We start from the raw sequence: 118,886 nt of genomic DNA on the forward strand, positions 1-118,886 counted from the left end.
GGAATTACTTAATTTGAATGCTTGAAATGGTTGGTATTAGGATGTATGATTCAAGTGCAAGTCATGAGTGTGATTTTGGGTAGAAAATGAAGCTAGGATGGCTTTATTTTGTCCACACGGGCAAACACAAGGGCGTGTGTCTAGACCGTGTGTGACACACGGCCAGATACATGGGCGTGGAGTTAGGCCGTGTGTCCCATGCACCTTAAATTAGAGAAACAGAATGCTTAGAATTGAGCACACGGGCAGGGACACGGGTGTGTGTCTTGGCCGTGTGAAACCTGCACCTAATTTTGAATTGAATTAATTAACCACACCGCCTAGCACACAGACGTGTGGCATGGCCGTGTGTACAAGTCAGAGAGTTACACGAGATCGAATACAGCCTGTAGCACGGGCGTGTCCTCGGACCACACGGGTGTGTAAACCCTGCACCTTGGATGTAATGCCCCTAACCCAAATCCGTCACCGGAATAGAGTTACGGAGCATTACCGGAGTTACCGATTCATTTATCAAATATTTTATTAATTCGATATCTTTTCTTTTCCACGTTCAAGTCTCGTATTCAAGTCATCCGGATCTTTATAAAGAAATTTGATCGTCGTTTTCATTTATTTCATGTTATAATACATTCAACTAATGCTCTAAACAAAATTATCATTTTACCCCTAAACTTTTAATTAATGACGATTTCATCCTTAGGTTAAAATAAAATAAAATTATTGCAATTTAATCCTTATTTCCAGCCGTTATTCTCACAAAATTTGATAGCAACCTATGAATTCTATAAAATGTCAGAATTTTCCATAATTTCAACACTTTTCAATTTAATCCTTAAAACATGTTTTTCCCTGAGCTTGAGCTAAATTAATAATTTCATTCAATTTTGTAATTTAAATAATAAAATAATCCATTTCATGCAAATTGGTCATTTCTAACTTTTTTTTACAAAATTGCCCATAAAATTTTACTTTTATTCAATTTAGTCCATGAGTCTAAAATATACAAATTAGCCATGCTAGCTGAATATTCATCCATATTTTCCTCCTCCTCCTCTCCATTCCACATCCTTAATTTATATAACATGCAACAAGTAACATTATCAATAATTTCACTATTTACTTATGTATATTCAAAACTATCCATTTGCGTCATAGTCACTAAATTATTTATATCTTAAGCTACAGAACTCAAAATTAAGATCCAAAAATTTTCCCTAAAACTAGACTTACTTATCTTGTTACCATAAAATTTTCAGAATTTTTGGTTTAGCCAATAAGTACAGTTTATTCTTTAAAGTTTCCCTGTTCTGCTATCTAACAGATCCGACCCTTCTTCACTAAGAATTAATTATCTCATCGTACGAGATTCGGATGATGTTCCCGCTTATTTCTATTGAAAATATACTCTTTAAGGATTTTAAACATATAAATTTAATCCCTTAATTATTTTTCTCCAATTTTTGATGATTTTCCAAAGTCAGAACAGGAGAACCTGAAATCATTCTGACATTGTCTCACAAAACTTATATTATCTCATGATTTACAATTCCATTGATTACACCGTTTCTTCTATAAGAAACTAGACTCAATAAGCTTTAATTTCATATTTTATTCATCCTCTAATTATATTTCTAAAATTTTTTGAGATTTTTCAAAGTTAGACTATTGCTGCTGTCCAAAACTGTTTTAGTGCAAAATGTTGATTTTTATTTTGCCCCAAATTTCACAGTTCATACAATTCAGTCCTTACTTAATTAACCCCTCAATTAAAATAATTTTCTCAATTAATACTTTTCCTAGACATTATAAGTTATTTCATAACTATTGAAATTTTAGAATTTCCACATAAAACTCTAACCTCAAACTCTTTTACAATTTAGGTCTCAAACATTCACTTTCTATTCAATTCTAATAAAATCAGCATATAAACAATTTAAAGCTCTAATTATATGTCAAATCATCATATACTTCCAGCACATATTCATATAAACTTTCAATTTCTTTCATAGAATCAAGAACTAATGAATTCAACAAATGGACCTAGTTGTAAAAGTCACAAAAACACAAAAATTTCAAGAAATAATCAAGAATTAAACTTACTTGCAGTAAAAATATGAAAAAACAGCTTAAGGGAACTCTTCCATGGTGTTTTTTCTAATGAGAATGCAGAAAAATAAAGAGAAATCTAGATAATTCCACTTTAGTCCTAGCTTTATTAAGTAAATTTTGCAATTTTGCAATTTTGCCCTTAATTCCCCTTATTTTCTTGGTGATTTCATGCTCTTGCCGTCCAGCCCAAATAGCCCTTGGGTCTATTTGCCTTTTAAACCCTCTTTCTTTTATCATTTAAGCTATTTAATCATTTCCCACAATTTTACATTTGATACAATTTAGTCCTTTTTGTTCAATTAGCTATCAGTACTTTAAAATTTCTTGACGAAACTTTAATACTAACTTATTAACACTCCATAAATATTTATAAAAATATTTATGGCTCGATTTAAAATTCCCAAGGTCTCGATACCTCGTTTTCAATTTTAATTATTTTAATATATATTTTTTAGTATATTTCACTATTTCAAAATTTTTCCTAACTTCACATTTAACTTATACTCACTAAATTAATAATATTTCCTACTCATTTGTCAAATTTAGTGATCTCGAATCACTGTTCCGACACCACTGAAAATTAGGCTTTTACATTGGAAAAATTTTGAAATTTCGCGAAAAAGATTATTAGAGTTCCCGATTAAGTCTCGACTCGATTCTAATGTTCATATTGGGCCTCAAGGGTCCAATTTAGGGACTTTTTGAAGGATCTCGATAAATAAATAGTTAATAACATGAAATGTCTGTAAATGTTCTGAAAATCTCTGATAACGCTCTGTAACCCTGTTTTGGATGCGGATACTAGTTAAGGGTGTTACAACATATCATTTCATACAACTTTTTTTTGCTTATAATTCAAATCGAGTGTAGAATGATTGTAATTGCTCCGACTACGAATGTGATACCTTATAACTTAAACCCGACAATCGAGTCTAGTATAAAGTGCTATATGATTGGTTGAACCAATCGTCTCTTTAGACACTCGGATTCTCAGTAGAGTCAGGAGACACAACTTTCACCTAGAGCAATATGGAAGGATTTGCCAGATCACAAATTTCTTTTGACGAAATTCGCTTCCCCTCAAGGTCCTACAAAAGAATCAAACGATGCAGCTCCTAGAGGAGAAACGGATATTCCTACTAGTGTGTCTGTGAGAGCTTTCGGCAAATCCATGACACTTTCTATTGACCCTACAAATAAAGATAACAAACGACATTTTATCTACCTCTGATATTTAAAATATTATTTTTCAGTTAGTAAAAACCCACCAACTACCACAAAAAAAAGATGCTGCTTCAGACTGGACGTATGAACAACTGCAATCCACATAATTCCAGCTTTGTAACCTTAACAATATCTATCGAGTGCCTATGACCATATAATTCCAAGACCTTAGATAGTGCAGATCTTTCAATCAACAATGGGCTTTTTACCCCCTTCAGATAAGTAAATAGAAATGGTAATTGAACATTCATGAAGTAGTGGGTAAGAGCAAAAGACACACTCCATTACTATTTCATATGCATTTGATGCCATTTCCGTGGGCTGTGGCTACCATGGTGGGTCCAGGTACCAATAATGGGAACAAGAAAGCTGGAGAACTGTAGCCAATACGCACATAAACAAGGAATCATGAAAGGACATTGGAATGAGAGTTGGGTTCAAACCAAAACAATTTTGGGTGTTGGGTATTCGTACTTGAGAACATGTGTTATATAATAAGGCTCCTCACATATGTTAGGGCTCTTGAAGATATTTTCTCTTGATATGATTCATTAGGTACTTGACACAGCTGAGAACATTTACTTTATGTGGCCTTGATCAAGAAAGTTTGGTAATTATACAAGCAGGTGTTAAGATTTCTTGTTTGCCAGCAAATATAGTCCCGAATTTTTTGGAAAACTACGAGAAAATAAAAAACAATTTTTTTTTTTGTTGAGCAAATGACGATTTTTAGCGTACCTTGAAGGGACTAGTTTTGTCTTCCATTTTGTCAAAGGTGGAGCCAACGAACAAGTAGAGAAAAACAGAGCGACGACTCATCTAACTAGGTAAAGAGACGAGGGCGCGTGAGTTTAGCAAGACGACCAAAATAAAATCTGGTCCCAAGCCCTAATTGCGTTTCTAGAGTTCAACTTAAGGGCCATTAGGCCCACCAATGCAGCTACTATATTAAATAAACTTTGTTCTCACATTGAAGCCCAACCCCGTAACAAATAGGACTTTTTTTAAAATACAAATTCAATCACATAATTATAACTAAAATAAAATCAGTACTAAGTATGGCGGAGCAAGTAAATTTGAAATCAACCCACAAATGGTAGACTTAAAACTAAGATAAATTTAAGAGAAAATTCATACAAAATATTCACGCCTCGTGAAACTCGAACTTAAGATATCAATATTGTCAATACTTTATGATTATTGAGTATTACTTTAATCATATATATTTGTACAATTTAAAATAAATTTTTTATGATGATTGGGTATTAATTCAAGTGTAACAACTTAAAAATTATACTTAATCATATAATATTTTTTAAAATTAATTTAATTAGTTGAGTTTTAAGACATTTATAATATATAAAAAATTAATTTCTTGCTGAAATACGAATAATTATCATTTAAAAGGTTTTATATCAAAATACACATTTGTATCTAGATTTATCGGCTGATAAAAATAATACATAAAAGTTGCAACATCTATTTCTAATATAAACGAAGACAAAGACATTCATTAATGATTAATGGACGATATATATATTCATTAAAAACAGGAACAACATAAGAGGAACTTTTTTATGTACCAGTGCTATGAGATAATTAATTGGTACATATAAGGAAGCACAACTAGTGTAAACGAAGTATATAGAATGAAGATACAACTTTCAATTTAAGATACACTTTGAGACGAAATAATAGGCGACATATTTGCTGCTTGTTGCACCAGACAACTGGCTGCATTTGCTTTATTAAAGGCTAAGGCCTTTGTTTCTACCGGTTCCGGCTCATATTTCACTGAAGCCTCAGATTCCTCATCCTGCAGAACAACAGATCCAAGAAACATCAGTCTTCGCTGTGCATGGGTAACTTAAATGCCACAATTAATATTGCAATTTGCAAGTAGTGTATAACAGTGTTTAGTAAGCTGTTAGCCATGCAGTACTCTATCAAGTACATGGATAAATGGTTCTTAATAAGTTTATGAAACTCTCCCATCTTAATAAACACTGGGAAGTGAAAAACATTGAAAATTAAAAAGGGGGGGGTGGGCTGAAAGGCATGGGTATACCTTTGTTCTCCATCCATGAAATTGTATCCTTTGTTCCCTCCAGCTTTCTTGTAAGGAGGTAAGGGCACTTGGCCGGACTCAATCTGTTGGATGTCTTCGACAAGGTTCTGGTAATGTAGCTTCACTTCCTCCACGGTTTTCCCTCCAACTGCCCTGGCTAGATTGTGCCAGCGGTCTGGGGTATCTTTGTCGTAGATAACTAAAGCATTCTCGAACAACTTGTTTTGCTATGGTGTCCAGCTCGAAGCTGAGGCCATTGCAGTTGCAGAAACTATGCAACGATAACCACAAGGGTCAACGAACGCACTAGAAAGTGGAGAAAGAACTGTAGGAAGGTTGTGTATGAGGAAACTGTCAATGGTGCTCTTTATATAGAAGAGGGAGCTCAAGTAATCGAAAGTGGGGGTTGTAAATGGTGGGCCGGTGGGCTTTCGTCTGATACTTTGCCGTTGCTTTCCTTGCAAAACAGCGGGACCTTGTAAGAAAAATAGGTGGCTTTTTTAGGATCAAATAGGATTTGGTTTATTACAGTGGATGGAAAATTTTACTCGTGATGATTGCGGTGATGCACTGGATTCGAAAGTGTACTGTCCACCTTCATGATAAATGTGCTGGAACTGATTATTTTTTGTGGACAACATTTCATAGAAAGAATCAAAATTTCAAAATAAACGTATTTAAGGTGACATATATAAATTTGATATCAAGGTGTTATATTTTTAAACTTGCTATATTAAAACCCCTTTCCCAGATTGGTACTAATTAATTCCTCATTTATTATACTTCACACTAGAATTCAAAGCAGTGCTATTAGTTCGTTTGTTATCCTCCTGTATCTGAGATTCCCGACTGTCCAATATCAGGTTTAAATGATACTTGCTTAAATATTCTAGTAATGGATACAGATAATAAATAAATATATACAAATCTCCCAAGTGAAGTTAACATAGCAACAGTTCAGTACTCTAATGGCAGTGTGTAAGATACAGCCTTGAGCAGGGTGGGCCAACCAGTGTATGCAGAAGTAAGATACAGGCTTCATCTTCAGGGGTGGGCCAACCAGTGGGTGTGCTGATAACCTTTTAACAATATTCACGGGTTCACCATAGCTACCCGGTAAAATATTCACGTCGAGATTGCTGTACCTCTTTTATTTTGTTTTCTTTCGAGGCGTTTTCTGTGTGGTGAATTGATCTTAAAACTGGCAGAAGCTGCCCTTATTATTTGTTGTTAATGTCTTCTCAGGAGCATCCAAAGACTGTTCTGTTTTAGATGGCTGCCTAGATCTTTCCGTACTATTTTTTTGTACTTGTTCATGTCCCCCCTCCCCCTACTGAGAATGATTCATCAGGTCTTAGATGCTAGTAATGGTAAACGCACTGAAAATGTTGGTTATTAATTTAAAGTAGTCCACATTATTGCACTGGAAATTTGGTCGTAGTTAATGAATATTACTATCAGTTACCTGACAGGTTGTCAAACACAGTATTGCAAAAATTCTTGAAAAACCGATCAATCATAAATGAAATGATCTCACTTTATAGATGTAAAAGTTAGATTACGTCTCTAATAGGTCATGGGAAATTGGTTGCGGTTGCTCTTTTATTATATGAAATGTAGTCTATTTTCATAAGTAAAAATTAAATCTTGATTACATTATTAAAAGATTACATCACTTTACAATTATTCAAAACAATTTGGATAGAAAAGAAGGTTGTTGAGGTAAACTAGTAAGTACATAATATATTAGAAAGCGTTAAGTTAAACTTTAGTTTGGACAAGGACGGGAGAAACGGCAAAGCCAATTATATGTAGTTGGCTATATGGCGTTTCCAACTTTTGGGGGGGAATATCTACAAAGAAAGAAGATTATCTTGGTGATGATTAGAATCCTTATCATCCATGTCCACTGCAAGGAGAACTTCATTTTCCTATTGGATACATGTCTTTTCTGTATATTTCAAGATCTTTTCTGTATATTTCTTTTCCCTAACTTTTCTGCAAGTTGAGGATAGGGCTACGGAATCCAGGACTTTATTTCAGAAAGCTCATAAGTTTGAAGACCACCCCAACTTGTAAAAGCGGTCCTGTTTAACTCAGGTCGGAATTTTGCATTGAGGTGCTTGCTCAAACCTGGTAACTTTTTTTGTTTCTCAAAAAAGTATCACAGTTTGCTCACAAAAATAAGTATTAAATTGTGGTTGCCATCGCGGATATCATGGACGTTACATATCACATAATGATTATTGTGGATGTCAATTTTTTTCAAAAAAATCATAATATTTTAAAACATTATACTTATACTATTCTAATCTTAATAATTCTTTTTATGAGTTTTATTTAATTAGTAAAAATAAAAATTCTAATTTATTTATATATTTTTTCTTTTGAAAAAAGAAACCTTTTACTCTTGATTTTATGTTGGTTTTTACTATGTTACCTGGTTATTAAAATTAACTATTGAATAATTCTAACTTATTATTTTAACTCGAAAATCTGCAAATCATCCATGGCTATATTTTTATTCATTGCATAATTCAATTATGTTATCCAACTCTTTCAAAGAAGGTTCAAAGTTAATTTTAACTAATTCTTTATCTATTTTCTTCAATTCCCTATAATAATTTTAACATAAAAAACAAGATTCTTTATGCAGTGAATTGTTGCGACGTTATGTTTGAATATTATCGCATTGTAGTATTACGTAACGAATTTTGTTCGCAACGGTTCGTGATACAATACCTCTATTGCGTTCTGTTGATATTGTAGCACGGTAACTTGCAAAACCTTTGCAACGTGACTATTAGGTTACATTGCAACCGCAGTTTATTACAAGGAATTTAAACCTAATTAACCAATACCTATATCAATTTCTAAACAACTATTAATAATTTGCAATGTTAGTAATTCCACTTTACTAACAAATATATAAATCTTTTATAACTTGAATAATTGAGTTGGTGCCGAACCCATACCTATTGGGCTTTATATATATATCATCAAAAGATAGAGGTTTGGGCTTAAATTTGGTGGAACATAAGTATTATTTTTGTAATGACTCAAAATTCACGGGCATCAGAAAAGTACATTAGCAGGCCTCCGTCTTAATAAAATGGGTTCGTAAACAATTATTAGAAATATTTGTGAGTCTAGTATTGTGTTCAATTAGGCTTTAATTAAGTGAAATTAGCTCAATTTAGAGAAAATAGTAAAAAAGACTAGATTGAATAAGGGATAAAAGTTGATTTATAGATTAATAGAAAATAAAAAGGATTAAAATGGCAATTAAGCCATTAACAAGAAATGAGGCGGCATATATGCAATAAAAATCTAAGATTTTTATGTTATATTTTAATTATATAATTAATTATTTAGATATAAATTATGTTAAATTAATTTAAAATAATTATATTATAAGATTTTTATATGATAAATAAATTGAAATTATGACAAGTGGGTGGTGATGATAATGTACAAATGTAAAATACATATGTTTACTGTAACACCCCTAACCCGAATTCGTCACCGAACTAGGGTTAAAAGCGTTACCAGACGAATCGAAACATTTTACGAACAATTCATATACATTATCCATAATCATAGTCAATCATAATCATAATGTCCCTTATATAGGACATCGAGACCTTAAACATACATTATAAAGGGGACGAGACTAAACCGAGCTCATATAAAATTTTTTGAATTAAACATTTTTCAAAGTTGAACAGATCACACGCCCGTGTGAACAGGCCAAGTGCCTCACACGGTACTAGACACGCCCGTGTGTCTAGACCGTGTCAAAACATGGCATACATTGTAACAGCCTAATTTTCAGTGGTGTCGGAACAGTGATTCGAGATAACTAAATCCGACAAATGAGTAGGAAATATTATTAATTTAGTGAGTATAAGTTAAATGTGAAGTTAGGAAAAATTTTGAAATAGTGAAATGTACAAAAAATATATATATTAAAATAATTAGAATTGAAAACGAGGTATCGAGACCTTGGGAATTTTAAATCGAGCCATAAATATTTTTATAAATATTTATGGAGTGTTAATAAGTTAGTATTAAAGTTTCGTCAAGAAATTTTAAAGTACTGATAGCTAATTGAACAAAAAGGACTAAATTATATCAAATGCAAAATTGTGAGAAATGATTAAATAGCTTAAATGATAAAAGAAAGAGGGTTTAAAAGGTAAATAGACCCAAGGTCTATTTGGGCTGGACGGCAAGAGCATGAAATCACCAAGAAAATAAGGGCAAAATTGGAAAATTGCAAAATTTACTTAATAAAGCTAGGACTAAAGTGGAATTATCTAGATTTCTCTTTATTTTTCTGCATTCTCATCAGAAAAAACACCATGGAAGAGTTCCCTTAAGCTGGTTTTTTATATTTTTACTGCAAGTAAGTTCAATTCTTGATTATTTCTTGAAATTTTTGTGTTTTTGTGACTTTTACAACTACGTCCATTTGTTGAATTCATTAGTTCTTGATTCTATGAAAGAAATTGAAAGTTTCTATGAATATGTGCTGGAAGTATATGATTATTTGATATAGAATTAGAGCTTTAAATTATTTATATGCTGATTTTATTGAAAGAATTGAATAGAAAGTGAATGTTTGGGACCTAAATTGTAAAAGAGTTTGAAGTTAGAGTTTTATGTGGAAATTCTGAATTTCAATAGTTATGAAATAACTTATAATGTCTAGGAAAAGTATTAATTGAGAAAATTAGTTTAATTGAGGGGTTAATTAAGTAAGGACTGAATTGTATGAACTGTGAAATTTGGGGCAAAATGAAAATCAACATTTTGCACTAAAACAGTTTTGGACAGCAGCAATAGTTTAACTTTGAAAAATCTCCAAAAATTGTAGAAATTTAATTAGAGGATGAATAAAATATTAAATTAAAGCTTATTGAGTCTAGTTTCTTATAAAAGAAACGCTGTAAGCAATGGAATTGTAAATCATAAGATATAATAAGTTTTGTGAGACAATGTCAGAATGATTTCGGGTTCCCCTGTTCTGACTTTGGAAAATCATCAAAAATTGGAGAAAAATAATTAAGGGATTAAATTTATATTTTTAAAATCCTTAAAGAGTCTATTTTCAATATAAATAAGCGGGAACATCATCCGAATCTCATACGATGAGAGAATTAATTCTTAGTGAAGAAGGGTCGGAACTGTCAAACATCAGAACAGGGGAAACTTTAAAGAATAAACTGTACTTATTGGCTAAACCAAAAATTCTGAAAATTTTATGGTCATAAGATAAGTAAGTCTAGTTTCAGGGAAAATTAGCGGATCTTAATTTCGAGTTCTGTAGCTTAAGATATAAATAATTTAGTGACTATGACGCAAATGGACAGTTTTGAATATACATAAGTAAATAGTGAAATTATTGATAATGTTACTTGTTGCATGTTATATAAATTAAGGATGTGGAATGGAGAGGAGGAGGAGGAAAATATGTATGAATATTCAGCTAGCATGGCTAATTTGTATGTTTTAGGCTCATGGACTAAATTGAATAAAAGTAAAATTTTATGGGCAATTTTGTAAAAAAATGTTAGAAATGACCAATTTGCATGAAATGGATTATTTTATTATTTAAATTACAAAATTGAATGAAATTATTAATTTAGCTCAAGCTCAGGGAAAAACATGTTTTAAGGATTAAATTGAAAAGTGTTGAAATTATGGAAAATTCTGACATTTTATTGAATTCATAGGTTGTTATCAATTTGTGTGAGAATAACGGCTGGAAATAAGGATTAAATTGCAATAATTTTATTTTATTTTAACCTAAGGATGAAATCATCATTAATTAAAAGTTTAGGGGTAAAATGATAATTTTGTTTAGAGCATTAGTTGAATGTATTAGAACATGAAATAAATGAAAACGACGATCAAACTTCTTTATAAAGATCCGGATGACTTGAATACGAGACTTGAACGTGGAAAAGAAAATATATCGGATTAATGAAATATCTGATAAATGAATCGGTAACTCCGGTAATGCTCCGTAACTCTATTCCGGTGACGGATTCGGGTTAAGGGCGTTACATACATACTGACTTAATTACATGGTCACAAGACATGCCCCTTTGCCTTGGCCGTGGTCAAAACTGACTTGGGTCACAAAGCTAGCCACACGCTCGTGTGCCTTGGCCGTGCTCAAGACTAACTTAAAATCGTAGGGTACCTTAGGGACACACGGCCGTGCAACATGACCGTGTGTTGCACACGGCTGAGGCACACGCCCGTGTCTCTGCCCGTGTGGACAAAAATAGGCCATTTGAAAAGCCAATTTGCCACCCAATTTGGGTCAAACCTACAAGAATCAAACCAAACACATCTGCACTATAATTTCAGCCAATTTCAATACCAAAACTTACATCATTCATACCATAACATTATCAACCAATTTCATGCTTAATAGTCATACCAAATCACACCAAAACATAAGACGAAATCATATCTAAACTTTTGTTTCATAACCTCATTTTACATCATTCAAACACATGTTATACACTTACCAATATCTCAAATTTGCACATACTAAAACTTACCAATATTGACCATTTCATTTGGTCATTTATAAACACATCACATAAGCATAATTTGCATCACATATCATATACTAAAATCAAACCATAAGTTCAACCACAAACTAGCCATATCACATGGCATGATATATATACATTACAAGACATATCCAAATACTCCTAGCCTATACATGCCATATTCTAATATTCACAATGTCAAAAGGTACCAAAATAAGGTTCGATAGTGTAGTGATGATCCTCAACGATCCTCGAGCTCCCGATAGCTACAATATCTATAAAACAATGCAAACACACACAAAGTAAGCTTTCAAAAGCTTAGTAAGCCATACAAATAAACTTAACAAATAACATCAATTCATTCAAGTAAATTAAGGCAAAATACATTCATTTAGCCATATATCTCTTATATTTCATTTTAACATGATTCACATATACATATCATATCTCATTCTCATAGCAACTCATACTTATATCATATATTCACCAAGGTACATATACTTACCTTTCATTTTCAAACATGGTATACAATTTAAACGTACTTGAGTCGGATACAAATTCACATAATCATCTATTTTTTCGGAATGCCCGTTGAACTATTTGGAATCATAAGGATACGCGGAAAACTCGGAAAGCTCGTACAATGCCAACGTCCGAGACGTGGTCTTACATGTAATCAAATATAGATGTCACTATCCCAGACAGGGTCTTACACGAAATCAAGTGCGATGCCAACGTCCCAGACATGCTCTTACACATAAATCATAAGTCGATGCCAACGTCCCAGACGTGATCTTACACGATAACACATATCAGATCCTATGTCATGACATATGTATCCTAACTATTCCTAAGGTTCGTACAGGGCTTTTCGAACGTCGAAACTTTGTCGATACTTTCTTGGATATCTCATTCTCAACACATATAATCATTCAACATTGTTCAAAAGCATATAATCAATAAAAATTCAACTCAAAATACATTTACCTCATACGGATTCTAATAAACAGAATCAGCTACTCGACGACTTTCGACTTTTCCCGATCTAATTCCGTTTTCTTTAGTTCTTGATCTATATCAAATCAAATTTAACTTATTCACTTTCACATTCATTCAAATAAATCCAAAAACACATATTTAGGGTACTTTACAAACTAGCCCTCACATTTTCACATTTTGACACTTTAGTCCCTATTTCACAAAATCACAAAATACACATAATTTCCTTTTACACATGCTTAGCCCATTTTACTCAAATTCATAAAAAATTCAAAGACAAAATATACTAACCCAATACATATCTTTCATTTACTAACATCAAACTTCATAAAGCTCATAATTTCATCAATAGTTCAACTCAAAATCATCCACAAAAACAGAAATTGAGACATGGGCTTAGTAAAACACAAAACAACGATCACAAAAACATAGAAATTATCAAAAACGGATCAAAACACATACCTTAATCACCAAAATCAATAGTCGAACCCTAAACTCTTGTTCTTTCTTTTTCTTTTTGATTTTCGGCAAAGCAATGTGAAAATGAATGAATTTTTGCTTTTGTTTTGATTTAATTAATCTTTATTACACAAATTACCTATTTAGCCTTGCTAAATTCATTTAAAATCCACTATCACATATCCAAATATGTCCGTTCATTTAAACCATGGTATAATTGCATCATAAGGACTCCACATATATAAAGACATGACAATTTGATACTTTAACAATTGGAACACATCTTTTACATTTTGCGCAATTAAGTCTTTTTTGCCAATCAGGCACACAAACAATAAAATTTTCATACGAAACTTTCACACATGCTTAGTCGCATACTGTAAACACAGAAAATAATATTTAAATATTTTTCTAACTCGGATTTGTGGTCCCGAAACTACTATTCCGACTAGGGTCTAAACCGGACTGTTACATTTACATTTGTGATACATATATTTGTTATTAAATAGATATTTATTATTTATCATTATTATTCTATCAAATTATAATTTATATTATTAAATTATTATTATTATTATTAAAAATAAATTAAAATAAAGACAAATGTATGGTGATTAAAGTATAGAAGTGTAATGCATATATTTATACATTTGTAATATATTTATTTAATTACTTTTTATTTAAGTAAAAAGATTTTTATTATATTAAAATATTATATTATATAAAATAAATAAAATAAGGACAATTGGATGGTAATGATAGTAGGCAAGTGTAAAATATATGTGTGTCCAATTGTAATATATATATTTGTTAATAAATAAGATATTTATAATAATAATAATAATAATTATTATTATTATTATTAATTTAATAAAGTAAAAGAATAAAATAAATAAAATAAATAAATAAAACAAAAGAAAGAAAGAACAACAGAAGCATTTCGAAACAGGGGAAAGAAAAGAAAGAAAGAAAATAAAAGGAGAAAGTAGGGTTTGGGAGCTTTAAGCTTTAATTGGTAAGTCAATTAAATCCTTTTTACTTAAATTTGATATTTTAGAAGCTTTAGAGCAAAGTTTTGTTGAAATTAAGTTGAGGTTTTGGAAGTTTTTAGGTTTTTGAACATAGTTCATGTTGAACAAAATAATTAATTAGGAGTTTAATTGAATGAATTTTAAGTTAGAATTGATTAAAAGATTAAATTGTAAACTAGGCTATAAGTTTTGTGTTGTAGGGATTAAATTGAAAGAAGTTTTAAATTAGAGTTTTATCATGAGCATTAGATAGTTAAGTAGAATATGGAAGGAATTTGAATAAGAATGAAGTATAAATTAAAGTGAATGAGTTAGTAAGGACCTAATTGAAAGTAAGGTAGAAATTGAATAAAAAATGCAATTATTCAATATAAATTAGTGTTGTATTAATAGTATAAATTGTTTTTATTTTTATTTTTATACTAGCAAAGAACCCGAGACATCGACAAAGAAAGGAAAAGAGAAGGTTGACGAAGAGTAATCCAAGAATTACGGTTTGTATTTCTATAAATCGAACTTAACATTTAAATTGTTGTTTTTATTATTATATGTGTATGGAAAGACATTAAGGTAAGTATTAGTGTTTTGATATTGAATTGAATGTATGTGAATATGTAATTATTGTGAAATAGATATTGAAATGATTAATTACTGTGAATTGAGAAATGAATTGAATACCCTATTAACTGTATCGGGCTGAGTCGGATATAGTTGGCATGCCATAGGATTGGAAGTGTTCAGGGATACTTCGACCTTGAGTCGATGAGGCACTATAAGTGTTGTACTATTACTTCGACTTCGAGTTGATAAAGCACCATGTGTGTCGTACTGTTATTGTTACTTCAGTTTAATCCGATGAGGTACTAAGTACCGTACTACTATTGTTTAACTTGGCAAAGCCGATGAGGCACTGAGTGCCGTACTGGTGTGTTGGTTCCGTGTATCCGTCTAAGTTCGAGTTATGTTAATAGGGGTAAACTATTGCATTGAATAAATGTATTACTAGACTGAATAACTGATTGTCATTGATTGTTTGATACTGAATAACTAATTGTTATTGAATAAAAGTAAACAAATAATTTTTATTGAAAAATAATGATTGATACTGAGTTTGAAATAAAATAGAGCACTGGATTGAAAGGTGAATATTTGAATTTGCAGGGAAGGTTAGATATCTATAAAGGGGTTATATTAAGTTCGCATGGAAAAAAAATCGAAGAACCCGAACAAGTCTCGATTCGATTCTAACGTGTGATTTGGACCTCAAGGGTCCATTATAGGGAATTTATAATTAAATCAAGATATGTATGCCATTTATTTGAATTAATTGTAAATTGTCTAATAGGTTCGATAATGTTCCGTAACACTGTTCCAGCGACGGTTTGAGATTAGGGGGTGTTACAATTTTTTATTTTTAAAAATAATTATTCTTATTTGCATCTTACCTAAATTATTTGAAAATAATAATTTTTTGAGAAAATTTTGTAGAGAAAAAAAATAAGTTTTTTGGAAAGTTGTTATATTATAGAAAAATGTAAGCACCACATTCTTTGATGAAAAAATTATAGTGTGCGTATATAATACTCAAAAATGCTATTTTTGTTACTATATTTTCATGTTGTTTTATAACTAGTTGTATTTTAAAAACAAACTTAGCTTCTTTTTTTATTAATTTTAACACAAGTTTTTTATCAACAACTTCCTAATAAATTTAAAAGCTGAGTAACAACATGCAATGCCATATAAGCTGTATATGATAGGGCTGCTTGTTCATAAACACATGCTTATTTTATCTTGGAATATCAGGCTACCTTATTAACCATGTCATTTCCAAAAGTAAAAGTGTACCATTTTCCTGCTATCAACAGCCTTTTAAGGACTTGAATAATTTAGATTCTGTTTTCTAGTTGGAGAGATTAGGATTAGCCATCTAGGGCTATCAAATTATGGTCTGAAGTTGCAAGATGTGTCCGTCGGATTCACCAGACGAGGGGGCTGAATATTATTCCTGCTTAGGGTGAGTGATGAGGATCCATGAATCTGCTGTCTGCACTACTGCATAGCCTCTTTACATTGTGGGGGACCTAACCTAACTGCAACATCCAACAAGCAAAGAAGTCGTCGGGGAATAATCTATACGAGGACAAGCCAGCAACCTGTTTCAAATAAAAGTCAAAAGTTGTGGATCCCTAAGAACAAATGATGAAATATTTTTCTGGACCAAAACCTAATCAGGAAAAAATATATATCAATCACATTTATAAGAGATAGTGTTTAACTTTAATGTGATTGAGGCGATCTCTACAGAATAATTTGTAGTTTTTACACAGATAAAAGTTATGCATAAATTAGTTTGATTTTATGAATTTCACTCCTAAACACTATAGTAATAATACAAATATATGATTCAAAATAACAACTAATAAATTGAATTAATCATTAGAATTAAATAATTTGTCAAAAACAACTAATATCTCATTGGGTCGACCAATGTCTTAAAATAGAGGGGAAAAAAAATACATGAAAGCAAAGGAATCAGTAAAAAGCTGATATGAATATAAGTACAAAGTTGATAGGTATATTCAACTTTGAGAATTCCTTCCCCACTTTGGGGCTAACAAAGCAAATGAAAGTTGGATCGTCTGGTTCAGCATCATGAGAAAGATATGCATGCATGGGTTGAGCTGAGAGATAAGAATGTCAAACTTTGCCAGGCTGTATAAGATGAGAGTCGAATCTTGAGATTCATAGAGTTGAATAAGCAGTGACAATGGCGTGAGATGAAGATTCTCCTCCCTTTTTCTGTTTTGTTGTTTCTTATGACAACTTTTTCACTGCTCAAATCAAACATTCATTAGCCAATTGACCCAATGCTGTAAAATTACAACTCCCTTTGTTTCCCATGCAAAGAGCACCATAGAAATGGAGTACAAAAAACATATTCCCCTTTTCTTTGTATTCTGCCAGGAGAGAAATTCAACTTTGGACCCTTTAAAGATTAAATTTTGATTTATAATTATTATAAAATTATACAGTTTAATTCCAATCCAAATTATTTCCTTACCTCTTCCATGAAATTAGCACATTGGAGATCACATTTTATGCCCAATCCAAATGCAAGTAAAATCTGTGGACCATTATTCTGAGCAACTCTAGTGCAATTACATTTTCGAAAATTGACCCATATCTAGAAATTTATGCCTTGGGCTGGAATGCTTTCGAAAGACAAATGCCCTTGGCTAGAAGTAACAGAAACACCAAACCACTTTAGTTTTAAATAAATTGTTATTCACTCCGTTGACTAATTATCGAATTTTTTTTTATAAAATAATAAATATTATTGAGGATATTTTTATCATTTTGAATCACTTGAAATCTTAAAATTCATGTTTGATAAATTTTAAATTAAAATATTATAAATTTAATTGTCTTTACCATTTCAACTAAGACTTCGTATTATCCTTCAATCAAGTTTTTTATAAATATATTTTCTACATATTCTTTTTTACACACGTAGTGTACCATAATCAAGTTATTATTAAGAATTTGATTGAGTTAGTATTACTCGTCAATCCGATCCCACCTTAATTATGAAATATGATTAAAGTATTTATGTATTTTATATTTTGATAAACCTAAAAAAATACATAGGATTATAAAATTTTACCCTAAAACATCATATTCTTCATCATTTTAACTCTACTCTTTTAACTAAATTTGTTTAATTTTATCACATCTTGTGCCTTAATTTAGTTATTTATTAAGAACTTTTTTAAAGAAAGTTATTTATTAAGAAGTTGAATGCAACAGGAAATATATTTAGAAAACAAAAATTAGAGTAACTCAGCGTTATTTACGTAACACAAAATAATTAGAGAAAAGTATAATTATTAGAACAGTAATTATATTTTTTATATAATTATAAAGAATTATAGTTCTCTTGATATATCTAATTGACTATGTGTAATTAAATCATAATTTATTGTGTCATATTTGGCAGTACAAATTATAATTATAAATGGTAATAACACAATTACATAATTTATATATATATTTAAAAATATCAATTACTATAAAAATATCAGTACAATAAAAATTTTCTAAATGAATAACAAAAATTGAAATAAAATAAAATGTAATATGTTAGTTCAAGAAAGTAGTTGCTAATATAGTTATTAATAAAAATAAACATTATGTGCATTCTTTTTTAATTGCTCTAACATTCTATATTTGTTTGGTTATTTCCCTCTTTAACATTTAACATATATATTTTTATCATCATCTGAATATAAATTTGTATCAATATATCTTTTTTCCGTGTACTTTTCAAAGTATGGATCATCTTAATTCTACTTACGAATGAAGTTGTTAAGTATACAACATATTAGTACGATCCAATTTTTTTATGTTTATTGAGGTGATGTTGTTAATACGAGAAATTTTTTATTTTTTAGAATAACAAATGTCCTCAACAACATTTTGAAGCTTTGAATGTATTAAATTAAAGATTTCATGAGTTGTCTGTGGCATTTGTGTTTGACACTATTCTCTCAAATGCTATTGTGCCTCATGATATGGTGCAAGAAAATATTTTGTATTTACATAAATAACATCTACTACATTATATTTAGGTTCATAGTGCAAACAATTTGTAACTTTGATTATAAAAATTTAAATATTATGTTAGATTATAACCTTTTTTATAATAAATAAATTAAGTTAAAAATAATATAAAATTTATTAAATATAACCTTTATAGAAAATGTTTTATAAATCATATATAAATAATATAATTTTTCTTTCAAAATTATATAAAGGTATTTTTTTATAAATAAATTATGGCTCAAAATTATAACACTTTTTTTTATATAAATAAGTATATTGCTTTTTATAAAATATAGCATGGACACAGAAAAAAATTATGACAATATTTTTCAGTCATAACTTTTTATAATTAAGTACGTTATAACACCTTTATAACTCATAAATTAATTTTATAATATACTTGTTTAGCATAATTTCAGTTTTTTTACGATTTAAATAATATAAATTTTATTATAAATTTACAATACAAATAAATTATTTATATAATAGAATTTTAGAATTTTTTTTGTCATAACCATCCGAAACACTCATACTTATTTGTGTTATGTTTATAATATATATATGTATATTTTATAACTTAAACTTGTATAAAAAGTATTTTTTAAAGTTAAATCCTATAAAAGTGTTTTGAAAGCCACAAATTAATTGGATTTGGATGTAATTACCAATATAATTACTTCAATTCTCACCCTCCCCATTAAGAACAGGAAAGAATAATTGTGGTGCTCCAATTACATCTAATTTAATAGAATCTACAAACTACAATGATTATTAAAATATATTATTAAGTGGCTTTTCAAACACTACCTAAAATATATTATTGCAATTTTTTATAGTAAGCATATTAATTCTAAAGTGTGGAAAATTAGTTTTTTTTTTCATCTACTGAAATGTTAGAGAGATGAGTGAATGCAATTAGTAGATATTTGTATTATACATATTAGGTAAAATTAGTCCTTATATTATTAAATAAATCAATTTAGTTTTTGTAATATTAAAAAAATCAAATAAATTTAACTTTTATTAGAGTTAACATTTACCGTTTAAAAGTGTCATTTATTGTATAACATAGTTATATTTTGTAGGCTTTTTATGGTTTTGTAAATAAAATATTTTATTTAAAATTGCATAATAAATAATAAAAAAATTTATATTATTTTTTAAACAGTAATTATTAAATTTATTTGATTTTTTTAACAGGACAAAAATTAAATTAACCTATCTAATAAAAGGGACTAAATTAATTCAATACCTATAATAGAGAGTCTTAACAAGTACTTTTGTCACGGACTTAGAGTTTTCCCACGCGATCCGTGCGGCCTTAGGCAGTTTCTCTGCTCAAAACGCCTAAGTCAGCCTAACTTGTAACAAAAAAAAGATTCAGCAGCAAAAACGCCCAAATCAACTTCACTTGCAACAATAAAGGATTCAATAGAATTCCCTTAAGATTTTCACGAAGAACAGCGGAAGAACGAAGTAAGAACGAGCCTTGAAAGATGAACAAAAGCAAGAACACTTGAGAGAAAAGTTTGAGTGAATACTCTCAAAATTCTTATTAATAACTCCATGAATCTACAATGAGCAAAGAGGTCTCTATTTATAGTTGAGCCTCACAGTATATCAATAGCTATAATTAAAAGCTGAATACAATTAGAACTCTAAGCTTACATAACCAACTATGTACAAATAGAACTCTAAGATTCCATAATTATATCTTCTAGAACACTTCCCATTTCTATCAGGCTCTTGAGATGGGCTTTTAATCTTTCAAATCACCGGGCCAGTTTGGTTGGGCCAGTTTGGTTGGCCTAAATGACCTCCCTCGAACACGATGGATCGCACCAGTTTGTCATGGTTGCGAGCACCGACGCGCAACCCATGACATTCTCCCCCACTTGTTCTAGCGACGCCCTCGTCGCATCCTCCTTATGGAACTGGTCAATCTTCCCTTGGAACTGCCACAATGCCTCAGCAGGTTCCCAACTTGCTTCGCTATCAGGTAATCCCTTCCATCGAACTAAGTACTCGTGCTGTGGTCGATGGTACTTTCGTCTAATTACCCGATCTGCCTCAATGTTTTCTACTTCACGATCATACGAGACTTTTACCCCCATCGGTGCTCGTTCGGACTTGCCTCGATTCGGATCTTCTTGATCCTCATGAAACGGCTTAAGCATGCTTACATGGAAGACTGGGTGTACCTTAAGTTTTGGTGGCAACTCCAGCTTGTAGGCCACCTTGCCCACTCTCTTCACAACTTTAAATGGCCCTTCATACCTTCGCACAAGACCCTTGTGCAAACCAGTATATCGTAAAATCAAGTGTAGTTTAGCAAGGACTGAGTCACCCACTTGAAATTGTACATCCCTTCGGTTCTGATCGGCCCACTTCTTGCTACGCTTACTTGCCTTGTGTAAACAAGCTCTAGCCAAGTCATTCTTCTCTTGCCAATCTTTTGCGAATCTATAGGCTGCCGGATTTGGTCCTGTGTAATGTGTCAGAACAGCGTTGGGTGTGAGTGGCTGTTGACCCGTCACTATTTCAAATGGACTTTGATTCGTGGTCCCACTTTGCTGCAAGTTATATGAAAATTGGGCCACATCCAGTAACTTTGGCCAATTCCTTTGTGTGGCACTCACATAGTGTCGAAGATACGTCTCCAACAGTGCATTTACTCGTTCAGTTTGCCCATCGGTTTGTGGATGCATGCTTGTGGAGAAGTTCAATTCTGAGCCCATTGACTTGAACAACTCCGTCCAGAACCGACCAGTAAATCGACCATCTCGATCGCTGATAATAGATAGTGGCACTCCCCAATATTTCACCACGTGTCTAAGGAATAACCGAGCTGCTTCCTCAGCAGGGCACTCTTTGGTCGCCGGAATAAAAGTCGCATACTTTGAAAACCTGTCCACCACCACAAGAATACTAGCAAACCCGTCAGACTTAGGCAAACCAATAATAAAATCCATGGATAAACTCTCCCATGGCCTTTCTGGGACTGGCAGGGGTTGAAGCAAGCCGGCTGGAGTCTTTAACTCAACCTTGTCTTGTTGGCACACTAGACAAGTTTTCACATAGGTTTCCACATCAGCACCCATGTGAGGCCAATAATAGCGATCCTCCAAAAGGGCCAAAGTGCGATGCATCCCTGGATGGCCTGCCCATTTCGAGTCATGACATTCCTTCATTACTTCCTTACGGAGTTTCCCATAATGGGGCACATAGAGGCGGTGTCCATGAGTGTATAGTAGCTCCCCATCAAGCCAAAACCTTCTTGTTTTTCCCTCCTTGGCAAGCTCAAACAAATTTTTGGCCGTAGGATCATGGGACAATCCCTCTCGAATGCGTTCCAACAAAGAGCCATCAGGTTGACTGATTGTTGCGAACTCCATCTTTCGACTAAGTGCATCAGCAACATTGTTGGCACTTCCTGGTTTATATTCCATTGTGAAATCAAACTCTGCTAGTAAAACCTGCCAACGAGCCTGCTTGGGAGACAACTTTTTCTGGGTTAGAAAGTAACTATTGGCAACATTGTCGGTAAGGACCACGAACCTGGAACCCAATAAATAATGTCTCCATGTGCGCAAGCAGTGTACTACCGCAGTCATCTCTTTCTCTTGGACCGTATATCTACGTTCCGTCTCGTTAAGCTTTCGACTCTCGAAAGCAATTGGGTGTCCATCTTGCATCAGTACTCCCCCAATAGCATAATCTGATGCATCTGTACGTACCTCATAAGGCTTCGTAAAATCTGGCAAGACAAGTACGGGCTCCCTCGTCATTTCTTGCTTCAATTGGTTGAAGGCCTTCTCACATTCTGGACTCCAATCCCATACCTTCCCCTTCTTCAACATGTCCGTCAAGGGAGTGGTAATTTTGGAGTAGCCTTTGACAAAGCGGCGATAGTAATTTGCCAATCCAAGGAAAGATCTCAACTCTGTTACCTTGGTTGGAGGCTCCCACTCTGAAATGGCTCGAATCTTATTTTTATCCATTCGGATCTTACCGCCTCCCACAATGTGGCCTAAGAATGACACCTCTTGTTGGGCAAATGAGCATTTCTCCTCCTTGACGAACAGCTCATTTTCCCTCAAAGTCTGGAACACCTCCCTCAAGTGTCTTATGTGCTCTTCAAGCGACTTGCTATAGACCACAATATCGTCAAGGTAAACAACCACAAAACGATCAAGAAAGGGTTGAAGTACCTTATTCATTAGGGTGCAGAATGTAGCTGGAGCATTCGTGAGTCCGAAAGGCATCACAAGGAACTCATACGAACCGTACCGTGTCACACAAGCTGTCTTTGGTTCGTCCCCCTCGACTATCCGAACTTGATGATACCCCGATCTCAAATCTAACTTGGTAAACCATCTTGCACTACCAAGCTGGTCGAACAAATCTGCGATAAGAGGAATAGGATACCTATTCTTTACGGTGATCTTGTTTAGAGCTCGATAATCGATGCACATTCTTAAGGACCCATCGTGTTTCTTTTGGAACAACACTGGCGCACCATATGGGGATTTAGATGGTCTAATGAATCCCGCATCCAAAAGTTCCTTCAATTGTTTCCGCAACTCTTCTAATTCTGGCGGAGACATACGATAGGGGGCCCTTGCTGGCGGCACCACATTGGATACTAACTCGATTTTGTGGTCCACCTCCCTCTTGGGTGGCAAACTTTTTGGCAATTGAGCAGGCATTACATCTCGAAATGATTGTAGCAATTGTCCCACTTCTTTCGGGGTCTCACTAACAAACTCAGCGGTCTCTTCGATCTTCAAGGTGGCTAAATATGAGACTTCATTTCTCCGTACACCTTTAGCAAATTGAATTGCTGATAGTGTTTTTCCCTCAAAGCTTCTCTTCCTTGTCACTTTCACCATGCATTGATGTTTCGCATCTGAAATCACCATGTAATTGCTCGAAGGGGCAATAAGAGCTTTAACTTGATCAAGGAAGCTTAGTCCCACCACAAAATCATAGTCATCAAGTGGTATTACCTTAATGGATACCTTCCCTGACCAATCGCCGAGCTGAAGATCCACTCCCTTTGCAACCCCCTTGATTGGAATACTTTCCGAGTTCACTGTTTTGATCCGACCCCCTTCATTATCTATCTTGAGGCCCAGTTTACAAGCAGCCTCCTCAGACATGAATAAATCAGAAGCGCCTGTGTCAACGAGTGCATTCAATTTTCTGCCGGCCACAATGATGTCTACAAACATCAAACCATGGCTCATTCTATCTTCGACACCCCCTAGTATCGATCCAAGGTTGTTATCCTCCACATCGGACTCCCCCTTTGCTTCCATAGCCTTGAGAGCGGCCTTCTTTGGACAGTCCTTGATCATATGTGGACCCTCACAGTGGAAGCACTTTATAGGCCCACTCTTTCTCTTGTCCCAAGGTTTCTTACCATCGCCGTTCCTAGTGGGCCTTTCTTTATCTCCCCCACTATTACCCTTTAATCTGGGTTTAGAGGAATTGGAATTGTCTTTCCTCCCACCAAATTCAGCAAGTGATTCTGCTACTGACATAGCCTTGGTGAGCTCTTGAACTCCTCGGCGCTGCAACTCTTGCTTCGCCCACGGTTTTAATCCATCCATAAAGGAAAAGAATGCCTCTTTCTCCCCCATATCTGAGATTTGGAGCATAAGCTCGCTAAACTCCTGTACATACTCCCTCACAGTGCCTTGTTGCGCAAGCCGACGCAACCTTGCCCGAGCCTCATCCTCGGCATACTCTGGGTAAAACTGTGCTTTGAACTCACATCGAAACTCCTCCCATGTTTCGATTTCAGACCCACCACGTCTCACATCAGTGGACCTACGACGCCACCACAACAAAGCAACGTCAGATAAATACATCGCAGCAGTAGTTACCTTAGTGACATCCTCCGTGATGCCTTTGGCACAGAAGTATTGTTCGATTCCCCACAAAAAGTTGTCCACATCTCTTGCGGACCTTGTTCCCTTAAACTCTTTTGGCTTGGGAACATCAATATTGGGCTTGGGTGCGGCAGCCGCTAACCCACCATTGCCCAAGGCAACCTTGTAGATTGTGAGTTCACCCTTGAGCTCCGCAATCTCTCCCTTCAAGGCCACCACCATAGCCTCAATGGCATCATCTCTACCAGTCAACTGTTTCATATTATCCGTCACATACTCTTTAAGCTGCTCTTGCATGGACTGCAGCCCATCATGGAGCCTATCATCAACGTCTTCCACCCTCTCCTTGATATCCCCCATTGAACTCTCGAGAGTGACGACGCGATCCTCTAAAGCAGACAATATGTCCCTTGAGCGACTGGCTTTCCTAGCCCTCCCACGGGTCTCCACTCCCTCAACTTCTTTTGACATCTTTCAACGGTGGCTTCGAACCTTAGCTCTGATACCAACTGTCACGGACTTAGAGTTTTCCCACGCGATCCGTGCGGCCTTAGGCAGTTTCTCTGCTCAAAACGCCTAAGTCAGCCTAACTTGTAACAAAAAAAAGATTCAGCAGCAAAAACGCCCAAATCAACTTCACTTGCAACAATAAAGGATTCAATAGAATTCCCTTAAGATTTTCACGAAGAACAGCGGAAGAACGAAGTAAGAACGAGCCTTGAAAGATGAACAAAAGCAAGAACACTTGAGAGAAAAGTTTGAGTGAATACTCTCAAAATTCTTATTAATAACTCCATGAATCTACAATGAGCAAAGAGGTCTCTATTTATAGTTGAGCCTCACAGTATATCAATAGCTATAATTAAAAGCTGAATACAATTAGAACTCTAAGCTTACATAACCAACTATGTACAAATAGAACTCTAAGATTCCATAATTATATCTTCTAGAACACTTCCCATTTCTATCAGGCTCTTGAGATGGGCTTTTAATCTTTCAAATCACCGGGCCAGTTTGGTTGGGCCAGTTTGGTTGGCCTAAATGACCTCCCTCGAACACGATGGATCGCACCAGTTTGTCATGGTTGCGAGCACCGACGCGCAACCCATGACACTTTCACCTAGATTGGAACTAGACGATTTCTTGATCTTTTTCTGGGGGTTTTACACTTATATTTCCCAATCTAGGGTGATAGGCTGATATAGCTATCGAGGGATTTTTTCGTTCAATCATGACCATCAAATTTGACTGAACAAATTAGGACCACTGTATAAAAGCCAATGTTGAGCCGCGGATAAAGGATCATATGAATATGGTCCTAATCTAAAGGGTTTTTTTAGAGAAAGAATAAAACAAAAAAGTAATATGGGTGGACCATAATCACAGTTATGTTAAACCATCCAGTCCAGTATGTAGACTTGGGCGAGTCGACATCTTAGTCCTGAGACTCCAATGTCATCTATACGTATAATTTGTCTATGGGCTAAGTTGGTACAAGTACATCAATTTGAGTCCATTTACAAATATGGCCACTACTAATACCATAAAATGCCATTGAAAAAAAATGTACTCTCCATCAACGATCAAAATACAACAATTTAAACTAACAAGGTTATATTGATAAGATACATTAAAGTTTTAAAAATGATCTCGTTAAAAATAATCACAAATCTTAAATATAAATATAAAGAGTAAAACAAACATGAAAAATATAAAAATAAAATAAAATTTTATAATCAATCCGAGGTCTTGTGTAGTTTGTCATTTTAATTCATCAATGATGAGTATCATATATATATATATCTGTGTCCCGAAACACCATTTTTTAATTACTTTTTCAGATATTTAGAGAATAAGTTTAATACTTATGTCAAACTTTATTTTTAAGAAGAAAAAAAAAGAACACATGTACTAAACGAGTATCGATGACTAGAAGCATTTTTTTGAGTAAGAATGTAAATGGGGAAATTTAAGTACAATGAATCTCGTTGATTAAGGGGTTAAGATGAATACGAGGATCCGGCTTTACTACTTCTGCGGCACCAGAACAGAACAAAAATTATTTGCTTCTACGTTCAGCTGTCGGTCAGGGAACAGTTTTCACTTTTCAAGAGGGAAGAATATGAAATTCGTGAGGCATGAAATCTTCACTTGGCCTATAGCATTTGTCTGGGGAATACAAGCTTAAGTTAGAGACCTGGCTAGTGTAAAGACATGCAAATCTCTCAACCTGCGTCGTGCCAAGCGTAAAGCAAATTATCAGTGATAATAACAAGTACTAACGATACAGTAATCTAGGCAGTTTTCTCAGATCCTTCAGAAACTGCATCCAAAGCTAATAGTATTGGTACCTGATGAGCAAAGCGAGAGTTCTGATAGCCAGTCTTCATGAGTTGCCCCCAGGTCTTATGGAACTGTTTCGTAATAAAATAGTCATTGAAAGTATCTTTATTCAAAGGTTGCATAAGCCTGATAGCCCCCTTAACGTCTCGAAATAATCTAAGGATATAGAAAAGTTTCTTCTACCTTTTGGTGATAATCTCCTTGAGCCTGTTGATGAGCGAGACGCACTTGATCTCTTTGCGACTGTTAAAAGAGAGAATTGAAAATAAAATCATTAGAAAGCTTCAAGTCATCCATCTGGCACTACATAAAACAGATCAAGGTCAAATGGTCTAACCTCCAATTCACCCAGACTTGAAATCATATTCTGCTTTTCATCATCACCAAGACTTTCAAATCTAAATAACAAGAATGCAACTCTCTTTACTCAAAAGAGAACCAATGGAACCAAACCAAAAAATAATAACCAAAAATTACAAAAGCAAAGATGAAAATTCTCCCTTGTACTAAAGATTTGATGCAATCAAGTAGAAATTAATAAGAAATCAAATCCAGGGTTTCGATATTAATTTGTCATGTCCATTATGTGTGACACACGGAGAAGGGTAGTGAATCTTATGCATCATTCAAGGGTAGTGATACTGATGACATCAGTTTTAATGATAAAATAAGTACGTACTTGAGAGACCACTTCAAATGATGAACTCGGTCTTCAACAAGATCACGCTCATTCCTCAACAACCTTAGTTGCTGCATGGAAGTACATGTATTAGTTGCAAGGAATTAAAATACTATGATAAACAGGACCGTTAGTAAGAACTCTCATGCTTTAAAACTTCTACATTTTTTGTGCAGATTTCCCCTCAAAACTTATTAAACAGTTAGAAGGACCATGAGAAAATATAGATATAGATTAACAAATTACCAATCAAGAAAAAAGCAACATGCAAACTGTTCTTCACTAATGTGTTATTACAACAAACTCTTCCTAATAAATTAGAATTTTACAATAAATTATCCAAACAGTATGATATGAAATTGAAATATCATGATCAATATCTCAGTTTAACATCATATTCAACATGTAAACCCACCTTTCGCGTATCTCTTAATTCCCAAAGCAATTCAACCTCCCTCTCAAGCTCTGGAACAACAAGCATCGTTCTCCATCCTAATCATTGACAAATTACAGAATTAAAAGCGCCCCATGCACCAAAAGAAACAAGGTTGTTAACATCTTGCGCAAAAATACATTATTAGCTCATTTTAAAGGCAATGATCATCGTGAAACTACTGATGAGAATTAATGAAGAAATATAGGAAACTCGATGACACAAGGAATATTAAGTTCCCAAAAGCACAATGAAATCATGAGAAAATATTGCATACTTATACAGCAAAAATAAGAACTAATATTGTCTAATTTTTTTCTGGCATAAACATTGCCTTCGATTCGGGATTTTATTGTTCCTATATTCTATTGCTTTTCAAGCGTTGAATATAGTTCACTGAATACTTGCAGTCTAGGCAAAAGAAAAAGAAGAAGAAAAATTAGAGTCATAATTCCATCTAACCGTGCTGCATTAATACTACAAACCACTTCATAATCCATAGACCAATATATATTAGAATTGTCTCGTTCAGATAGGTTCAAAGGTCCAATCTAACAAGATTAAATTAAACAAAAACAAGAAATTTAACTTCTACATCAAAAAGGGGAAAGGAGAACAAGGATATAAATTCATACCGAGAACCTTCTTGCTGCGCAAAATATCTCCATAGATATGATCCCCAACATAGAGAACCTAATAGAAGCATAAAACTAATTAGATTATAAAAGACAACAGAGTAATTATTATGGAATTCAACAAGCCAAAGATACAATGATCAAAATGGAACAACTTAAGAAGTTAACAAGAATCACCTGTGTACTTGACTCGATAGAAAGCAACTTATGTAGATGACCAACACTGCCTCCCTGACAAGTTTGCAGAAACTTTAATTGAAATAAAACTCCACTATTTTAAATTTTAATAATAGATAATATTCAAAATACCTGGAAAACTCGGTATCTTTTGTTTAATCCCTTCGGCAGCATTTTTGGTGAAGTACTTCCCACCTAATATCAAAGTTATGTTTAAATCATCAACTGACAATTAGACAGAATGAGGAAAGTATATTTTACCCAACCTGAGGCATAGGAGTGCCATTGTCAGTATTGAGGAGCATTCCAGACTCGGGTTCAACCTCAAAAATATTGGCACGATTGTCTTCAAGGAAGAAGCCAGGTTTTGCGCTGCATGAATACTTCCATTTTCAGCACGAGAAATCAAAGGATAGAACAGATAACATGTACCATAGATATTAAATAAAATCAAAGAGTAACTCTAGGATCATGTTAAACTAGGTTGAAATGAATTCACAACTCCAAATGATGAAAGGTCAAAAAGCATCAACATTTAGAATCAATAATACGAAATAAAAGAGCATGCCTGCCAGTGATGACAACATCAAAATATTGGAGCCAATCAAACTTGCATGTAATACCACCATCCAACGTATGCCATGCACAGAGAAAATTCATTACAATATTTGTGTAGTCCCATAAACTGCAAGAGATTCAATCAAGTATCAAATGATTGTTCTGCACAACCTTTTAGAAATGGAAGTCAGAAAGGCAAAAAAGAAAGCCTTGAGAATCATTAAGTATGAAAGCAAAACCATTAGTAGGATAGGTATAAAATGTTACTTTTCCAACTTAGGGATATTTTATTAGAAAAAAAAAAGAGGACAAGAAAAATTGCATTGAATCCCATATTACCTTTGCCTAAACAATTAGATTCTAAAATCACCAAGGAAATATACCTATTTGTCACCAAGAAAGTTAAACGGCCAGAATTCCTCAGCATTTTGAGCATAGGTACTATAGAAGTGTCCTCATTGATATATCTTGAAAAAAAAGGGAAAATAAATACATGAAAACCACTTCAAGATGCACTATAACAATATCTTCAAACAAAGATAAATTTTCCCATGTGAATTTAAATGGAATTCAGAACCGTTCTTAAACTTAGTGGTAATCTAAATAATAAAATAATGCCTCTTTTCAACTTACCTTTTAGGATCCTTTGCAACCACTTGCTTTAAGGTTCCATCCCGGTGGCACAAATCAACTGCAGCCCGTACATCTTTGTACATGCGACGGTAACTGAAAGAATCGTTTATAGCTGGCACTGGTTAATATACAGAACCTGATAAAAGGAATTAAGATCTACATACTTAGTAATTCCAAGTATATGTTAATAGTTCAGCATCAAAACAATAGAGTTTGTTCATTAAATTCAAGTTCAGAAACTACATAGGTAAACTTGGATCACATCTAAATTCCAACCACGATGTACTGTTTTCAAACTTGATATGATCTTAAATGCCTCTACCAGCATGGACTACCAATTGCACTGATGGGACTAAATGGCCTATTGATCATAACCAAAAAAAAAAAGAAAAAAAAGAAAAGAGGAAATTAATTTCTTACTCAGCACCCTCTGGAACTTTTCCAGGATTATTGTCCCTCAAATCAACAAGTTGAGCAAACAAGTACGCTTCAGCTAGTGAAAATAGTGTATCAATAAGAGCATAATCTGGCTCATCAAAGGAATCCCGTATGAATGTATTTCCGTAGGTGCCAACTTTATCTTCCTTGGACAACTCTCTGAATCCATGGTATGCTACTTTCACATATTTATGTCGATCCATCTATAAAAGGCACAACCATGAATACAAATCATATTCAAGAAAAGTAGATGAGAGAGAGAGATAAATATTCCATTAACTTGGCTATGGAGAAACTACAGCAGAAATAAATGGATCGACCTTTAAAATGTTGCCTCTCTTTTTGTCAAGAACCAAACCTCTAACCATGTATTTCCAATCAAACGTCCACTCTAGTAACTGCATTAAAATTTGTCCTTATCAGCATGCTTGCACATACCACTCAAACTTAGGAAAATTTTTCTTGGCTGATGTAAAATATGTCGAAAGTTGACAAACCTCTTGAGGATAGCCCAAATCATACACCAATTTTCTTACTGTGCCTTCATACGCAAGGGACTCAAACGTCTCAGGCTTGTATTGTGCTAGGGTATAATCCATATCAAATCCAATAGCAACAATATTCCTCATATTCAATGATCTGTTGCAGAAAATTTGTTTTCCTATATCAATTCGAGATCCACCTTCAAGAGATGACCATATATGTGGTTTCTCACCACCATGAGATTGTAATACTTTGTCACTTAACATAGTCCTGTCACTATGGTCCATTGAGTAGAAACAGTGTGGCTGTTTTGCCCCTGGATAGATTAGCTGGGAGAAAACCGGATTAGCATTAATGTTAATTATAGAGTCCAACCGGTAACATGAAGCAGTCCTCATGTCCCAGAGGAATAAATTTACTCCAAGTGCTGTGAGTAGAATGAGCATTGGTCTGCTTTATGTTGAAAATCATTTTAGATGACATCATACGGGATTGGTCAGGTTCATGTGAGACTGCAAGTTTTAGAACATAGAAACCAAATGGATGACATATATTAACTTGTTCCACACGACATCATGCATTGTTCCTAATAAATTAGTATAAATTCCAAGTATCCGGTACTTAATTTTTTTTTTCTTTCTGAAAACTCAATTTCATTAAGTAGCTATAACAAATTTCAGAACATCTGCTATTTCCATCATATTAAAGAAGTTACTAATCAATAAAAATAAACAGTGAGGTTTCCTATAGACGACTAGACAGAAACTTGACAGCTTACTTCAGGAGCCAAATAAAAATTATCACGTAGTGAACCATGTTAATTTCTGAAACAAAGAATCTTTGAACATATGCTCCAAGTAACACCTAAATCTCCAATTTATCAATCAAAACTAACAAAAGTCACGTAACAAACAATTTCCCCAAACTCAACCACAACCAAAAAAGGAAAATTAGCTCAAATGCAACATGCAAATAGCAGGTGAGAGAAAACAAACAAATAAATAAAGATTAAAACAGTAACTGGTAACCTGCAGCGCTGATAGCTTTTAACTTTGGCGGGAAACCCAGAGAAGAAGCGAAGAAACCGGGAAGAAGAAAGGAGGAGGAAAGTCACGGGAGCGGGAAAAGGCAATTGGTATTTTGGGAATTCGCAAGGTGGATTTAAACAGACATCTCAAGAACGAGTGGAAGTGATAAAAACAGTGAAATTAATTTCGATGCTTTAAAAAGAAAAGGGGAATGTACAGTTACAAGTTGACAAAGGAAGTTGCAACTGAAACAAAACAACGAGCCAAACAATTGAATTGAGCTAATTCCTTTGTTTGCTTCAAGAAAAAGGAAAACAAAAGAAGGATTATTTATTCTAGTATGGAATTTGCCATCAGAACTGGATTCATTTTTATTCATCCATGATGGATGGTGAATGGAATATGGTAAAAAATAGCGAGGGAAGATGCGGGAGGGGAAATTAATATGCCTGATTTCAGTTCTTAGCCTTCACTCCACCCCGGAGAAATCGAAACACTGTAGGAAAACATTCAGGCAAACAAATTAGTTAGTGAAGATGGAGTGACACGTGGCATCACTATAAAACAAAACTTGGATAATGTCTTTATGGTGGATTATAGATTTAGTACTGGCCCCGGTAGCCTTAATTCTATACTTAATTAAAGTAATAAATTATTGGTAACTAACACACTAAATTAATAGTAAATTTAGGTTTTGATGATTCATTTTAAAAAATTATAAAATGATTATTGCATTTTTTAGAAGTTTTTATTTAGGGTGTAAATTATTTGAATTTTTTTTTGTTACTGGGTCGTTAAGTTTTTATTAAAAAAAATTTGGCTAGCGAGCTTTAAACTACAATTAGGCAATTGATATATTAGATTAGTACCAATCAAAGAACATACCATAGGTTCAAATCAATCTAATGGTTAGTGTTGAAGATATTAAAAAAAATTTGTTTCGATTTTAGTTTGCAGATTTGTGCCATTCGAACTATTTCATAAAAAACTTAGGGTAAACTATACAAATGGTCACTCAACTATACTTGTGTTCCTGTTTTGTCACTTGACATTAAAAATTTTCAATTTAGACACTAAAGTTGAATTCATTCTAGTTTTGATCACTCGCAGTTAAATCGATAACGAAAAGCCTTTTTTTAATTGATATAATAACACATTTAGTCCTCAACAATTACATATTCTATTAATTTTATCCTAATTCTAAATAATTTAATAAATTTAACCTTCATATTTATAAATTTTATCAATTTGATCCTTAAACTTCCTAACCAAGACTTTCAGCTTTTAAAACAGAAGTATTCCACATCTATTACTTGTTTTATTTATGGTTGAAATTATTCAATTCAATACATAATCATTTTTGTTTATATTTTTAAAAAGTTATTGTTAGAAATTAACTAAATATCATTGAAAAAAATAAAAAATACAAATTTAAAAATACAATATATAATAAAATTGTATAAATAATTTAATATCTATAAAAAATAAATTTTCACTCTAACTTGCATAATTTTAGTTTTAATTAATTTGATAAATGATTTGACACTGAATCAAATTATTAGTAATATGTATTGTTTATTGTGGATTTAAAATTTAAAAATAAATAAAACACGTAATAATCTCTTAATCAGTTTATAAAATTAAAAAAAACTCATTATCAATATAACAAAAGGAAATTCAATTAATTCTTTTACATTTTTTTCTTATGAAATTTAAATGTTCATACTTTTTTCTTTTATAATCATTTATTGAATATTTGGATTTTTTAAAGCCATATTTTTTAACTCTGAATTTAATTTTCAATATCAATAGTCAACTTTGAAGACTATTTTTATGTACCTTAAAAAGGAATATCATACAATTAACCAAAAAAGTAAGTTTAAAGTATTTTTTTAAAGGTTTTTCTATTTTCTTTAGCTAAAATTTTATCAATAAAATGTTATAAAAAATTATATTTAGAAGAAAACTAATGAAAAAAAATAAAATAAAATGAAATAAAATTTCAAGATAAACTCAGTGGTATTAAGAATTGGATTGAAAAATAACTCATCAGTTGAGAGAATTTTTTTAAGATATAGTTTCAAGATGTGAAATGCCTATTATTTAAAAGTTGAAAGCTTTTGTTAGAACATTTAAGGATCAATTTGATAGAATCTATAAATGTGAAAGGTTAAATTTATTGAATTATTTAGAATTAGGATCAAATTGATAGAACATGCAAGTATTGAGGACTAAATGTATTATAATACCAGTTAGAAAAATGCTTTCCGTTATTAATTTAACGAGGAGTGACCAAAACAGGAATGAAATCAAATGTTAGTGCCTAAATTAAAAAAAAAATTAAAGGTGGGTGACCAAAATAGAAACATAAGCATTCTAATGAACCGAAAGTTACGGTATCGGAAATTGAGTCTTGAGTACTGTTTCCGTGAAATTTATTCATGAATATTTATTAGAAATATTTATGAATTATAGTTGAATGGTTATTTAATGTTTGATTAAGTTAAGTAGCTTGAATTTAGAATAATGACTAAATTGCATACGGTATAAAAGTTTAATTATAGATTAAAGATTAGTAAAAGGGACTAATCTAGCAATTAGACCCTAAGTGCCATGTGTGTGAATGTATGATATAACATGTGTAATAGTTGGTATATATGTGTAATAGCTATAAGATATTTTATGTTATAGCTATTACACATGTTAATTTTATATTTATTATAGGTTAATAATAATATAATATAGTATAATGAATAAAGAATAATGAGTAAAGAAACATAGAAAGAGTTACAGAGAGCAAACGTGAGAAAGAAAGAAAGAAAGAAAGAAAGAAATAGAAAAGGGAAATTTGAGGATTAAGGCCCTAAAGCTTGATTGGTAAGTTATTTTAGCTCATTTTTTATGATTTTTATGTTTATGGATTCCTAATTCAAAGTTCTACATGTATGAGGTTAAAATGAAGAAAAATAGAAAATTTTTAGATATTGATTTAGTTGAATAAATTGAGGTTTTATGAGTTAAATTGATAGGAATTGAAGTTAGAAGTGAAAATTGAGTGATTTATTAAAAGAATTCTAAGTTAGGTTTAAATAGGGATTAAGTTGAATATAGCTCAAAATTTATGTTTTATAATGAATTTTATGAGTTAGAAATTGTTAATGAGTTGATTAAAAGAGAATATGAAGCTTAAGTTAAAGAAAAAAAGATTAGTAATGGAAAAAGGACGAAATTGGAATTCTTGTAAAAGTTTGATAGAAAGTGAAAATGTGTTTTATGAATTAGTATATTGATGATTTTTAATTGTATGATTGTTAGTAGCAAACGTAGCACCGGATACGTCATCAAAGAAGGGAAAAGAGAAAGTGAACGAAGATATCGATTAAATTCGATAAATAGTGGTTTGTATTTCTATAAACCGAGCTTAATCGTTATTGCTATATTTGATATTTGTATTGTATGAAAATGTGAATGAGGTAAGTATTTTTACCATATTGAAATGAATGTGATTTTGAATACCCTATTAACAGTGTCGGGCTAGTTGGATATAGTTGACATGTCATAGGAATTGGAAGTATTGGGATATTCCGACATTGAGTCGATGAGACACTATGTGTCGACTACTGTTAAAGTTCCGGATTTGTTCCGATGAAGTACTTTGTGTACTATAATGTTAAAGTTCCGGATTTATTCCGATGAAGCACTATGTGCTTATCCCGGAGTGTGGGTTGGATCCGTGTATCCGTCAGTGTCCGAGTTATGTTAATAAGGGTAAATAAAGCAAAGATTATTAAAGTACTGATTGATATTGAATAATAGCAATAATGTGTTTGAATTACCATGTTTTAAAGTTGATTAAGCTATTGTTTATAGAAATACCACTGAGAGTATTCTCAGCGTACGGTTTGTTTCCGTGCGCAGGCTAGGTATGAAAGTATAAGGACTCAGCATACAAGCCGATCCCCGAACTCAAATTGGTGAAGTTTCTATCTTTTTGGAAAATGGCATTGTACCTAGGATGTCTTTTGGTCATTTTGAAAGTATCTAAGTTGTTAAGTGATATTTTGGTATGTTTTGTAAATGTTACCAAAACCTTAAGTATGGTATGTTTTGATATGTTAGTGAAGAGTAATAAGAGGAATTGTTGGTAAATGTTGTAGAGAGAAGAAATGAAGATGTTATAAACTTAGTTATCAACATTTTATACTAAAACAGATTTGGACAGTAACAATAGTCCAACTTTGAAAATATACCAAAAATAGTATAAAGTGAATTAGATGATGAATAAAATATGTAATTGAAGCTTAATGAATCTATTTTTATATGGAAGAAACAAAATAGGTAAAAGAGTTGTATTTTATGAGATATTTACGTTTTGGTGAAATAGGGTTAGAACAATTTCTGGATTCCCTGTTCTGACTTTATAAATTCACGATAAATTGTGTATTAAGAATTAGGACTCAAACTTTATTTGTATGGATTCCTTATTGAGTCTATTTTTAATTGAAACAAATGGCATAGTCATTGGATTTCTGTACAGGAAGAAATTTGATTCGTAGTGCACAAGGGTCAGAGTAGCCGAACCCTGAAATAGGGGAGACTTCTTCTAATAAACTGTACTAATTTACCTGACCAAAAATTCTAGAAAAAAATTAGTAAGTATATATATGAGTCTAGTTTCAGGAAAAATTTACGGAATTGGATTTTGAGTTTCGTAACTCGAGATATGATGTTTTTAGCGACCATGACGCAGATGGATAGTTTACTACGAAAACTGTTTAAGTGCTAAGATAAGTTTTGTAATGTCTCCTGCTTGACTCCGGCAACGGTCTCGGGTAGAGAGATGTTACAATATTAATTGGTATCAGAGCTAATTAGGTTTAGTCGGTTCTAGGACTAAATCGAATAAGTTTTGTTATTCAATGTTCCATCTGAAACAAAAGTTAAAACTAAGACACAAACAAATCATCCATCATTGTCTTCATACCCCTTTTTTCCCAACAATCAAAAAGAATTTTTTAAAAAAAAGGAAGAAGAAAAAATAAAATTTTGAAACCATAACAGCAACAGCACTAGCCCAGAGATGTTTAGTGGTATTCAAAACACTTGATCCTTTCTTCCCTTTCTCCTCTTCCACCATTTCCACCGCTTCTAAATTGTTATCCCCGTTTTGCCCTCAATCTTCTCCTGATTCCCCAACATACCCTTCCTCCCTCGACAAACTCGCCTATAAAACCCAGCCCTCTTTGCCATCACCTCTCCTCGACTTCACAGGACGCAGTGTCCGACCACTAGAAAAACAAGAAACCGAACACACATTTTCAGTTTTATCAACAAAACATTTCTGGGTCTTTAATGAAATGAGGAAGGAACTATTTTGTTGCTAAGAAACAAGCCACCATGTCGTGAGGTCCTGATCAACCATTTGTAAGCTTTGAAATGAAGAAATGGAACTTGAGCTTAAATTCGAGCTTCCCAACTATGAAGGGTTCTGGATGGGTGTTTATTTTTAACTGCGGTACTTTTAGTTTTACTCTATTTTATTGGGTTTGTTACGATAAATAAGTTGAGAAATTAAAAAAACAATTAAAAATTTTAGATATAAATGACTCTATTTTAATTTAACTAATGAGATAGTTTACCTTTAAAAAAAAAAAAGTGAGCCCAGAGGAACTGCTGGTTAAAACGTAAGCAAATCGAAGCTGCAGAGATCCGTAATAAAGTGGACAAAAGCCTAAGAATTCCAACAACACAAAGCAGTAGTAAACTAATCCTTACAGTACACGTGAGCACATTATTTATTTGGGCCGCTCAAATTTTCACATTTTTTTTTGTCTCTCCAATCATTTGGAAGGACAAAGCAACAGACAAACTTCCCGGCTGTTCTACAGAATCCTGATTGCTATTTCAAGAGAGCTAATAAAACAACACTAAACAGAGAGAAAAGGGAGAACAGAAAGGATGGCTTCAGACGTTCCTTGTTGCGGGGTTGAATTCTCGTTGTACCTGCTCATAATTGCGGGGTTGGTGTGTTTTGCTGGGTTGATGGCTGGGCTAACACTTGGACTTATGTCTCTGGGTCTCGTGGACCTTGAAGTCCTCATCAAGTCTGGCCGTCCTCAAGATCGTACCCATGCTGGTAACCTTCGCTCCTTACTTTCTCATTTTTAATGAGTTATTGACTGGAATATTCTTGTACTTCGTTCGCTTGATTTTGTCAATTCAGTTAATTCGGGTATAGCTGGTGATTGCGGGGTTTTAATACTGTTGTATCGAATAGCTTGTCGGTGCTTTGAATAGGGATGCTTTTGTTGGTCTACTAAGCTATCAATGTAAGGGCTTGATCATATATAGTTTATGTTTAGAATCTTTAGATAGTTAAAAGCCAAAAAAAAGGTTTAATTAGCTTTTGGAATTGAGTCCACTCACCGAGTCCTGTTACTCGGTTCCTACTTCGTACTACGATAGGTTTATTACATGACGTTGATGCCGAAGTGAGGCGGCCGGTTACTGACTTCAAGGTTTCTTAAAGGCTTTGTCTTGGTTGTTATTTTGTTGTTTGCTTTTGACTGTATTCTAGATTCTGGAAGAAGAAGAAAAGAATAGTAAAAGTAAATTAGTCAATAAACAAAGCAACAATCAGTTCCATGTAGAATTGGGTTTTATTTAGCATGTTAGCTGATCTATTACAAGAAGGTGAGAACTTTATGGCGTTTTTTACAATAATAACTTTCGTTTTGTTTTGTTTTTTCTTTGGCAGCAAAGATATTTCCTGTGGTGAAAAATCAGCATCTTCTGCTATGTACTCTATTGATTGGAAACTCCTTGGCAATGGAGGTTAATGCTCTAAACTATCATTATCGGTTTCTCTCTTCAATGTTGTTGCTTGTTTCCTAACTTATTTTCCTTCTATGCAGGCTCTTCCCATTTTTTTGGACAAGCTTGTGCCTCCGTGGGCTGCAATTCTGATATCAGTGACTCTGATCCTCATGTTTGGAGAGGTTGGTTGTTAATGGATTGAGCTTGCTATCTTTAGGAGGAAGTTGCAGTAGTGTTGCTAAAATATGTTTTTATGTCTGACTGCAGATATTGCCCCAAGCCATTTGCACTCGTTATGGCTTGAAAGTCGGAGCGATAATGGCACCTCTTGTCCGTGTTCTTCTTTTTCTTTTCTTTCCAATGTCTTATCCAATTAGCAAGGTATAGTCATCTACAAATTTTTCTATTATGCTGTTAGGAATATCGGTATTTTCTGTATATTGTGCTCTTAATAAGTTGTTACTAGATATAGTTGAATTTGGCAACTAAATTGCTAGGATTATACTAGAAACCGGGTTTATATTTTATATTCTCTCAATCAATATCATGTACTTTCCAGATTTTGGACTGGATGTTGGGTAAGGGTCACGCTGCCCTCCTTCGGAGAGCAGAGCTAAAGACTTTTGTGGATTTTCATGGCAATGAGGTACTATATAATGTTTAAAACCGCTGGTTTATGTTTGAATGCTTTATGCAGTCCTTGGCTTTTCTTTATATGTCATTATATATATGCTCTTTTTTTAGGCTGGGAAAGGTGGTGATCTGACTCATGATGAGACGACTATCATTGCCGGAGCACTTGAAATGACCGAAAAGACTGCTAAAGTTGCCATGACGCCAATATCAAACGCATTTTCCCTTGATCTGGATACCATTCTTGATTCGTGGGTTCGTGGATCCCAGTGAATTGCTAACAGGATTTACCACTCTACCTATGCTCTAAGCTTTTCTCTCTCTCTCTCTCTTTGCAAATCAGGGAAACGCTGAATAAAGTAATGGCAGTCGGTCATAGCAGAGTTCCAGTGTATTATCGAAACCCAACAAATATAATTGGACTTGTTCTGGTAATTTCCTTTCTCTGCACAAGCTATCATTTTATGATCGTTTCTTGCTAGGATACTTTACACTTATTTGCCAGCTATTCACTTCTGTTCCATGGTCATATGAGACCTTGCCTCCCATTCCTGTCTTTGTTTCTGAAAAACTTTTGACGGAAATCTCTCCTTTATTTTTTTTTTGCAATTCTTTTGTTAACAATGGCAGTTCGCATATCTTTTTGAGAGACAAAATGATGAATAAGGTAAGAATAATGGCAGGGAGTTGCAGTGACATGACTAATAGCCATTGGTAATCAAATGTGATTTTCTTGACCTAAAAGCTTATGACATAATGACGAAGCCCAATAAATGTATGCATTCGAAATTTAGAACTGAGCTACTATTTCTTGTTTATTTTGCTGGTAAAACCTTGGATTCTTTTTGGCCATGTATAACCTTGGAGTTAGAGAATGCTAAGATGCACCTTTGGGGCGTTGATGAATGCTATGAGTATCATGTTAGCTGTGCTGTTATCTGTCCTAAAAATACCTTGTTCTTTGCTTGCCTTCTCTTATTCCTTTAAGACACTCTAGTAGGTACAACTTGAAACCTTTGTTTAAACAGTTATCAGCTCACCCATTGTGTATTTATCTTATTCCTATCTTGGGTATTATTTTGGAAATAGTTTGTGTTTGTACCATTCATAATACATGTTATTGATTTCTGTCACTTGAAAACTTTGTATCAAATTCCTACTAGCTCCTGCAAGGATGCACTTCACTTCCATTGCTGCCTTTTTGTTTAGTAGTTCCCAAAAAAGCAATTCCTTTCATTTTAAGATCATTTCTATAATATTATTTATATTGGTTATCTCCGGCATGGCTTTATTCGAATTTATTTTATGTTTTCCTCTCTTTAATTACTACATTCTTCTTCTGGGTTTGGCTTGAAATGTGCAGGTTAAAAATCTGTTAACAATTGATTCAGAAGGTCCAGTTCCTTTGAGAAAAATGATAATAAGAAAAATCCCACGGTACAGTATCTCGTCTTTCTGTTATAGCATAACTTTTTAGTATCTAAATAGGTGGAAAAGAGATGAGGACACGAAATTTAACAATGGATATGTATGTCCCTTTGGAATGTTCATAATCAGCTTCAGTCGGTTTAGTTGTTGTTTTTGTTTCCTTACAACAAGAAAGAAGTAAAATCTATTCTTCTATTATTCTTGTTCACTGTACAGGGTGCCAGAGGACATGCCACTATACGATATTCTTAATGAATTCCAAAAAGGTCACAGCCACATTGCTGTGGTATATAAGGATCTAAATGAGAGCGAAGAATCTGTGAAGAAAGGTAAAGATGGTGAACGACTTGAGTTTAAGGACAACTGTAAGAAGCGAAGAGGTGAACCCGAGACATCAAGAAAAGGTGATTATATACGTACTAGGAAAGCAATTGCTCTAAACAATTTTTTTTAGCATATTGTTACATACCACAAGTACCTTTCTTTCTTGGTTAAGTATACCTTCATTAGGTTGACTGATCTTGTTCTTTTGAAGTAAAATATCACCGACCTTCATGCATTTCCAGATGATCGTGAGGTTGGCTTAAGTGCCCTAAAATTAGGGCTTAAGTCGGACTCGCAAGATGTTCAGACACTTGTGACTAACAGTGATGGAGGTCAGCAGACAAAGAAGAGCCCACCAACTACTCCTGCATTTAAGAAACGACACAGAGGTTGCTCATACTGCATATTGGACATTGAAAACGCTCCTATTTCTGAGTTTCGATCAAATGAAGAGGTTGTTGGTGTTATCACCATGGAGGATGTTATTGAAGAACTGCTTCAGGTAAATCTCTTGCAATCAGGGGGTAATGAAGAGACCAACCATCTTTGGGACCTTCATATTACTTCTCCCTTCCCCATGGTGTAATGATATTAATCTTTTTACCTCTGGTGGTGGCTTGATAGCTTGGAACAACTATTTCCAGTATGCTAAAAAGGTTTATGGGAATTACGTGTTAATCTCTTTTGTCAATGCTTGCTTCTGACAGGAGGAGATATTAGATGAGACCGATGAGTACGTCAATATCCACAACAGGTAGATTTTCACCATTTCTCTATGTTCATCTGGTATGTATCTTGTTAAAGTCGATGTCATAGCATGTGGATCATGCTAACCAGTTAACTTCAGTCACCTTCGTGTAGCAGAGTATGGTTCTGATTCAGCTCTAGCGCCATGAAAGATATTTTTGTTTTTTGAAAATGGAAAGATTAAATAGATTTAGTTCCCAAGAGTTCTGACCATGTGTCCCATGCAGGATAAAGATCAATATGCACACATCTAAGGAAAATGCTCATCATTTGAATTCAACACAACCTCCTGCGACTGGCAGCGACATCACTTTCTCCGGTATCACCAGTTCATGAGAGAAATCTTTCTCAACTTTCCCTCACGCCAACCGTTTCACATTGAGCTCCAGGAGAAAGACTCGTTAAAGGATAGGTGAAACCTCAGCATTTTTTCATCTTCTTTTTCTGTAGGACATGATAATTAACTATAGACTTAAGAAAAAATATATATGAGCTAAGGTTTAGCTACTTGATAAGAACCAATGACGAACCCTACTTTAGTTTTAGACGGAGTGCCTGGAGGATACGTGAAATCGCATACAGAACAGATGCTTATTTTAGTTTAATGGATGAAAACACCATTTGAGATCATCCAATATATATAGATGGTGATTGTTTTATGTAAAATCTGCTTGGAATTATATGCTACATTCATATCAAAGCAATTTACGCACGAAATCGATACTCTTTTCTTGAAGAGAATTGCATGAAGATTGCAATTTACGGAAGACAACGTGGAACTGATTTCAAGAAGATAATCAAGTCATATCCCTTATCTTAATCCTAAAGTCTCGGTCAAATACCAATGCTATTTGAGATTTTTCTTTTGGTTTTGGATATTATACTTTAGAGTTTGAACTTTGACCTAATAATCCAACATGGTTTAGAGTACCAATACTACCATTAATATACTCTCTACGGGGTCTCCATTTTCCCATTTATATTTCCTGAAAACAGATTGGGATTTTGACAAGATTGGCATGATTAATAATGGTCAGTTTTATTAAAATATGTTGTATTTTTGAAGAGTTCAAATTTTAATAATAATATTGAGGGAACAACTATAAATTTAGAAAATATTAATTTTACATATACTCTTATAATTTTTGGAGACAGTGTAAGATTGAGGGCCAACTGTCAGTAGTCTCTTGCAAGTGGACCCACAATCCAATTTGCGGGCCTTGCCTTGCTTGATGGCTCTTGAGCTTTTTATCATTTCCAAGTCCAAAACAATTGGACTGTCAAAGACGAGAAATCACATCTATGAAGGGTCATTCTGTTGAAAGCGCAGTGACAATTCATTACTTTACACCGAAGCGACGAAGTTGGATGCCCTGCTCATCTTAACTGAACAACGTAATCTTAACAGTTTCCAAACACCTTTTTTTTTTAATATATTATTTAATATTTAAATTTATTTTTTAATCTTTAATTTGATATCTAAATTTTTTCAAAATTAATATTTGAGGTTGATTTCAATATTTAAATTGAAATATGAATTTTTTAATTTTGTACTTTACTTTTTTTATTTCAATTAAGTATTTAAATACTTTTACTTAAAAACATGTATTAAATAAATATTAATCTACTTAAATACATATATTAAATAAATATTAATCAACGTATACAAGTATTAAATTAAATTTTGAAACCAAATTCGAGTGTTAAATAATATATTAACCTTTTTTGTCCTTTCATTTTCTTGTTACTATCCTTAGCTTCAAACATTTTCCCTCTTTTTTGTTTAGAAATTTAGAACTTTAATAATAGTTGTAGTAAAAAAGAAAACAGGAAAAAAAGCCATTACCCTCTTTTCTGGATAACTTTGTGTTCTTAAAGTAAGATAAATTTAAGGTAAATTACACCATTAGTTACCCAATTTTGGGGTAGCTGACAAAACAGTCACCTAGGTTTCATTTCAGTCACTCAACTTTCGAAAAGTTACAAAACAGTTTTTTTTACCGTTTTCCGTCACAAACGTCACAACAAAATGACACGGCAATTGACGGCGTCGTTGGTGTCAAAAAATTGTCCAGTTGCTGGTTACTCTCACTTAACAGCCCTACCAGTACCATTTTAGGGTTAGAGAAAAAGAAAAGGAAGATGAAGAAAAAGAAGAAGGACAAGAGGAAAAATAGAGATGCCTGAAGTGATTCCGGTGTGCTATTGTGGAAACCCAGCCAAGTTAAACATGTCTTGGTCCAATGACAATCCAGGTAGGAGGTTTTTTGGGTGTAACAAATTTGGCTCTAGATTTCGAAAACCATGTCGATTTTTCAGCTGGTTTGATCTGCCATTGACGCCCCGATCATGAATTGTGTTGTTGGGTCTTCTGAAAAAAGTGAGGACATTGGAAGATGCGAGGAGGGAGAGAACCTGGTTTTTGGTGCTTGTATTTTTAACTTTGTTGTTGTTTTTTAAACCTTAAAAATCAGCTTAAGTTGTTGTTGTTAGCATTGAAAACCAGCTTATGTTTTGTAATATTATTGTTGGTATATTGTTGGTTATATTGGTATACATGGCTGCTGGTATATTGTTGCTTAACATATGTTATACATGGCTGCTGGTATACATGGCTAACCAGCTCATGTTGTTGTTTACAAACACTTGAAAGACTTGAAATGAGATATTTTTGTTGATTACAAATTGTTTTGTAATATTTTTGTTGCTTACAACAGTTAGAAGAGAAGATAATAGATGGAAAAACACATGTATTTTTCAATACTCAAAATGCAGAAAAAGATAACAGATGAAAAAACACATATGTATTTCTCAATTCTCACACATTTGTTTTTTCAATACTAATATATTAGAAGATAAGAGATAACAAAAATAGCATAGATTAATACTCATATATTAAGGCCAAAACACCAAACTGTTTACAAAAGGAATGAGGGGCAAAATATTGCCAAATTTTCCTACAATTCAACACAAGTGAACAGATGTAAATTGTAGAAAAATTTACAAAAAAATTCAGTGATTATATGCCTAAGTTTATCAACAGTAGAAATCATAGGCAAATTTACAAAAAAATTATCTGCCTAAGTTAATAGATCAATAGCGAGCAAATTTACACATTTTCAAAATTTAACAAAATAAGTTTTGTTCACATCATTATCAATGGTCTGTCATGGATGCCTCCTATGGATGACCTTTGAGTAGGAGGCATCCATCTAACAATGGTTGGTCTTCTTTTGAATGAGAGTTTTTCTCTTAGGGCGGCTTGTTGATAAGTTGGGGTACTAGGTAACTGAGTTGGGGCAGCTTGTTGAGTTGGGGTACTCTTTTGCTGATTTGGTACACATTTTCAAAATTTACACATTTTCAAAATTTAACAAAATAAGTTTTGTTCACATCATTATCAATGGTCTGTCATGGATGCCTCCTATGGATGACCTTTGAGTAGGAGGCATCCATCTAACAATGGTTGGTCTTCTCTTGAATGAGCGTTTTTCTCTTAGGGCGGCTTGTTGATAAGTTGATAGATCAATAGCGAGCAAATTTACACATTTTCAAAATTTAACAAAATAAGTTTTGTTCACATCATTATCAATGGTCTGTCATGGATGCCTCCTATAGATGACCTTTGAGTAGGAGGCATCCATCTAACAATGGTTGGTCTTCTCTTGAATGAGAGTTTTTCTCTTAGGGCGGCTTGTTGATAAGTCACACACACACACACACACACACACACCCTAAAAAACAGTCACTATATGCATATTATAAAAAAATACTCACTACATGCATATTAAAAAATAGTCAACACACCAACAATGTAACACCCCCTAACCCTATACCGTCGCCGGAATAGGGTTACGGAGCATTACCGAACCTATCAAACAATTTACAATTAATTCAAACTAAATGACATACATAACTTGATTTAATTATAAAGTCCCTATAATGGACCCTCGAGGTCCAAATCACACGTTAAAATCGAATCGGGACTTGTTCGGGTACTCCAAATATTTTTTTTTTTTTGTGCGAACTCAATATAACCCATTTATAAATATCTGACCTTTCCTGAAAATTCAAATCAAGACCAATACAAATAAATCAATTCATGAATTTATACATCCCTAATTATAACAAACTAATAATATAAAGTTCTAACATTTTTATGTTTATAACAGTCTACCATAAGATGTCTAATTGATTCATTTAAATTATCATTAAACAAAATTGCCTAAAGCTATGATATAGACTATGTTTAGGACATATGTAATTGTATGGAACAACCATTACCATCATTTATCATTAATATTTATGTATCAAATTAACAACAAATTACAACCTAGGTACATGCCATTTTCAAAAGAGAAAAGTACATCACCATGTATTTGAGTTCGGGATTGACTTAGATGCTGAGTCGTTAGTCACTTTTGTACCTAACCTACGTACGGAAACAAACTGTATGTTGAGTATGCACTCAGTGGTATTTCTATAAACCAACACTTAAATAATTATAAAATACATATATAACACTACTCAAATTCAATAACTATTCAAATATTCACCTTTTAATCCAGTACTCTATTTTATTTCAAACTCAGTATCAATCATTATTTTTCAATAACAATTATTTGTTTATTGTTATTCAATAATAATCAGTTATTCAATATCAAACAATCAATAACAAACAGTAATTCAGTACAGTAAGTCATTTAGTAACTATCAAATATTCAGTGCAGTAGTTTAGTTATTCAATAACTATTAATTATTCTATACAGTAATTTAGTTATTCAGTATCTATCAATTATTCAGTACAGTAGTCATCGACTCGAATTCGAAGTAACAGTACGACACTTATAGTGCTTCATCGACTCAAGTTCGAAGTATCCTTGAACACTTCCAATCCTATGGCATGCCAATTATATCCGACTCAGACCGATACAGTTAATAGGGTATTCAATTCATTTCTCAATTCACAGTAATTAATCATTTTAATATCCATTTCACAATAATCACAAATTCACATACATTCAATTCAATATCAAAACACTAATACTTACCTTAATATCTTTCCATACACATATAATAATAAAAACAAAAATTTAAATGTTAAGTTCGATTTATAGAAATATAAACTGTAATTCTCAAATTACTCTTCGTCAACTTTCTCCTTTCCTTTTTTTGTCGAGGTCTCCTGTATTACGTTAACAATTAAACTCCAAGCTTCAAATTCTCTATTTCCCCTTTTTTTTCTTTTTTTTCTTCTTTCTTTCTTTTTTCCTGCTCTATTTCGAAAGCTTTTTTGTTCTTTTACCCTTTTGTTTCTTTTGTCTTTCTTTTTATTCTTTTATTATTTCATTTGTTTTATTTATTTTATTAACTTAATATATTATAATTTAATTATTATAAATATCTATCATATAATTAATAATATAATACAAAAGTATACATTTACTTTTCTACATTTGTACATGATCAATACCATACATTTGTCATGATTTTATCTAATTATTTCATAAAAATCTTATGAATAATTATTTAATTAATAACTATCTTTTTAATTTAATAAAAATAATAAATATATATTTACTTTGATATTAATTAAGTACATATATAAATTACAAATGTATATATTTTATTTAGTACACTTGGATTCATCATCAGCTTACATTTGTCACCATTTAATTTATTTGTCATATAATTTTTTTATAATATTATATAATTAAAATAATATCTATTTAAACAATTATAAATAATAATAAATATCTATTTATTTTAATAAAAAGTAATTAAATAAATATGTTACAATTGTATATATATATTATTACATTTGTATATTTTTATAACCATCCATTTGTCAAAATCATATTCTATTTCATAATAATAATAATAATAATATAATTCAATTTAATAACAATAATATAATAAGATATGCTAATACATAAGATCTTGGATTTTTATTACTTATATGCCGCCTCATTCCTCTTTAATGGCTTAATTTCCATTTTGGTCCTCATTATTTTCTTTTAATGTATTATTAAACTTTTACCCTTTATTCAATTTAGTCTTTTTTCCTAGTTACTCTAAATTAAACTAATTCACTTAATTAAAACCTAATTAAACACACCACTAGACTCATAAATATTTCTAATAATTATTTACGAACTCATTTTGTTAAGACGGAGGCCTGATAATGTACTTTTTCGATACTCGTAAATTTTGAGTCATTACAAACAATCACTGCATGCATATTAAAAAACATTCACTAAAACAACATGTAACCAGTAACATGATGTAATGACCTAAATTTAAAGTTATCAGAACAGTGATTTCGTAACCACAAATCCGATTTAAAGATAAATTTATTTCAATATTTTTGCATGAAAATTGATATGATAGGAAAATTGTATGAAAATATTGATAGAAAAATTTTACCGATTTAGTGGTTAGTTAGAAAAAAAATTATTGAAGAAATTGGGTAAAAATAAGGTATCGGGACCTCTATCTCGTAAAACTGAGTCGAAAATAATTTTATAAATATTTATGAAATGTTAGTAATGTGGTATTAAAATTTCGTTAGGAAATTTTAATGTTTGGGTAGTCAATTAAATGAAAAGGACTAAATTGTAATAGGTGTAAAAGTTGCTAGAATGATTAAATAGCTTAAGAGTCTAATGAGAAATGATTTAAAAGGCAATTAGACCCAAAATTTATTTGGGCTGGACGACAAGGGCATGAAATCAGCAGGAAAATTGATAAATTAAGGGCAAAATTGGAATATTGCAAAATTAACAAAATAAGACTAGGACTAAATAGGAAATATCTAGATTTCTCTTCATTTCTCTTCAATTCTAGCAGCTAAAAATGCCATAGGAGGGTTCTCTAAGCTGGTATTCCATAATTTTTGCACCAAATCCAGAAGATTCAAATACGAAGCTAGATCGAGGAAAGAAAAAAGTTCGAGATTAGTAGATTTTTGTTTACAAACAAGTATCAAGGTAAGTTCGTGGAACTTGAATTATATTCTTAAATACTTGAAATGTATGTTATTGATGTGAATATGATTTGAATATTTATTGTATAAAAATTGATAAATCATTGATATATTTGATAAAAAGGGGAAGAAATCCCGGTTGAATGAAAGGAAAATTCGATGGATCTCTAAAAAGGAATTGACGGTAAAAAGGATCAAGCCCGGACGGGTGATCCTAACCTGATATAGCCCTCCCGAAGAATATGTGGAAAATGGATTTAACCCAGATGGGTAATCCGAATTAGGGTCTGAATTTAGCCTGGACTGAATTTAGTTTGGACTGGTAATTCAGATCCAAGCTCATTAGAGTAATTGTCGTTGCAGGGGATTTAGCCTGGACTGGTAATCCCGACAATACTCTATGAGTTTATATTACAGGGGATTTAGCCTGGACTGGTAATCCCACTGCAAGGTTGAGGTTCGCGGGAGTGTGCTCTCTGAAATGGAAATGTGTGCACATGAATATGAATTGACGGACTCGGAATTGTACACTAAAAGTGTACCTCTGAAAATCCATCGAAATTCTGAGAAATTTAACGGGATAAATATGGAAAAATAACAAGGAAATGGAAATCATGGTATTGATGAACTCATCAATCATGGTATATATTATTGGTACATGGAAATTATTGTACTAACTTGAATGTTGAGTTTGTGCATATTAGGGTAATAATGCATTGAATGGATATATGAATGTTTATTGTATTGTATTGAAAATATTAGGTAAGTATAATTCTTGTTACATGAGTATAATTCTTGTTACATGAGTATAATTCTTGTTACATGAGCTTACTAAGCACAAAGTGCTTACCCTGTTTCCTTTTCCGCTATTTTGTAGTGTTAAGAGCTCGGAGGTCGGATTTGGTTGGAGACACATCACACTATCAACCTCAGGATTTCGGTTTATAAAGAAACTTTATTTTGGAAATTAATGGCATGTATAAGCTAATAAAGTAAATGATTCTGTGAAATGAATGTAGAGTTAGCCATTGGTATGGTTAACAAACCTGGTTTTGGGTATGTGATGACGTTATTTTATAAATATGCATGAATTTATCTTGAAAATATGTTGAATTGGTTTGGTTGATGTGGATTGTTCTCGATTTAATACTGCAGGGAAGGTTAGATATTTATAAAGGGGCTATATTGAATATAAAAAAAATTGTAAACTCCGGTAATGCCTCGTACCCTATTCTGACAATGAGTACGGGTAGGGGATGTTACACATGAAGTCAGAATAAAGGCAACATGAAGTCAGAATAACGACATCAGAAAGATTAAAAATGGTAACTTTACCTCAAGGAATCTTTTATATTTACATCCAGCTTTTTCTTGATCTTTGGACACAACATTCCTTTCTATATGTCAGCTTTTTCTTTCTTCTTGATAATAAATAACATAATCTTGATCCTTATTGTTTCCATCATGGTCAGAATAGGTTTCCCTCTTGCTTCTAGTATCATCTATCAGTAAACAATATAAATAATTAGTGAATTGCTAATGATTAGTAAGAAACATAAAATATAGGGGTTTACCTTATTAAATGATTCAGAAAGATTATTCACCAACATGTCAGAATGGCTCCTAATTGAGAAGTGGGACCTTGACCAGTGAGTAGGGTTCTTTTCCTTCAACCAATCATAAGCATGCTGATTGGTTTTTCTCAGTTCATCCATGGCATCCTCAAAATCCCTTATTGTGCTTGCTCTGGCAGCTTTCCAAAGCAAATCTTTCAATTCTTTTGTTCGAAAACCAGCCTTGCTGAAATTAGCACGTAGGTGTCTAACACAGTGTCTTGTTTCTGCATTAGGAAGCAACATACATATTGCTTCTAAAAGTCCCTGCAATTAGAAAAAAAATAGTTTAATTCATTGTCAATCCCTGAATAGAAACAACATAAAAAAAATAAAGAAATAGAGTTTTACCTTTTGTTTGTCAGACATGAAAGATATTTAGTATGAGCTCACAATTTTCAAGTCTATTGCAAGTAACTCCAAGAATCAAAGCCATGATGCAAGCATCCCAACAGCTGCAAGCAAGTAGCCACCATAGTAGCCCTTCAAGAAACATCCATCTAAACCTACTATCCTCCTACAACCAGCCCTATAACCATCTTTGCATGCCTGTAGACAGACATACATCCTTTGAAACAACCAGTTATCCAGATAACAGATTGTTGTTGTTCCCTCATTTTGTGTCTTAACCTCCAATAAATACTCATAAATCTTCTTATATTGAGCTTTACGAGCTCCTTCAATTAATTCCAATGCCCTAAGTTTAGCCTTCCTACATTTTGTTAGTGAGATTACGCAACACTAATTTAAGAGAATAATCAGGATCAACAATGAATTTTTCTTTATAATGTTCACCTATCCAAGCTAAGGTTACATTCTTAGTTTTATATAATTTAGAACAAGTATGGTTAGGGTTTGAACTCCTAATTTGCCAAGTCTGGTTAGTAGGGTCATTAGGGTTTAGTTTAGAAGCCCATATGAACCAAGGACATTTTTCACTGCAGACTGCCTTTAACCTTTTTAAATCATTTTTGGGAAACTTAATAAAATAATTGTTCAACCTACCATACTGCTTGGCAGCTTCTTTTAGACTGTCCTTAGACTTAAATAACATTCCAACCTTAAGTATAGGATTACTCATGTCATTCTCTAAGTTGAACTGAGGCCAATTTTGGCCATCTGAGTCAGATTCATGTGCACTATCTAACCTTCCAGAATAATCACTATCACACAGTTCATCTACTCCTATACCATCCATGTTTAAACCATCTAAATTAACACCTATCCTATTAGACACATCACTTTCAGATGCATCACTACCAGACACATCACTACCAGACATGTCTTCTTTATTCTCATTAAAATTGTCATCAATTAAACCTGCCAAACAAAGTACTCATCAATAAAGGCAGACAACAAAGGCAAACACTTTAACCATTTCTGTCAGAATAACTAATACAAAATACCTAATGATTTAATACAAACACAACCATTACTGTTATGCAAATGGCAGACAACAACCAATACAAAAATAATTTAATACAAACACAACCATTTTTGTCATATACAATATAGCAGCTTGGATACAAACAATGGCAGATATACACAATAAACATTAGTTTGATAATGGCATTCAAATTTTGATTTTGCCACATACAATATAGTAGCTTGGATACAAACAATGGCAGATATACACAATAAACATTAGTTTGATAATGGCATCCATACAATGGCAGATACAAACAATAAACATCAGTTTGATAATGGCATCCATACGATGGCAGATACAAACAGTAAACATCATGCACATGGCATACAATACACATTATGTGTCATACAAATCGAAATAACCCTAAATTGAAATCCAAATTGAAATCAAAATCAAAATCTAAAGCTAAATCGAGATCGAAATTAAAATCAAAATCAAAATCAGTTTAGTGTTTCAAAATTGAAATCAAAATCAAAATAGAAATCAAAATCAAAATCAGAATCGAAATCAAAATCAAAATTGAAATCGAAATAACCCTAAATAACCCTAAATCAAAATAACAATCAAAATCAAAATCAAAATTGAAATCGAAATAACCCTAAATCAAAATAACAACATTGAAATCCAAAAAATTTAAAACTAAATGCAACAACTTACCTGTTAAAGTGAATGTAACAACACTGGTAGCTTCTCTTCTATTGCCCATTGTTGCTGAGAATAAAAAACACTGAATGATTTCTGGTTTCGTCTTCTTTTTTCCCTAAACAAAATAAACCAATCATACCCTAAACCCTTATACCCTATTAATCGATTATTGAATCTATTTCTAACCCTAAAGCTTTCTTAATCAATTCCCAAATTAGTTTCAACCATAAAAAAACCCGAAATCACAATCAAAATTTCCAGAAATCGTTTTTCTCCCCCCCTAAATCCCCTTAATCCTAATCTATTTCTAACCCTAAAATATTTAGTCCAAAACTCTTCAAATTTTTCCCTAAACCCGCCCCAAACCAAACCCATCAGTTGCTTCACCAACGTGGCAAGTTAACTTGCCACATCAGCTGGTTAACTTGCCACGTCAACGGTCCCGTTAACCCCCTAACGGAAACTATTAATGAGTGACTATTTTGTCACTTTTTCATAACATTAGTGACTGTTTTGTAACTTTTCGAAAGTTGAGTAACTGAAATGAAACTTAGGTGACTGTTTTGTCCGGCTACCCAAAGTTAGGTGACTGATGGTGAAATTTATCCATAAATTTATTTATAAATTTGGTGGGTGGAATTTCAGTCTTCAACTTTAATTATTTTTCAATAGAACAAAAGCTAAAAATATAAACGTCAGCTTTGCTTCTACCCGTTTTCTAAATCTGGGTACTCCAAAATTTCAGTTCTTTGAAAGCTAATGCCTAATCTTTAAAAAAATAAAAAAAACTTTATTAAAACCTTTTTTTTTTCTTTCTTTCTCTTTCGTTATAATGCTTGCTTGAGTGTCCGAGGCTTTTAGTTTTTAAAAGCTCCACTTCAGATCTCGACAGATCTTATTTACTTCTTTCTTGAAGTTCTTTTTTTGTTTGTTACAAATATGTACTTTTTGGTGGGCTTATTCTTTGTTTTTCTCCCATCTGAGTACTAGATTTCATTGTTTGGTGTGCTGTTTTGTTTCAAATTTGCTTACTTCAAGGAGCATTTATTGAGAGCTTTGAAAAACAGAAGGACATGGCTTTGGCTCGGTTTGGTCGACAAGTTAAGCGCCAGCATGGGGTTTGTGTGAAGATGACGGCAGTGGCAATCTTGGGTCTTTGTTTTATTTTTGTTTGGTCTATGTTTTCTTCTCCTTCTAATTCTGTCACTGTTCAAAGGGAGAGCTTTGATGACATCGCTGAACCTGTAGCTTCAAGCACAATAGTTAGCAAATCTAAAGGAAAAGATATAGAAAAACATGATGCAAATGATAACAAAAAGAAGGTTGAATCTAGTTTAAAGAAAAAAGATGAGAAAAAGGTTAATGGATCTTTGCCTTTACCTGCTCATGAACATAAATCTGGGAAAAATAATGAGAAACATGTTTCAAAGAGGAAAAAAGACAAGGATAAGTCAAAGTTATCCAACGAAGTATCAAAAGAAAATCAAGAGAATCAGGAGCAAGAAGAATCTCAGGGTGAAGAAGCCGAGAAGGAGAATGAAGATGAGGAAGAAGTGGTAGTGGATGACAAGGAAGAAGGATTAGATGGTGAAAGTGAAGAAAAGGGTGAGATGGAAGGTGATGCTGACGTGGATGAATCAGTAGACCAAGAGACACAGGAGATGGTGGAAAATGAGAATGAAGGGAAGAAGAGACAGATCAAAGGTCCGGTTTTCGATCCGAAAGCACATTATAGTTGGAAACAATGTAGCACAAGGAGCAAGCATAATTATATCCCATGTATTGATGTTGAAAGTGGCTTCACAAGGCTGCACGGCTATAGGCATAGAGAGAGGACTTGCCCGAAAGCTCCTCCAATGTGTCTTGTTCCCCTTCCCCATGATGGTTATGATTCTCCCGTGCACTGGCCTGAGAGCAAATTGAAGGTAAATATATAGAGTGTGGTTAATTTGACTTTATGCTGATGCATTTTCAGTTCTGATTTTGTAATAATCTAATTGTTTTGCAGGTATTGTACAAGAATGTGGCTCATCCAAAGCTAGCAGCGTACATGAAGAACCATAATTGGTTGATTAAATCTGGGGAATATTTAATGTTCCCTCAGAACCAATCTGAATTCAAGGGTGGAGTTGTTCACTACCTTGAATCCATTGAAGAGGTGAGCCTTTATTGTAGCATGTTTTAATGAAATTTTATGGATTATCTGCACTTCCTTAAGTTCCACCCTTCGATAGATATTAAGAACCATTCATTAGTAGAGCATAAATTTACTGGATAAGAGATCATTCTGTCGTTGTCACTATATAATAACTTTGTTATCATATTCAAAGTGGACTTACTCTACCTCTTGTTTGTGTTTAACATCTAATGTCACGGCCAATATAGGAAACGGCAAAGCTACGTGAAAATTATCTCAGGGAGAACTTTTCTTGGATTGCATCTCCTACCTATGATTGCTCTGAAGGATAAGAAATCTGTGTAGAAAATATTTTTGGGCTTCTTTTAAAACAAATATTGTAATAGAGCAAAGTATGGTATATACAATGCTTTTGCATTGCTCATTTATTTACTGCACTTGCATAATGGAAATTGAACTAGTACTCTTGTGTTCAATGAATATCGTGAACACCTTTTTCTTCCTGATTTTGTTTGGCCCTCTGAAAAACATGCTGTTAACTTTGCACTTACCTAACCAAAAATGATATTTCTCAAGTTTCTTCTGCCTAAATTGTTCTCATTGATTTCTTGGTATAGAAAGTGAGCTTCACTGTTTAGCCAGAGAACCCTTATGTTGCAATTGTCTCCTCATTTAGCATTTTTAAAGTTTTGGGTGGATTTTCTTAGATGGTACCAGATATTGAATGGGGAAAGAATATACGTGTAGTGCTGGACGTTGGATGCTCAGATTCAAGCTTTGTGGCCTCTCTTCTTGATAAGGATGTATTAACATTGTCACTGGGCTTGAAGGATGATCTTGTCGACCTAGCACAGGTTTCCCTTGAACGTGGTTTTGCTACGTTTGTTAGCCCCTTTGCAAGAAGAAGTCTTCCTTTTCCCAGTGGAGTTTTTGATGCTATTCATTGTGGTCGATGTACAATTCCCTGGCATGCCCATGGTACTTGTTCCCTTCTTTTTTTGTCCTGTAAATTTTATTTCATATTTTAAGTCTCATCGTTATTTGATAATATGAAACCTGCTTTTTATTTATTTATTTCAGAGGGTAAGCTTCTTCTAGAGATAAATAGGATTTTGAGGCCTGGTGGATACTTTATTTTGTCAACTAAACATGACAGCATCGAGGAGGAAAATGGTTAGGCCTTGTCTTTTCTTTTTTACTGTTTATTATGTTTTGAATACAGGAATAATGTTGCCATATGCCTTCCCTTGAAAATTATTGTCTGACAATGCATACCAAATATGAACATAGGATTTGTACCACCTTGACTTCTTTGTAATATTCATGGAATTTATTGAGTGTCTTCTGTTGGATTTCACTTTCTGTGTGATAGAAAGATTTTGTTAACTACATAGAACATCGGTGAATCCTGCTGCTATATTATGGTCGGTCTATCTGCCACTCTCAAAGATTTTGCCCCTGGCCATGTGTTTTATGTGCTTTCGGTTTTCATATTTAGTGCTTGATTTTTAATCTACAAAAAGGAATTTCTCTTTTGCTTTATACTATGATATTCTGATTTTAATGATATTTTTTTTCCAGCAATGAACACATTGACTTCTTCAATCTGTTGGAATATTCTGGCGCATAAAACCGATGATGTCAGTGAAGTGGGTGTTAAAATATATCAGAAGCCTGAATCCAATGATATATATGTGTTAAGGAGGAGGATAAATCCGCCTTTATGCAAGGAGAATGAAAATCCTGATGCTTCCTGGTAAGCTCAGATGTGATTGCTACACAAAGTGTATCTTTCAGTTTTAATGCTATGCAAGTTCCTGCACTTGATTATATACTCATTTAACTGACCAATCCAAAATTGAGTTTCGGTGAAACATAACCATGTTTAACCTTCACATATTTGATAATTTAAACCTAATTTACTTGGTGGCTGTAAATGTTTTCCTGATAGGTATATTCCAATGAAAACTTGCTTGCATACTGTTCCATCTGCAATTGAACAACATGGGACAGAGTGGCCCGAGGAATGGCCTAAGAGGCTTGAAACATATCCGGATTGGTTGAACAACAAAGAAAAAGCGATTGATGATACCAAGCACTGGAAAGATATTGTTGACAAGTCCTATCTTACTGGCCTGGGCATTGTCTGGTCAACTATCAGGAATGTGATGGACATGAAAGCCACCTATGGAGGGTATAATTATGGCACAACAAAATTCTTGGAATATTAAGGGCCCTCTCAGTTTTGCAAATATATTATGTATCATGGAATGATGTTCAAATGTTTATGTTCTGAAACAGATTTGCTGCTGCACTTTTACAACAGAAAATTTGGGTGATGAACGTGGTCCCTGTCCATGCACCGGATACACTTCCCTTCATTTTTGAACGCGGACTCGTTGGCATCTACCACGATTGGTGTGAGCCTTTCGGGACTTACCCCAGATCGTATGATCTGTTGCACGCTGATCATTTTTTCTCCAGGCTAAAAAACAGGTTAGTTACCATTGAACTTTACTGTCATCTGTATAAAGATGTTTTGTCTGCACTCTTATCACTCTCATTGGTGGATTCATCGAGTCATTGTGCCACACCAAAAATATCATATTTTGCAGGTGTAAGCACCCTGTTTCGATTGTTGTTGAGATGGATCGTATTCTACGTCCTGGTGGTTGGGTGGTTGTGCGTGATAAGGTCGAGATACTTGATCCTCTAGAGGCAATTTTGAGAAGTTTACGTTGGGAGATCAGAATGACTTATTCTCAGAACAAGGAGGGTATCATATGTGCACAAAAGACCATATGGCGACCTTGACAATGACATTTCTCCATATTTGTACATTCACGAATGTCACAAAACACAATACATTTTCTCTTCTTTTGCAGAATCATGATTTAGAAGCCTCCTTTGTGTTGTTCTTTACGTCCAGGCTCAATTTACGAACCATGAAGGGTCGCTGAGTATTCAAATTTTGCGAGATATTTGTAAATTAATCATCACATTTAACACGGCTGATTCAATTTAATCTTCCCAAAGTTCATTTGTAAGAATACCTTATGGGGTTATTTGAACACACTCATTGATTACCTTTCTATGTGAAAATACATAATGATTTTTGCTGGTAAAACTGAGCTGCACAGGATTACTAGCAGTTTGATCAAATAGAATGCTAAAAATGTTGCAACCAGTATGATCAAACAGGGAATGCTGGTTAGCAAGGCTAGGCCTAGATATTGTAATTCTAACAAGCCCTATCGGAGGGGGAAAAATCATGATCTCTAAGTCCAATATGGCCCAAAGATGCTTGTTCTTTAAGCCCAGAATCTTAACCGCAAATTGTGGTCTATTGAACCTAAACGTATATTCTGGTTTCAGCCCACGATCTCTTCGCTCGCCGCCGTCTTCCGCCAATTCACCACCGAGTTCATTCACAAACGCGACGAGTGCCGCGGCGTCTACGTGCTCATTTCCCCTAAAACCCTCCAAAAACCCGAACCAAAAAAGGAAAACAGTAAATCCCGAGTCCCAACACGTCCCCATCCTCGCTCTCTACCCCTCCCCCCCTTGGCTGTTCTCTCTGCCGCCACTTTTTACTTCCTATGCAAATACAGCCGCCGTCTAAAACCCCTTAAGCAACCACCTCTAAACCATAACCATAGAAAAGGCGAACTCTTCCTCATCAGCCAAACAGGAACATCCAAAGCCTTAGCCAAACGCTTCGTCAACCTCCTCTCTTCCAACATCTCCTTCGACCTCGTCCATCCCGAAAACTACTAGCCCGAGGGCCTCCCTATGGAATCCCTAATCGTTATCGTTGCTTCCACGTGGGAAGATGGAAACCCTCCTCAAAGTTCAAAATTCTTCTTCAATTGGCTTTACCGAAACCAGCACAGACTTCGCGCCAGGAATCTGTTACTCCCGTATTGTAAATTTGCCATCCTTTGATGCTCATTATTGCTATTTTCCTTTCGCACCTCAATTGGGAAGTAGTATTGACGAGGGCACAAGGCACACTCTAGGCACTAAAACTCTTGTAATACGTTAGGCAGTGCAAAAAAAGGAGCATTGATCTGCGAAGGAAGGCGCCATACTATATGTGTGTCTTAGTGTTGTTAAGAGCCAGACAGCAAAAGTGTCTCTGGACCCTTTCGGGTGAGTCACATTTAAGTAGGTGCACACTGTACTTCGTGTTTGCAGGGCAGCTGTAGACTGCAATTCATTTTTGTTAAACTTTTGAATTGAACAGATGCATGGAGGCTACCCCTGGAGTGGCATCTGCTGATAATATGTTTTCTGCTGGAGGCACCATTCGAATCCTGTAGGAAAAAAGTTGGCAACGGAAGATGGATGATCCCTTAGAGATTTTCAATACTGCCGCTGACCTTCATACCGAGATGATTAACCAAATGAAAGGAGTTCCTGGTAAATGTCATATATTTCTCCTGATTATACCATCCCGTTCGGAATATGGGATTTATTGCAATTAACATTTTCTTTTACCAAGTTTCTGACACTGACAGTTTAGTCAATGCCCTTCTTACGTATCTCATAATCATTTAGTAATAATTGATAGGATTAGAATGTCTTCAAAATTATTTTTTACAACTTAGATTCATGGACAGAGATTGCAGCATAGATCTTAATATTTCATGCAGAGAATTTTACTGGTGTTACACAAGAGCGACTGGTGGAAGGTCTATCCGCTATGTACTGTGCCTTATCACTTGTTGGTGAACCAATTATGTATCTAGAGATTAGTATATTTTTGGATGAGCTGCAGAAAAGGCGAATCTCTACACTTCTAGTCACTAATGTACAGTTCCCTGAAAGAAATTAAAATGGTGAAGCCTTTAACCAGGTTTATTGCTTGTGAATTTATGTTAAGAAATTTATTTGATTAAATTGCTCTAGCCTAAAATTTAAAAGGCTAACTGCTCAAATTAGAGCTCAACGTTTTAGAGTTGCTCACATAAGCGCCAAACTTTTGAAAATGCTCATATAAGGACCTAACCTGCATAAAAATGTTCAAATAAGGACTTTTCATGCACTTCAGCTCAATTTGAATAAAAATTAGGTGAATTCAAACGTATTTAGAATAAAATATATGACGGTTTAATCAGATGTTGCTTGAAAATAAAAGAAAACAATAAAAACATAATTTGGGACCTGATATAAGGCATTTAGGAAGTCCTTATTTGAGTTCAAAAAGGTCTGGCTCTTATTTGAGCACTTCCCAAATGTTTTGGCCATTACTTGAGCACTTCGAAAGGTTTGGCTTTCATTTGAGCACTTTTGCAAAGGTTGAGCCCTTATATAAGTATTTTGAAAGGTTTGGCCCTTATATGAACAACCCCTAAAAGGTCGGGCTCCAATTTAAGCATTTAGCCAATTTAAAATGCTGTGCTCTTGATTAACCTAGTCAACTTATTTGCCTTGTGCAGTTATATGTGAGTGTAGATGCTGCAACAAAAGATAGCTCGAAGGCAATTGATAGGCCATTCTTTGGGGACTTCTAGGAAAGATTCATTGTTAGTATTTCATTCTTGAAAGCTTAGAAACTTGAGCTCAAACATTTACATGGGGACTGTGGAACGAACTTCCTCTTCAAACTTGAATTCATATTGATTTGATCTGGAACTTACCATGCTATGGAGGAAATATTGGCAGTTGCCTTAAATCTCAATTTGAAACACCTTTCTAACAGCCATTTTTGATGATTTTTCTTTGGCTGGCATGGCGTTACTGTTTTCTTATTGCTAACATCTGTTTTTTTAGGATTCCTTGACAGCTCTCAAAGAAAAGAAACAACAAACTGTATATTGCTTGACTGTCGTGAAAGGGTGGAATAGAGAAGATGTAGATGTAAAAAGCATTGGGAAGCCTAGTTTTGTTGAAATCAAGACAAACTGTGGATCGGAAGTCTTTTGCTCACTCATGATGATCTTTTTTACAGTTCTGCCACATCAAAGTTAACCGTATAGAATGTGTCATGGCATTCTAATGTGAAGGTTTTCTCAGAGGCATTGACTCTTAAAAGTGAAGGGGAGTATGAGGGTTTATGTGAACATGCACACTCATGCAGTGTCCTGTCAAAAACCAGAAAGTTCAAGGTCAATGTCCTATTGTATACATGGTTAGTAACGGCATCATTATTGTCTTTTGGAGTGTATCTGGAGTCATCCTTTTTTCTTGGTTTTAAACATCGTTTCTCACTGATGGTTCAGGTGGCTTCAGGAAGACCTTTCAACAGCGAGGATTATATGGCTCTCACTCCATCCTGGGCCATCTATGGAGCCGAGGAAAGTAGATATTATCCCAATCAATCCTGGTACAGGAAAAAGTGACATCAAAAGTGAAAAAGTTATAGTCATTCAGAATCAAAAGTGAAAAAGTTAAGTAATTCAGAATTATATCAGTATCGGGCAGCATAATCCATTTCGGGTTATCATTTTCTTTGCATTTTTACAGTTTTGCTTTATGTGGCTATGCTTACGGATAAAAAGTCTGATTCAAATGACAGTTTTCTGCCTGTAGTTTTATTGTAGTCATATTCTCTGAAAACAATTTTAACTTCAGTCATTTAGTTGTAGAGCTCATGATGTAAGTGGCTCAATTATATGTTTTTAGTACAAATGAGGTTAGAGTTTCAAATCTGAAGTAGTTAGATTTTACATTTATAGTTATATGAATTAAATTTAACTTTGGAGCGCAAAATCCATTTCTTAAATTTGATTCCAAGAATAGGGAATGCATTAATTAAATAATCATCTGGTTTCTGCGGATGTTTTGGGCTCAAACAATTTTAGAACCGACCTTTGAAAATGGCAACATGATAACCAGTTGCCAACGGAAAAAAAACATCATTTTCAGAAGAAATTGAGGCCTTGTATGATAGACAATTTGATTGGACAGTACTAAGCAGCAGACCAATTAACCTACAAATTTATCTTACATTTGAGAGGTGGGGACATTTTCCTACTCAGAAATGTCCCCATCAGCTCTTATTTAAACCTAATGTTTTGTACCTTTTGTCGGACTTCGTCTTATGTTTTTTAAATTTAACTTCCCTAAGCATAAAAATGGCTAAATGGTCATTTTCCAGTCACAGTATTTGGTAAAAGACGAATACAGATTACAGTGTATTAAAAGCCACTTCTTTGTTTATCAAGGTTGAATCAGGGAATGTTTTAGGGAATGTTTTCTTTCTAAAAGCACTCCTTGCGCTCAAAGAGTCGGACTTTCACAATGCATGTGTATAAATCTTTGATTGAGATGTATATACAAGAAACCAGATTGGCAAATGTGGCCCTGAAAATGTTAAATCAAATCATTGAAACGTGTAATTGGATGACAGCAAGATTGGTGTTGGATGACAAGCTCAGTCCCCTGCGCTGTGCAACATCTACCGCACTATAATATACTACTTGCCAGTTAACTTCTAGTATATATCTTTCTGTTGTAAAAACAGTGACATCTCAGTTTCTCAACTCAGGCTTTGGGTTTTTGCATTTACAGACAATAATAAAGATAAAGATAAAAGAAAATTGCTGATAAAAAATTGGGCAACTTCAATCAAACAGTAGTGTTGCTTGAGATTTTCGGGTGGGGATTTTTTATTTACTCAAACGACTTGTCAAAAGCTATGCAGAGGGTACAGATAAGGAGGGTCCTACTGGCAAGAGCGCGTCTGGGTGTGGCAAATGGCAAAACCTCTTCACTTCTTGCTGCAGCTACTTAGAAAAACTGTTTCTTGCAATAACTAGCCAACTGTTTTGACTTTTGTCAATCACTAGTGTCTCTAATTAAAATAAAACTCTCACGCGCCTTTATATCATTCGGGAATCACTTGCCGCTCAAGTTTTCGTGGTAAAGAAAGAGCACAGCAATAAAAGAGATTTGCCTCCATTGCTGCGCATTGAGTTACTGTGGCTGTGTTGTTGATATCAGGTGCTAATGTGTTGGCAGCAGTCTCTAGTTACTTTCTTGTTCACTGCAATTATGATTTATAAGGCAGAGCTGGCACTGACACCAGCAAAGTGCCTCATATCTTCCCCACCTTCAGAATTTAATTCTGCTTTCAGCTTTCAACTTTACCCCCTCATTCAATGTCACCAAACATTAAAATTCCTACATTATGGAGTTAACTAAGCAAATCCCTTTCTTTTCTTGGCTCCAAGTTTCTTCAACTTCCAATATGATTAATACAGTAGCTACTAGCTAGGCTTTCTTTTACTTTGTTTAAGTAATTAAGTCCAACAGCAAAGGAAAAGAATACAGTCAATTAAAATAATAATAATCAGAATGAAAAGAAACAGTTTAACAAGAAAAATACGTAATAGTAATAGTTGTAACAACCCTAATCTGCTATAAAGTTCATGCAATGGTATAAGAATAAAAACCATCTCTGGTTTAAGCTATGTTTTGTTTATACAGAAAATTCATGGGAAAAAGATGGTTAAGAGAGCCCAAATACTGCAATTAAGAAAGGAAAAGAAAAAGCAAGGCCCTTTGTATTATGCTTTTCTGTGTTTACATTTGAAACGGATAAACTGATAAAGCAACAAATTTGATGAAAGCAAGAAGTTTTCATCATAAAAGCTGGAAGCTTTATCTTTATCCTACTCAAGCATGACAAGCTAAATTCATTTTAAAATCTTCCTTTCTTGGAGCTACCATATATGTAGTAAAGAAGAAGAAGAAGAAGAAGAAGAAGAAGCAGAAAAAAATGGATTTTACCAGACTTTATAAAGGCAAATTGAAGCAATTTTAGCTGCTCTTTCTTGGTTTACTTTTTCTTCTCGTTCTCCTTGTTGGAGGCTGCTTAGGTGCCACTGATTGCTCCTCTCCTCTCTTCATGCCTCCCATCGAAGCTGATGAAGCCTCTGCCTCTGCTTTTGGTTGTGGCTTTTGCTCTTGTTGCTCTTCATCTTCTTTTTCAACTTTTTGATGATGTTCCTCAGTAATTCTTAGTTGCTTTGATTGGGTCTCAGTAACTTCAGCTGCTTCCTCTTCTTTTATTTCTTCAGTTTCAGTTTTCTCAACAGTCTTTCGTGGTCTACCTCTCTTTCTTGGAGTGAGAGGCTGCTGAGACTGTTGTTGAGGGACCTCTTCACCAGCTGATGAAGCCTCAGCTATTGCTACTGAAAGTTCCTTTGTCTTTTGAGGCTTCTTCTTCTTACCCATCAATCTTTCCTTGTCAATTAGCTTTCATTCAACGACCCAGAAATAAACCATCAATATCAAATCTTTCTATGACTTGTTTTTATTTTACTAAATTTTTTTTAATGTTTGAAGCTTTCTGTTTATTGAATCCAAAATTAATTCATTCAAATATGCCCCCTAGGTGTATTATTTTTTATACAACACCTTAAAGCAACTGGACCAATATCTTTGACCAATATCAAGATTCTGGAAACCCCATTAATACAAATCTCTTCTTTTTTTTTTGGGGGTTTCTTTTCCTCTAATTCCCTTTTATTCTATTCTATATACTATACAATCTACTACCAAATACCAATATCAGTAGTAAATGCTTCTATTTGCAAAGAATAAACAAAGCTAAAAAAGCCATTAAATTTACTTTCCTTTTCTTTATCTACCAACCCTATCCATCCATCCTAATATATGCGTGTGTGTGCATATATATGCTTTTCTTTTGCAGCAAAAGAAAAGACGAGCAGGAGAAAATATGGTCGAAAGCTAACCCTTTTCCCCGCACCCTCATAAATTTTCTTTTTATATTGTTCAACATGGATAGTTCAAGAACTAAGAAAATGAAGCAAAATGAAGTGGCTATACAAGCCATGGTTAAAACGATTAGAATTGTTTTGTATATCTTCTTATTTTCTTTTTTGGCAAGAAGAATTGTTTCTCTCATAAATAACCGAGCATTGGTGAATTAAAATTCTGTAACTATAAATTAATCAATCAAATTAGTTGGATTGACAATTAATTTGAAAAGTGATTTTAAACAAATTAGATTAAAAATTGATACGAACCTATTAAACCAACAATTAAACTGGATAAATCAATGGTTAAACCAAGATTTTTGAATTTTTTTAAATTTTTTTGAAATTTTAATTTAACCAAACCGATTACACCAACTAAACTGATTGGAACAATTCAATATAGCAAAACAGTAGAATACTGGTACCAATACATTATGACTTTAGAGGAATCGCCAAGATAACCATGGTTAAATAATGACTAGGGGTTTGAAACCAGTGTGTTGTGACTTGTGATCCTCAATTCTCGTTTATAAAATAAGGGTGGTTTGGGTTTTGCCTATAACGTGGTTAAAGGGTTGGAGTGTACTGTACAATGACTCAGAAGTCAGATCCAGTGTCTCAGTCTGACAACTTGTGTCGCTATACGGCCATGGAGCCCTCCAGCAATATACCCCTGCTGAGATTCATAAACATTTAACCCTCCCACTGGACTTAATCATTGTGGTTCAGGGCCAGCTAAAGATATTAATTATGGCAAATTGAAGGCACAAACAATAGTTAATCTACTACAATTCTGCCAACTCTCATCAGTATCATCAGCTTACAGGATCAAATTTTCAGTAGTATTCAAAGACCATTCCTCATGATATGCAAAGTTAAGCAAACTCGGAAATGCAACTATAAATGTACAAAAAGCTTGTTAGACAGCTAATAGACATACACCCAACCTAGAGTCAACTGGGCTACCATACAACTAATATAATATTTGTAATTCATGGCGAATAAATAGATTCTTCAGTCACTTGGTTGAGGTCGTGACTCCAAGAATAATCTTACAGTCGAGTGGATTAGAGAAGGTTCTGCCATTGCGCCGTTCCCATAGTCCCCACAAGCTAGTCTTTTGGAGACAGGGGGGATGAGAGAAATACCAAGCTCATCAATTGTCATGAGATGCTTTTCTGTGAAAGGGTTGCTCCACATGAAAGTGTTCATAGCTGGTGCCACAAACATTGGCTTGCTGTAGTCCCATGCTCGTACGACACAAGTTAACAAATTGTCACATAATCCTCCAGCAATCTGCATCAGCATATATTAGGAAAATAATAAAAAGGCTTAAGAGAAGAGTTGCAATTGCATCGTGCAATAAGATCATTTAAGCAACAAACCAGCTCACGAAAAGGGTAATATCAAAAGCATATGACAGCAGGAAAAAAAATGTTCAGGTACATGAATGCTTAGCATAAATTATAAACTCATGGTCAACCAAAATTATAATTGACATAAAGCATAAAATAAGTACTCACACCTTAATCACTCAAAATTAGGTGACTTTTAGGGATAATAGTCCCAAGTCTCAACGCATTTTCAGTTCTCTTTACATTGACATGCACATATAATGAATGTTGAGCGTCCCTTCAACAATTAATACAATGTACAAGAAAAGAGGAACAAATATATACCAAAATACGGGAAAATAAGATTACCTTGCCAAGTGTGTTTGCTGACAATGGGGCAATGACCATAATATCAGCCCATCGACGAAGCTCAATGTGAAGCACACTGTCACCTATTTTCCCCCAACTAGACCATTCCTCCTCATCAGTGTAAAGCTTTAGATCCTTAGGAAGTGATGCTATGTCAATGAAATGCAAAGAAGCTTTCGTGGCAACTGCTTTTACTTCTGCCCATTCAGAGAAACAATGGCAGAGATTCCCAAACTTTATGGCAGCTACACTTCCACTGGCAGCGAGTAAAACCCGGGGTTTTCTTGGGGTAGGATTGACCTTAACCATCTCCCTATCTGCACCTTGAGGCTCAGGATACGCCATAACCTATGCAAATCTAAGCAAGAATAACCTTGATTACACCTTTCAAAACTGTCAGTCTTCTTTCTACTTTCAACTATCAGTTAATTAATCCCAGAAAAAAGGAAGTACAGCCACCACAATAAATCGAAAGTAAAACCCCAAATCCATCCCCAAAAGAAAGGAACTTTCCCCCACTAAGGATTTGCAACCCAAAACCCACTTCAAAATTTCATGATACAGATCAATTACGATAGAGAAAATTCGAGATTAAATATGAAGTAAGCAGGAGCGTGGGAGTTGCAGAGCTTTCGCATTGCGTAGAAAAACGAGGTGCTTACCTGGAATCTAAGATTAGAGAGGAATCTGGGCTTTCTGCTTCAGATGTTCTTGCGACTTGCAGAGAGATTTGAAACGCAAAGAAGCGCGAGAGTTGAGCTTTCGAAAGGGCCCCTGGTACAAAAAGAAATGCTGCCTTTTGATGATCTGCTGCTACTTGCTATACCAAAATGCCTTTACGGAGCGCTGCAATACTTTACCAATCCTTCTCCTTTTTTTATGGTAGGTAATTTTTACTGCCACTGCACAAAAAAGGGGATTTCCTCGGTTGCTCTGCCCACTCTTTTTTTCTAACCAGCACTAAAGGTGACAATGGGTATTTGGTTTTTGGTCTCTTGGTTTCAAGAATTGGGCTTCTCTTACTAAACCGAAGCTTCTCCTTTGGGGTTTTTAATACGTTAAAAGGCTTCTTTGTACAAGTTTAAAGTAGGAAGGCCCAATAAGTCCGAGGAGACTAACATCTAAATGCTAATGATTTCATGGCGCAACGGGCGACGGCCACGTTGACATAGCTGCAGATTGTCCCTCAGTCAATCATCAAAGCGGGGCAAGGCAGGGACAAGGCAGAACATCCCTTTCAAACGGCACCGGCCTCGTAAAGTGTAATAATCTGGGGGTGCTAATCGGATAAGGTAATCGATATATATTATAATACATAGGTAGCGTAAGTCACAGAGGTAATCCATCTCTCTCAGTATATTCAACCATTTGACAAATTTACTCGTAGAGAAAAATCCTAAATAAGATTAGTCATCTAAAAGTCCCATCACCCATTCAATTTTGACACGTCATTTCAATTAACACTGTAGCAGTATATATAATGTAAGGCTAGAAGTTTCTTGTATATTTGGAGACTCTGGGCTTTCGTAGTCTTTGTATATGTGCTTATCCACAATTTTTATTTAGGAAATCAAAAGCGATAATCTTAGAGGTTGAAAGCGATTTGAGAGGTCAATAGTTAGTGACTAGCAAAGTAGATTTTTTTCTTTTCGATTAATAGAAGACAATTTATACATTTCCCCAAGTTAGAATTTTTGTGGATGGAAGATTTTCCTGGTAAAGATTATTTCCTTGGTAAGGAAATTCCTTTGCATATTTTGTGGTGCTCTGTATTTCTAGAGTAACTGATATTTTCATAATTTGGCTGGTTGTGTGACGTGTGTGTTTAATATTTGTTAATTGTCATGTGCCTGGTTATTTTTGCTTCTTCAAAGGTTTTTTTTTTTAATTAATTTTCTCTTGGAAGGAGAGGAAGATAGTTAAAAACTCAAAGAAGGGCTTCAATTAGATCCTCTTGCTTGCTATCATTCCAAACTTGGAGATAAGAGAAAGCTGACCCCTGGTTTGCTTATCTGTAGGATCCCCTGGGGAAGCTGCTGGTGGTGGTGGGTACTTTTATTTCAATTTCCAAATGATGAATATTATTATTTTGAAGTTGATCTTTATTTTAAATTCCCACTTGGTTGTCTTAATTCTTTTGTTGTTCTATGGAAATTTCAAGTAAGCTAATAGAAGGTTGATTTTTTTTTATCTTTTTTGTGCAGTCTGAAACTTTTTTTTATCACTTTGGGATTACTTAACAACTAATTGTGTATATTTTCAAAGGAAAAAAAATCTGGACTTTTCCCTGATCTGTATTAGCGATGATCATAATATTGTAAAGTTGGAAACTCATCTTCTTTTTATGGCAAGGAGTTTACTACTTGTTTGACTGCTTATGCTTTTTTTTTTTTCTGTTATTGTTTTTCCTCCATATTTCAAGGGTCTATGTTCCTAAATTTTTTGTGGTTTAGGCATTTATTTAGATTTTGACTTGGAAACCTCTTATCAAGATCTCCCTTGAATTTTTCTCATATATGCTTTGTTCCTATACCCTTCTCTCTCCCGTAATTTCAACCTAGCTGATTCGGATGGCTTATTCCTTGTGATTATCTGACTGGCATTAATCTCAATTTGTTATAACAGGTTTTTACAGGCATTTCAAATACCATTTTCTATGGTTCTTTGGCTGTTCTGATTCTAATTGATGTTGGAGGGGTTCACTGAGGATTAAGCTCCTCAATCATGGAAGGTCTTTGTGAAACACCAGAAAATGGTAAAGTAGCAGATCCCGACCTTCGGAATATTCAGTACTTGCCATCCTCTACCGGATTATCATTACTTTGGTTTGATATGAGAGTCTTCTATGTTAGAGTCAGCAAATTTCAGGTTGATGATTCAACCCCCGAGTTTCTGACTCTCAATCATATCCCCTTAGACCCTGACACCCTTTTGGAAGTTAATGGCATTAGAAGCAGCATATACTCTGATGGGGTCTCTATACTCCTTAGAAGGGATCGTGTAGATAAGAGATCGGAAGAAGTCACCTTTGTGAGCACAGATAATGTTAGGCTGACAGGAAGTGTGAAATTTGAGGTGTTTGATAAAAAGGATCTTATTCTCTCTGGTATTTTGGAAATGTCTAGTAGTAATGGCTTCATTGGGGAATCGAAAAATAACATGAAGCAATGGAGTATGAATTGTGAATCAAATATCACATCTGGCAGGGGTTTCCTGAAGGGAAAGCTCATTTCTTCTCCCAAATTATCACCACCAACCATTGAGGTTTATGTTGCGGGGTGTTTTTCTGGGAAACCAATCATCTTGACCAAAACATTGCAACTTAATTACCGGAAGAAGCATAATCGGAAGGGAACATTAGATGCAATCCCGGAATACGAGAGCACTGAATGCCAGAAAGATATGTCACCTGAACTTGATATGCAGGTAACATACCTGATATATCACCATTAAAATTCCAGTTCGTATCTTTTCTGTTCTCTTTAGCGGACTAATTTACTGTCTTTGAGCCATGCTTTGGTGCTGCATTGTTAATCTTACCATTTTAGAAGCTCATATTCTGTATATTTAAGGTTGGCTAATCCTGACAAATTACTGTGATTTAAAAGTCATTAAGTTTTCTTTTATTTTCTGTTAGTTTCCTTCCTCATTGTTGTGGCTGCCAATGTGCTTCCTGTTCCGAAACATGTTTCTTTTTGCAATATGGTCCATATTGCAAGATTTGAAATGGATTGGAAACAGAATCTTTATCCTATATGTGTCATCAGTGTATGGACAAGTAGATTAGGATATACCCCCTTTCCTTTTCTCTTGTGTACTTTCCAATATAATTGGTCTGCCAATCGTGACAGCTATAGGCCCACTAGAGCCATACTGGTTTGGTTTCATGTAGAGGCCACTTTTCCTGGCCGTTTCTTGCCATTTTGTTTTTTGGGGGGTACCCCATTCTCTTCTCTCAAAGCAAATGCTGTGTTATAGAGTGCATTGCAATCCAAGTATTTGATTAAGTAGCAACTTGCTAGCCAATCGAGGGTCAATGTTGTTTACTTTATCTTGCTTATAAGCTGAATGCTGTCTTTGAATCAACACATTTAATTTGGAATTGTTTTGCGAACCTGTATCAGACCAGCCTCAAAAAAGTTGCTGTTGATCTTTAGGCTTTGTACTTTGCACAAAACTTCCTATTACATGAATGGATATACTGAACTCTTGCTACCAAAAAACTGGTTGGAGTATCTAAACATACTACCATATTTTCTCAAATTTTGTTTGAGCATGACCTAATATTTTGTAGACCTCCGTTGTTGCTTGCTGTTTTAACTCACCTTATACAATGAAAGTAGAGATCTCTTCCTCTTTGAAGACAAATCATATCGCGGGGAAACTAATGTGTTGAACCCTCTTTTATTTAAAACTTTATGTACTTGTATTAGTTGTTTTCTTCTTTGGCATCTCTTCGATTGGTTATCGTTATCTTTATGTCATTCGATTCCTTGGTATAATGCCACTCTTAGTTTCGATGGTATAAGGTTTGGTCTTTGGCAAACTAGAATATTCTCACCCCGTCAGGATTGGATATCTGCTGAATCAGTTCAGGCTTTCATTTCATCCTTAAGATATGATTCTTAGCGAGGATCATAAAGCTTTGCCTTTTTACCTGTGTGTAGTATATGTTTGAGATGGAGAGACAAGAAAGCCACGGGACAAATCCTTAAAATTAACATTCCTGTTAAATTCAAGTTTTTTATTTCGATAGTTTGTTTTCTTTCATGCGACACATTTCACTCATCTCTAACTTTTCATGTTACGTTCCATTTTTATAGTTTTCAGAATACAGAAACTACAAACCACCAAACGAAGAAGACTACAGTAATATTTTCTGGAGGAGGACAGAGTACATGGATGGCGAAGATGGTGAGCTCTCATGGTTCAATGCAGGTGTAAGGGTTGGTGTAGGGATCGGTCTTGGTGTTTGTCTTGGCGTCGGTATAGGAGTTGGATTGTTGGTTCGTACTTACCAAGCTACCACTCGAAGCTTCAAAAGGCGGCTTATCTGAGCCCTTGCATCTAAATCGGTATTACAGCCCGCTCTGTTGAGATCCAAAAGCATTAACGCCATCTTGTATACAAGGATGCATCATTCAGTACAGATTTTGACTGAGTAGTTCCCCGCGCTGCTTTGCAATTAGTTTGTTAGATAGTTTTATTACTGCTATTGGGAAGTAAATGATTGTTTAGGTATTACATGTTAAAGCCTGTATGACTTGTATTTCCCTGTATATAACTCTGCTTTTGAGGCAACTGATGTGTGTTCTGTTTTCATGGTAAAAAAAAAAAAAAAAGTACACTTAGTTTTTGTACAAGGGTTGGTTGGTTTGTCACAATTTTGGAGGGATTGTTATACATTTATTTCATTGTTATTATAAAATTTCCAAATATATTTATATTTTTATTAATAAAATTATATATAAATAAATTCATAAGTCATGGTTGTGATATCAGATAATTAGGGTGATAGTTATGACCTGGATGTGGAAATTTAATTGGAATGCTGAAATCTTCTGGTTAGATAAGCTTTAGCCCTACTTACGTGCACTGATGGAAAAACCCGTATGTTACTTAAAAGTATTTAATTCCATTATGTCAACATTTGTATGGATAATTAGATATAAAAGATATCCTCGCCAAGACTCTAAATATATAAAATAATTTATATGTGAAAGAAATTGTAGAAATTGAAATATCTATGTTTTATATATAGACACTCGGAATGAATATTTGGATAAACTAGAAAATTTTAGCTATGAATTTTTGTAGGTTAAATGCTCAAATTATGACCCAATTTTTTAGGGGTTGCTGTTAAATTTGTCAAAATGAAAATAAGAGCCAAACTTGATTCAAATTGTGACGCTCAGATTTTAAAATTGGATTGATGATTAAATGGATTAGATTATCATTTTTTAGTTTTATCAAATAAATTATTAAAAATTCATAAAAATTAAAAATTAAAATTAATTAAACTGATTCAACCGTTAATTTAATTACTAATTCAACTAATTTTTTAGTTCAGGTCAACCGATTCAATCTCTCTCTCTACATTGATTCCTAATCAATTTTTTATTCAATCTCTCTCTCTACATTGATTCCTAATCAATTTTTTATCCGATTGATCGATGCAGTCGAATTCTTAAAATAGTGTCTTTGTTAAATAAAAAAAATTTGTTTTCAAGAAATTCGTAGATTCATAGGCTAAAATGGAGGCTCAAAACAAGATATTTTTCTTAGCTTGGTTTTAATTTTGCCTGCATTTTGGTATTTGATGTGGGTTAAATATTTAAATTAGGTTCTAATTTTTTAGAGGTTGTTTATATAAGGGTTAAACTTTTCAAAATGATTATATAAATGTTAAATATTTTAAAATAATCAAATAATGACTAAATATTTTCGAAAGTGTTCAAATAATGGGTTTTTCAAATGTTGTATATCAAGTTTTAAATTATGTTTTTATGTTTTTTTTATTATTATGTAATATTTGATTTTGCTATCATGCATTCCATTCTAAATAAGTCAACATCCTCCTAATTTTTACTATAACTAGACCGTAACTAGACCGAAAGTGCATAAAATTCTTATTTGTGCACTTTTTTGAGCTTTATATGACTATTTTAAAATGTTTGATCTTTATGTAAATAACCTTTAAAAGGTTAAGTCCTGATTTGAACATTTAGCCATTCTATGTGTTGGTTATTTTTATTATTAACATACAAACACCAATTGACCGGGGACAAAGACAGGGGACCGGGGGGAGAGAATCTATAACAATCCAGTTTGTCTATCAAGATTTTGACTGAAAGTAATAATCAAATTAGGAAAGTTAAAAAGACATATTCCAAGTGCATGCATTATTTATTTATGCATATTTTATTTTACATTCTTTCACATGATTAATTATGAAGTTCATAAATCTAGCAAGATCAATTAATCATTATGAGTTATCAAATTAAAATAATTAATTTATCACGAGTTATTAAATTAAAGTAATCAATTTATAAATTTATAATGCTCCAAATTCATAGTAGAACATTTAATTAGGAAACTTAATAATTTATTGAACTGATATATTTAATGTAACACCCCTAACCCGAATCCGTCACCGGAATAGAGTTACAGAGTATTACCGGAGTTACCGATTCATTTATCAGATATTTCATTAATCCGATATATTTTCTTTTCCACGTTCAAGTCTCGTATTCAAGTCATCCGGATCTTTATAAAGAAATTTGATCGTCGTTTTCATTTATTTCATGTTATAATACATTCAACTAATGCTCTAAACAAAATTATCATTTTACCCTTAAACTTTTTATTAATGACGATTTCATCCTTAGGTTAAAATAAAATAAAATTATTGCAATTTAATCCTTATTTCCAGCCGTTATTCTCACACAAATTGATAACAACCTATGAATTCTATAAAATGTCAGAATTTTCCATAATTTCAACACTTTTCAATTTAATCCTTAAAACATGTTTTTCCCTGATCTTGAGCTAAATTAATAATTTCATTCAATTTTGTAATTTAAATAATAAAATAATCTATTTCATGCAAATTGGTCATTTCTAACATTTTTTTACAAAATTTCCCATAAAATTTTACTTTTATTCAATTTAGTCCATGAGCCTAAAACATACAAATTAGCCATGCTAGCTGAATATTCATACATATTTTCCTCCTCCTCCTCTCCATTCCACATCCTTAATTTATATAACATGCAACAAGTAACATTATCAATAATTTCACTATTTACTTATGTATATTCAAAACTGTCCATTGCGTCATAGTCACTAAATTATTTATATCTTAAACTACAAAACTTGAAATTAAGATCCGCTAATTTTCCCTGAAACTAGACTTACTTATCTTATTACCATAAAATTTTCAGAATTTTTGGTTTAGCCAATAAGTACAGTTTATTCTTTAAATTTACCCCTGTTCTGCTGTCTGACAGTTCCGACCCTTCTTCACTAAGAATTAATTATCTCATCGTACGAGATTCGGATGATGTTTCCACTTATTTCTATTGAAAATATACTCTTTAAGGATTTTAAACATATAAATTTAATCCATTAATTATTTTTCTCCAATTTTTTATGATTTTCCAAAGTTAGAATAGGGGAACCCAAAATTATTCTGACATTGTCTCACAAAACTTATTATATCTCATGATTTACAATTTCATTGCTTACACCGTTTCTTCTATAAGAAACTAGACTCAATAAGCTTTAATTTCATATTTTATTCATCCTCTAATTAGATTTATACAATTTTTGGATATTTTTCAAAGTTAGACTATTGCTGCTGTCCAAAACTGTTTTAGTGCAAAATGTTGATTTTTATTTTGCCCCAAATTTCACAGTTCATACAATTCAGTCCTTACTTAATTAACCCCTCAATTAAACTAATTTTCTCAATTAATACTTTTCCTAGACATTATAAGTTATTTCATAACTATTGAAATTCAGAATTTCCACATAAAACTCTAAGTTCAAACTCTTTTACAATTTAGGTCCCAAACATTCACTTTCTATTCAATTCTTTCAATAAAATCAGCATATAAACAATTTAAAGCTCTAATTATATATCAAATAATCATATACTTCCAGCACATATTCATAGAAACTTTCAATTTCTTTCATAGAATCAAGAACTAATGAATTCAACAAATGGACCTAGTTGTAAAAGTCACAAAAACACAAAAATTTCAAGAAATAATCAAGAATTGAACTTACTTGCAGTAAAAATATGAAAAACCAGCTTAAGGGAACTCTTCCATGGTGTTTTTTCTAATGAGAATGCAGAAAAATAAAGAGAAATCTAGATAATTCCACTTTAGTCCTAGCTTTATTAAGTAAATTTTACAAATTTCCAATTTTTCCCTTATTTTCTTGGTAATTTCATGCTCTTGCCGTCCAGCCCAAATAGACCTTGGGTCTATTTTCATTTTAAACTCTCTTTCTTTTATCATTTAAGCTATTTAATCATTTCCCACAATTTTACATTTGATACAATTTAGTCCTTTTTGTTCAATTAGCTATCAGTACTTTAAAATTTCTTGACGAAACTTTAATACTAACTTATTAACACTCCATAAATATTTATAAAAATATTTATGGCTCGATTTAAAATTCTCGAGGTCTCGATACCTCGTTTTCAATTCTAATTATTTTAATATATATATTTTGTACATTTCACTATTTCAAAATTTTTCCTAACTTCACATTTATCTTATACTCACTAAATTAATAATATTTCCTACTCATTTGTCGGATTTAGTGATCTCGAATCACTGTTCCGACACCACTGAAAATTAGGCTGTTACATTTAATTCCACTAATTGAATATTATTTTCATTTAATAAAATATGATTAATAAATTTTTTTCACATAAAATTTAAATATTTTATTGAAATAATATTTTAATTAATATCATTTTTATTTAATAAATTATAATTAATAGGTTTGTTTATATGAAATAGATATAATTTTACTTAAAATTTTAGAAAATATGTTTTTGTAGAGAATTAATTTAATAAAGAATTACTTTAAAAACTATGTATGTTGCTATTATAAGTGAAAAATTGTTATAAAAGGCTAAAATAAAATGTAAAAAATTAATTTTACTATAAACTTGATTGTTATAATTAAATGTTGTTATAGTGGGTAGCTAATATAGAGAGGATTAACTGTATATATTTTGTCTCCTAAACTTGGTTACTTATATTTAATCAGTACATTTTTTTATATGATTGATACCTAAACTTCAATTTAGTCACACTATGTTACTATTGTAGTAATATCATTAAAATATGCTAACATGACATTGATAATTAATAATATGATAACACATGACAACCCGACATGTGTCATTAAAAAAAGAAAATATCTAAAAATATTTAAATTTTATAAAAATAATTATTTTTTTTCACACTGGGAATCAACTAAGACAAATTATAAAATTTGTTCAAACTTCATTTTTTAATTAGTTATTTCATATATATATTTTTATTTTTTATAAGGCTTAAGGCATAAATTGGTATTGATTTGACACTTTTTTTTAATGTAGTACTTATGTAGTTTTTGTTAAATGTGATACTTGTATTTAAAAATAGTTATATATTTTGGTTCTTAAAGATAATACTGTTAACTTTTTAGTATTTAACTCGAGTTTTAGAGTTGATTTGATAAAAATAATAATTAGATAATAATATTAGCAATTAACTTTCATCTAACCAATCCTAAAACTCGAATTAAATTACATTCATTGAACTGTATTTGACAAATTAAACAAATTCACACTTAAAACACTAAATTTATTCTATTAAAAAATCATGAAAATTTTAAACTTAATAATATTAGCAACTAACTTTTATCAAATCTACTCTCAAACCTGAATTAAACATTATAAAATTAACATCATTACATTTGGTTATCAAAATATATAACTTTTGTTAAATACAAATATAAGATTAAACCAAAAAAAATAACATAGATAGTTCATTAGAAAACAAAATTGTCAAATTTGAGTACCAAATACTGTTTTATATTATTATTTTGAAATAAAAAATATATAAAATTAAAATAAATAATTTTTAAAAATTATAAATATTTGGAATGAATATAAACAAATAGTAAAAACCTTTGAAATTTTGATTAAGTTGTTCTGTCCCCAATTTGAAATTGTACGAATTTTTTCCTTGAAAAACTCAAAGGAGTGAGACCTGTAACTTTTAACCCTCTATTTAGGGAAAATACCATAACATGAAAAGATCACCCTTATATGGAATCCAATTAAATCAAAGTGTCTTTTTTCAAAAATAAAGTTTAAATATATCCATTTCTAAAAATTAAAATTTTAAACTGCCTTATGCAAGGAAAAAAAAAGAGTCTCCAGTAATATTGTTTATTTTACAATTTAACAAAGAGTTCATAATTATGTTTTTAATGATATTGTTTTTAAAGTTGAGTTCCGACATAAATATAATATATTTTATTGTTCCACTTAATATTTATTATTATAATTTTTAAATTTTAAATAAGTTAATGAATTACCAAAGAAATTAAATACCAACTTCAAGTCCCTTCTTTTCAATCCAAAAATTATTCATGAAAGACCATCTTGGGATCCGTTTGCTGGGGTCGTAACGCGTACAACGCGGCACACAAAAACAATCGATGAGCGTTTTGAAATTTCAGCGCAATGAAATGCGAGAAGTAACGGCAAAGTGCTTAGCCTGCGGCAGCGGCGTTGTTGACACGAACCCAACTAACGAAATAAATCAAATAAAGTTGACCAAAAAGATCAAATACTGGACGATTCCAAAACACTAATGACTTTTTGGATCAAGGCGTGGCCCAAGTCATCCCTCAACTCCCTTGTATTTACGCACGTGTATTTCTTTACCTTACTTTAAAATTTGCCTTTTTTTCTTTTTCTGTTCCATCTTTTCTCAGACGTTGCCACTTGTGTACATTCACACGAACAAGCATGCATTCCGTGTATTTGGTCGGATAGGGTTTATGTCTAAATGAGTTTGGGCGAAATGGAAAACTTTGAATTATGAGCAAATTAAAATCTAAACTTTGATATTATCGTGTCAGATTAATTTTATTTTTATATTAGACTATAGAGTACAATTTTAAAAATTAGAATATGTTTTAAGTCTTTATATTTTTTATAAATTTAAATATTTAATTTTACATTTTTTAAATTTAAAAATTTAAGTTTAATTGTTAAAATATTAAATTTATTAATGTAACATTTTGAATTAAAAAAATACTTACTCATACAAAAAATTATTACATTATAATGTACTTAAATTTAAAAAAAATAAACTATAATTTGTATCGCACAAGAAATGCTAATGTTTTGCTCGTGATGAATTCGCATGTCTTCAATTTATCTATATAATTTCAATCATGTTATAATTATTTATTAAATCAATTCCAGTGCTTTGAATTATTTATTCATTCTTAACTTGTTGGATAATTTCATGTTATTTATTCATGTTATAATTTCAAATACATTTTAAAATATATAAATGCACACATAATGGTAAAATTATTTATTCATGCTCAACTTGTTGGATATCCAGATAATAATTAGAGAAATAATATTAAGATAAGAAAAAAACGGTTCGAAATATTCCTTTCATCTTGACTCGAATGCTTTTTCTTGATGTTTAAAAACGTATAATGTGATTGTCATGTCCAAACAGGTAATTGTATTTCATTAAGAATACGATCGTGTACATAATATTCTTACCAAACCAGTCAAAGTTAATGTATTCTTCAACATTGACAATAATATTGATTTGAATCAAAATAAATATTTATTTGTTTTTATGTTTTTATAAGAGTTATAGTCTAAATAGAATAACTTTAATAAAAAGGTATTGTTTTCAAGTCTTGAAATTTAAGGTGAGGGATTTTAAAATTTCAGAAAACTTTAAAATGCATCTATTTTGTTTGGATAAATATTTTTAATAAAAATATGCTGTTGAAATTTCATAAATTTAAAATACAATTATAAAATAATATTATTAAAAATAAATATATGTAAAAATAAACACTATGAATATAGTTATATTGATAAAAATATATAAATATTTTAATAATATTAAATATAAAAACATATATTGTAATTAAATAAAAATATAATTATATTTTGAAGTTTATGTTTTTATTTTATAGTGGGATTATTTCTATTAAAATAAAAGAATTTTGAAAACTAATTTTTAAGTGGAATTATTTTATTTATTTTTAAGTGGAATTTAAATAGATAAATTGAGCTACTCAAAATTACTTTTTTAAGATCTTTTAAAAATTTTGAAATTTTTATCATTTTTATTCAAATAAGGAAATTCAGTTTTGGCATTTCAAAAATTTTGATAGAAATAAATTTTCTCCTTCAAATCTAGCTCTTACCTAAATACATTCTTAGGCTTCATTTGATGGAGAGGAAAGAAAATTGGAAGGATGAAAAATATAATTTTCTTTCTATAGGTGTGTTTGGTAGAAGAGATGAAAAAATGAAAGGGAATTTATTTTTCTATTTCTATTCATTACTTGGTAAAGGAGAAAAATAGAAGGAAATAAAATAAAACATATGAAAAATGCATAATTTTGAATTAATACGTACATCTCTCTCTTATTATTTCAATTTAGAATGATTAATTTTAAATGCATAAAGATGAAAAATAATCTCCTCTCTTATTTTCTTTCCTACCAACTACACTCAAAATTCATTTTCTTTTCACTTTTTCTTTTATTTCTCTCATCCCTTTTACTTTTCCACCTAGCCAAACATTGATTAAACACTCGTACGATTATTTTATTTTTGTAATATTTAAACATGGGGATAAAGATATTAAGAATTGAATCCCAATCCCAGGCCAACAATACAACTGCCATTAGGTTAAAGAAGTTATTAACTAGTTAAATTTTAGATTATCTTTACTTATTAAAATAATAAGGTTTTTCTTAGGAAGGCAATAAATAAACTAACCATATAATTTAGGAACACTTGCATGCTAACTCCAATAATTAAATGTTCTTGAAACATCAATGCAATTACCCCCCTAAAAAACCAACAACAATGCAGTAGTTGCTCAAATTAATTAATAGACCTCAAATTATATGTCAATATTTGTGGTTGTATTTATAAAGAAATGTTGACTTTTTAATTTTAATAAATAAAAAGTTAACAAATTCATCTGTCAAGGCATTTTAATATGCTTTGGTACCCATTAAGAACTTAGGGTAAAACAAAATGTCTGTATACCATGAATACTTTGGTACCCATTAACAAACTTGTTTATGTATTTTTTGGTGGTTGTCCATGGAATACTTTGCTTGCACCATTAGTCGTTAATCAGTCTTTTATTATTAATAATTATTATTTTTCACTTTTAACATAATCTAGAATGTTTAAAGAAATTGACATGATATATGTAATATTTTAGGTATAATGATATTTTTAACCTTTAATGTTTATCTTTTCTGTCAATTTGGTCATTATTGTTTTTAGTTAAATTTAATCTTTAACTTTTCAAAAAGAGTCAAATCGTTTCTTTTAATGGCCAAATGATAACTGAAATATTAATTTTTAACGTCGTTAGCATGATAATCCATATGCATATCATACTAACATAACATCATTTGTCTATTATGTCACACATCAACAAATAATTCAAAACATTATAACAATAAAAAAATTTAAAAATTTTAAATATAAAAATTCATAAAAAAAAAAGAACTAGTATGGAGTACACTTAGAGTATCATGCAAACCGTTGTGTTTAAAATTTAACATTTTATTTAATATTTTCATTAAAATAATATTATTTCGACTCTTTTTTAATAGGTTGATGGTTAAATTTATTTATGTTTAAAATGTTGATAGTCAAATTTAGCTCAAAAAATTAATAAGGATAAAATTGACAATAATATAAACATTAAGAGCTAAATTTAATATTATGCTAATATTTTATTATTTTGCATTTACAACTTTATATATGATTAATATAAAAACCAAGAAATATATCCAAATATATTAATTTGAATTAAAACAACTGAAAAATTATACATGTATGCATGCATGCATACATACACATACATATATATTTACATCTTTATTTTAAGTCATTAGATCTCATAAATTAATCAAAAATTAATTTAGTTAAAAAATTATTAAAATTTCTTTTTATATATAAAATCTATACAAACTTTACTATTTCAATCAAAGTGACACTTAATTTTATTATTTTAATAAAAAATTATTTAATTTTCATATAATATTTTAATAAATATATTTATTACATCACTCAACTTAGCATGATAATATATATAAATTAAAAAATATACATATTTCTTTGTTATATAAGCTGAATGGTTTGTCTAATTTTAACCAATTTATTATATAAGCTAAATAGTTTGTTTAATTTTGTTAGGTCGACTGTTTCTAGTTCATCCTTAAACCAATCTTAAACTCAGTTATAGTCAATAGTCTTTATTCTATACGAAAGAAGAGGAAAATTTGAAAATATGTTGTTTTCAAAACACCTAAGTATGTAATTTACTTTTTATGTTTTTTCTTTCTAATTCTCACTAACAATTTTTTTTGTTTTTTTAAGGATATGATAAAGTGGTTTAATGGTCGAATTGATGAATGTCAATTTTAAATTTAAATATAAATCATGTTATACCAAAATATAAATGTTACTTGTGAAAGACGGCAACCATTTAGTTTAAATCAATCATTGTGTCACTTTTAAAGTAAATGTCCCTCAACATAAATTCATATTCCTTAAAATTCAATCCATAACTATGTACCAGTGATTTAGCATAAAAAGGAAACCAAAATTCTTGAAGCTTTTCATCCAAGTTTAGTATTATTTTGAAAAGTGTTTTTTTGATAAATATTTTTGAAAAATTTAGTTTAAGATGTAAGTATTTAATATTATTGTAAAAAAGTACTTTTGAGAAATAAGATATCTATTTTAGACAGGATAGAAATGATATTATAAAGTAACAAATATATATTTAAATAATGTTTAAATTAATTAATATTATAATATTTTAACAAGCATATAAAAATAATTTACTATAACTTTGTTGTTAATATTTTAATATATAAAATATAAATTTTAAATAATTTTAAGCAATTAATATTTATAAAATTTATATTATATAAATTAAAAGATATTGTATATTACTATATTACATTATACAAATTACATTACAAAAAAAAAATCTGAGAATTTTAACTTTGAAAGAGAAAAAGAAAAAGAAAATGGAAGTACAGTGTGTTTTGGGAGAAAAAAAATAGAGAGATGAAAAAGTTAAAATCAGAAGTGTTTTTAGCTAAAAAAAAGTTAAAAATTTTAATTTTTTTCAGCTGAGCAAAAGTATTTTTAAAAATAAAAATTTTTAAACAAAAGTAATTTATTTAACACAGCCTTAAAATAAAAAGTGTTTTTAAAAAACACAACTAAATAAAACTGTAATGTGTGATAATGTTGGGTTTTTCACACAGGAAGAAAAATAGAACTAATTTATCCGGATAAAATATGAAGCTCTTGTTGAAGCCAGAACAACAAAGCAATAATTCTGGATAAAATATGAAATATGTTTGAGGTTCAAAGAAATGAGAGTTGCAAGCAAAGCAACCAAAAACAGAAGCAAAAAAGATGAGAAAACTAAGAGAACAAGAATTGGCTATTCTCATTACATTAATTCATCAAATGTATGATGTACATATATAAAACTACAACAATATTTTTAACTTGTAGAAGTGAACAAACATTAAATTCATCCTAATGATAACCTAAGACCTGTCTAAAACTGGAAAGTACTTGACTAACTTTATCCAGTCAAAAAAGTTTTCTGTCAAATCATATACAGGTTGTCTGTTGCAAAAACGTACTTCATCGGATAACATACGTACATTTATAGTTGTTATATTTTATCCAGGTAACATACATACTGCTATTTGTTGCCACCTTTAACAGATAAGGAAGGCAACCCCATGAAAGAAAATTTTACATTTTTTTCAAATTATTTGGGGGTGAATAAAGGAAAAATTGGTTCTAATAATTACCTTCAACCAAACCTACTCTTATTTTCGGGCTTTTCTTTCTTCGTGGTAGGTTGATGATATAAGGATGATTATTTGGATTTTTTTTATTGATTTAAACAACTTCAAATTGTAATAAAAAAATCTCAATACTTCATATTAAATAATCATCAAGCCTAAGCCAAATAATAAAGGAAGATGTATATAAATAATCGTATTAAACCAAATAGAAACTTCTTAATGTTTTTTTTTATCGTACTTAACTTTATGAGATATGCACAATTCATAGGTTTCCATTGCTTTATGCTTTTATTTAGAAACAAAAAGGAAAAGAAAAATCAAACAGACCAAAATATTATTATAAAGTAAAAACTAAAAACATGAAATAGAGGAAACCAAAACATTATTATAATTACTTTTTTTTTGAATAAAATTATAATCATTATTACTTTTACAATTGAATTAAGTTTTTTTTATATATATATTAATGGTTGAATTTAATTACTGAACTCAGTAATCCAAACATATCAGACTTTGGCTAACCTGCTGATTTTAATCAAACAAATGAAAAAGTGTACTTAAAGTGAAAATCAAGATTTGGGATTCTAAGTTATCCAAAAAGGAATTTGAGTTGTATATTCTAAATAACCCAAATAATACTTTTTGTTTTCATTTTAATCGATTTTGGAATAATTATAAATAATAAATAAATAAATTTGGGGTGTGAAACGGCGTTTGACTTTGACTGGCGCCAAGAACATGACTTCCTGTTGAGTTTCTCATTGCATTTGCGTATAAGAGTGTGTTTTTTTCCCTTGAGAGACTGTGTCTACTATTTATAAGGAACGAAGCTCTTTGCTCTCTTTCAAAAACCAAAACAAACTTTAGAAAAATCTTCCTTTTCATTTCATTTCTTTTCGGAATCTCCAAATCTTTTGATTGGTCAATTTAGTGCAAAAGGAACCAACTTTGAACCCTTTGTCTGTTAATCTGAAGTTGACAATTCCCACCCTTTGGTTCAATAACACCAGAAAAAAATGAAGAATGAAGATTGGAGAGGAGGGTACTCGGAGACCAATTCCGATACAGAACGCATAGCCAGCGAAAGGGCGACGTTTAGTGGACCATTAGGGGTAGGTGTTGGCATTGTTTCCAACAAAAGAGCTTCCAAAAAGAGTGCAACGTTCAATCTTCCACCCGAAATCACCATGTCCAAGGCTAACTCCGCGCGCACCGTCGCTAGTTTCGATTCTTCGGCCGTTGCAGCTGCAGGCGATGATGACTACGTCGAAATCACCCTTGATATCCTCGACGACTCCGTTGCGGTTCACAGCGTTCAAGGTGCCGATGGAGGCTACGAAGACCCTGAGTTGTCGTTGTTAGCTAAGCGAACTCTAGAGAACAAGTCGGCTTCTTTTCGTTCCTATCTGTTCAGGAACACGTCGGCTCGAATCAAGCAGTTTTCTCAGGAACTGAAACGTGCAGTTTCGAGACGATCTTCTAATGCAGGCAGGAGATTCGATAGAAACAAATCTGCTGCAGCTCATGCCTTGAAAGGACTCAAGTTCATCACTACAAAAACAGGGGCATCTGGAAATGGATGGTCCTCGGTCGAGAAACGATTCGATGATTTAACTGCCCCTACTAATGGCCTCCTTCACCGCTCCCAATTCGCCGAATGCATTGGTACGTATTTTCATGACCCAAATATCACTTAAGGACCATCAATTCTAAAGCTTTACAAAACTTTCTTCGTCTTTCAAACACAGGGATGAACCAGTCTAAAGAATTTGCCGGTGCGCTGTTTCAAGCACTAGCTCGGAGGCACAATGTAACTGGTGACTCCATCAATAAAATACAACTCAAACAGTTCTGGGACCAGATTTCTGACGAAAGCTTTGATTCTAGACTCCAAACGTTCTTTGACATGTAAAGCTAATTTTCTCCATTTTTTCAAAAACGAATTGAATTTTTACCACATGAATTTGTTCTTAAATGTAATTTGTAATTATGCAGGGTGGACAAAGATGCTGACGGAAGGATCACCGAAGCGGAAGTCAAGGAGGTAGGTGTCTACGTACTTGGTCATGCCGACCTCATTCAACTAACTAGAAATGACAATTTTTGTTCACATTAAGTTACTTTTTGAATATTTTGTCATTTTAAAAAGACAAATTCTAACTGTATGCACTTCATATTGTAGATTATCAGTCTCAGTGCTTCTGCAAACAGACTTTCAAACATTCAGAAACAGGCTGAAGAATATGCAGCTTTGATCATGGAAGAATTGGATCCAGATAATGCTGGATACATCATGGTAAAAATACCCTAAAGACAAATCTATCTTGCTTGCTTTTATCTTCTGCTATTTTTATTTCCTAATGGTTATTGGTTTTTGGCACTGAACAGATTCACAACCTGGAAACTCTCCTATTGCAAGCTCCGAACCAATCCGTGAGGGTAGGCGATAGCCGTATTCTGAGTCAAATGTTAAGCCAGAAACTGAAACCTACTCAAGAGAACAACCCATTAAAAAGGTGGTATCACAAGACTAAGTACTTTATAATTGATAACTGGCAAAGGATCTGGGTTATGATGCTGTGGCTTGGCATTATGGGAAGCTTGTTCGCTTATAAGTTCGTACAGTACCGGAACAAGGCCGTTTTCGATGTGATGGGCTACTGTGTTTGTGTTGCTAAAGGAAGTGCGGAGACTCTTAAATTCAACATGGCTTTGATTTTATTACCGGTGTGCCGAAACACCATCACTTGGCTTAGAAACAAGACTAAATTGGGCGCTGTTGTTCCTTTTGATGACAACTTGAATTTCCACAAGGTCAGTGATACTATTAATGCAAGTCTTTTAACTTTGTTGCCTTCTGGAATTGTGACAGTTCTATTTCAACTTTGAAATATGAAATCAAATCGTTCTTTTCTAATGTAATGTAACATTCAGGTTATTGCTGTTGGAATCAGCATTGGGGTAGCCCTACACGGAATTGCTCATTTAGCTTGTGATTTTCCAAGGCTTCTTCATGCCACTGAAGAAGAATATGAACCCATGGAACCTTTCTTTGGGGAAGAGCAACCTCCAAACTATTGGTGGTTTTTGAAGGGAGTTGAAGGTATAACAGGTATTATAATGGTGGTGCTAATGGCCATAGCTTTCACACTTGCCACTCCATGGTTCAGGCGCAACAAGCTCAATCTTCCCAAGTTCCTTAAGAAGCTCACTGGATTCAATGCATTTTGGTATTCCCATCACCTTTTTGTTATTGTCTACTCTCTCCTCATTGTTCATGGTATTTACCTGTACCTCACCAAGAAATGGTATCAGAAAACGGTATGCTTTGTCTTCTTTGTTCTTCTCATCATTTCGATTCCCTTCATTAGTACATTCATTGACAGTAGTCAATCTTTGTACCTTAATTACAGACATGGATGTATCTAGCAGTGCCAATCACACTTTATGCTTGCGAAAGGTTGATTCGAGCTTTCAGATCCAGTATCAAGGCGGTTAAAATTCTCAAGGTATAAAAGCCTATTCTATATGCTTCAAGTATCCAACATTTGCAGCCAATTGCACTGAAAGTGTCCACATTTCTTTTGAAACATACTGATATGCTGTTTTGTTTTCTTGACAATATGGAAGGTTGCTGTATACCCTGGAAACGTATTGTCACTGCACATGTCAAAGCCCCAAGGATTCAAATACAAAAGCGGGCAATTCATGTTTGTCAACTGCTCTGCAGTCTCCTCATTTGAGTGGTATGTACATTTCGATCCTTGTTCCATTCCTCACTTTGCTTCAAGTCTACCATTTAGTTTAACTGAGCGAACCATCGGCAAGTCCAGGCATCCATTCTCCATCACTTCAGCACCAGGAGATGACTACCTTAGCGTTCATATTCGAACTCTGGGTGATTGGACAAGGCAGCTCAAAACAGTTTTCTCTGAGGTTGGTTAATGTTCCTACTCTCCTATGACGTTAAAACTTGAATCTGGAATCAAATGCCTTATTGGTTTTTGCTCGTATTGGATTTGGTTATTAAACAGGTCTGTCAGCCTCCACCTGCTGGGAAAAGTGGATTGCTTAGGGCAGAAGGAACCAATACAAGGTAAGATTTCCTCATCCTCGTATTCAAGTCATTGAAGGAACCAACATTAATAACGTCAAACGTCTAATGTGTTAATACTGAATTGCTTTATGTTGCATTCACTGATCTACAGCTTCCCTAAGATTTTGATCGACGGTCCATACGGTGCTCCAGCGCAAGACTACAAGAAATATGACGTGGTCCTTCTAGTAGGGCTCGGAATCGGTGCCACCCCAATGATCAGCATCGTGAAGGACATCATCAACAACATGAAAATGGAAGAAATGGAAGAGGATTCGTTTCCAGGGTCAGGCTTGGAGAACGGGAACTACAACAAGAAGAACAACAAAGGGTTCAAAACAAGGAAAGCCTACTTCTATTGGGTAACAAGGGAACAAGGGTCGTTCGAGTGGTTCAAAGGGATAATGAACGAAGTAGCGGAGATGGACGAGCAGTGGGTGATCGAGCTCCACAACTACTGCACCAGCGTGTATGAGGAAGGAGACGCCAGGTCGGCTCTCATAACCATGCTTCAATCATTGCACCATGCCAAGAACGGTGTGGACGTGGTGTCGGGAACAAGGGTCAAATCCCACTTTGCCAAGCCGAATTGGCGTCAAGTCTACAAGAACATTGTTCTACATCATCAAGGCGCAAGAATTGGTCAGTTTTCGCTTTTCACCTAACCATCCTTTTTTCTAATCTATACCCATCTTTACTAAAACATTGTTTTCCCATGGATGAATTCAATGATGCAGGTGTTTTCTACTGTGGGGCACCCGCACTAACCAAAGAGCTAAGACAATTAGCTTTGGATTTCTCTCACAAGACAGGCACAAAGTTTGATTTTCACAAAGAGAACTTTTAACAAAATCCAGACTCGTGTTTTCTTTTATTTTTTCTAAGTTAAATGGTTTTTAAAGTTTTGTATATGATTTAATAAATTTAAGTGGATATAGCTTTCAGAAATATATATATATATATATATATATGAATATGGTATTTAGCTTCTTTTTTTTTTTGTATGTGAAATTCACGCATTCATAAAAATGGCCTTATTCTTGTTGAATATAGAAATTTTGGTTACACTTACATTTCTCTAGCACACTGAGAATTATTGTAACAATTGAACCGCCTCTATATATGTAATCGAAGTCATGTTTTTGGAGTGGGAAAGTACTTCATTGTTTGTCAACCACTTCGTTGTTAGAATTTTGATCATTACTACTACCTTTTCTCAATGGCTGCCACTTAAATCATACTATCAACTATTATTACGCAGTTTTCAACTATCCATCGATTCTCCAAACTTTAGAAAATATAAAAACCAGATTGAAATGCAAAGTCGCAGAGTCCCGTAACGTAAACGGCTAAAGTAAAAAAGTGGCTATTATGAGGATGTAATGATGTCTATGGCAATTGGCAATTGTTTTCGGCCACCTTTTGTGGTGCACAAATCTACTACAAATTGGATGTTGAACCGTTATATCAAGGTCAAGTTAATTAGTTGCGTGAGTCACTTTTGATTTTGTTTTGTTTTTTTTTTTTGACTAAAATGCCACCATATTATATTTTTAGATTAAAAAAAAGGATGCTTATGTGATAGACTAAAATTATATCATTTACATCATCTCGTTTATTTTTATAATAATTAAAGTTATATAAAAATATGGGTAAACTATGAAAAGAGTCACTTTTGCTTATTTTAAGTTACATTTTAGTCACTTATGTTTAAAATGTTACGTTTTATTCACTTATATTAACATGTTGTAATATTTTAGTCACTGAGCTATTAATTACCATTAACGATATAACGGTAAGCTAAAGTAACACGTTATATTTTCATTAAATTTTCATTTCAAAAAATTTTTTTGGTTAAATTATATATTTGGTCCTCATATTTTTTTCGTTTTGAGCAATTTAATTTTTTTCTTTTATGTTCTTTTAACTTTCTTTTTTTTTCCCTATATTTTTCATTCTCTTATGCTTCTCCCTTTTGTTTTTCTCCCTTCTCCATCTCTATTTTCCACGTAATTTAATTCAAAGAAATGAGATTTCAAACATGAGACATCTTCAAATTATGTCAAACAGTCAACTAAATGTTACTTGTTAATGTGTAGCTATAACACCCCTAACCCGTATCATCGCCAGACTAGGCTTACGAGGCGTTACCGGTCTTATCACAGTTCATACAGATAAACATCACATTTCACATCTCGAAATCCAATCTCATCAATGCTCGCAACTTAATCAAATATCGAGTCTTAGATCATAACATATACAGAACATATAAACAAACAACTATTCCATTAATCGATTATCAAACATATTATTATAAAGCTTTTGTACATTACAAATTAAGCATCTAACAAACCATATTTCACTACTAAAATTTTTCATTCATTTGTGCGGCATTGATAATATAAAAACATGACCCGAAATGCTTTAATTATCATTATACTACGATATTCAAACATTTAAATTAAACTATGTATGTTTCACTTTATATAGTAAGCACAAAAATAACCATATCAATCCATATCACATGGTTATATTATCATTAACTAATTTTATAACATAATTTTATTTACTTTAAAACTTTATTGAAATATGCGCAAGTCACTATAAAAATAAACAATGCAAAATTATCTATAATAACATTTCAAAATTCAAACACACTTAACAAATCCATTCCTTACTTATTCGGCTATCAAGGTTAAGCACATATATAGTACAAATTACGCCATTCAACTACAAGTTTAAATAATCCATTTTCTAATCATAACAAAGTTGATCATTTCACAACCAATGACTATGTAAGCATAATTTATTAACTAAACCTATTACTACCCGAATATAATCATGCATTTAATTCACTATTAACTAGTCATATAACCAATACAACATGTTTATAATACAATCATGAAATCAAACCAATTCATCCTAATTTATATGTACAAATGCCGAATCAAATCATGTTAATTACACATACTATGCATTATACCAAAATATAACACAAGACCAACTTGCTTCTTATCAATTCGGGTAGTAAAATTAATCACAATAATCATACAAATTTTATATACTTTGTAATAAGCCAAAACGTCACTTATAAAGCCAATATATATAAACATCATATTGAACATTTCTCATTACCGAAACATATGATCAAACACCACAACATATATGTCATATTTTAAGTTTATCAACATGACTAATTTATAGGTCATTCATATCAATACTCGACTAAAACATATAACCAAAACACCATTCAAACATGTCATGGAACATACTTACCAAAATATACTTATCCCATGTCAAATTACTAAACCATCAACTAACCTAATAATCAAGCCGAACCATATAGCCAAATACCACACATATATACACCATGAAATATACTTTAATAACAAGCCTATGCCATAACTGAATGCATATAAGCATTAATATCAAGATTAAGTCATTTTCGCATAGCTAAATATATACACATTCAAAATATACTAACACAAAGGCTAGCCTATACAAGCCATAAGTTCATAGTTTTAAACTTTTGTAATATCGAAATAACGATCGATAGTGTGACGAATTTCCTTGACGATCCCCGAGCTCGTAATCAACTCCCAAAATCTATAAAACAACAAACGAATACACACAATAAGCTAAAATAGCTTAGTAAGTCAAAAGCAAATAATTTATTTTTAATAACAACCTTAATTTAATTATAGTAGACCAAACCAAACGAACCTTAACCAAATGTACATATATCATTCTTGTAAGTTCAAACATATCTCATAAATATTAACATTCTAATATCAATGGCCAAATGTACATATACTCATAAACATGAATATTACTAACTTTTATATGTATATTTCATATATATATATCATAAGTACACACTTACCTTATTTTCCCAACCTTTAAACTTAGCACATACTTGACCTCTTGGCTTGATTTTACATTCGATCAATATTCGATATTGCCCGTTGAACCATTCGGAATTAATAAGGATACTCGGATAATAGAAAAGCTCGTACAACGCCAACGTCCCAGACGTGGTCTTACATGTAATCACATATCGATGTCACTGTCCCAGGCAGGGTCTTACACGTAAATCACAAATCGATGCCAACGTCCCAAACGTGGTCTTACACAAAATCACATATCGGAACCCTATGTCATGAAATATGTATCCTAACTATTCCTAAGGTTCATATGGGGCTTTCGGATGTCGTAACTCGATCAATTCAAGCTCGTAAATACTTCTCCCATACTTATACAAATTCGGCTTGAACATATATATACAAGTAATAATTCAATTCTGCACAAATAATATATATACAATCGAATTTAACAATATTTATTTACTTATAAACTTACCTCGGACAAAGATGAAAGAACCGGGACAACTATTCGACAACTTTAGATTTCCCTCGATCCAATTCTGATTTCCTCTTTTCTTGATCTAAATTAATAAAAATTTAAATTTTTTATTAACATATTCATTCAATTTAGTCCAAAAACATATAAATGGGCAAATTACACTTTTGCCCTGACATTTCACATTTTTTAGTCCCTATTTCACAAAACACAAAATATTCAAAATTTCACCACATTCATGTTAGGCCGAATTTACCTCTAGTCCATATAAGCCCATATGTTTCATTTATTTTACATTTTGACCCCTTAATTTTCAAAATTTACAATTTAGTCCTAAATAGACATTTTTATCAAAAATCACTTAATTAAACTTGGCAATCTAACAATATATATTTATTTTTCATCATCAAACACAAAAATCATCAAGCTATCAACAATATAAATTCATGAATACATCATCAAATTCAAAAATTCAAGCATGGGCTAGCTAGTACTCATAGCAAAGATCTCAAAAACGTAAAAATCATAAAAAACTAAGCTAAACACATAGCTTAATCAAGCTTGGACAAGGCCGAACCTAGCTTGTTCTTTTTCTTTTGAATTTTCGGCCAAAGATGAACTAAAATGCATGGCCATTTTATGTTTATTTTATTTAATTACATTATAATATGCTAATTACCATTTTAACCTTATAAATTTAATTAACAACCATATATTTCAAGCCCAAAACTGGCCATGCCATTAGTTAATGGCCAATTTGCCACGTAAGGACCCCATAATTAATTCCTCAAAGTAATTAAGCACTGTAACAGATAGAAAGCTACTTTTACATTTTATGAGATTAAGTCTTTTTTTTTTAAATCGAGCACACAAACGATAAAGTTTTCACACAAAATTTTCATACATATAATATATCATGTTGTAAACACAGAAAATAATATTAAAATATTTTTCTAACTCGGATTTGTGGTCCCAAAACTACTATTCCGATTAGGGTCTAAACCGGGTAGTTACAGTAGCATTTAACTATATGATGGATATAAAGGCTCAGTTACACAAAAATCATTTAAAAGAACTTTTGAAACTGCCATTGGAATATAGGGAATGGAAAATGGAACATAAAAGAAAAAAAAAGGAAAGTTAAAATAACATAAAAGAGATGGAGAAGGGAGGAAACAGAGGGAGACGCAGAAGAGAATCAAAAATAAAGAAAAAAAAGAAAAAAATTAAATTGCTCAAAATGAAAAAATATAGGGACCAATTGTATAATTTAACCTAAAATTTTTGTTTGAAATGATAATTTAACGTGCCACATGAGCTTATTATTACAGCGTTAATGACAATTAACGGCTCAGTGACTAAAATGTTACAACACGAAAACATAAGTGACTAAAACGTAACATTTCAAACTTAAATGATTAAAATGTAACCTGAGACAAACAAAAGTAACTATTTTAATAGTTTATCTTAAAAATATCAAAGAAAAACCATAATAATAATTTAGTTTATAAAAAAATAAAATTTCAACTTTATAATTTAAATCATACCTTTTTTAAGTTACGATCTAAATCATACTCCGTCATCTAAATTATCTCAACTGTTAGTTTAATTCTTTTAATTTAATTTTAATTTAAAACTGTTGTATGGTTTGTTAAAAGATTTAAAAAAAACAGTTTAAAAAAATAAAAGCCAATTTAAATAGTATTTTATAAATTAAGCCTATAAAAAATATGCTTTTCCTAATAAGATATTAAAAACTAATAAGAGATTTTTCGATCGGTAGAGGCTGTTAATTGTTATACATTGGAACTGAAATTGAAGGGTGAAGACAAGCCTATATGTAATGGCCTAAATTCAAGGTTATCGGAACAGTAGTTTCATAATCACAAATCCGATTTAAAGAGAAATTTATTTCAATATTTTTGCATGAAAATTGATATGATAGGAAAATCGTATGAAAATATTGATAGAAAAATTTTACCGATTTAGTGGTTAGTTAGAAAAAGAAATTATTGAAGAAATTAGGTAAAAACAAGATATCGGGACCTCTATCTTGTAAAACCTAGTCGAAAATAATTTTATAAATATTTATGAAATGTTATTAGTGTGGTATTAAAATTTCGTTAGGAAATTTTAATGTTTGGATAGTTAATTAAATAAAAAAGACTAAATTGTAATAGGTGTAAAGTTGCTAGAATGATTAAATAGCTTAAGAGTCTAATGAGAAAGGATTTAAAAGGAATTAGACCCAAAAGTTATTTGGGCTGGATGGCAAGGGTATGAAATCAGCAGAAAAATTGATAAATTAAAGGTAAAATTGGAATATTGCAAAATTAACTAAATAAAGCTAGGACTAAATAGGAAATATCTAGATTTCTCTTCATTTCTCTTCAATTCCAGCAGCTAAAAATGCCATAGGAGGGTTATATAAGCTGGTATTTCATAATTTTTGCACCAAGTGAGTTAATCCTTGCCTTTTTCTTGTAATTTTTGTGTTTCTAAGACTTTTCAACTAGGTCCTACTATTAAATTCATTAGTTTTTTGATTTCATGGATGAAATTGAAAGTCACCATGGTTTAGTGCTGTAATTTTTTCATGAAATAGAATGAAATTAAAGCTTTAATTTGTTTATGAGATGATTTTATTAGGTAATTTCAATAGAAATTGATTTTTAGGACCTAATTGTGAAAATGCTTGGAATTAAAGTCTATTGCTGAAATTCTGATTCCTAAAGGTTGTAAACTAGTTTAAGGTGATAGAATAAAATATTAATTGAGAAAAATCAGTTCAATTGAGAGGCTAATTGAGTAGGGATGAAATTATCATTTATTAAAAGCTTAGGGGAAAAATGGTAATAAACAGCTTGCACAAAAACAGTTTGGACAGCAGCAGTAGACTAACTTTGAAAAATCACCATAAATTTTAGAAATATAATTAGAAGATGAAAAAAATATGGAATTAAAACTTATTGAGTCTAGTTTCTCATAGAAGAAATAGTGTAAGCAATGGATTTGTAAATTTTGAGATATAATGAATTTTGTGAGACAAGGTCAGAATGAATTTGGGTTCCCCTGTTCTGACTTTGAAAAATCATAAAAAAATTTAAGAAAAACAATTATGGGCTTAAATTTATATGTATAAAATTCTTAATGAGTCTATTTTTAAGAGAAACAAACGAGAACATCATTTGAATTATGTATGAAGAGATAATTAATTTTTAGTGAAGAAGGGTCAGAACTGTCTACAGCAGAACAGGGGTGACTTTAAAGAATAAACTGTACTGATTGGCTAAACCAAAAATTTTGAAAATTTTATGGTAAGAATATATGTGAGTCTAGTTTCAGGAAAAATTATCGGATCCTAATTTTGAGTTCTGTATCTCAAGATAAAAAGAATTTAGTGACTATGACTCAAGTAGATAGCTTTGAATGAACTATAAATAATAGTTGAATTATAAAGAATGTTGCATATGAATATGAAATGTATTAAATTGATAATTAAATTTATTTATTTAGATCCCGAAGATTCAAATACGAAGCTAGATCGAGGAAAGGAAAAAGTTCAGGATTAGTAGATTTTTTTTGTTTACAAACAAGTATCAAGGTAAGTTCGTGTAAATTGAATTATATTCTTAAATGCTTGAGATTGTATGTTATTTATGTGAATATGATTTGAATGTTCATTGTATGAAAATTTATGAAACATTGATATATTTGATAAAATGGGAAGAAATCCCGATTGAATGAAAGGAAAATTCGATGGATCTCTGAAAAGGAATTGACGGTAAAAAGGATCTAGCCCGGACGGGTGATCCTATCCTGATATAGCCCTCCCGAAGAATATGTGTAAAATGGATTTAGCCCGGACTGGTAATCCGAATTAGGGTCTGAATTTAGCCTGGACTGGTAATTCAGATCCAAGCTCATTAGAGTAATTGTCGTTGCAGGGGATTTAGCCTGGACTGGTAATCCCGCTACAAGGTTGAGGTTCGCAGGAGTGCGCTCTCTGAAATGGATATGTGCGCACATGAATATGAATTGACAGACCCGGAAATGTACACTAAAAGTGTATCTCTGAAAATCCATCGAAAATTCCAAGAAATTAAACGGGATAAATATGGAAAAATAACAAGGAAATGGAAATCATGGTATTGATGAGCTCATCAATCATAGTATATATTATTGGTACATGGAAATTATTGTACTAACTTGAATGTTGAGTTTGTGCATATTAGGGTAATAATGCATTGAATGGATATAGGAATGTTTATTGTATTGTATTGAAAATATTAGGTAAGTATAATTCTTGTTACATGAGCTTACTAAGCACAAAGTGCTTACCCCGTTTCCTTTTTCCCTATTTTGTAGTGTTAAGAGCTCGAAGGTCGGATTTGGTCGAAGACACATCACACTATCAACCTCAAGACTTCGGTATATAAAGAAACTTTATTTTGGAAATCAATGACATGTATAAGCTAATAAAGTAAATGATTCTGTGAAATGAGTGTAGAGTTAGCCATTGGTATGGTTAACAAACCTGGTTTTGGGTATGTGATGACGTTATTTTATAAATATGCATGAATTTATCTTGAAAATATGTTGAATTGGATTGGTTGATTTGGATTGGTCTCGATATAATATTGCAGGGAGGGTTAGATATCTATAAAGGGATTATATTGAGTTTTTTCTAAAAAAAAAAATTCGTAAACTCCGATAATACCTCGTACCCTATTCCGGCAATGAATACGGGTAGGGGTATTACACTATATTTGTCAATAATCCAACAAAAAATATTGTATTTGGGTAGAGCATGCCTTGGATTTACTTTCTAAGATGTTTTCACTTGTATTATTAATTTCAAATAAAATTTAATAACTTAGAACTAATGAAAAAATTTTATTTTGATTCTTTTCTTTAACGGAATTTTCATCTGAAAGTTATTTAGATTTAATTTTATTTAAGAGTCATCAAGACTTAAGATTAGATAGATATTTGTTTGAGAATTTGATTTAATTTACATTCAAATGTCTTTTAGACTTGATCTTGAATTAAAAAAGTCTATTTAAAAGGTTGTCAAAGCTTGATCTTTAAATACAAGAATGGAGAGAGTTTGAATCCAGGCGTTTTTAAGACTTGATATTGCATAGATGACTTTGCTTCAACGACCTTTTAGACTTGATATCGAAGAATAAGTTTTATATTCTTTTGTTTCAATTTGATATTTCAAAGGCCCTCTAAACTTGATTTTAAAATCAAGTTTAATCTCTTTTTTGTCGATTAATTAGGATTGAGGTTTAGTCCTTTTTTTTTTCAATTGAACAAAAGTTTTTTGTCGATTGAACAGTTTTCTTCGTAACTGATTATGCGACGTTTTTCATAAATCTTCTAAGTTTCTTGTGCAAAATGATCTAAGGTGACTCTTTTCATAAATCCAGTAAATTAAGTAAAAAAAAAAAGGCTTCTTTTATAATATTTCTCACTTTAAATGATATAAAAAAGTAGACTCTTTTATTTATTATTTAGATCATTTATTTAAATTAACTAAAAAATAATATTTTTATAAAAGAGCTCTAAAATATTTATTTTGGAAAAGAATTTGGATTAGGTCCAAATCTTAAATTTGACATTGTTTGAAGGGTTTACCTCCAACCCGAATAAGACTAGATTAAAACTGTAAAATGAATCAAATCACTTTTAATTATAAAAAATATATATGTATTTGTTTATTTTTCTACTAATTATTAATTTAATTAAAGATGGGTGAAAATGAAAATGTCCTACTACATATGCAGTTATGAGCTCGCCCATTGAAAACGTTGCACCAACGAGTTATTTTTCAATACATCATTATCAAATTCAAGTACTATCATAAATCATACTGAACTGAATTTCATGGATGAGCCTTAAGGCTCAAACCTTATTCCTTTTAGACCCTATAAACTTTAGCCATCAAAGCTTATTTGCATCTCCAACCTGCTGTGGGCTTACTTTGTAGTGGCTCGTTTTTCTTCTTGTAGCAGAATTTCATGCTTCTTTTTGGACAGAATCAAATTCACAAAATCTTACTATGTTTTACGTGTTAGGTTTAGATTTGGCAACTTCCTTGTAGGCATCTCACATGCATGCTTCTCTTTACTAGATATAGGAGGGTAAAGGCGGTGGCAGGTACCGTACATCATCGGGGGAATGACAGAAAATAATCCCCATGCATCACTTGCAGGGGTAGCCCCTGTTAGTCAAAAAGGACATTTCACTGCTTCCTACCTGCTGCTCACTTTTCAGTCGCATAGACAATATACATATGTATATATGAATTTTATTCCTACATAACTGGCATAAGGCAGGTAGATCAACTGGCTGATGGTGCAAGGCAGACTGGCTCTGGAGCAACGTCGGATCCAGAGTGCCTGTTGCCGATACATTGGAGTTTATCATCAAATCCCCACAAATTGGCAGACTTGATATCATCCTGGCTCATCTGTTTCGAGAATTCTTCATGGTTGTACTCCAATACAGCCTTTCCTCCGAATTCAGTTGGTAGATTTTCCTCGTCAAAATACGATCTCATCAGCTCCACGCTCTCTGTATTCTTAGGGTACACAAACTTCACCTTTTGGAAGGTTTTTGCATCCATGAAGTACTTAACAATCTGCAAAAAACGAAAGCAAAGCAAGTTGATTACTATTTGAGAATAGATCAATCAGTATGAGCTGCAATTTATAGTGCAATGCATCAATATCATCTCATTTAGCTTCACAAACCTTGGTTTAAGCATTATTAAACATGACTAAGCATAAATAGAAATGTCCAAAGACATGAAAGGGAGAACGCTGGAGTTTTAGTTTTCAAAAAATAGGGTTCAACCTTGGCATCCTCTAACATACACAAAAATACGAAAGGGAAAGTTGTTAAGTGGACAGAACTCAAACCTTCCAGAATGCTTCAAAAATTCTCGGGGGATTGTAGAGAAATGCTATAGCCAACCTCTCGGGGTAGTGGTTTTGTAATAGATTAATAGTGTCGCGAGCCGACTTGATGGGCACGCTTGTGCTCAATGTCCACCCAGTAAAGTCTATCAACCATGCCATCTGTTCTTGGGTCTCTGGAAGGTTTAGGATTGCATTCTCTATCAGATACACCAAATGGCGAAGCTGATTGTCCAACGATGTGGTGTTCTGCAACATTTCAGTCCATGTTAGTAACTAAAAAAGTTTTTGGTTTTCGTTCAAGTTTAAACCTATTACCTGCTTTCCTGGTCGCAGTATAAGAACTGTTCTACCATGTCGGTCATGAAAGCTTGCCCTGTATACTTTTCCAGTCTCGCCTTCCACTGCAACTTCGTGCTGCAACCAAACATCAAATTTGGTTAGGCAAAATATATTCTTAAACACAAGCTATTCATTACTATTATATCAATCACCATTCACCAATATTCAACTCTCTTTATGAACATTGAACGTAATAGCTTACCCAACGTATTTCCTCAGGCTTATAGGTGGATCTCCATTTTATGGTCTCTTCCAGCATTTTCTTCGATTTATCAGCATTCCAGTTTCTTGCCTCCAAGTATCTCCTCAAGCAGGCATCAGTACAATATTTCAAACTTCGACCAGACAGTGGTCCGATTGCAGCTTGAAGCTCCTTGATCTGATTGTATTTCCGCATTACAGCAACTATTAACCAACTATTAAGCACAATCTAAAGACTTGAGTAAAAAAAATTTTGAGTAGACAGCACAAAGGTTTTCCCATAAATTAAATAACTCACTAATTGGTCCAACTTTATTACCTTGGATTCTTGCTGCAAAGAATCATTCTCCTTCTTGTGATGTGAATTGCTCCATCTACTAAACATTGTGACTAATACTAGAATCTAAGAACCTAGGTCAACCAGCATTACGTTGCGTAAGATTTGGGACCTCTAATTTGGAATTAATCAACTGAAATGGCTGGTAAACTGCTTTCCGAAGTAAAATAAAAAATAAAAAATAAAAAAATAAAGATTTGAGAAAGGAGAAATTAACCTATTCAACTTAGCAGTGAAAGAAATTGCAGAGAAAATATGCTTCCACTTCCTCCCCACCCAAAAATAACCAGACAGTTACAGTCTAAGAGGAACACATAAAAATAAAAAAAATAAAAAAAAACCAAAATAGAGCAAGAAATCAATAACTTCATTGTAATATTCACCCACAATAAAGTATAAAAAGAAAGCAAACTTTACCAAAGATAACACCTTCAAGACTGCAAGTCAAGCCGCTAACAGAGCATGCATGCCTGGATCACAAGAATCAGCAGTGAATTACAGCTGCAGCTATGTCATTGAAATGAGATGAACATTGCGAAGTGCCTGGACCTGCTATTAGATGCTACAATGGAAAAAAAAATTAGGGGAACAGAAGATAGTGCTGCAAAATCACATACACGGATGAGGCCTGGGACACCACGCCTCAGAAGACCCACCCACCAGGTTTCATTTTATTCCATCAGATCTGTTGACATCAAAATCACCATTAACTAGCCTTTTCCTTATGGATCGATTCCGCGAGAGTTAACTTGCAGTCGTATAAAAAGCAGTAAAGGTTTAGACTTGTTCACGCAATTTACAAAGTTAAATCAACGGAAGAAGCATGATTCAACAAACTGCTACAAACTTACAGAAGAAGACAGAATAACATCTGATGAATTCTGATCTCATAAAACAGAATAGCAACAGAGTTTTAATTTAAATGGAAGAAAATAAGTATAAGATTCTTTATTCCATAACGCCCACACGTCACAAAGGAGGGAGCAAAAGATGATGCCTTTGACACCGTCCTAACTAGTAACAATAAACGCTTGGCTTGTCCTAGTCTTTACTTCAACTACTTTGGCCAAAGCCTAGTGCTTGTTCCATCAACGTAATAAAAGCTTTATTTTTATAATAGAAAACATGTAAGAGTTAACTCCAATAAAAAGTAACCCAGAAAAGCTTCTGCATTATTAAAAAAAAGTCAATATCGAAAGAGAAAGGAAATGAAATATAGATCAAAAAATACAAAGAAAAAAAAGGCAGCCAAATATGCGGGGGAGAAAACCTAACAAAAAAGAAAACCCAATAGCTGTGCTTCAGAAGTGGCCTGTGAAAAGAAACAGGGCAAAAACTCTGTTCTGCTATAGAGAGAAAGGGAAAAGAAAATGAGACGGGTGGATGTTTGATCAGGAAAGTGGCATGGGCTTCTAAAACACGAGCAGGTAGCTAATTCAACAGGAAGATTGAAAGTTAAAAGTTTAAATGATCGGATCTTGATTAGCCAACTTTTATGGCTTTAGCTTCTTTCTTTTCGGGTGTTGAGAAAGTGCTACGGCCACATTTTGTCGTCGTTTTGTGGGAAATAGCATAACTGATGCATTAAGCTTTTCAGTAAACAAGGAAATGATTCAGACATACAGGGAAACAATGTCAACATTATTACATAGTGGACAGAATGGAAAGCAAGAGTGGAAAATAAATACAATGGAAACAGCAAATCGGGATTGAAAATGGATGGTCGGCCGCCACCGACTAGACTAATGGCTTTCCAAAAGGAAAAGTCTCCATAAACACGTGGCCTGTCAATTCATCCGTGCGAGCTTCTCTTTTTCTTCTTTATAGATTTTTTCTTCTTGTCCTTGGCCTTAGATTTTCCACGCCATTCCAGAAGTACCAATGTCGCTTTGCAATCGTATTACTTCTAAAAATTAGAGATAACGTTTTAAATTTTACCATAGCCTATTGTTCTTATAGATTTCGATTTGAAAAAATAATAATATGTTTAGAGTTTGAGTTGAATTTAATTTTATAATTTAAAAGACTCAAATTACTTAAATAATAGATTAGTGAAAATAGATGTTTAAATATGATTAAATTGATCTCTTTTAATTAAAATTATAAAAAAATCCAATTCGAATTTTATTTTACCAATTGACCATAGAATTAATCATATTGTAATAAAATTTTAATTTGATATTTTTAAATTTTTTAAATTAACCAGAATAATTTCACTCAATTAATCTGAAATTTCCTTACATTCACCCCTACATTTTTGTTTGTTGGACACAATTTATTAAAACAGCATGTTATTGTGTTGAAACAAAAAACATTTAGGTTCGACGAAAAGATAAACCTGATTTCGTCTATTTTGTTATTTTTAGATCTATCGAATATTTTTGCATGTATATTTCTCATCAAAAGTTGGAATTAAAACCATAAGAAATTAAGGATCCAGGTGGATTCGAACCACCAGCCTCCCAAACAACAATGTTTGAGCGCTCTGCCGGTTTTGAGCTTATGGATCCATATTAAGGACGACAGATGTACGGCCGAATTCCTACGACACCTAATAGCCCATAAGACATGTAAGTTAGTTAAATATAAGGCCCCAAAAATTGAGCTTTTCAGCCTACACCGGACTTAAACCAATACAAACAAGTGACTCGCATACAATAAGCCACTGGCCAACGTACCAACAAGCAAGTTGAAACTTGAGCTATTCCACAAATTGTAAGTAAAATGGTCCTTTATTTTTAAGTTTTTTTTCGCCCTTACCACCATTTTATCATAACAAACGAAAAATAACAAATGGGATAAAAAAATACAGTTATGTCGATGACTTCAATGCCAACTTTCATAAAGACAGCATTAAAGAATATCAGTCTACAACAAAAAGAACAAACCAAAATAGTAAATTGGAGTCAAAGATTGAGAAGTTCCAGATAACTCAAAAGAACATTATTACAAACTTCTCGATTTCCATGTCTGACTGCAGTGTAGGATGAACTTTGGTTACATATAGCATTGGTGTTAAAACTGCCGAAGTTTTTTACCGTCAGCAATCCTAAAGTTATATTGTCCGAAAATGTCATGCTAAGTCCCCAAAATGATTAGACAAATCGTGAAACTTAAAACATAAAAAACACAAGAGGAAAAAGACTTGTACATATTACCAGTGTCTTTGAAGTTCGAAAGTGAACCAAGATATCAACAGAACCTTTTTAGAAAAGGTTCATTCAAGTCGTATGGTTTGATGCTTCTAATGATGTAGAGTTGTGGACTAGATATCATAAAAGGATTCACCAAATTGACAATATTTGGGGCAAGCTTCTTTTCCTCTGCAAATGAGCTTGCATAAGGTGCTTAAGCTTTCTGAAGAAGTGAGTTTATCTCATAGTCAACTCAACAAGTTAATACATATGCCATCAACAGATAGCTAATGTAAAACAAAAATAAAGATCCAAGAAGTTCCTCACCTTTCAAAGGGGAATTAGGAAGCACGAGAATATAAAAACCTCTAAACTGCTTCACCATCAATATAAAGTTGCCACAGCCTCGATTGCAAAGGAAGCCATTAGTTGGATCAATGAAGCAGACAACTTATGAAATAATATATTGATCCATAACCAGCAATGCTAAAATAAGAAGACCCAGTCTTCCTAACAATTTACAATGGACCAATACCACTTCTCTTACAACAAACTACTGGGAATTCTGGACAGTAGAGGACCAACACCCATGGGTTATAATAAAAAACATTCACTTTAAGTTCATGTTCTATCAAAAGGTAGTAACTAGATGCTGAAGTAGCATCTATACTGATTACATCACCACAATTCACAGGGGCATTTATTTAACCTCAATTTACAATCATATATAAACAAGAACATTTGAAAGTATGAAAAGCATAGCACTGATATAAACACAACTATCGCATAGAGATATTAATAAAACGAGAACCAGGAAGGACATGCGGTATAATTTTGGTGAAAAGCGTAGCAGTGAGATAAACACAACTATCGTCTATATAGAGATGTAAACGGGTAATATAATTAAACGTCGGTATCAACTCAAAACCAGGAATGACCCGATTGTATAAATAGCTTTGAACATTTTGGGTTAAAATTGAAATGAAGGAATGTACCTTGTTCGTTGCAGTTGCAATTGCAGTCTATCAAATGGGCATGCTTCAATTGCGAGCAGTAATGCATGGATTTACATAAAAGAACGAATCACAAATAGGCAACCGGAGATGCAGGAGACAAGTAGAAGAGACAATAATGCCAAGACAGAAAGGGGGCAGAGCCGGGGGAAAATAAAATTATATATATCCCGTGCCAATCCCCACCCCCCCCCCAAAAACAAAGAAAATTAAAATTTTATTAGGGTTTATGACCTGCCATGCAAGCGCACCTGTCATGGCAAAGGTCTGATAACACCAAAATCAGTCAGTGTTTCTTTTCCCTCAAAATTTTCACCTCTTATGTTAATTTCACACACTCGATCCTTCGACTCTAATAGCAACTACAGTCTAATAAGATTACAAAAGGAGTTCCATATAACAAAACGAAGACTACCTTTAAATTAGGGGCTCTTGCTTAAGGGACAAGCACAAAAGAAAAAGAAATTAGGGTTCATAATTTTATAGATCAAAAACTAATTATTTAAATTTAGACTAATTATTCTTCAATCAAAAACTAAAAAAAATGGGTCTTGGTTTATTTTAGGTATATTTTAACGTATTTATATATTAATTTTTTTGAAACTTTATATATATTATTTTTTTATATCATATTTTTTTACGTTACTTATTTTATATAAATTCTTGTAATGTGTTGGTTTATTAATTAAATATATTAAAAAAATAAAATTATTTTATATCAACAAGTATTGACATAGTGATATGATATATTACATTTCTAATGAAACAATGCAATTCGACTCTTAGAAGTAACATTATTAAAAAAGATAATTAATTTATTTAATGTTTAAATGATATATTTAAAGGCATTGCTCCCACATTCATTAGGAAATTAATTTTGGTGAAAATTCGATTTGTTTAAAAAGAGAAATTTAATTTTTGTTTTATTTTTAAATGATAGCGATTATTTATATAAAAGATTGAATTGTGTATTTACACCAATTTCGTAGTCATATTCGACCTCCCCTGAACAATTACTATAATTTGGATTTAATAATTAATAATATAAAATATATTGATATTATATTTTATGAATACAACTTTTAAGTATTATTATTTAATAAATTTAATTTGAAATTAATCTATATTAGATAAGGTGTTATTTGATAAATTGAAAAAAATTGTAAGTGTTGAAAAATAAATGTTGAAAAATTAAGTATTGAAAATTTAACTATTGAGTTTAAGTAATAAAATTGTTTGATATATCACTTAAAATTAATTATTGAGTATAATTAAATTGTTTGATAAATATAGATTGTTAAATATTGAATTGGCTCGTGTACTTGACAAAGATGATTTCTAAGATATTAACTATTAAATTTAATGGTACCAAAGTTGTGTTATCTTTATTTTTTTAAAATGTGGTTATTAATGTAAAATGGAATTATTACTTGAGCATATTAATTATCATTTAATTAATATTAGAGGTATATACCAATTAAAATTCAAGTTTAACTTTATAAATAGTACCATGTAATTAAGTATATTCAATCAAGTAGCATTTAAGAAAAAGTACCTTAACAAATGGAGATTTTTAATAATAATAAGAGAATTATATAAAAAATAAAGAATTAAAATCATGTTTCTTCAAAAAATATAATATTGAATCATATTTGAACAACATTGAAATCAAAGAATGATTGATGATTAAATTAATTGATATGACATAATATGATATTATTTTTTATATTTTTTTTATAAATTTATATTATGTAAAACAAGCACTTAAAACTAGTTTTTTTTTATCTATAGAAGATGAAAAATGTTTTGTGAGTTTATTTTGAAAAGAAAATTAAATTTCAAATAATTGTTTTTTAATTACTATTATTAAAAATAGTATTTAATTTAAATATTTTTTCTATCTATCATCAACTAACATTATAATTTGCTCTCTTTTTTTACTCATATAATTCCAAATTTATAAGAAAAATTATCATTAAACAACACTTAAAAATTAAAGGCCTAAATTTACATACAACACAACATTAGAAAATTTAAAAAACCAATCAATTTGTAGTCTGAGAAGACCGTTCTCTTTTAACTGGAACTTATCATTCAATACTAGATGCCCCTTCGCCCATTTCTTGCTTCTTTGATAATGGTGGGGTCAGTTTAAAGCTCCAAAAAACTGCTCCTATTAGCACACCCGCTCCCTCTCATTCTCAACATCACCTTTTCAAAAGCCTGCCATTCTTATCTTACGACAAAATAAGAACCAAATCGACTGCTTCATTGTAGAGTGCACAACTTTTATGATTTCGGATACCAAAGAAACAATAAAGATAGTGTGAAAGAGTGGCAAGATAGATACCTTTCTTTGTGTGAAAGAGTGGCAAGATAGATACCTTTCTTTTCCCTTCAAAATTCCGAAGTTCCTTTTTAGCGTTCCCGTAATGACATGTGCCCATGGCTATGGGCGATGATGCTTATTGAGCATCAGTTTGATGCAAAGGCGTTTCACGTGGCTAAAGGGAATGAAGATGGACTGGGAATATTAAAGAAGCCCTTGGGATGGAAGCCCTTTGAGTGAAACTTTCTGTCATTTGCTTGTATTATAATCATAATCATAATCATAATCAGAGTCGGGGATACTCGTGATAGTTATAGAGAACATCTAGAAAGAAAAAAGGAGAGCTAACATTCATGTTTACCCATCTAAGATACATTTTCAACCTCCATTTTGATTGACCACGAGGCTAGACCTTCCCAACTCACCCAACTTTGAAACGAACTTTCCAACTAGAAAAAGAAACAAAACAAAAAAAGCATTCCTGTTCCTAGTTCCCACCACTTATCTGTAGTAGGAAAAACACAAAATAAAGAAATCCTATGTTGAGAGTTGAAGGTACCTTGTTGAGAGTACCAACATGGCTATGAGATCGGATTTTGCACAGAAGCTGTTAGATGACCTTCGGTTGCGGAAGGAACGGATGGCTGCCTCTCAGAGCTCAAAGGGTACAAATCCAACGGTTGCAGTTGAGCATTTTCCTGAAACCTACGCAATAAGCACCAGTAGTGGAACATGTATTAAATAACAAGTTTACAACATCGTTCAACAAATCAGTTTAAAACCCTGCAATAAAAAATCTTGTGGATCATGATTCTTTTTCAATTTCTTCTAGACATTAGAAAAACTGGAGGCATTACTTATGCACATTTCAAAGCTAATTAATGCTAATGAGAAAACGATCATTCAAATATGCAAATCAAGCATATGCGATTGATGAAATGCATAATTTGAGCATTAACCACTGTTCTTTGTTTTCTTTCCCATATGGAAATACATATTGTTAATTGTATTCCCTTACCTAACAAAACCAGCCTCGTGATTAAGCAACAATTCTTTTCTCTTGGAGACATTGATTGAAGAAGCTAAGACAGTGAGGAATCTTTTGCACTTTTGCTTTAAACGGTATCAAGTTTTGTCTGGTATAGGTTGTATTCAGCATAACTGCTCCTCTCCTACCCTCTTCCAGAATCCAGACTAATATCTAGAAGACCATGTTTGAAAAGCATTGCATGTAAATAAAACTTAAGAGATGATAAAACAGTTTATTTCACATGAGAATATAAAGACTAGACTCATGATAATGGAGCTTTAGTTGGCTAGCAAAACCCATCAATAAGCAACAGAAATGCATAATTTGCTTTGTTCCTTTTATTGCACTTGAGCAGATGCATATGCTTACTCCAAGACAGCCTATAAATCATCCAGGGAATCAAAGACACTCAAAACAGTAAGTTTCCAAAGATCAAGAGTAGTGATCGGTTCCTGCATCATATTAATTATTTCATTTAGTTAAAATGTTTGGCTTCATGCAGACTGGTTTTAGAGTTGGAAGCACACAAAAGATGGCTAGTGGAGGCAGGAAATCAGACACCACTGAGAAGGTATCGAATCAAATTGTTCCTTTTGGTAGAGGCCAGAAGTCAGAACAAATAGGAAATCTGTCAATGGCCCTGGCTTTTGAAATTGGAAATGGTGGAAAGCTAAGAGCAGAGTCTTCGGGCAAAAGTTCAATTTTCAGTTTTCTGCATAGCATGGGTAGGAAACAGATGGGTTACAGGAAGATGGAAAGAAGAAACAGTAGTGTAAATAGTCATAAACCTTCAAGTAGCCAACTACCTACTCTCTCACATCTCCATATTGAAGAAATATCAAGGGGTGTACAAAAGTTGAATCAGATCCTCAAAGCCTGCTCTAATGGACTCAACTTTGACAGATATTCAATAGAAATTGGAAGGGAACTATTAAAAGGAGCAAGGGATTCAGAGGAATCTCTAGGGATGCTCGTAAAACTGCAGGAGGATTCAGAGTACATGATAAGGCCACGGAGAAAAAGTCGGATAACATTGCTAGAGGAGGATGAAGATGATGATGAGAACACTGTCAAAATAGTTGATCAAATGCAATTGGGAAGACCAAGATTTTCGAATTATAATGACATTCAAGAAGTTGCAAGGACTGATCTCAGGCTGAGGCTGGCAGCTCTTACCTACTCTTCAGATGTTAGTGACTCCAAGCATAAGAATGATGTTCTAGCTTCCTCAAATTCACATTCTCACAAGCGATTAGTTAGCTATGTTCCAGACACCAAATCTAACACTGCGTTCTCCGAACAAAGCCGCTCCAGTTCAGTGCACTTCAAACAAGGAAAGTCCAGAATTTCAAATGTAATCACGACACTGATGGGGCTTGATGAACATCCCAGAAACATAGATTCAAAGGTCACCAAAAAGGTGACGGGAAATCAAAAGGTAGTAGGAGTGGTTACAAAGACACCAGCAAAGGATACCAAGAAGGCTGAACAAGGAACAAAAGATTCTGCAGCGCTGGCTCATCATCTCCCACCAGTAAAAGAAAAGGCAACAACAGCCAGCAAGACTCCATTGACTCAGGACAAAGTTACGGCACAAGCTGGAAAAACTTTGACAACTAGAAATGGCAGCACAAGTGTTGCCGCTCATGACAAATTACCACCACAAAAGAACTTCAAAGACAACAAACCAGTGACGAGCTTGAGAAAAGCCTTGATCGAGGTAGACAAACAACAAGGTGACATTGCCCACTTGAATCTTAACTCTGGAAATAAAAAGGAAATCCAGGAAAAGGAGAGCCGAACAGAATAGTATAAAGTGCAGGGAAAAGAAGGGCATTGAAAGAATTGACATAAAGAAACCATTTCTCATTCTCAAGGATGGGATGCAGCACATGATACCACATGTGCAAAAAACATCAGAATTTGCACTAAGAGAAGCCAGAGTATAGCGAATGCATACCTCAAAGGGAAAGCAGACATGCTAACAAGCTTCTCCTAGGCAATCAACAAAAGCTGCAAAGTAATCATGGATTTCAAGAGGTGCAAATGCTCCAAAAATCAGAGCTTCGTGGCAAAAAGCAACAGTCAGAACTGAAGGAAGAACAAAGTACTGAACAGATATTGCGGAGGAAGAAACAAAAGGGAAATGAACTATTCTCCAAACCAATGTCAGGTGCCACCAATTTGCAAAAGAAGCAGCCACAAATGAAACAAGCAGAAACTAGTAGGAAAGGCCCCAGCAAACATATTGATGTAACAAAATTAAATGGATTCCCAGATGGCAGGCACCACCAAAACCTAGCCAGGACTGGGAGTTCAAAAATTAAAGGTTCATTAGACAGAAACTCTGGTCAGCATTACACTCAAGGAGTTATTGAATCTGAATCTCTAAAAGATCAAAACCTGTTTGCCGTGGATGAGAAACCTGTTCAAGGGCAAACAACAATGAAGGCAAGAACCATAAATGTGTATAAACATGGGAGTTCCATTTCACAAGATACGGAAAAGGCAAGGCAGGAGAAACTTGCTATCTCAAGCGAAGCAGATCAAATGAAAACCAGCAGGTTTGAAGAAGTGGAACCACAGATCATTAGATCCAATAAATCAGTAGCAAGCAAACAAATATCAAGTGTAGAAGCACAGAAAAATTCTATTTTGTGCAGTCCTCTAGAAGATGGATGCCAAAGCCTAAATGAACTACAAGCTTTGGCTTGGAGAGAGAGTGTAAGATCCCCTAACCAATTATCGGATGAAGCCACTTTTGTACTTATTGGTGGAGCCAAAATAACTCTCTTCGTCTCATGCAGTGTCAAAATAGATCAGTGCCATTGGTTACAAAAGAACAGCAAGATCAAGAACCTGATTTTGGCAAAGACGAAGAGCTCAAGTTTAAGAACAACATATCTGAACCACTACATGGTAAGTACAATTTTGAACCCAATGCCTATTTTCACATTTTCAAAAGATGACCTTTATCCATTATTATTTTATGAAATGCTTTTATTTAACTAAAAAGGACTATGAACATTAGCTTAGACCAATTTCTATGATTTTGAGATAAATGTTCATTAGCACGCCCAATGAGACAAGCACGTATAGATGACCATGCATAAGGTGCCCTGTTTTATTATATATGGAGACTGAATCATAAAAGGTTGACTTATCTATATTATCCAGTTCTCTTGAGAAAACCTTAATTTACTTCCAATCTTTCAAACAATTAAGTCCATAGTAGTGGCAGCATCAGATGCTTCTTTTAATGTTTCGCCTTGGGTGGGTGGTTTGGGAAGGGAGGAAGAAAGAAGATTATCTGCTAAAGTTTATTGCATTTCAGAAACTCGTGAAGAGAGTAGAGAAATGCCTTGCACCCCCCAGTCGCAGCATCAAAGAACTTGTGATTCAGAGATGCCAGAACCACTGACAGAGAGTGAAAATCACCCCGAGGAGATACGTACGAAAAGTGTACAATTTATGAACACAGCAGAAGCACTTTTCAAACTCAACATTCTTCATACAAACAGTCACAACCATCAGGACCAAGAGAGCAAGCTCGTTTTAGACTGTGGCTACGAAGTAATGAAGAGTGAAGGAATAAGGCAGGAGCTAAGTGTTCACCCATTTCTAAAGGTAACTATCATTCCAAACAAGAAGAAAACTTTGGATGAATTGGTCAAGCAAATGTGTGAAGACATCGATAAGTTGAAATTATACAGAAGGGGCCGAAGAGAAAATTCCCCCTTCGAAGACTATCTACCAAAAATGCTTGAAGCCGATGTGAACAACAAGGAACCTCATCTGAATTGTATGTGGGACATGGGTTGGAACAGCATGATGTTTGCATTTCTCGAGAAAGATTATGTTGTAAGGGATGCAGAGAAGTATGTGCTTAATGGACTTCTAGATGAGATGACCAGAGATCTTTTCACAGGCGTAAGTGTTTCAGTTTAACTGTAATATTCTCTCAGAAAATCCAAATTATTTAAGCAAATTGATTTAACATTTCTGTTTGTATCTTATAATGACTTACATATTTAAGATTGTTATGTACAAAAATATAGAGCGGATTAATACTTGTTTTCGTTTTGAATTCATTGTAGATAGCAAGAGAATGTACAAATCTAAATATTATATTGATCCACATTATCTAAATAAGCATGCATGCGCATGCATATAAGGAGTCCTTAAATTTTCACAATGTTAAACTGAAGATACGTACCAGACAATAAAAAACAGAAAAAATAGTACATACGGTAATTTTCTATCTTCGAATATAAAGTTAAAAAGATTTCATTAACAATATATCAAATAAAATTTCCTATAATTTAATTGTTAACACCATTCTTTTTTTGCTAAATTTGTTAGCTTATTGTTTTAAAATATATAAAAAAAATCATTTGGTAGTCATATAACTAAAAAGAACATTGTACTGAACTTAGATTTAACAAAATAATTTTAACAATGTTAATAAATTAAATTAAATGTTAAAATTTAAAAGATAAAAAATTAAATTCCTAAAAATAAAATTATAATAATTAAATTCTAATTTTACGAAGAAGATAAAAACTTGTGAAATATTTTAACCACAACAACATCAATTAATAAAAATATGACACATAGCATATTTTTATTGAATGCCTTGCATTTTCAGTAAAATGGGATTAAAATAATATTTTGTGACCACTTCTACAAAAGAAAACACATGACGTGGAGTCAGACGCAAATACCAGTCGGGGGAGGCACCCCCCAAATTTTGTAAACTCTTTTAGGCGGTTTGAGTTTTGAATTTTTTTTATTTACTTTAATATTATAATTAATGTTAAAAAAGAAGAAGAAGATAAATTTGTATTTAGTTGCCAATGTTTTTTAAAGTTTTATTTAAATTTGATTTTTTTATAAAATTTTATAATTTTTAATGATAAATTTAGTAATATTTTTTTAATTTAATCTGATTGAAGTAATATAAAGTAGTATTTAAATATTAAGTTGAAAAAAATAAAATTTAATAATTACAATATTTAAGTATAAATAGTATTTAAATATTAATTAGATAAAAATAAACTTAAATAATTATAATATATAATACAAATCGAAAAATTCACTTATTTTATTTTTTTAAAAATTTTAATGATCAAAATTATCCTAAATTTAAAAATACATTGTTCATAATAAATCTAGCCCTCAATATGTATATTTTATATAAAATTTGAGCTCCTTATCAATAACTTTGGCTTCGCCCCTATTTAGAGTGTATATATATATTTCGTACAAGACAAGTTTAATATGTCTTTATTGTGGATTAAAAATATAGGTTAAAATAATAATTTTAACATTAAAGTAGATATTTGTTAAGAATAAACATCATTATAATATATTAAAAACACATTAATATTATTTATTATCTAATCAAGATAAACTTATAAAATACCATTATATCTTCAAGTTATTTGGGAACCAACTGTTATAGTTTAATTTTTTTTTAAATTTAATCAATATTTTTTAATATATATCAAATAGAAAATATTTGATTAGTTAATAATAAAATGACATATCATCACTTGTATAAAACAAAAAATATTAAAGGGTTTAAAATACAAGCAATTCTTATATTTCTTAAAAATAAATATTAATTATAATCGTTAAACATAAACAAATACAAAAAAAATTAAATACGAAATTTGGAATCCAAAACCTCAATCATAATCCGAAATCCAAAAATCTAAACCTAAAATCTAAAAGCCGAAAGAAAAAAATAATTATACATTAATATTTAATTATGCTTAATAAAATTAATATCCTTTATTTTAACATCATTCAATTTTTTAATTTACACAGATGATAATATGCTATTTTATTATTAACTAATGGTATGTAAAACTAAACATATACATCAAATATTAATCTTATATTAAATATAGTGAAAAAATAAACATTCTAAAAATCATATTACCAATAAATCACATTTCCGCAATAGGAAAGTATAAAAAATCGTCTTAAAATATTTAAATATATAAAAAAATTAATTTAGAATTCGAAAACAAAATGATTAAATAATAAATCAAATTCGAACCGGTTTTGGAAACTTGGTGTTACTTATGGTTGAAAAATATTGGGCGTTGGTGGATTAATGTATTTGGTACCTAAAATCACTTTAATCGACGTAGGGTCATCTTTCTTCTTTACATGCTCAAATTATTTGGAAGTAGAAAACTTAATTTCGAAGGTTTAAATCACTTTAATATATGTGACCCAATTAGCAATCATGCTACTCCTCCTTTCTTAAAGTTGCTTCACCTTTATTGCTTTTTGTCCATGACCACCACAATCTATATTCTACAACTACGTGAGAAGCTCTTCCTTTCTTTGGTTTTGTTTGAATATGCTTTTACTTTCTTAGTTATTTTCAAAGCTCCTCTTTTCTTTATCGTGTTTGAATTGTCTTGTTGTTTCTTAATGGGTAAGGAAAAAAGAACCATGAAAATGCTCAAAACCACATATCCCTTGTGCGCCCTTTAATTTCACTTCCCACTCATCTTTCCTTTGCCCTTTTCAACTGATTTCACTCAAGTATTTTAAAATATACCAAAATATGTTCCTCGTTCTGAGTTTCAACATTTGAATCTTTGATCCAAAATCCGTAATATTTTGTCCAAATTATGGATCATTTCTTTTTTAAAACAAATAACGGAAAGTCAACATCCATGCAGTTCCCGTATTTATGTTTGTCTGTTCGACATTTTTTTTCCTTTGAATGTCCTGTTTTAATAATTGACAACTTTTTTCAGTTTGACATTTGAAAGACAATATGATATTAAAATGGATCAAAAATTCCATAATTGGATTAATTCAGAATTCAACCTTCAAATTATGCTTTAATCCGAGGTGGTGTTTAACCTTTAGGTATCATGTTATACGGCGTTATACTTTAGATACATATATTATATTCGTGATTTACTTGTAAGAATTTGGTAGCAAATTTATTCACTTTAATTTCGGTCTTCCGAACTGTAATCCCCATTTACCAGGAAAAAAAATATATCAGAGAAAACTTGTGTTATATAATTAAATCATGTAGCTTTTATATTACATGTAGATGATTCATTTGGTTTAATAATTTTGATTTGTTTTTTATTGGGTTTAATTCAATTTAATTTATTTCAAATTAAATAATATTAAAATGATTTTATTTTTTTTATTATTTTTAATAAAGTAAAACAAATCATTTAAATGCATAGACCAAACCCAAGTCTAAAATTTTTTTTCATACTTGTTAAATTACTTTTTTTTAATTATAATAATAGGGCAAAGCCCAAACAACAAACGCGACTAGTGCAACTTAAACGCAAGCCACACTTGGGGCGAAAAACTCCTTTGATCATCAAACCACTATATGGAGTTCGTTAAAGTGTATTTTTTGTAACGACCCGATAGTCACAGGTATCAGAAACTGTACTTTTGGATCTCTGTTTTCGTAAAATGGATTCGTAAATATTTATTAAAATTATTTATGAAGTTAGTGGTGTGGTTAATTAAGTTTTGATTAGGTGAATTTATTTAAATTAAAAGTAATTAGGTGTAAGGACTAAATTGAATGTAGGAAAAAAGTTGAATTATAGACTAGAAAAAAGTGAAGGGGCTAAATAAGAATTAAACCATAAATTGACAAGTGTTTGGTATTCGACGTGAAATGTGTAATAATTATATACATATACTTGTAATAATTATATATACTTATTATTATTTAAGAAAATATTATATTATATTATATTATTATATTAAAGTAAATAAAAGAAAAGAAAAAGAATAGAAAAAAACAGAGAGTAGAACGAAATAGTGGGGGAAAAGGGAGAAAGAAAAAGAGAAAGAAAAAGAAGTAGAAAATTAGGGTTTTAAGTTTTAAAGCTTAATTGGTAAGTTAATTTAGTTTATTTTCTTGTAATTTTTATGTTTTTAGAATTTTAATATCAAATACTACTTAATCTATGTTGAAATTTTAGAAAATAATGAATTTTTAGATGTTTTTTATGTTGAATAATTTAAGGATTTGGGACTAAATTGATAGAATTTTAAGTTAGAAATGAAAAAGGGATTAAATTGTAAGATAAATTATAAGTTTTGAATAATAGGGACTAGATTGAGAAAATTTTAAAATATAGGTATTTAAGTGAAATTAAAGAGTTAAATTTAGTCTAAAATGGAAATTGAATGAAAATATGGAATTAGTTTTAAAAAAAACAAGTTAGTCTCGGTTTAGGGACTAAATTAGAATTTAGGCAAAAGTTGAATATAAATTGAAATATTCAATGTGAAATTGTATTGTATTGATGAATTTCAATTGTTTCAATTCCGTAGCTCGAAAATTTCGGTTTGTATTTCTATAATCTGAATCTAATAATTATTATTTGTTGTGATTTGATTAAATGTTATGATAAGTATATGAGGTTAGTGTTATCATCTTGATATTGAATTGAGATTATGTGAATTTATGATTGGTGTGGATTTTGATTTTAATTGAATTGAAAGATTGAAACTCTATTAATTGTATCAAGCTGAGTTGAATATAGATGGCATGCCATAGGATTGGAAGAGTTTAGGGATATTTCGACTTCGAGTCGATGAGACACTAGGTGTCAATCTATTACTTCGGATTAATTCGATGAGGTACTGAGTACCAATTTACTTTGGTTTAATCGATGAGACACTAGGTGTCAAATTATTACTTTGAATTATCTGATGAGGCACTGGGTGCCAAACTGGTGTGTTTTGGTTGGATCCGTGTATGCGTTCGAGTCTGAGTTGTGTTAATAGGGGTAATTAAAAGAAATGATATTATGAAAGGTATTTAATAATACCAAATGTGAAATGGAAATGAGACATATCAATTGTGTGACATAGTGTGAAAAGTTATTTGAGATAGCAAATGATGAGAATTGAATGTATTATGAATAAATTGATAAATTGAATGACTAATATTAATGTATGATTTAATGTGCATGTTAAATTATTTTACTTAAAGTATTCGGATTATAGAAATACCACTGAGTTATACTCAGCATACGGTTTGTTTTCCATGCGCAGGTTAGGTTAAAGTCAGATTGCCGATTTAGCATCCATAAGGAATCCCTAACTCAAAACGTGGTGGTGTATATTTCTTTTTGGTAATGGCATGTGCTTAGGATGTCTTATGATTGTCATTTGGAAAATGATTGTAAATGATGTTGTAAGATGATATTGGTTACTTATATACATGAATATATGTGTACTGTGTTGAGGCTATGATATGATGTGCTTAAGTTAGTGTATAAAATGATCATGATTTAGGTAAATATGAATGAAATTGATATGAATTTAGAATTTTGCTTAAATGGTGATTTATTGGACTATTTTTATAACATGAGTAAGGTACCTAAGAGGGTACATTGGTTAGGCATTTAGAATGTCTGTTTTGACAAGTTTTAAAGGTGTTTGATTGTGTTTTGAAGTGGTTGAACGATTGGTTTTTGAGTTGCTTGTTGTTAAAGATTGCAGGGTATGGTAAACTTGATGCTTAAGGCTCATTTTGAGTTCATATGGCGAGACACACGGGCGTGTGACTGGACCGTGTGAGATACAACGGCTAACACACGGGTGTGTAATTTGGCCGTGTGTCCCCTACAACCTTAGAATTTCAAAACAGAATGCTCAGGTAATTTCACATGAGCAGAGACACGGGCATGTCTCTTGGCCATACGGGAGTGTGTGCCCTGCAACTAGGGAAATTTTTGAAATATCGCGAAAAATTTCTATAGTACCCGATTTTGTCCGGATTTGTTTCTATCACGTATATTGGGCCTCGAAGGCTCAATAGAGGGACAATATGATTAATTCATGATATGAATGCTAATTGATTATGTAAATGTTCGAAATTGATTTGAAAAGTTCGGTAATGCTCCGTAATCCGATTCCAACAACAGATAAAGGTTAAGAGTGTTACATTTTTAATCTTCCAGTATGCTTACATTTAGAATCTAAATAGTATGTTTCATTTTTAGTTAATTCAACGCCAGTAAGTATTGATATGATTTTTTATTTTAATCTTCCATCTATTTAGGCATGATAAATTGTAATAGATGAAAAATTTCCATCACACCGTTTTAACTGGAGTAGTTAAAAGCATCAATGATTTGAATTAATTAATTATAATATAAAAATAGAGGGGTTAATATATGTGTAAGTGCAAATATTTAATCCTACATTTAAACATAATAAAGTAATCTTTAAAATAATATATACCTACCACAATCATTTTTATTTTATTTTTGAAAATTATAATAAATTTAAATATTTTTAAGAATTTATAAAGTATTCTATTTTTAATTGTAAATATAGATAAATAAATAAAAATCTAAATTTTATTATTATTTTGAAAATAAAATTCATTAATTCATTCTATCAATGGGGCCATATAATTCAAGGAAAAAAAACAACAAACATCCGTAGTAGGTGTTGAGGGGCAAGGTCCATCAATGACTTCAGCCTCAATATCAATAAAACATTTATGACACGTTGACAATTGACTCTATTACAACTCATGCACGACATGTTTGGAGTAATTGCAAACATTTAATACAATAAGGAAATTAGCTTCAGATAATTCAAAGCAGCGAGCAAAAATTGATAAAAAAATCGAGCATCCACTAAATTGGAGAAGAAACGGCATATCATCCCCAAAATTACTTGCAAAAACAAGACTATATGCGTAAACAAAACTAAAAAAAAATGTACTGGAATAGCAGACAAAAACTTTTAAAAGTGAAGACTTATTGAACAAAAAAATATATAAAACTTAATACAACATAAGTCCAAACCGACTCGTGAAATTATTTATTATTCCAAAGTATTCTCAAAACAAAAATATATTAAGAAGTCGATAAAGAGTCATCCACTTTTCAAGAGAATTACATGTGGCTGTTAGAGTTTCAGTGACGACAGACACCACTATTTGCAAACTGGAGAGAAAGCACATGGAGTAAATGAGAAAAAAAATGAGTTTATAGAATAGAGAAAAAGAGTAGCACCGCCATTAGAAAAAAAAAACAATTGGCTTGGAAGAAAAAAAAGTACATTTCAAATAAAATTTGTTGTTGCCTCCTTACCTTCACAAACTACAAAATCGAACAAATAATAAATATTACAAAATTTTAAACAAATAAATTATAATCCAAAAAAAAAGTATCACCTGACATACTCCCTCCACTTAATTGTCGCCTAGCAAGTCTTCTTTACCCCTCCAATCCGTATTTTACTCGTATTTTGTCAGATAATACTAATGCTACAGTATAGGTTGACACCACCAATAAAAAAAAATAAGTCTAATGTCCATACTATTCGTGATAATTTTTTTTTTATTAATGGAATAAAAAAACTTTTTTTTGGTATTAATGGAGTAAAAAAACCTAAAATCTAAACATTGGGCATTATTGGTCACAATGATGGAGGGCATTTATGGAGAACCATGAAGTTATCGAACTAAAGCAACTTTCGGTTCGGCCATTGAACAAGAGACACAAATACAAATCAATGTCCAAACTCCAAAACCAAATGAACTTTGGGTTAGTTAAAGTTGAACAATATTTTAATAATTTCGAATTATATGATCTTCATATAAATATTTTTATGGGATAATTAAATAGTTTTAATTGATGTCTAATTTTCTACGGACCTACCTCCAATTGAATTAAAAATTTCACTTAGAGCGAGTTTGGGTGGATAATTAGATGCGGTGTGGTTCATTTAGCTTACTTTTTGTCTCACGTTACAATATCGTTACAATATTTAATCTCACCATTACTGTTATTTTTACACTAACCACAAGTAAATGTATCATCTATCCAAACTCACCCCCAATTAATCGCTTTAAATAAAATC

At 32.4% G+C, this 118,886-nt stretch overlaps 9 protein-coding genes and 1 long non-coding RNA gene across 51 annotated transcripts; 5 read left to right on the top strand and 5 right to left on the bottom strand.

Annotated features, from left to right (window-relative positions):
• Positions 1 to 26,820: 26,820 nt before the first annotated feature.
• Positions 26,821 to 32,930, bottom strand: LOC107960423 (5'-nucleotidase domain-containing protein 4). 3 transcript variants are annotated; one of them, XM_016896773.2, is made up of 17 exons: positions 32,375 to 32,930; positions 31,361 to 31,675; positions 31,184 to 31,261; positions 30,846 to 31,066; positions 30,426 to 30,518; positions 30,176 to 30,259; positions 29,803 to 29,919; positions 29,501 to 29,606; positions 29,367 to 29,429; positions 29,235 to 29,288; positions 29,058 to 29,115; positions 28,405 to 28,481; positions 27,990 to 28,060; positions 27,648 to 27,708; positions 27,494 to 27,553; positions 27,319 to 27,381; positions 26,821 to 27,197 (listed from the first exon to the last, which is right to left on the bottom strand). In XM_016896773.2, the coding sequence occupies exons 2-17, from the start codon at positions 31,631 to 31,633 to the stop codon at positions 27,075 to 27,077; spliced, it is 1,602 nt and encodes a 533-aa protein (XP_016752262.1). In that variant the 5' UTR covers positions 31,634 to 31,675; positions 32,375 to 32,930; the 3' UTR covers positions 26,821 to 27,074. The 3 variants fall into 3 exon arrangements, with proteins under 3 accessions (XP_016752262.1, XP_016752263.1, XP_040969746.1); XM_016896774.2 differs by having other exon boundaries at positions 32,368 to 32,898; XM_041113812.1 differs by having other exon boundaries at positions 31,361 to 31,502; positions 32,375 to 32,897.
• A 5,069-nt stretch (positions 32,931 to 37,999) lies between these two features.
• LOC107960422 (DUF21 domain-containing protein At1g47330) lies at positions 38,000 to 43,039 on the top strand. Of its 2 annotated transcripts, XM_016896772.2 has the most exons (12): positions 38,007 to 38,510; positions 39,132 to 39,208; positions 39,289 to 39,372; positions 39,458 to 39,571; positions 39,750 to 39,836; positions 39,935 to 40,074; positions 40,167 to 40,254; positions 41,187 to 41,260; positions 41,468 to 41,655; positions 41,818 to 42,077; positions 42,283 to 42,329; positions 42,550 to 43,039. In XM_016896772.2, the coding sequence occupies exons 1-12, from the start codon at positions 38,333 to 38,335 to the stop codon at positions 42,656 to 42,658; spliced, it is 1,446 nt and encodes a 481-aa protein (XP_016752261.2). In that variant the 5' UTR covers positions 38,007 to 38,332; the 3' UTR covers positions 42,659 to 43,039. The 2 variants fall into 2 exon arrangements, with proteins under 2 accessions (XP_040969747.1, XP_016752261.2); XM_041113813.1 differs by lacking the exons at positions 42,283 to 42,329; positions 42,550 to 43,039 and having other exon boundaries at positions 38,000 to 38,510; positions 41,787 to 42,013.
• Positions 43,040 to 53,637: 10,598 nt separating this feature from the next.
• LOC107960420 (probable methyltransferase PMT28) lies at positions 53,638 to 61,782 on the top strand. Of its 11 annotated transcripts, none has more exons than XM_041113819.1 (12): positions 53,638 to 54,919; positions 55,003 to 55,152; positions 55,839 to 56,109; positions 56,212 to 56,304; positions 56,713 to 56,887; positions 57,083 to 57,325; positions 57,433 to 59,298; positions 59,378 to 59,553; positions 59,787 to 59,972; positions 60,573 to 60,659; positions 60,907 to 61,264; positions 61,356 to 61,782. In XM_041113819.1, exons 1-7 carry the CDS (start codon positions 54,068 to 54,070, stop codon positions 57,845 to 57,847), a joined length of 2,199 nt encoding a protein of 732 aa, XP_040969753.1. In that variant the 5' UTR covers positions 53,638 to 54,067; the 3' UTR covers positions 57,848 to 59,298; positions 59,378 to 59,553; positions 59,787 to 59,972; positions 60,573 to 60,659; positions 60,907 to 61,264; positions 61,356 to 61,782. The 11 variants fall into 11 exon arrangements, with proteins under 11 accessions (XP_040969753.1, XP_040969749.1, XP_040969751.1 ...); XM_041113815.1 differs by having other exon boundaries at positions 57,433 to 59,283; positions 59,787 to 59,989; XM_041113817.1 differs by having other exon boundaries at positions 57,433 to 59,283.
• Positions 61,783 to 63,609: 1,827 nt separating this feature from the next.
• LOC107960419 (phosphopantothenoylcysteine decarboxylase) lies at positions 63,610 to 67,578 on the bottom strand. Of its 2 annotated transcripts, none has more exons than XM_016896768.2 (3): positions 67,225 to 67,568; positions 66,563 to 66,920; positions 63,610 to 66,155 (listed from the first exon to the last, which is right to left on the bottom strand). In XM_016896768.2, exons 2-3 carry the CDS (start codon positions 66,905 to 66,907, stop codon positions 65,874 to 65,876), a joined length of 627 nt encoding a protein of 208 aa, XP_016752257.1. In that variant the 5' UTR covers positions 66,908 to 66,920; positions 67,225 to 67,568; the 3' UTR covers positions 63,610 to 65,873. The 2 variants fall into 2 exon arrangements, with proteins under 2 accessions (XP_016752257.1, XP_016752258.1); XM_016896769.2 differs by having other exon boundaries at positions 65,618 to 66,155; positions 66,563 to 66,910; positions 67,225 to 67,578.
• LOC107961119 (conglutin beta 1) lies at positions 63,898 to 64,314 on the bottom strand. The gene has a single exon (XM_016897357.1). It carries the CDS (start codon positions 64,312 to 64,314, stop codon positions 63,898 to 63,900), a length of 417 nt encoding a protein of 138 aa, XP_016752846.1.
• Positions 67,579 to 67,719: 141 nt separating the features above from the next.
• Positions 67,720 to 72,000, top strand: LOC107960418 (uncharacterized protein At1g01500). 5 transcript variants are annotated; one of them, XM_041113825.1, is made up of 4 exons: positions 67,720 to 67,854; positions 68,469 to 68,607; positions 69,188 to 69,988; positions 71,386 to 72,000. In XM_041113825.1, exons 3-4 carry the CDS (start codon positions 69,287 to 69,289, stop codon positions 71,617 to 71,619), a joined length of 936 nt encoding a protein of 311 aa, XP_040969759.1. In that variant the 5' UTR covers positions 67,720 to 67,854; positions 68,469 to 68,607; positions 69,188 to 69,286; the 3' UTR covers positions 71,620 to 72,000. The 5 variants fall into 5 exon arrangements, with proteins under 5 accessions (XP_040969759.1, XP_016752253.2, XP_016752256.2 ...); XM_016896764.2 differs by lacking the exon at positions 67,720 to 67,854 and adding an exon at positions 67,921 to 68,296; XM_041113823.1 differs by lacking the exon at positions 67,720 to 67,854 and adding an exon at positions 68,038 to 68,278.
• A 12,043-nt stretch (positions 72,001 to 84,043) lies between these two features.
• On the top strand, positions 84,044 to 88,531 carry LOC107960417 (respiratory burst oxidase homolog protein D). Its single transcript, XM_016896763.2, has 12 exons — positions 84,044 to 84,880; positions 84,964 to 85,123; positions 85,211 to 85,259; positions 85,398 to 85,511; positions 85,604 to 86,029; positions 86,150 to 86,536; positions 86,629 to 86,724; positions 86,846 to 86,961; positions 87,049 to 87,151; positions 87,250 to 87,311; positions 87,424 to 87,953; positions 88,049 to 88,531. Exons 1-12 carry the CDS (start codon positions 84,232 to 84,234, stop codon positions 88,156 to 88,158), a joined length of 2,802 nt encoding a protein of 933 aa, XP_016752252.2. The 5' UTR covers positions 84,044 to 84,231; the 3' UTR covers positions 88,159 to 88,531.
• Positions 88,532 to 97,477: 8,946 nt separating this feature from the next.
• Positions 97,478 to 101,394, bottom strand: LOC107960416 (phosphatidylinositol transfer protein 3). 23 transcript variants are annotated; one of them, XM_041113829.1, is made up of 9 exons: positions 101,165 to 101,394; positions 100,094 to 100,161; positions 99,894 to 99,946; positions 99,694 to 99,777; positions 99,459 to 99,550; positions 99,141 to 99,317; positions 98,915 to 99,013; positions 98,600 to 98,845; positions 97,478 to 98,319 (listed from the first exon to the last, which is right to left on the bottom strand). In XM_041113829.1, exons 5-9 carry the CDS (start codon positions 99,522 to 99,524, stop codon positions 98,020 to 98,022), a joined length of 888 nt encoding a protein of 295 aa, XP_040969763.1. In that variant the 5' UTR covers positions 99,525 to 99,550; positions 99,694 to 99,777; positions 99,894 to 99,946; positions 100,094 to 100,161; positions 101,165 to 101,394; the 3' UTR covers positions 97,478 to 98,019. The 23 variants fall into 23 exon arrangements, with proteins under 23 accessions (XP_040969763.1, XP_040969764.1, XP_040969766.1 ...); XM_041113830.1 differs by having other exon boundaries at positions 100,752 to 101,265; XM_041113832.1 differs by having other exon boundaries at positions 99,906 to 99,946; positions 100,747 to 101,265.
• Positions 101,395 to 102,275: 881 nt separating this feature from the next.
• LOC107960415 (uncharacterized) lies at positions 102,276 to 104,058 on the bottom strand. Of its 2 annotated transcripts, XR_001701167.2 has the most exons (3): positions 103,606 to 104,058; positions 102,938 to 103,015; positions 102,276 to 102,833 (listed from the first exon to the last, which is right to left on the bottom strand). It is a non-coding gene; the product is annotated as an uncharacterized lncRNA (long non-coding RNA). The 2 variants fall into 2 exon arrangements; XR_001701165.2 differs by having other exon boundaries at positions 102,938 to 104,058.
• A 1,486-nt stretch (positions 104,059 to 105,544) lies between these two features.
• LOC107960413 (uncharacterized) lies at positions 105,545 to 111,099 on the top strand. The gene is made up of 6 exons (XM_016896755.2): positions 105,545 to 106,686; positions 107,338 to 107,399; positions 107,485 to 108,718; positions 108,916 to 109,706; positions 109,790 to 109,901; positions 110,317 to 111,099. The coding sequence occupies exons 1-6, from the start codon at positions 106,530 to 106,532 to the stop codon at positions 110,928 to 110,930; spliced, it is 2,970 nt and encodes a 989-aa protein (XP_016752244.2). The 5' UTR covers positions 105,545 to 106,529; the 3' UTR covers positions 110,931 to 111,099.
• The last annotated feature ends 7,787 nt before the right edge of the window (positions 111,100 to 118,886 follow it).

This window comes from Gossypium hirsutum, chromosome A05 (genome assembly GCF_007990345.1).
Source record: "Gossypium hirsutum isolate 1008001.06 chromosome A05, Gossypium_hirsutum_v2.1, whole genome shotgun sequence".
Lineage (NCBI taxonomy): Eukaryota > Viridiplantae > Streptophyta > Magnoliopsida > Malvales > Malvaceae > Gossypium > Gossypium hirsutum.

Excerpts from the sequence above, each read along its gene's own strand:
- LOC107960423 (XM_016896773.2), bottom strand. The coding sequence starts at position 31,633 with ATGGACCATAGTGACAGGACTATGTTAAGTGACAAAGTATTACAATCT. Across the intron at positions 31,262-31,360 it reads ATTTGGGCTATCCTCAAGAG|TTACTAGAGTGGACGTTTGA; the intron begins GTTTGTCAACTT and ends ATTTTAATGCAG. Across the intron at positions 29,430-29,500 it reads ATGGCACTCCTATGCCTCAG|GTGGGAAGTACTTCACCAAA; the intron begins GTTGGGTAAAAT and ends CTTTGATATTAG.
- LOC107960422 (XM_016896772.2), top strand. The coding sequence starts at position 38,333 with ATGGCTTCAGACGTTCCTTGTTGCGGGGTTGAATTCTCGTTGTACCTG. Across the intron at positions 39,209-39,288 it reads GAAACTCCTTGGCAATGGAG|GCTCTTCCCATTTTTTTGGA; the intron begins GTTAATGCTCTA and ends CCTTCTATGCAG. Across the intron at positions 41,261-41,467 it reads ATAATAAGAAAAATCCCACG|GGTGCCAGAGGACATGCCAC; the intron begins GTACAGTATCTC and ends TTCACTGTACAG.
- LOC107960420 (XM_041113819.1), top strand. The coding sequence starts at position 54,068 with ATGGCTTTGGCTCGGTTTGGTCGACAAGTTAAGCGCCAGCATGGGGTT. Across the intron at positions 54,920-55,002 it reads GGCCTGAGAGCAAATTGAAG|GTATTGTACAAGAATGTGGC; the intron begins GTAAATATATAG and ends ATTGTTTTGCAG. Across the intron at positions 56,888-57,082 it reads GAAAATCCTGATGCTTCCTG|GTATATTCCAATGAAAACTT; the intron begins GTAAGCTCAGAT and ends TTTTCCTGATAG.
- LOC107961119 (XM_016897357.1), bottom strand. The coding sequence starts at position 64,314 with ATGGGTAAGAAGAAGAAGCCTCAAAAGACAAAGGAACTTTCAGTAGCA.
- LOC107960419 (XM_016896768.2), bottom strand. The coding sequence starts at position 66,907 with ATGGCGTATCCTGAGCCTCAAGGTGCAGATAGGGAGATGGTTAAGGTC. Across the intron at positions 66,156-66,562 it reads CAGCAAACACACTTGGCAAG|ATTGCTGGAGGATTATGTGA; the intron begins GTAATCTTATTT and ends ATGCTGATGCAG.
- LOC107960418 (XM_041113825.1), top strand. The coding sequence starts at position 69,287 with ATGGAAGGTCTTTGTGAAACACCAGAAAATGGTAAAGTAGCAGATCCC. Across the intron at positions 69,989-71,385 it reads CACCTGAACTTGATATGCAG|TTTTCAGAATACAGAAACTA; the intron begins GTAACATACCTG and ends CCATTTTTATAG.
- LOC107960417 (XM_016896763.2), top strand. The coding sequence starts at position 84,232 with ATGAAGAATGAAGATTGGAGAGGAGGGTACTCGGAGACCAATTCCGAT. Across the intron at positions 84,881-84,963 it reads CCAATTCGCCGAATGCATTG|GGATGAACCAGTCTAAAGAA; the intron begins GTACGTATTTTC and ends TTTCAAACACAG. Across the intron at positions 85,512-85,603 it reads ATAATGCTGGATACATCATG|ATTCACAACCTGGAAACTCT; the intron begins GTAAAAATACCC and ends GGCACTGAACAG.
- LOC107960416 (XM_041113829.1), bottom strand. The coding sequence starts at position 99,524 with ATGTTTAGTAGATGGAGCAATTCACATCACAAGAAGGAGAATGATTCT. Across the intron at positions 99,318-99,458 it reads CTTTGCAGCAAGAATCCAAG|ATCAAGGAGCTTCAAGCTGC; the intron begins GTAATAAAGTTG and ends AAATACAATCAG. Across the intron at positions 99,014-99,140 it reads AGCCTGAGGAAATACGTTGG|CACGAAGTTGCAGTGGAAGG; the intron begins GTAAGCTATTAC and ends GTTTGGTTGCAG.
- LOC107960413 (XM_016896755.2), top strand. The coding sequence starts at position 106,530 with ATGGCTATGAGATCGGATTTTGCACAGAAGCTGTTAGATGACCTTCGG. Across the intron at positions 106,687-107,337 it reads AAGCACCAGTAGTGGAACAT|ATGCATATGCTTACTCCAAG; the intron begins GTATTAAATAAC and ends GCACTTGAGCAG. Across the intron at positions 109,707-109,789 it reads CTTTGGCTTGGAGAGAGAGT|TGTCAAAATAGATCAGTGCC; the intron begins GTAAGATCCCCT and ends CGTCTCATGCAG.